The sequence below is a fragment of the Panthera pardus genome, unplaced genomic scaffold (assembly GCF_024362965.1).
Source record: "Panthera pardus isolate Hobbes unplaced genomic scaffold, ASM2436296v1 HiC_scaffold_11, whole genome shotgun sequence".
NCBI lineage: Eukaryota > Metazoa > Chordata > Mammalia > Carnivora > Felidae > Panthera > Panthera pardus.
This window is the reverse complement of record NW_026526666.1, coordinates 55,869,341-55,991,236: the sequence shown is the minus strand read 5'-3', so window position 1 is coordinate 55,991,236 and position 121,896 is coordinate 55,869,341. Positions and strand designations below refer to the sequence as shown.

The 121,896-nt window shown below is 45.5% G+C and overlaps 1 protein-coding gene and 1 pseudogene across 8 annotated transcripts; one reads left to right on the top strand and one right to left on the bottom strand.

The window, feature by feature from the left end:
* The first annotated feature begins 1,966 nt into the window (after positions 1 to 1,966).
* LOC109266760 (serine/threonine-protein phosphatase 2A catalytic subunit beta isoform-like) lies at positions 1,967 to 26,222 on the top strand (annotated as a pseudogene).
* Positions 26,223 to 29,781: 3,559 nt separating this feature from the next.
* Positions 29,782 to 103,041, bottom strand: KANK4 (KN motif and ankyrin repeat domains 4). 8 transcript variants are annotated; one of them, XM_019449069.2, is made up of 11 exons: positions 102,784 to 103,041; positions 68,737 to 68,976; positions 61,414 to 61,501; positions 52,762 to 54,708; positions 51,336 to 51,447; positions 48,172 to 48,390; positions 46,632 to 46,719; positions 44,196 to 44,415; positions 40,012 to 40,154; positions 36,006 to 36,206; positions 29,782 to 31,730 (listed from the first exon to the last, which is right to left on the bottom strand). In XM_019449069.2, exons 3-11 carry the CDS (start codon positions 61,427 to 61,429, stop codon positions 31,626 to 31,628), a joined length of 3,051 nt encoding a protein of 1,016 aa, XP_019304614.2. In that variant the 5' UTR covers positions 61,430 to 61,501; positions 68,737 to 68,976; positions 102,784 to 103,041; the 3' UTR covers positions 29,782 to 31,625. The 8 variants fall into 8 exon arrangements, with proteins under 8 accessions (XP_019304614.2, XP_019304615.2, XP_019304613.2 ...); XM_019449070.2 differs by having other exon boundaries at positions 52,762 to 54,699; positions 102,784 to 103,040; XM_019449068.2 differs by lacking the exon at positions 68,737 to 68,976.
* Positions 103,042 to 121,896: the final 18,855 nt, after the last annotated feature.

Sequence of the window (121,896 nt, the reverse complement as noted above, 5' to 3'; positions counted from 1 at the left end):
CACCAACTGAGCCAGCCAAGGCACTCGCCCCACCCCAGTTTTTAGAATGAGCATCACAGGAGTCCATTTTCAGTTATGTTGTGAGCATGTGGGTGGGAAAACTGAAGATATTAATCATAGGTACTCCATTATCATACTTTGCTGCATTGTATTGCTATTACTGGCTAACAGGGTTTTTAATCCCAGTTTTCTTTTTTTAATGTTCATTTATTTTTGAAAGAGTATGAGTGGGGGAGGGGAAGAGAGGGAGGGTTACAGGATCTGAAGCAGGTCTGTGCTGACAGCAGAGAGCCTGATGCAGGGTTTAAACTCAACCGTGAGATCATGACCTGAGCCAAAGTCTGATGCTTAACCGACTGAGCTATCCATGCACCCCTCCTAGTTTTTCTTTACTTTTGTAAAACTAAAAGTACTTTTTTGCTCTGCTTGTGAAATGATACGGGATGTTGAGAAAATAGTACTGTCCCATGTACCTTTCACCCTTCTCCCCCCAGTGGTAAAACGTCTTGAATAACTAGGGTTAAGTCACAAGGAAGGATTCTTCCCTAGATCCTTTGGAGGGAGCATGATCCTGTCAATACTCTAGTTTCAGACTTCTGGTCTCTAGAATTGTGTGTTTTTGTTTTAAGCCACCTACTTTGTTATAGTTTGTTATGGCAGCCCCAGGAAACTTTATATAGTGTTTGTGAACCCCGTTTGACACCCATGCACTGCTTTCTTTTAGACTAATAACCTGTTTCTGTAGACATGTGAGGGTGGAGAATTCTAGGTCAAGGAGCAATTCTGCTGATACTGATACACTTTTAATGACCAGATTGAGAGACAAACCTGTTAGGTATTCCTCTCCAACTTGGATGCTTACTTTGACCTACACCTACAAGGTCAAAACCCCCTTTGTTGTGGGATTCACTTGGGAATAGTATTTAAGTTGCTTTTTCCACTGGTGTGTGGAGGGATAAGAATTTTTAGACAAGAGTAGACAGTAGGGGGCCCCTGGCTGGCTCAGTTGGTAGAGCATGCAACTCGATCTCTGAATTGTAAGTTTGAGCCCCAAGTTGGGTGTAGAGATTACTTAAATTTTTTTGAGAGCAAAAGCAGGGGAGGGGCAGAGAGGGGGACAGAGAATCCAAAGCAGGCTCTGGTGAGAGCAGCGAGCCCAATGTGGGGCTCAAACTCAGGAACCACAAGGATCACGACATAAGCCAAAGTCCTACGCTAAGTGTCTGCCTCTTGATCTCAGTTCAGGTCATCATCTTGTGGTTTGTGAGTTAAAGCACCGCATTGGGCTCTGCATTGACAGTGAGGAACCTGCTTGGGATTCTGTCTTTCCCTCTCTGCCCCTCGCCTCCTTGTGCTCGTGCTGGTGCACATGTGCACTCTCTCTCAAACTTTATTAAAAAAATAAACACCGTTGGTAATATCCTTTAGTCCTTGCTACTCTATCAAATCTACAAAACCTCTTGTATTTTCCCTTTTATCTGGCCCTGATTCCTACGTTCCCTTCCCTGGAAAGGGTTCCCACCCACTAATAGTCCTATAGTTCACTGATGTTTTTCTTCTAAAGTATGTCCTTTTGTGAGTGATGGTGTTTCTAATTTATGTGAAAGGAATTATGCTTTGGATCTTATATATTTTTAAAAAGATGTATATGTTGGTATGTACATAAGACTCAAGATTTCTAATGAATTTTACAGTATTTATCCACACTATTTTATCACTTTGTCTAGTGGTGGACACCCAGGCTGCTCCAACCCCCCACCCCACCCTGCAATAATGCTGCTTATGAACATCTTCATCTCTGACCCCTTATGGACCTCAAAAAGAGTACCTGTTGGTTCCTGAAGGGAGCTTATGATTAGTTCCTCTCAGTATTGCCAGGTTGCTCTTCACAATGGTTCTATTTTGTGAAAATAGGTGAAGACCACCTGGATGAAAACAAACCCGTGGTATTCATTCAGACCTAGCTATGATAAAGAAGTCAGCCTCCATGGCCAGTATTTCGCAGACTCAAAGGCAGCTGGGAGTGGAAGAGCTTTACATTGTTAAAGGGAAGGCTCCATATGCTCCTACTGAAAGTTATTGGCCTGGGAAGCTAACTACAAACAGGGCATCTTATGTTCGGGTTTTGGGGAACATACATGGCTTCTCTGGTTGGTTCCAAGTTGGAAATGGGAACCAACATAGGGAATTTGGTAGTCCTTGACCAAGTCTGACCATCCTGGGCCAATTGCTGCAAAGGTGGTTTGGCTTCCCAGCCTAATTGCTATAGAAGTTGTTGGTCAGAGTTCTGTTGTCATAAGTACTTTGGCTATTTGTATATTTGACTGGAGTTCCCACTTCTACATCTTGTTTTTTAAGTTTATCTTGAGAAAGAGTGTGAGCAGGGGAGGGACAGAGAAGAGAGAGAATCCCAAGCAGACTCCACGCTGTCAGCTCGAGCCCAATGCCAGGCTCAGTCTCACAAACTGTCACTTCATGACCTGAGCCAGAATCAAGAGTTGGATGTTTGGGGCCCGGGGGCACCTAGATGACTCAGTTAAGTGTCTTGACTTTGGCTCAGGTCATGACCTCGTGGTTTGAGTTCAAGTCCCAAGTTGGGCTCTGCTGACAGCTCAGAGCCTGGAGCCTGCTTCAGATATTCTGTTTTCTTCTCTGCACCTCCCCCACTCATGCTCGTGCTCTTTACTCACTCTCTTTCTCTAGCTCTCTGAAAGAAGTAAATAAATACAGTTGGATGCTTAACCGACTAAGCTACCCAGGTAACCTCTCACTCAACTTTTCTAATTTTTCCCAACATAATGTAAAATAGTATCCCATTGTTGAAGATCTGTATTTCTCTAATTACTGAACTTGAGAAGGTAGCTGTCCCTATATTTTTAGTCATTTAGATTTCACCCTCTATTGCTGATTCATAAGCTTTGCTCTTTTATCAATGACCGCCCCCCCCTTCTTTTTTGCCCTTAAGTAATCTCTACACCCAACATGGGGCTTGAACTCACAATCTCAAGATCAAGAGTCACATGCTCTCAGACTGAGCCAGCCAGGCACTCAAGGCTCTTTTGATTGTTGATTTACAAGACCCTCTTTGTATGTCTGGATAGTAACCTCATATTTTTGGAGGGTACAAATACATTCTCCCAGTTCATTACTCATTTGTTAATTTTGGCTGTTGTATCCTCTTTGAGTAGAAATCCTTACTATTTTATGTAATCAAACTAATAATTGTTTTTGTCGTCCGTTTCATGCTTTTAAAGTATTTTAAGAATTCCCTTCCCGGGGTGCCTGGGTGGCTCAGTTGGTTAAGCTTCTGACTCTTGGTTTTGGCTCAGGTCATGATCTCATATGAGTGAAATCCTATGGTATTTGTCTTTTCTCTGACTGCTTTAATTTAACATAATACAGTCTAACCAACTAAGCCACCCAGACACCCTAATTTATTTTTAATTGTGGTCACAATCACATAACATTAAATTTACCATCTTAAACATTTTTAGGTGTACAGTTTAGTGTTAAGTGAATTCATGTTGTGCAACAGATTTCTAGAACTTTATCTTGCAAAACTAAAACTATGTGTATATTAATTCCCTCTTCCCTTTCCCCCAGCAACAGCTTTCTACTTTGTTTTTATGATTTGACTACTTTCTTTTTTTATTTTTCTTTTTTCTTTTATTTTTTAGAGACCAAGTGCAAGCGGGGGAGGGGCAGAGAGAGAGGGAGACACAAAATCTGAAGCAGGCTCCAGGTTCTGAGCTATCAGCACAGGGCCCGATGCGGGGCTCGAACTCACAAACTGTGAGACGATGACCTGAGCCGAAGTCAGCCACTTAACTGACTAAGCCACCAGGGCACTCCTGATTTTGACTACTTTAGATCTCTCGTGAGTGACATCATCAGTATATGTCCTTTGATGACTGGCTTACTTAGTATAATATTCTCGAAATTCATCCATGTTGTAACATGTGATAGGATCTCATTTTTTTTTAAGGCTGTGTGACATTCCATTGTGTGTATATAACCACATTTCCTTTATCCATCTGTTCGTGGACATTTGGGTTGTTCATACCTCTTGGCTATTGTGAATAATGCTGTAATGAACATGAGTGTATAAATATCTCTTAAGATTCTGCTTTGAGCTCTTATGGATAAATACCCAGAAGTGGACTTGCTAGATCATATGGTAATTTTTAATTTTTTCAGGAGGCTTGGTATTGTGTTACATAGTGGCTGTACCATTTATGTTCCTAATTGCCTCCAGATTTTTAAAGAAGTGTGAACACCCTAGGGACTAAATCCCTACCCACATCCTGTCCTTGTCTCTGTAAGGTTAGCATATGAAGAGAGTTAGAAGGTACCAGTGGATCAACAAATTCTTTGCAACAAACCTTGAATGGTTTCCAGCCATTCTCAGAAACTGATTGCTCCCTGCAAATCTGCATAGTCTGGGAAGTCAAAGACTTAAAGGAGATGATACCCATACTAAGCCTGAAGGTCCTAGAAGTTAGATGGGCAAAGACAAAAAGAAGGGCTTCCAGGTAGATAGAACAGCCTGGAAAACCCAGCACTGAAGAGGACTTGACTCCCGCAGAGAATTCCTATTGCTTCCTTGTGGCTCAAGCCTAAAGCTCTTCTAAAAAAAATCCACGTTTTTGACTTTCTGTTATTTCATTGTTAGTTTTTCTTTGGAAGTATGTGGTAATCTCCCCCAGGCAGACTGCACAGGCCAGGCTGTTAGAGACTGAGATGACCATCTCTTCTCACGAGGGAAGATATGAACTCAATACCAAGATTCCGAACATCTTTATGTTAAAACAGACATTCTCTGACTGTGTAGAGTTTATGGTCTTAGTGGGAAAGCCAGGCATTAAAGAAAGAATTGTGAGCTATATATAAGGGGAAGTGTACTGTGTTTTCTGGGAACCTTCAGAAAGGGGATTGAGAAGCCTTGGAAGGTTCATCATAGGAAATAGACTTAAGATGAGACGTGGAAGAAGTCAAGAAATAATAGATAACAGCCACAGCCAGTTTTGGAATTAGAGGGGAGAAGTTACAATTTCTTGGTAAATTTACACAAGGTTAATAAGGAACGTGATGTTTTCCTTTTGCCAGTTTTTAGGGTCAGATCAGTGCATGCAGATCCCCCACTCAAGTCTGAGGAATAAATTCAAGCTGCTAAAAGTGAATAATTTGATATTTGTTGCCTTAGAGTTCTCTGAGCTGCGCAGTGCAGCCTCCAAGCAAGACAGGGATGACAAATGTTCCTAAGCCTAAGGACAGTGCCTGGGAAGCAGAATCAGAAGGTGACAATTTAGAGGTCTTGGGATTCTGTGATAAGCTGAGGGTACCTGCATCTTGTGAAAGGGAAGGAAGGGGAAGTTACCCATCATTTATCACTGAAACATCACAGCTGTTAGAACATTGGTTTTGGGTTGTTTGTTTGTTTGTTTTTATTTAAGTTTATTTATTTTGAGAGAGAACACGGGAGGGAGAGAGAGAGAATCCCAAGCAGACTCTGCACTGTCAGCTCAGAGCCTAAATACGGGGCTTGACCTCACAAACTGCGAGATCATGATTTTGACTGAGCCAAGAAATGACTGAGCCAAATCAAGAATCAGATGCTCCAGGCGCCCTTAGAGCAATGATTTTTTAAAAAGTGATTTGTAGGGGCACCTGGGTGGCTCTGTCGGTTAAATGCCAGACTTCAGCTCAGGGCATGATCTCGCAGTTTGTGGGTTCAAGCCCCACATCGTGCTCTGTGCTGACAGCTTGGAGCCTGGAGCCTGCTTTTGGATTCTGTGTCTCCCTCTCTCTCTGCCCCTCCCCTGTTTGTGCTCTGTGTCTCTCTCATACAAAAATAAAAAATGAACATTTTGTAAAAATTAAAATAAAAGGTGATTTGCATACCTTGTGCACTTTTAGAGTACAATCATTTTTATTTTCTGCTTGTGTCCCTTAAATGATATCTTTTCATTAAAAGTCTTAGTAATCATCATTTTAGTTGCTGCACGATTCCTCAGACAAATATACCATCATTTGTTACATCTTTCTCCTGCCTTTGGACATTTTGGTTTTACTTCTGTAGTCAGCATAAGCATAAAATTGGAAGTTTTTAAGATTGGAACGTTTCCTTTTTTCAGCCCTATAGGACTCCTGCCGTAGGACTGTCTAGCAGGACTGGAATGAGTGGATCAAAGAGCATGGTCATTTTATGGCTTTTGCTAAATATTATCCATATTCCTTTCAAAAACCGTGTTCGCGGTTTCAGCTGTGTCAACTCCAAGGGCCAGCTCACCTCTGGCTGCCAACAAAGGATGTAATTGAAAACACATTACAATAGGAAAAAAGTGGTACCTATGTAACTTTCAAAATTCTAGTGAGAATACAAACCTGGTTGCATTATGTCACGGGGTATTATGATGAGGCTCCATACCTATTTAGCTACGTGTAGCTTGTGATTTTTTTAAGTGTACATCTTTAAGGACTTGTTCTCTCACATTTCCCTGCATTGCTGAAGAACTGGGCCTCTTTCTACCCACTAAATCTTTTATCTCCTCTGGTTTCATGTTTTTAACTTCTGTTGGTTTTAGCCTTTGTCTCATTTACATTAAATAGCCTTCATCGTATTTCCTTTAGGGTTTCTAAAATTTATTAAAAATTTTTGTTTTGGGGTGCCTAGGTGCCTCAGTTGGTTGAGGCCTACTCAGTTGGTTGACCTACTCTTGGTTTTGGTTCAGGTCATGATCTCACGGTTCGTGGGATCGAGCCCCGCGTTGGGCTCTGCACGGAGCTCTGTGCTGTCAGTCTGCTTGGGATTCTCTTCCTCTCTCTGCCTCTCACCCACTTGTGCATACGCACTCTCTCAAAATAAATAAACTTTAATTTTTTTTGTTTCATTTCTTTTACCAATATTTACCTTTTTCTTATTCTTAATGTAGTTTAATTCCCTTCTTTTACTCTCATTTTCTATTTCACTTTAGGGTTATATTTATGTCTCCTTGCTCTTCTGGGTTTCATTTTAGTTTGTGTTTAGAGCAGAGCTGGAGAAGACAGTTCTCTAGGGAAGAAGTGTGGAGAGGACCTAGTGTGTTTACAAACAAATTTTGAGGCCACCACTGCCCTTAAACTCCCCCTAATTCTAATCCCTGTGCAGTGGGGTCCCTCCCTTCACCCCAACCCACAAAAGGAGTCCAAGAAGCTAAGGGAGGAGCCTGCTCAGCCTTCCCCCTCCTCCTACCTTCTAGCCAAGCTCCCCGAATTTCCTGGCTAAACAGCTTGGAGCCCTATACTAGGGTTTTCCAGCACCTCTTACCTACCCAACCTAAAAACAGATAGCTGGTATGCATATGCTTGGGCCCTAAAGCTGGGCATGGACTGATGGAGTGTGGTTGTTTGGGGAGAGGTGGGGATGAGTCTGGATGTCCACCTGTATATAATAAGAACCCTCCAAACCCTCCAAAGAATGCACAGCAGGTAGGAGGAGGCGTTTGGCAGTGGCCCAGAGGTGATTCTCCTGTCCCACGACCTGGTATGGAACTCGGACAGGCCTGAGAATTCTGAACTAGAACGTGGCATGCTATGTCCTTATGAAGGCATATTTGTAGTACTTTGCTAGGCTTATAATTTTTAAATATTCAGGTAGGATGTGTGGGCCTCCCTTTGTACTCTTGCTCTAGAGTTAGAGGTGAGCCATTCTGATTTACTGAAACCTGGGAGCTTTTGAAGGGTTACGTTTAGGGGAATGTCCTGATCAAAACTATGCTCAGAGAATGTGGTGGTGAATTTTTTAAAAATGGAATTAAAGGAGAAGATCCTAGGATAAAGAAGGAGGTAGCTAAAACTTAGGGGGAAGAAGAAGACATCATTAAACAAGATACAAATTAAGTACAGAAAAATTATTTTTACCTTTAGTCAGAGGTAAAGAATAGAAACAAAGGTATAAGTTTTAAGATTAAGCAGACAAAATAGGGGCGCCTGGGTGGCTCAGTCAGTTGAGCGTCCGACTTCAGCTCAGGTCATGATTGCACAGCTCGCGAGTTCAAGCCCTGCAGACGGGCTCTGTGCTGACAGCTCAGAGCCTGGAGCCTGCTTCAGATTGTGTCTCCCTCTCTGCCCTTCCCCCACTAATGCTCTGTCTCTCTCTCAAACATTAAAAAAAAAAAAAGGCAAAATGATGTATACCTTGAACTTCTACACAGTGTTATATGTCAATTATGTCTCAAAAATAATTGGGGGGGGGGTCTCCTAGGTGGCTTAATCAGTTGAGCATCTGACTCTTGATTTTGGCTCAGGTTATGACCTCAGGGTTGTAGGATCAAGTCCTGCACCAGGCTCCATGCTGAGGATAGAGCCTACTTAAGATTCTCTCTCTCTCTCTCTCTCTCTCTCTCTCTCTCTCTCTCTCTCTCGCTCCCTCCCTCTGCCCCTCTACCCCACTCACACACTCTTTCTCTCCTTAAAAAGAAAATGATTAATATAAAGAAAAGGACAGAGAGTTCAACCAACACAGAGTTAGAAGCAACAGAATGCATCCAGGTGATGCACTATGGAGCATTCTTACCAACTGTGCAGGCTGGATTCTTCATACAGTCCTTTCTTTCAAGGTTTTCACTTTGAAGGCCAAGGCCAAACTTTGTAGTTTAAGCTGATGATTTCCAGATTCAGGGAAGTTTTTTGAGGAGTCCTGCAGATTTGCTGCACCTGCCATCCCAAGGTAAAGGAGTATTTTGGTCCATGATGTCAAAGCCACATACTGTGTCAACTCAAGTTCTTCAAAGGAAATACAAAAACCTTGGGACCTTGAACTGCTAAACAGATTTACTACTCCAGTGTTGCCCAGTCTTGATTAAGATACTGCATGACTTTTCCTTCTCTGTTTCTCTTCTTTATCACTTTTGGTTTTACACAGAATTCGTTTTTTAATCATCAAAGCTAAAGACATAGCAAAAAAAATAAAGACATTATCACTTGAAGCTTATCACTGTCTGCTGTTCACCACTTAATCATGATGACACCATAACTCTAGCAAAAAGTCCAAAGAATTATTCACCCTCCCAAGCACACCAGTGGAATTGTAATATACTGGACAGTCAGAAGAACAATGGCGGTAGATCATCTTATTTAAACTTTTGAGATAATATAACAATTCAGACGTGGAAAACCCTTGTGAAATTTTCTTTCTTGTTTGGTAACAAGAGCATTAATCCTTACAGCATACTGTAAGGTTTAAAGAGTAGAGTAAGCAATAAGGTGCCTGGGTGGCTCAGTTGGTTGAGCTTCCGACTTCCGCTCAGGTCATGATCTCTTGGTTTGTGAATTTGAGACCCGCGTCGGGCTCTGTGCTGACAGCTCGGAGCCTGGAGCCTGCTTCGGATTCTGTGTCTCCCTCTCTCTCTGCCCCTTGCCTGCTCACGCTCTGTCTCCATCTCTCAAAAATAAACAAACATTAAATTAAAAAAAAAAGTAAGCAAGAGTACTAGATAATACATTTGAAACATAAAAGACTACTGTAACCTTTACAGGCACAAAGTTGAAGTTTCAGGCAAGCCTAGATGATCTCCGGTTTTCATCAGAACTATAAATAGACCAACATCTAAATAAGCAGGTATCCCCAGGGGCCCCTGGCTGGCTCAGTCAGAAGAGCATGTGACTCTTGATCTCAGGGTCATAAGTTGGAGTCCCACAATGAATGTAGAGATTACTCAATAAACAGCACTCTTATCTACTCCAGAGAACCTGTTATACTTTGAACATTCATGTGGGTACTATAAAGATAGCGACCTGAATCACTTACCTGAAATTTCTTGCCTGCTTTCATGATTTTAGTCTTCTTTTTCAATGGGTGCATGATTTCCTGAAAAGTATGAATCTTCTGAGTACAGTTCATCTGGAAAAAACTGCCCTGTCCCATCTGCAGTTAATGAGATCAGCAGCTATCTTTTTTCTTCCATGATAACATGCTCTCCAAACAAAATCTGGATTTGCAAATCAGAGAGGCAAAGTTATCGAGTCTCCCTATTGCATAGAACAGTGGGAGGGCTAACCAAAATGTCTTTAGCGGTAACATTTGTAATAGTCTGTCCTGGAGATAACTGTTGGCAGCCTACCGCCTCAGCTGTATATGGGGACACACTGTCCCCACTCAGGCCCTTAAACTGACAGATTGCACGAGGTCCCAGCAGCAGCACCATCCCTCCTTGAAGGCCAAATCCTCACAGATTTGCCTGACTTCTAAAGAAAAAAAATTCTGTTACAAAAGTTTCTGTTATCTAATTACTTATACTGGGCTTTGTGCACATTAAACTCCTTGGGTTTACAGCTCTTCTACAAGTAGGAAATGGAGACAGACTTATATCTGAATTACAAAGCTGCAAAGCCAGTGAAATGAAAAACATTAATATAGCCATATCTACAAAGTTGTTCTTTTGGAATTTAATAGTTGTTCACAGCATGATTACCGTCGTCCTATCCACTCCAGAACAGGCTCTCTAGAATTCTGCCTGTCTTTAGGAGACCTGATTCTCACATGGTATTTCTCTTCAAACCCACTGGGGAGCCTGCCTTCCCTCAGCATGCCAAGACAGAAGCAGCTCTCATACTGAGGCAGAAACCTAGAAGATGCTTATATTAGGCTTTTTTTTTTCTTATTGGCTCCAAATTATAACATGAAATTAAATTGTTCCTGAGAACATGTGGACCCCCTCCCCCCGATCCATTACTTGGAAAGTTATTAACTTTGCAAGCAAACTGTTAAAAAGTTAACATAGCAACAACTTGATGCAAGTAGTGAGTCTCAGGGCGCCTGGGTGGCTGAGTCAGTTGACCATCTGACTCTTGATTTCAGCTCAGGTCATAATCTCACAGTTTGTAGTTTTGAGCCCCTTGTTGGGCTTTGGGCTGACAGGGTGGAGCCTCCTCTCTGCTCCTCCCCTGCTCACATTTCTTTCTCTCTCTCTCTTTCAGAATAAAATAAACTTTAAGAAAAGACTCCAACAACAATAAAGAACAATTAAAGAAAGAAAGAAGTGAGGCTCAAAAGCAAGATCCTTGCTGTCTCACCCAGAGCAAGGAGGGTGTGGTCCTGCCCCTCCAGCACCAGAGCCCCTCCCATCTCTGCTAAGGGGTTTAGGAACAGAAAAATCTGTGTTCCAAGCAGAGCCTAGGTGCACCAGGGGCAGAAAGCTTATGGGTCTTTAGGGGTTTTAATCATCATTGTCTGTTGATGCTTCCAGGGATTCTGGATTTGAGCATTGTCATCTGGCAGTAGGTCTCTCCAGATGAAGATAGGACTCTGCTGGGAGGAAAGGTATATGTCAAACTCTCTGCCATTCAAGAGTTTATATTCTAATTAGGAAATTTTTAATTTAAAAAACTGTATGTGCTCAAAAGACAGTGAAAACAAGTTTAAAAATTAAATCAAGGTAGGGGCCCCTGGGTGGCTCAGTCAGTTGAGCGTCCGACTTCGGCTCAGGTCATGATCTCGCGGTTTGTGAGTTCGTTGGGTTCTGTGCTAACAGTTCAGAGCCTGGAACCTGCTTTGGATTCTGTGTCTCCTCCTCTCTCTGCCCCTCCCCTGCTCATGCTCTGTTTCTCTGTCTCTCAATAATAAAAAAAGGTTAAAAAAATTAAATCGAGGCAACAAAGATTTTAAAGAGATTGTCACTGGTTTCTGTCTTATCTCATTACACTTCCCCATCCAGCCTCTCTGGACTGGCAGCTCTAAGAACGCATTGCCCTCTTCCTTTGCCTTGTCCATAGGCTGCTCCCGGGAACTTCAAAACCCTCCTCCCCATTGTCACCTGGAAATTCCTTCCACTTAGCAGTTAGTATCACCTCCTCCAGGAAGCTCTCTTCAGCCCCAGCCTGGAGACAGGTAATTGAAAGACCACATTGGCGAAACCTGGAAGACTGATGGTCCCTTGTAGACAGGAGGGTGCTTGGCTGGAGCTTTTTTTTTTCTTCTAAAGTAACTTTTACCCCCAACGTGGGGCCAGAACTCACAACCCCCACAGATCAAGAGTCACATTCTCTACTGACTGACCCAGCCAGGTGCCCCTTGGCTGTAGCCTTTTTTTTTTTTTTAAATTATTTTTGTTTTTTTAATGTTTATTTATTCTTGAGAGAGAGGGAGACACAAAATCTGAAGCAGGCTCCAAGCTCTGAGCTGTCAGCACAGATCCCAACATGGGCCTGAACCCACAAACTACAAGATCATGACCTGAGCTGAAGTCAGATGCTACACCAACTGAGCCACCATCCAGGCACCCCGGCTGTAGCTTTTTAAATGCTGACTTAGGTAAGGATTGGTCCCAAGGTGGCACATGGCTGAGATAGCAGATAATAGTCCATTGGCTCACCAAAAGCCTGCCAGCCAAGAGGGGTCTCATAAGCTATCCGTTTCCTAGACAAGCCCTTAAAAAACAGTGGGTCCTCAAAATGAAGTATCCACACTCTTACCTACACTCCCCACCTGATTTCTTTATATTCCACATGAAAAAATTTTAAGTGTCTTAAAGGTGTTTGGGGAAGTGCTTACTTTTCTTGGGCAGTGACTTTTCCCTGCCCCCATGTGATCATCTTCTCCCGAGGCTTCCCTGTGTTGCTGCCTTTCTCTCCTTCCTAACCTTGAGTCCGTCTCATGGAGCCAGGTGTAGAAACAAAAATCAGATTGGCTTCAAGTAAAGTCACTGCAGCCTGTTGTCCCCTTTGTGTGCCAGAGGAGGCAGTCATAGAGAACAGATTCTGGCAGAGCAGGTGAGGCTGGAAACCATAATGGCTTGAGTCATGCTGGTAAGAGAATCACCTGCGTCCTATTTATGGTTAATTCTGCTATTCTTTCTTCCTTCAAATATCTGAAGTGTATTTATTTTAACATCTCTTTTAGATTTTTCTAATAGCTTTACTTTAGGAGGGAGTTCTCCCATTTAAGTATGTGAATTGTACTTAATGGCATTGGAGTTCTTCACATATATCCTACTTGTTCAAGAACTTTGTCGTTACATGACTTTGTGGAGGTCTCCATTTGGGGCAACTCCATTTGGTTGCCTCTGCTCAGGTTCTTTTTTTTTTCTTTTTTTCTTTTTAAGTTTATTTATTTTAAGAGAAAGAGAGCATGAGCAAGGGAGGGGAAGATGGAGAAAGAGGATCCCAAGCAGGCTCCATGCTATTAGCAAGGAGCCTGATGCAGGGCTCATCATAACCTGAGCTGAAATCAAGAGTTAGGCACCCAACCAACTGAGCTACCCAGGTGCCACTTTGTTAATTTTTAAAATAATCTCTTTGCTCACTTTTATTTTTCTAGTAGGCTTAAGCTGGTGTTTTGTGTTTTTGTTTTGTTTTTTTGATGTGCAATCATATGCACAATAATGACAATTTTGCAACCTCCTTTCTATTAATTACACATTGTAATTCAGTCCTTTTCTATTGGCAGGAGCTTCTAGAATAATATTCAATAACACTGTTAGTATTAGGCCCTCTGTTGAATCTGACTTGATCAGAAATGTTTCTGGTGTTTTAGCATTTTAAACACATCCTGGCTTTGGTTTTGAGAAATACTTTCACTAAGATAAAGGAATACCTTTCATTTTCTTTCTTTCTTTTTTTTGGGGGGGGGAAGATTTGTTTATTATTTAGGAGAGAGATGGGGGGGAAGGGAGAGAAAGAGAGAGAGAGAATATGAGTCTCAAGTAGTCTCCACGTTCAGTGCAGAGCCTGACACAGGACTCTATCCCACAACCTGGGGATCTCAATCTTAGCTGAAATCAAGAGTCAGACACTCAGCCACCCAGGCACCCCTTAAAGATTTTATTTTTTTTATAATAATTTTTTTTAATGTTATTTTATTTTTGACAGAGACAGAGCATGAGCGGGGGAGGGGCAGAGAGAGAGGGAGACACAGAATCCGAAGCAGGCTCCAGGCTCTGAGCTGTCAGCACAGAGCCTGACACAGGGCTCGAACTCACAGACCACGAGATCATGACCTGAGCCAAAGTTGGATGCTCAACCGACTGAGCAATCCAGGCTCTCCTAAAGATTTTATTTTTAAGTAATCTCTACAGCCAATGTGGGGCTGGAACTCACAACCCCGAGATCGAGAGTCACATGCTCTGCTGACACAGCCAGCCAGGCACCTCTGTTTTCATTTTATTAAGAGGCTTATAAGGAGGAATAGGTGTACAAATCTTAATGAATGCATTTTTAAAAAAATTTTTTTAACGTTTATTTATTTTTGAGACAGAGACAGAGCATGAACAGGGGAGGGGCAGAGAGAGAGGGAGACACAAAATCTGAAATGGGCTCCAGGCTCTGAGCTGTCAGCACAGAGCCCGACGCGGGGCTCGAACTCACGGACTGTGAGATCATGACCTGAGCCGAAGTCAGACGCTTAACCGACTGAGCCACCCAGGCACCCCAATGAATGCATTTTTGATAGTAAAGTCTCTGACTTACTTAAGATTAATTTATATTACTAAATTTCTTAATATGAGACTATCCTTGATTCCTTGATTCCTGAAATGAACTTTATTTGGTCTTGGTGTGTTATTTAATGTACGGCTGGCTTGATTTGATATATACAATTTATATGTGGTTTGTGTGTATATATTCTTAAACTTTTTCGACTTTACAAGTAAAATTGTCTGCAGTTTTGTCTTTATTAGGTTCTCAGATCAGTCATTTGTCAGTTTTGTAAAATGAGTTAAGGTATTTCCTTTACGTCTCTATGCTCTTGAATAGTTTAAACAGCATCAAAAAATGTGTTCATTCAGTATTTGAAAGGTTCACATGTGAAATGATCTGGGGCTGATTGGAGGAGAATTGTGTTTATTTCTACGTGTTATTGTTTAAGGTTTCCATGTGTTTCCAACCCAGTTTTGGGAATATGTAGTTTCATGAAAGATCATCAATTTCGTTCAGACTTTCAAATGTATTAAGTATAGTGGTATATAATGTCTCCTACTTATCTGTATTTTCGCTAACAAGTTTCCCTTTATCCTAATTTTGTGTTTTTGTGTTCTTTTCCATTTCTTCTGTAAAGCTAGCTAGCACACCCGTATGTTCAGCGATTCAGCTTTTTGATTTATAAACTCATTTTTTGTTTTTGTAATCATTGATTTCTGATTTTAATTTTACTGCTATCCTTATTTTACTTTCTTTGGGTTTATTTTATTGTTTTTCTGTCTTCTTGGAATAGGTGACTCTTCATGTATTTTTTTCTGTTACCAGCAGTTACTGTATAATGGGATTTTCCTCCGAGGTGTGATACGTGCCATGTATTGACCTCCAGGATATCACACCCACTGGAGGTGGCCTTTTGGGATTTACTTACTTCAGTGTGTTTTGCTACTTCAAACCTAAAGGACTAAATAAGAACCCTGGGTGAGATCTGAACGTGCAGAAATTGGGCACGAAAAGATTTCTTGGGTAATAGCAGACAAAACATTGTAAGCAAGTTCTCAGAGGCCAGAAAAGCATAGAGGTGGTGTCGAGCTAGAGGGTATGTCAAGCAAGGTAGTGATGGCTGTTTGGAAGCCAGACCAAACCGGATCTTGAATCCAGGGCTAGAGTTTAGAGAAATTCTGTAGGCAGTGGGGAGCCCTTGTTTAGAGTTGCATGCCCTGAGATCAGAAGGAATTCAGGCAGGTGCCTGGACCAGGGTGTTGGACACAGTCAATAGCGTAGGGTGTCAGGCACTCCAGCGTAGTCGTTACCCAAAGCCAGGTGGGTCAGGAAAAGGTGTTAGGAGTGGAAATGATTTGGATGAAAGTAACATTGGAGTCCTGAGGATTCTGAGGAGAAAGGGGAAAAGCGTTGAGGATGAAACCTTTTTTTTTTTTTTTTTTAAGTTTTTAATTTTAATTCCAGTGTGGTTGACAGTGTTATATTAGTTTCAGGTGTGCACTATAGTGACTTGACAATTCTATACATTATCCAGTGCTCATCTCCACAAGTGCCCTCCTTAATCCCCTTCACCTATTTGACCCATCCCCATCCCCCCCTCCCTTCTGGTAACCATCAGTTTATTCTCCAGGGTTAAGAGTGTCTTTCTTAGCTGTGTCTCTCTTATCCTTCCTTTCTTCATTTGTTTTATTTCTTAAATTCCACAGATGAGTAAACTCATATGGCATTTGTCTTTCTCTCACTGACTTTGCTTAGCATTTTACTCTCTAGCTCCATCCATGTTATTGCAGATAGCAAGATTTCATTCTTTTTTATGGCTCAGTAATATTCTATTATATATATATTCACCACATCTTTATCCATTCATCAATTGATGGGCACTTGGGCTGCTTTCATAATTTGACTATTGTAGATAATGCCACAGTAAACATAGGGGTGCATGTATCCCTTTGAATTAGTGTTCTTGTATTTCTTCAGTAAATGCCCAGTAGTGCAATTACTGGATCAACTATTTTTAATGTTTTGAGGAGCCTCCATGCTGTTTCCTACAGTGGCTGCACCAGTTTGCATTCCCACCAAGAGTGCAGGAGGGTTCCTTTTTCTCTGCATCCTCACCGATACTTATTTCTTGTGTTGTTGATTTTAGCCATTCTGATAGGTGTGAGGTGATATCTCATCATAGTTTTGACTTGCATTTCCCTGATGATGAGTGATGTTGAGCATCTTTTCATGTTTGTGTTGGCCAGAGAATGAAGCCTTTAAAAAGGACTTAAAAAAAGAGGAGCCTATGGGTAGAGGCTGGTGGGGGTGGGGGTGAGGGGGCGGTGGGAAGACACCTGGTGGTCAGTGAAAGACCTGGGCCAAAGTCATCCTGACCTCCCTGCACCCTTCACTCACTCCCTCCCAGGAGGTGGACACAGAAGCAGCAGGGCAGGTCTGGGTGGGCTAGCACCCCTCCCCCCAGCTGGCCTTGGGTGGGGTAAATGCTCTGAGACTCCTTCCTCACCACCACCCCCCCACCTCCCCAGGAGCTGGTGGCAGCTATGGGGCACTCAGGGTTGGGGGGCGGGTAGGGGGAAGGAAACAGGGGGGAAGGGGTTCAGGCAGCCATGGACAGCTAGTTATTCACCAAAGAGCTGCATGTGTGTAAACAGCTTAACAGAACCAAGTACAGATGCTGTGCAAAAAGGCTAAGGAAATTTTAACAAAAGAATAAAATGTGCAAGAGGTTTGTTGTTCTGTTACCGTGTCGGAGATGTGCATGGTCAATTTCTTGAGCTTACTGAACTCTTCAGAACTGGTGGAAAATCACCAGGTACAAACTGTCTGTTCATGGGCGACTGTGTAGACAGAGGCTATTATTCAGTGGAGACTGTGACTCTCCTTGTGGCCTTAAAGGCGTATTACTCAGAACACATTACAATATTGAGAGGAAACCACGAAAGCTGTGAAATTACCCAAGTATATGGCTTTTATAATGAATGTCTGTGAAAGTTTAGAAATGCCAATGTTTGGAAATATGTTACAGATCTATCTGATTATCTTCTACTTACAACTTTAGTAGATGGACAGATATTCTGCCTCCACAGTGGCCTCTCTCCATCCCTAGATGTGCTGGATCATATAAGAGACTTGGATCCTTTACAGGAAGTTCCACATGAGGGCCCAATGTGTGATGTGTAGTGGTCAGATCCAGATGATTGTGGTGGGTGGGGTATTTCACCATGTGGTGCTGGCTACACATGTGGATAAGACTTTTCTGAAACATTTAACCATGGGAATGGCCTCACACTGGCTTCTCGAGCTCACCAGCTTGTAATGGAGGGATACAATTGGTGTCATGATTAGAATGTGGTTACCATTTTTAGTGCACCCAGTTACTGTTATCGTTGTGGGAACCAGGCTGCTCTCATGGAATTAGATGACACTTTAAAATACTCCTTCCTTGGGCGCCTGAGTGGCTCATTTGGTTGAGCATCTGACTTCCACTCAGGTCATGACCTCACGATCTCTGCTGTCAGCCCAGAGCCTGCTTCTGATCCTCTGTTCCCCTCTCTCTCTGCCCCTCCCCCATTGATGTGCGTGCTCTCTCTGTCTCTCAAAAATAAACATTTCAAAAAATAAAACAAAATAGGGGTGCCTGGGTGGCTCAGTCAGTTAAGCGTCCGACTTCAGCTCAGGTCACGATCTCACAGTCCGTGAGTTCAAGCCCCGCGTCGGGCTCTGGGCTGATGGCTCAGAGCCTGGAGCCTGCTTCTGATTCTGTGTCTCCCTCTCTCTCTGCCCCTCCCCTGTTCATGCTCTGTCTCTCTCTGTCTCAAAAATAAAAAAATAAACGTTAAAAAAATAAAATAAAATAAAATAAAAAATAAAACAAAATAAAAAAGATAAAATACTCCTTCCTTCAGTTTGACCCAGCACCTCATGGTTGTGCAACATGACCCAGCCTCATGTTGCACCCCAGACTACTGCCTGTAAATTCCTCCTGGGGAAAACCTGCCTTTGTATGTGGAAGTATACCTGGCTTTTTAAATATGTATATATATTTAAAAACAAACAAAGCAACAGTAGTATCTATGTGCTTCCTAGACAGATTGGGATCTGTCTAGGTATTAAACCATATCATGGATCAAAATGTGCCATACTAATGATGAGCATTTAGCAGGATTTGAGACTGAAATTTAGTACAACGCTGTGTTCTAGTTTGGTCAGTCTTACCGGTTTGCCTGCTGTAGTTGTGGTAACCATTTTCCTCTGGATTATTCAAGCACAAAAGGTAAATAACTCCTTCATCTCCTTTTGCATTTATTTGCAAATTTTAGCTGTAGTGTTTAACTGGCATGGATTGATAGAGTTGGAGTTTTATTTTTAAGAAAAATTCACAAGCTAACTTCCCCTTAATCCATTACCTTTTATTTTATTGAAATGTATAGTTAAATTAACTGAAGAAAAAAAACTCTTGGGAATATGTTGTCATAACATTTTAATATGTTTCCCTTCGTTTAAACTAAATTATAGTTTTATTTTGATCTGCATATTTCTGTATATTTGTCATGACCGTCCTTGCATCCTATTTGGTGTACTGAGCAAATAAACTTTCCATTTTAAACAAAAACAAAGCAAAAAGAGAAGCCTGAGTTGGAGGTCTGAAGGAGGAGAACCAGAGAGATCAGAGTCCTAAAAGCAGGTGACAGAGCTACAATGAGTGAAGGAAGGAAAGAAGGCTTCCCTTATTCCCAATTCTACATTTTTTTTTTTTTAAAGTAAACTCTATGCCCATCGTGGGGCTTGAACTCATGACCCAAAGATCGAGAGTCCCATGCTCTACTGACTGAGCCAGCCAGCGCCCCAAATATTTATTTTTTTTAAGTAACCCCTCATTCTCAATTCTAAATGAGTAAATATGTATCACAGAGCGGCACTTGATGGGATGTAGGTTCCAGAAAGAATGGGCTTTTCACTCCTTCAGATCTTTTTATTTTATTCACAATTAACAAATGAGATGAGAGGATTGTTGATGTGGCTGAAGCTGGGGGGAGGTCAGCTCCCACCTCACCTGCTGGGTAGCACACATCCAGGAGAAATTGCTGACCTTGCCGACCGGTACCTTCATTTGGATAATATCAAAGAGAGGGCAGCTCGATTAAAAACAAACAAACAGGGAATGCTTCCCTCATTTCAGAGAGAAAGTTTGCTATAGATTTCCTATAAACCAAGTTCTTTCCTAGGGTGTTGAAAATACTATTCTATTGATAAAGATTGTGTATATGCTAAGCTTTTCCATGAAATGCTGTGTAAAAACTGCTGTACGGGCCCTCAGTAAATGCTAGTCATCCCCTACCTCCCATTCCCAATAAGCTTCTAGGCATATCAGCCCTGGTGTTTCGTCCCAGGGAACTGTGTTCTTCCTGTTTGGAAATTAGATTAGGTCTCCTTGTCTGGGCCAGATGCGTCTGTGTCTCTCCAGCAGAGGCTGTGTGCTGCATTACTTGACCTTTCTATCACACATCAGTACTCGCCCCTGCGGGGCTTGCTCATTTTGCCTGATGTCTGCAATAGCATAATCACTTCGGAAGATTCAGGGCAGGCCTCCTGCTTCCAGACTGCACACAGACCAGGAGGGGCATGGAAAAGGTCACCAGTGCAGTCATATGTGACTTGCCCATTGGCAAATGCTCACACAAACCATGGTAGGCTCTGGTTGAGAAGATTTTAAGCAGTTATTCCAGCCTAATGATGGAGTCAAGCATCAGAGGGAGATGGAAGGTGGAAGAGAAAGACCAAATGGCTTCCAATGGGACCAGTGACTAAAAATCAATCGTATTATGAGGGATGAGAGTTTCCTGTTGCAGGATTATTTTATAGCATCTTGATGAGAAACTGATAGGTGTCTGGGCACATCAGCTCTGAACCTCCCCGGCTCTCTTCTCCCTCAGTTGGGCCACCTGACCCCTGAGAGTTGAAACCTTCTACACCCACACAGCCACTATCTGCATTAATATGATGTTCCCATTCCACTGTCTTCATCAATATACATTAACTATTTCAGGAAACTGGCCCAGAAGATAAAAGTTGAAATAACTTATTCCTCAAAGTTTTAAAAAAAACCTATTTTTTAAAGTTTATTTATTTATTGTGAGAGAAAGAGCATGAATGGGAGAAGGGGCAGAGAGAGAGAGAGAGAGAGAGAGAGAGAGAGAGAGATGAGAGAGAGAATCCCAAGTGGGCTTCTTGCTGTCCACAGAGCCCAAAGCAGTGCTCGATCTCATGAACCATGAGATCATGACCTGAGCTGAAATCAAGAATTGGATGTTCAACTGACTGAGCCATCCAGGTGCCCCCCCCCCCAAAATATTTAAATGATCATTAAATTGTTCAATCAAATGACAATTTTAATTCCCAAGATTTTTTGAGCCCCTTACCTTAAAAATGCTCTCCTTGCTATGGACACCAATCTTAAATCATCATATTGTGTTCCTAATCAAATGCTTTATTAAAAGAACTGTTGGGGGTGCTTCGGTGGCTCAGTCGGTTAAGAGTCCAGCTCTTGATTTTGACTCAGGTCATGATCTCACAGTGTGTGGTGACCTCGAGGAGCCTGCTTGGGATTCTTTCTCTCCGCTCCTCCCCCACTCGCATGTGTGCCCTCTCAAAATAAATAAATAAACTTTTAAAAACAAACCAAAACCAAAAAAACCCTGCTGAATTGCCTTAACCCAGACTCCAAAACCTCATAGACCTCCCACTTGGCTCTCCCCTCTCTAGGATGCTGCTAAGATGAAGTCTTACTGAGAAAAGGAATTCAGCCTTGTCGTATCAACATGTAGCTCTGGTGGTCCTTTGAAGAAGGCAGCATGTAACAATCTCATCTGTCATCCCAACCTCTCCCCAAGTTCTGGAACTGATTCTGACTTTGGACAAAGGGGATTTGGGTTAGAGCGTTTCTGGTCCAGTAGGACAAAGGCCTTGGTCTTATGTTCACCGTGCATAGTCCTAGGTGATCCAGCATGGGCCTACATATTAATTCAGTTTATTATTGTCTACTCTGTCCGGTCAGAAGCTACACAATGGGAATTAAAAGGTGAAGAAATATGAAGTCTCCCTACTTGCCCTCAGTCCACAGCTTAGTATGAAAGAGAGACGTAAACAGATAAAATGCAATGTGCTATGTGCAATGACATTATGTAGAATAGTACTTCTTAAACAATTTGTGGTTAGAAATCATTCCCCTCCACCTCATCAACAGGTAAAACAGAAAAAAATGAACCATAGTTTAAAGAAAGCCCTTGCTAAAATGTGCTAAGAGACTGGCCTGACTTGGGAAAAGCCACTTCTTGTTGCCATCCTCTGTATAAGGGTGGCCTCTGGAAGTAGGGCTCCCACTGAGCCCTTATGAGATGGTATATGCGAAACCCTTTCGACTTGAGTAAAAGGGGTGTTTTCCCCTTTCTAGAACATGAAAATAGAATTAAATAATATGTGCAGCAGCTGAATCAGATTTTGACATCTACACACGAGTTCGTCTTTTTTTTTTTTTTTAATTTTTTTTTTAACGTTTATTTATTTTTGAGACAGAGAGAGACAGAGCATGAATGGGGGAGGGGCAGAGAGAGAGGGAGACACAGAATCTGAAACAGGCTCCAGGCTCTGAGCAGTCAGCACAGAGCCTGACGCAGGGCTCGAACTCACGGACCGTGAGATCATGACCTGAGCCGAAGTCGGCCGCTCAACCGACTGAGCCACCCAGGCGCCCCTAGTTCGTCTTTTCTAAGATCAAACCATTTCCTGAGCAGACACTGCCCCCTTTTTCAGCCAGGAGAGTGGGTCCTACTAAAGATTTGGAAGAACCAAGGACCAGAAGATCAGTTAACTGAAAAATGGACAGGTCCTCACGATATGCTAACTAGCCCTACTTCAAAACTTGCAGGCGTCAAGCCACAGATTCATTACACCTGCATTAGGAAGGTACCTCCAGACAGCGACTTTTGTCAGGACTCAACGTGTAAGTGGGTGAGAACCCCCATGGAAGATTGCTGTCCATCTCAGAAGGAACTCAAGAAACAAAGGTCTCCTACCCTGTCAAAGTCTTCCATCCCAACATCCCTACGTCATCCCTGATCAGCAGGAAGTAGTTTACAGAAGACATGACCGTCATCCCTCCTCCTTCCGTTGAAATGGAATGGTGACTTGACATGGGGATTCAAAGGAGGACCCAGTCATTGCCCTGACTGACTCCATTTGCCTTTAACCTGTTCCTCTTAATCGCTTATTTTTTCCCTCCTGCTTATCTGTTAACTTCAGCAAGGGACCCAGCAGGCAAAACATCCTGTAATGGGCACCAAAACTAACCCCCCAAGCAATAATGACTATTCTGATGCCACCGTACCCCCCATAATTCACCCCATGACAGTGATCAACCCGACCTTTGCTGTTTAGCTGCATATACCCACCAATCTTTGTTCCATATATTCCCTACATAAACTTAGAAGTATTCTCAGCATCTTGAAGACAGTTCTTGGGGTGTTAGTCCACTGTCTTCCTGGTGTTGGTCTTACTGGAATAAACGTTCTTATTTGACCAGCACTTGTCTCTCTAGATTTTGTCACCTGAGAGTGGACAAACCTTTGGGGCCTCCAGAGCCAGGGGCTCTCATGCCTTGGTCACTAGTAACAATGTAATAAGTTAAATGTTTCTCTGAGTTCTGTGAGCCCTTCTAGCAAATTAATTGAGCCCAAGGAGGGGGTCACTGGAACCTCTAATCTATAGCCAGTGTGTAGGAAGCACAGGTGACAGCCTGGGTTTGTGGCTGGCATGTGAAGTGTGAAGGGGCAGTCTTGGAGGATGGAGCCTTTAATCTATGGAATCTGATGCTATCTCCAGGGGCGTAGTGTCAGAGTTGAGCTGAATGGTAGGACACCCAGCTGGTGCCCAAGAATTGCCTGGATGTGGGGAAACCACCCCCCCCTACACACATGAGAATTGGTGTTCAGAACCTCAGCCCCCACCCCCCAGACCCCCCTCAGGGCCAGGCCTGCTCTTCTGAGCCACTAAAGGGTGGAAGACAGACCAGCGTGATCTCACTCCATAGGCAGGCAGAATGGAGACCAGAATCTGAGCTTTACCCCAGTCCTGCTCTGGATCTGCTGGGATTGTGGAGGAGGGCATCTAGTTTCTTCCTGTAGTTTTCCCTTCTGGAGAAGAATGGAAATTTCGTTACTTCTAAGGCAAGAGAGGATTAGAGAATGTCTCCCCTACCTCCCAGTGAACAATGGGACAGTTCTGTTTGTTTCAGAGCAAAGGCTTCAGAGCTGTTACCTGGTCTTCACTGAGCATGGGAGCAGGGTGGGGTATGGGAGGGGGAAGTGAGGCAGGAGGAAGGCAGGTGCAACCCCCCTCAGCCACTGGCTGGGCTCCCTCTGGTCCAGACCCATCTCTCTCCAGGATGGGAATGAGAGTAAAGGAATGGATTTGGAACAGTAAGGAATTACCTATGAAAGGGCAGTTTAGTCAGTGTGGGGTTCAGTCTATCTGCGTCCTGGGCAGAAGGCTGCTTTCTTCCCCAGGAATGCTGAATACATGGGAATCCTCACCCCTGAGCTGTTCTGATCCCCAGCTCTCTGCCTGTTGGTCTACACTGTCCTGGGGCCACCCAGTAGGACCTGCAAGTCAGCCACTGACTAAATGCTGGCTCCCTGCAACAGCTTTGTTTCCTCAGCCGTGTCTACCCCCTGCTGCTGGGCACCCCTCCCTAGCCTGGGTCACTGGCAAGGAAGCCAGAAGCGCTCTGGAAATATGGCGGGCAATGGTGTATGATCACTGAGCCAGAATTCCTTGGCTTGAAATCCCAGATCTCGTATTTACTAGCTGTGTGGTCTTGGAAGAGTTATATAACCTCTCTGTGCTTTGGTTTCTTCATATGTACAACAGGAATGATATCAATACCTACACAGGATTATTGTGAAGAATAGATGATTTCATATAACACCTTTAAGACTGATTCCTGGGTAGTTCTAAGTAATTAGTGAAGGCAAGCTGCCATTTTTATGAGGCTAGGTCTAGGGGGAAAGGTTGAAGTGGCCAGGGGAAGGGGGAAGTGCTCTACTGTGTATTGACTTCTGCCACAAGGGCCAAGCACTATGTGGATACTTCAATTAACCACTTACAAGAACAGAGGGGAAACTATTATCCCCAGTTTATAGAATAAGAGCCTGAGTGACCAAATAGTCCAGCTGGAATTCAACACCTGTGATAGCTGATTCCAGACACCATGCTACAGAGGCCAGAGAGGAGACTGGGCATAGGAAACAAGTAGGGTAACTATGGTATTGAAGTGTGGGTATCTGTTGGGGTCTTCAGGAGGGAGCAGGGATTGCCCTAGGGAAGCCAAGAAGTCTGTTTACTTCAGTCTTTCTGGCTGAAGAGTCAGTCACTTTTGTTCCTCAATCCACAGGGCTGCACCTGGCCACTAGTAGCTTCTGAGATCTGCGGGTGTTACCTGAGACAACCAGGAGACTGTATCTCCTAAATCCCAGCTCCAGAATTCCTGGAAGAGGGCCTAATTGGCCCACGTAGTGGCCAGTGTCCATCCTTCAATGGCCAAGAGGCCAGGTTTTCTTGTAGGAACTCGGCAGCTCCTGCCATGGTCATGTGGATGCCAGATGGGAAGGGACACCTAGCAGGCAGTCCGTAGGCATGTACCTGATAGACTTACCCTTTTCTTTGTTCTCCTTTTCTCAGGCCATAGTTCCTGGTATCTCATACTTACAGTCTATATTGACCTCTGTGCATGTGGATTCTCTCTCCTTATGCCTCATTCCACCTCATGGCCTCTGTCTCTTTTTACTTCCCAGCCATAACCCACTGTTGTTGCATGAAACTCTGCTGTTCCATGTTTCTTTATTCAAATTTCTCAGAACATTCCCTAGTCCTGCCCATATTTCCATGCCGGACCAGTTCATGGGCACTGTCTTGCTTAAGGACTGGCTACCTTATGATACAGAGCCTGTGTTCAGGAGTCTCCCAGGGTGACACAAGACCTCCCCTTCTGCCAGGCCTTGTGGGCTGGGTGATGTCACTGTGGACATGGAGCTGGGGCCTGTACCATGAAGACATATCCATTGTATCTAGCCATTGAAAGGAGGCTCCAAGAGCCTTGCCAAGCTCTTCCCTCCTGAAATCCACTACCCACAGCATTAGACCCTTGAGCCTGTCATGAAGTGCTGAGTGCATTTGTCCAGTTCCTACTGCAACAGAGATCCAAATGTACAATGGCTTTAACAAGTAAAAGGATTATTTTGTGCTCACATATAAATGGGGAATAGATAATCCAGAGCAGATCTGATGGCTTTACAGTGTTGGAGGGTCTAAGCTCTTTCTGACTTGCCACCCTGTGAACCCTAGGGTATTGGCCTTACCTTTATGGATCAAGATGAATTACCAGCACAGTCCTGCCAGTGGAAAGGGGGAAATGTATTTCCCTTCCCTTTAAATGCAGGAGCCAGAGTGTGCACACATCACTTTACTTACATCTCATTAGCCAGAACTTAGTTACATGACCACATCAAGCTGCAAGGAGGCTGGGAGATGGAGTATTCTGGGTGATGATGTGTCCAGATAAAAATTGAGGATTCTTTTACTAAGGAGGAAGGGAAGAGTAGATACTGGGGACAATGGAACCACCATTTTCCTGTCACTCATTTTTGACCCCTCTCCACCATTCAGTTTGTCAGAACATCCTGACCCATCCCACTCCTGATGCCTTTCTCATAGGGCCCTATTCTTTATCCCCACTGATGTCATCACAGGCCAGGCTTTTAGAGCTTTATACCTAGCATCTCCCAAGAACCTTCTAACTGATCTTGCTTCCAGTCTCTCTCCAGCTTCCCCCTGTGATCATTCTCAAGTGCAAATCACACCCAGCTCCCCACTGCTTATAGCAGTGAAATTTTATTTTATTTTTATTTTATTTTATTTTATTTTATTTTATTATTTATTTATTTATTGTTATTATTATTGCTTATAGCAGTGAGATTTTAACTGCCAACTTTTGAATCCTGGGACTTACATGCAAATTTTGCACATATGTGCATTTTTCTGAAGGGAGCTTCAGATTCTCAAAGGAGTTTGTGATTCCCTCTCAAGCTGCAGGCTCAAGTTGAAATTCCTAATGTCAAACATACAAGTGGGATGTGTCTACGGACCTTCTTCTATCTTCTCTCTGGGCACTCCCATAGTGTAACCCAAACTGAAGTCATTCTGGAATTCCTTCCATCGCCTAGACAGGCCATGCTCTTTCCTATGCCACATCTTTATGGCTGCTGTTCTATCTAAAATGCCCAAACTCCTACACATCCTTATGGCTTAGCAGAAAAGCCCCCTCTTCTGTGAGACTTCCTTAACTCCTTCTGGCACAGTCAGCCTCCACAGCACTGTTCTGACATCCGCTAACGCATCCTTTTGCACAGTCATCAACCTATGTCTGTTTCCTCCACCAAACCATTAACTCTGGAGCCTAGGACCTAGAGTAGGTAGACCACAGATGTTCATTGAATAATTGTCACTCATGCCCCAAAACTGAAGTGCTTTTCTAAAATGTAAATCTGAGTGTCACTTCCTGCTTTCCTAGTGCCTCCAAGTTCAAATTTGTTACAGTGGCCTTTTCTCTGGCCTCATCTTGTAATTCTTTTTTCTACTCCATGAACCCTGAAGTTCTTTTAATGCTCCAAATCAGGGTTCTTTCTCACCTTGAGGTTTTATGCATGCTTCTTCCTCTGCTCCTCTGCATGGCTCTACCTTCCCATACTTCAGATAGCTTAAATACTCCAGGAAGCCTTCTTGGGCCCCCTCCCCACCCTCAGATGAGGCTGAGGGTCCCACCTATGTGTCCCCATAGCACCTTGTACTTTCCCAGTTGTAACATGCATCATGCTGTGTCAGAATGACTGGTTTGTCTTTCTTTCCTGCGAAACTAAATTCTGTATCTAACTTGCCCAGTATGTCCCCAGCCCCAAACACAGTGCTTGGATCAGGGGAGGTACCTGATAAATCTGTGTTAAAGGAGGGTTAGAAAAATGAATTTCTTAGCTGTCAATCTGTTTTTCAGTAGCTCTCCACTGCCTTTTGAACAAAGCCCCTTTAGCTCTTTATCATCTGTCCTCATGTATGGGCAGTCTCCTCTCTTCCGAACCCACCCTTTGATCTCAGCATCTCACTCAAGCTCCACATGAAAGTCCTGTTGAACTGCTTGAAGGTCCCCACATGCCTGCAGTCCCATCTTTCAGCCTCAGCAGTGCTGATCTGTGCCTGGTGCACTCTGGGCTCTCCTCACTTCTCACTTCTCTTCCTTTTTTGGTAAACATCCACTTATTAATTATTTTTTTTAATGTTTATTTTTTAGACAGAGATACAGAGAGACAGAGTGCGAGTGAGGGAGGGGCATTGAGAGAGGGAGACACAGAATCCAAAGCAGGCTTCACATTCTGAGCTGTCAGCACAGAGTCCAACCCGGGGCTTGAACCCATGAACCGTGAGATCATGACCTGAGCCGAAGTTGGATGCTTACCTGACTGAGCCACCCAGATGCCCCCCATTAATCTTGAATCCATTTAATCTTTCAGTTCAGATACCTCTTCCTTCAGGAAGCCTTCCTTGAATTCCTAAGAGCAGTTCTTAAGACTTGTAGTATTCTGGGCTTTCTTCCTTCTCACCATTCTGTTTTCCTAAGTAGATGGTTAAGTGGAAACCTGAACTACAGTATCTCGAATGTCAACCCACTGCCTGCACACAGTGGGCACTCCTGAAATATTTGTAGAATAAACTATATTTCCTGGTCTTATTTCTTACTGTTGGTGCATGTGTCCTGTCTTCCAAAAGCAGGTTGGAAGCTCCATGAAGTCAGTGAGGGAAGCTAAGGTGTCTAGGGGCCTCTCTCCAGGCCTGAGCTTAATTTCTGTCCCCAGTAAGGCTGATATATGTTGCTTGGAGGCTGTGCTGTCAGACATTTGACCAATCTATTAATCAGTGGAGACTTGGCTTAATGTTTTTGGAAACCTGGGTTTGGGATCACGGTGACCTTAGATACCTTTTTTCTAGACGTGACTAAAGCCAGTGCCAATGCATATATCTTTTTGAATTAATGTTTTTGTTTTCTTTGGGCAAATGTGCAGTAGCGGAATTACTGGATTATATAGTATTTCCTTTTTAATTTTTTGAGAAATCTCCATATTATTTTCCATAATGGCCGCACCAGTTTATATTCCTACCAACAGAGCCTGAGGGTTCCCTTTTCTCTACATCCTTGTCAACACTTGTCTTTTTGTTACTAGCCATTCTGACTGGTGTAATAACTCATTGTGGCTTCGACTTGCATTTCCCTGATGATGAATGCTGTTGAGGAGGGATGGGCAAAACAGACGAAGGGGACTAAGTGGTACAAACTTATAGTTATACAATAAATAAGTCACGGAGATGGAAAGTACAGCATAGGGAATGTAGTCAGTAATATTGTAATAATGTCATATGGTGACTACACTGTGGTCAACACTGAGTAACGTATAGAATTAACATGTTGGGAGCGCCTAGGTGGCTCAGTTGATTAAGCATCTGACTTGATTTTGGCTCTGATCATGAGCTCATGATTGTGAGATCGAGACCCGCTTTGGGCTCTGCACTGGGCATAAAGCCTGCTTAAGATTCTCTCTCTCCCTCTTCCTCTGTCCCTTCCCAGCTCATGCTCTCTCTCGCAAAAATAAAAACAAAAAAATAAGAATAAACAAAATTAAGTAAAAAACTGTATACCTAAAACCAATATAACATTTTATGTCTATTGTACTTCAATAACAAAAGAATAATAAAGCTAAATGACTAAAATACATAAATAAAAGCCAGCACCAGGAACAGTGTCAGGTACCTGGCTGGTTTCAATAGATGTTTGTTGAATGAGTTCTGGAACTGAGAGACAATGACAGGGAGGCAGGCTGTGCTTGTTCAATCTCACCATGTTCTGGGCTCAGACATTCCAATAGAATGGAATAGTTATAAGGAGTGAGATCATGTGTTCACATTCCAAACTCAAGATGAGGAGAAACACACTAAAAATCTGAGAAAGGATGGACAAAGCTTTTTGGATAGTGATTCAATGGCTTCAAACCCTTCTCTGGTATATAAGCTGTGCTTAATAGCTGGACTCAAATGAGATCATTAAAAGGTAACGTGACCCAAATGAAATTTGCCACCCTAATGTGAGATACGGAAATAGACTCTAACTTGGCAACATAGGACATGGAACCCCTCCTGCTGTCTTCAGGGCTACAATAGCGAATAAGACCCACAGTGCAAATTCCAAGAACCAAGACTAGAGAAATGCAAAGAAATACCTTTGAGACAAAAGACTGAGGGGCAGCATTTTAATATATAAACAGTCAGGCCAGGCCAGAGCCTTGATACTCCAAGTGTGGTGTGGCTCAGGAACATCAGCATCCCCTGAGGACTGGTTAGAAAAGTAGACTCTCAGCTCCCTTCCCCTCAGACCTACTTCATTCTAACAAGACCTGCAGGTGATTGTATGCATATCAAAGTTTGAGAAGCACTGGGCTGGAACATTTTTTTAAGGTGGGTTTTTGCCCTTAAAATGTGCTTTCAGGTCAAAGTAAACCCACTTAAAGTATTTTTAGCTCATTATTTGCTCCATTCTCTCTACCTCTGAGCAACACTGTCACACATCAGTGTCCTGCTCTGGGACTTTGAGATGCTCATGAATCCCAACAGCGTACAGAAGTTTGCTGCGCCATTTCTGTAGACAGTCAGTATGGGTTACAAATTTGATTCCCAAACTTCCATCAGCTGTTCCTTGTATGACACCCCCAGGAGATAGGTTGTATGATAAGTTCCTTTTTGGGAGATGATGAAACCAGGGCCCAAGGAGGTTTCGTGACTCTCCCAAGGGACACCAAGCAAATTGACATATGAGTCAAAATGAGAACTAGAGGTTTTGATATTCCAATGTGAGGCTCACCAAACTTTGATGTCTTTTCTTTTTATATAAAGAGGATTTTTTTTTTTTTTTTTTTTGCATAGGAGACTTTAAGAACAAATTCATAGATAACTTTGTGTGAGTTACTGAATAGAAGCCATGCACGTATGGGCCCCTGGGATTATGGAAGTTTAAGAGAGAACTGTCTGTCTAGTGGAGAGAGGAGTGAGCCCAGAGAGGGCCATGCCCTGCTCAGCTCCCACACTCCTGCTGCAGTCCACAGTGACAGGTTTTGCAACCAGGAGCCTCAGAAACCTCAGCGCCTCATGAGGGCTCAGAGTTCACTCAAGGTCTATGAGGGGAAAGGAGCCAGGACTCCCATGAGGCCATGGATATGGCTCTAGAGGTACTGTGGTGGCTTCTAGATGACAACAGCCTGTCCCCAGGAGGATGCTCATTCCTATTTGTTTCTTTCATAGATTCAGAATAGCTGATGTAACTAGGCTCTGCCTAAATACATGTGGTGTGCTTCACTGGATTGGATTTCCTAATTAATTCCAATTTCCCTGGCGCAAATTGGGGCCACTTAATGACTCAGAAATGGTCAAGACTGTATACCTGGCATTGATACCAATATGCTCTTTCTACTTTGCCTGAATTTAAGATTTCTCTATCAACCCTAGCCAAACAAAGGCCCCAGATGGGGTTTGTTCAGTTTCAGCTGTCAGTATGGTGATTCTCCTAGGGTCCTCTAGAGAATGATTGCCAGGGTGGCTGCTTAAATCCACCTCCCCCCAAACCCCCCCTCCCCTCCCCACCCAGTCCTCTCTAGACATGCATATTCAATGAGACATATTCATGTAACTGATTAAAAAACAAAAAAGATGGTGCACTTTAAAATTCCATGTAAAAAGTATTGCTTTGCTAATGTGCTCCTGCCTGTCTGCTCGCTACATGGTGCTACAAAGGATAGAGTCATGAGGAATTCAAGGCTGAAGATGTTGGGGATTTTTAGACAACACCAATGCACCCTGCACCTTATACCCTGCTCTGCAGCCTGCATAGTTTTGGGGCTTGGCCTAAGGCAAAAACTACAAAGCGTTCTAATGAGCAGAATTATATAACAGGAATGTATGTGCATATTTGACATAGTTTCTTCTCTTGAAGGGCGGCCCTCTGGCTTTGACCCATGCCCTCTCCAAGGGCTAAGAAGGAGTCCAGAGAAGGAGTCTTTTGTTCCCAGCTGCCAGTTCTTCTGTAGCCCCTACGGCCCCAGGGACCTGCCCTGCTCTGCGTGGGCCCGCAGAAGCCCTGCAATTTCCACATGGGCGGGTGATTTCAGAACGATGGACAGAGCTGTTCGGCCAGCCTACAGGGAAGAAAGAAAAGGAGAAACAATTTTATCGTGTCTGCCTCCTGCCCCAGAGAAGGGTGAGTTGGAAGGACCGGGTAGGCATGGGGCATTGAAGTCTGTTCCAAGCATCCAGTGACCCTAGGAGAGGTGGAGATTAGAATGGCATGAGGCTCACGAAAAGTGGGTCCCCTTCCACGGAAACATCATTCACTTCTGAAAAATCTGTGCTGATGGAAATAGAAGTGTCACACGGTTTGTTTGCTTGTTTTCCCACATGGTTTTTAATACTTCTTTTTTAAATTGGAAAATAGAGGAAAGAAAATAACTCTTCCATTTTTCCATTGCCCAGACCTTAATGAAAGTTAGCATTTTGGTATGTTTCCCTCCAGTCTTTTCTCCTGTGCAAATTTGTCGTTGGTTTTTACATAAAGGAATGATAGTATATATCAATTTTGAATCTGCTTTCGTTTTACTTTATTTTTTAAATGTTTATTTATTTTTGAGATAGAGTGTGCGGAGGACGGGCAGAGAGAGAGACAGACAGACAGACAGACAGAATCCCAAGCAGGCTCTGCTCTGTCAGCACAGAGCCTGATGCAGGGCTCTCACTCAGGACCTGAGAGATTATGACCCGAGCTGAAGTCAGATGCTTAACTGACTGAGCCACCCAGGCACCCCCCAAGTCTGCTTTTATTTTTAACATACCATGGCACACTACAAGATTTTTCCCTCTTCTTAAAATTTTTCTTATTGGCTGTGTTAATATTCCATAAGTTAATGAACTGTTTCCTTTCTATTGGAGACTTACATTTCTAGGTCTTCACCACTATAAATATAGTGCAGACAGTATTTCCCCAATTCTACCTGTTTCTTAAGGACCAACTCTTAGAGAAGTGGGCTTACAGCAAAAAGGACATACCCATTTTTACACCTGATACATGATACCACAGTGCTTTTTACACTGCTGCAATAATGTAGGAAGCTGCCAGGCCCACTCTGTAAAGAAGCTGTATTCAGAAGGGCTCTCAGCCAACAACATGGGCCATTCTCTACAGAGAGTGGTGGGGAAGGCCAACTCGATGCAATGGATGCTAAGCTCTGCGATGGCAGCCATGTTCTTGTATGAATGGCTCAATCCCATTCTGGAATTCTGAAATCTCAACAGCTCCCAAACCACTTTTATGGTAATTCATTTGCCTCCAAGTGAATTAGGAGGCAAAACCCGATGTGAGGCTATCTGTGACCTTATGTAGCCCAGTTAGTGTGAATATTTTTATACTCCGCTTCGTAAATACTCATGGATTTAGCATATTGGGGGGGGCACCCAAGACCCCACTGGACTGTTCTCTGCTCTATTGTATATGGGTGGAATTTTGCTTCCTAAAATGTGAAAATCCCTGGAAGCAGGTGGGAGGTGTTCACCCTCAGCCTAAAGCTCTTCAGTCTTCACCAGGATGGAGTCCAGCTCCCATCAGGGCTCCACACACCTGTAAATCACTATAATGCATGGCAAAGAGCCAAACAAGTTGAAAGAGGAACACAGTGAGATCAGAGAAGAGGATGGTGCTCTGTGTGTATATGATGTGTGTGTGTGTGTGTGTGTGTGTGCGTGTGTGTGTGTGTGTAGGGATGGGGAAAGCAGAGGAAGGAAGTGGCGTTTCAGCAGGACCCCGAAGTATGTTCATGGGCTTCACAAAACATAACAGCTTCTTTCTCTGAAAAGGCCTCATGACTGTACCTTCCTTTTACCACCATTTATAAGTTGGTATCTGGCGCCGTTTGATAAATCTTTCTCCGCCAGGTCAGACTCTAGATCTGACCTGTGGCTACTGGCCCAGAAAGAATATCCCAGCACCTGGCTCAGTGCCTGCCCTTCGGTCTGCACCCAGTAAGCACTGCTGAAAGAGGGAATGCTGGATGATAACCGAGAGGTATTCATTTCAAGTTGATGAAGAGCCTGAGCAGCCTAACTCCTAATGAGTGTGTTCCTAGGTTGGGCGAGTCAGGAACAAAGCAAAGATTTTAAGCAGGGGGGGTTTTCTAAAGCACCTGCGTAGTTTCGATTGAAGAGAGGCACCCGGGTTTTTGTAGGCCCTGTGCTCTGGTTTTCATTGTGGCACTTTGTCAACCCTGAGGTTCTCTGTAAGCACAAAAATGGTGTGATTACTGTTATTATGGGAAAGAGCCACGGGCCAGTCCCAGGGGACCCATGCGCCTTTGAAGAGGGCCCATCTGGAGATGACAGCCTGTATCTGTGGGCTTCTCATTTGCAGATCTGGAGAGTGAGGGACCCAATTCAGCTCAGAAATTGTGGCCAGTGAGACCACCTGGGGTGGGTGAATCCCTCAAATGCCTCTGCCAGAGCCCTGGGAACAAGGCAACAGTGTGTAGCTCCAGTGGGAACCTGGCTGGGCAAGTTCCTGCTGGGCAACACTGAAGGCCTGAAGAAATGGGATGGGCTCAGGCAGCCAGCACACGTGTGTGTGTGTGTGTGTGTGTGTGTGTGTGGTGGTAGTTGGGTTGTCTTTTGATATGACAGAACCTACTATGTATCAGGCAAAAATGAGCAAGGTATAGTCTCTGCCTTAAAAGAAGCTTTCAACTTGATGGGTGCTTTGGAGGCACCCATTGCCAGAGTAGGCCCTTCAAAGGGTAAGCCTCGGGATCCAGAGACCAGTCCTCACCACCTCCTCTTCCTTATCTCTTGATCAGCCCCCAAGAGGCTGGGTGACCAATTTCTCAAATTACCTTCTAAACCTAGAGAAAGTGCTTGCTGGCTATTCTGGGGGTTCCACATTTATATCAACCTTTAAATGGTGGTAGGATAAGAGAAACTGATTTTAGGACATGAATTATCTCTCAGTTTTCCAAGGAAATTATTAAGTCATCCAAACCTGTGTCTAAGTCTTCATAGGATATGTGCCCATTGAAACAGTATGGTGACCACGACAAGGGCTGGACCCCACCCTTCAGGGTAAACCTGGAGGAACAGGGCTTGGTGCTTGGTAGGCCCTCAGTCAGCAGTCCCCTTGTCCCTATGAAATGTCTCACCCAAGTCACCTTTGGGAAATTGGGGTGTGACCCAAGCAGGGAGCAGGTGAGTGGGCCACAAGTAGGGTAGAGTTGGGGTTCAGGGGACCTAAAGACACTGGACCAGGGTGTGAGCTTCTTGGGTGTGGTGTGAGGGACCCAGCAGCTTGAGTCACTGATGGAACAATCTCAGGTAGTTCAGATGTGGCCCACTGAGGGGGGCTGTCCTTGGGCAGGGGAGGGACTCTTCCCCTTTCCAGGCCTTTTTCCCTTCAAACTGTGGGTGTTAATAAAGTATAGACAAGTCTGTGTAAAGCATTATAGTTCCAACAATAAGGACACTGAAGTCGAACCTGGGCTTGAGTCCTTCCTCCAAGAACCAGAAGCTTGTGACCTTATGACAGCTACATAAACTCTCTAAGCCTCTGTTTCTTTATCAGTGAAAATGGGGATCAAAGTATCCACGTCACTAGATTATCGAGAGGATTAGTGAGATAACGCATGGAAAGGGTTTGGCTCCTGACAGTACTCTAAGGGGTTTGATGGAGCTGGGTTGCACTAGCTGTGTGATTTGGGGTATGTTACTTAACCACTCAGTGCCTCTGTTTCCTTACAAGCAAATGGGTGGCGTCAGCAGAGACAAACCTCATAAGGTTGTTGTGGGGTTTCAATAATGTGATCCTCGGTAAATGCTTAGTGCAGTACTGGGCACTGAGCAAGCCCTAGAGACATGCCGGCCACCATCATTGTTATCACACCAGCCGTCACCACCATCATCCTTGTGATCATCATCGCCATCACCTTACAAAGACGTTTATTTAAGAAGCATGTGCCTGGCAATGCGACCTCGAACCGGCCGGTTGATGATATGTACCACCCTGTGAGGTGTATCACTGTCAGAGAGTGGACATAATTTGCACTTGGTTCCTCCCCAGCCTTTCAAGTCCCCGTGGGTAGCAAAGCTCCCTTGTCCAAGGTGCTGCTCCAAAGCCCAAATGCGGTTGTTGCTGTGACCAGTTCAGGGCCAAGGCCAGGCCTGGGCACATTTCCTCAGGATGGTGTGAAAGGTTAGGATTTGGGGGTTCCCAGCTCCAAGGGTCCCCGCATTTACTACAGATCATCTCACTTAAGTCCCACAACAGCGCTATGAGGTTGATTCCATTGCTTCTGACATGTGCTTCCTTGAATTCTACTGGCTGGGCAGGCACTTTTCGGGAAGGGAAGTGCAACACCTACTTGTTAATTGTCTGGAAGTCTCACCTTGTCCGTCAGGCTGCTGTCGCAGGCCGGGTGTGCCAGGAGCAGCCGCACCATGTCGGCGTTGCCGTGGTGACAGGCCAGCATGAGGGCCGACGATCCCTCGTGGTCTTGCAGGTTGACATCTGCCTGGCAGTTGAGCAGTGCCTGGACCATGTCCTCCCTGTCATGGCTGACTCCCAGCATCAGGGCAGTCTGGCCTCCCTGCCACACAGAGCACAGGGGAATGGTGAGGATCCCCTCTCCAACCTGGGTATGCTTGGGCAAGATGGTTCCAGAAAATGACCATTGAATCTGAATCTCCTCCTGCCCCTGGTAATGGACACTTCCTTCTCCACCTGGCAAACTTCTGCTTTGCCAAAACACTAGTCAAATGCCACATCCTCTCTAGAGCCCTCTGCTAACACCCCAGGCACGGGATACATAACACAGCACTTACCACTTGGTATTGCAACCTGTCAATCTCTCTCCTTCTCGTGGACTGTGAAATTTTTGATGGCAGGGACTAAGCCTTTTTCGTCTCTGTCTCCCCAGTGCCTGGCACCAAGTACATGCCAATAAACATGGAATGATAGAGTAAATGAAGGGTTGAATGCTTCTGTACTATGGCTTTTTACTCTCTGCCCTGGCCTAACTTCCTGCAGGAAGCCTTGGTCTACTCAGAACACCCCTGGTATTTTCAGTTCAGTGATACCTAGAACCCTCTTGTCTTCACAAGATCTCTGCCCGCATGGTCCTATGGTCATTGCTAATCTATCACCATTTAAACTTTTTTTTAAGGTTTTTTGTTTTTTTTTTACTTATTTAAATAATCTCTACACCCAACATGGGGCTCCAACTCACAACCCCAAGATCAAGAGTTGCATACTCTTCTGACTTGAGCCAGCCAAGTACCCTGGCATTGACAACTGTTCACATCCCTGTAATCATTAGTGCATGTGGCAGTGGCCTTGAGTCAGAAAGTGAGTCCAAGCCCTGGTTCTCCTATTTCCTAGTGTGTTACTCTGGCCCCATCACTTGTATTCCCTGAATCTTGCCTTTTTCTTTTCTTAAAAATTATCATAATAATCTGTCCTGTGTACCTCACAGGGCTTTTGTGGGAATCCAGTGAAATAAAGGGTGTAAATAGAACAACGTATGGTAGCAATTTTGCTGATTATAAATGGGCCATTATTTCTCATAGATTTTCCTTTATGTACTTAGTCCTATTAAATGACCTGATTATATTTTTCCCTTATGGTTCTCCTGGGTTCCAGGTAGGTCAGGCTTGTCTCTCACTGGACACCAGGCTTTTTTAAGGTTGTAAGAATGAGGCAAGGACTATGTTTTCCCTCCTTTCAGATCCCTGTGGCTCTCAGCACCAAGTCCTACGTGTAAAAAGTGCTGAGGACATGTTTGCTGATATGTTTGCTCACTGATTAAGGGCCGGTCTGTGGTCACTGATGGATTATGCTTCCCTGCCCAGAACTTTGGGACTTAGAGAAAAGAAAGGAGGTTTGCAATCAGGAAAATCCTGGCTGTGTCACTTATTATCTATGTGAATTGAGTTAACTATTATCTATGTGAATTGAGTTAACCTCTCAATGGCTTCTCCTGATCTAGGGAAATGGGAATGCTCAACAATATTACCTGCCTCATGGGGCTGTTCTGAGACTCATGTGCTTAACAAGTGCTGTGCATGTGTTAGCTATTATTGTTGTTATGAGCATGAGCGATAATGTGTGACAAATACCCAGTATGTGGGATTGTATTCTTAGGTATCCTGGTTCTCCATTTCTCTGGCACCCAGATAGATCTTTCCAGAGAAGCCTGTTTGCCTTTTGGTTTGCTTATACTCAGCCCTGAAGTAATGGTTCTTTCTTTACTGGCCTAACTAGATCAGGAGATTTCCATCGAGACCCCTCTCTCCAAGTGGTATTAAAGCCAGATGACTTATGTAGATTGTCCTCTTGTCTGTCCCTATGCCTGCCTTGGGGCCCCTGCCTTCCTCACCTCCCTCTTGGCCCAGTTCAATACAATTTAATTCAACGATATTTACAGAGTGCTGCTATATGCCAGGCACGGTGCTGATCCTGGAGATACAAAGAGAAATAGACAGCTTAGCCTAGGAGACTCCCAGCCTCCTAATTCACTATTTACCTGGTACCTGCAGCTCATATGCAGCTGAAATATGTAAAAGCCCTGGAGGGAGCTGAAGGGAGCAGTGGCAGCTATGAATTCCTTTCCCTCCTTAGCAATCTGGGATGAGACCCATGCCCTCCTAGAGCATCTATAAAAAAAAGGGCATTGATTTTGATTTTGATGAGCATCCCTTCTTAAAAGAGGGCCAATTTAGAAAAAAAATTAACATATTTATGGCAAACATTTTAAAATGAAAGCAGCTTTATTAAATCCCATGGGGTAGGAGCTCTAGGTGAAAATACTTTGAAAAACAGAAAGTGATCTACAAATGTCTGTTCCTTGCCATCAATAGGATCACTATTAGATAAAGTGTGCAAAGTGACTTTGCTGTCTGGGTAGGCTACTGTCTGCAGTCACTTTCTGGGGGTGGGGGGGACAAGGGAGTTAAATATATTGTTGGGAGGCACTTTCTTATGGGTCTCTAAGTTTTTTGCATACTTTATGAGTGAGACACTATCTGCTCTGTTGTTCTAGACTGTCTTTTTATTTTTTGCTTTATTTTATTTTTTAAGTAGGCTCCACACCCAGCGTGGAGCCCAGTGCAGGCCTTGAAGTCACAACCCTGAGATCCAGACCTGAGCTGAGATCAAGAGTCAGATGCTTAACTGACTGAGCCATCCAAGCACCCCTAGACTGTCTTTTTAAAGATGCTTGGGGGCGCCTGGGTGGCGCAGTCGGTTAAGCGTCCGACTTCAGCCAGGTCACGATCTCGCGGTCCGTGAGTTCGAGCCCCGCGTCAGGCTCTGGGCTGATGGCTCGGAGCCTGGAGCCTGTTTCCGATTCTGTGTCTCCCTCTCTCTCTGCCCCTCCCCCGTTCATGCTCTGTCTCTCTCTGTCCCAAAAAAAAAAAATAAATAAAAAAAAAAAAATAAAGATGCTTGTATAGTGAATAGCCTTGGAAGAAAGAGATAGCATCTTCTCCAAAACAAAGGGCAAACATACTCACTATCCAATATAAAAGATTCAGGTTCCCTAAGCTCAGGGTTCCTTTCCAGTAATACAACCTACTCCATGTACAGGGATCTGACCCTCTTCACACCTGTGAGAATTGGGTATTGGGGCTCAGGGAACTGGTGTAAATACCGATGCCATGGCTACTCTTCCTGCTGTAAGTAATACACTGTCCATCTCTGGCACAGGAGTTTCATGTCTTCTGCCAGCGTCCATGACACTGTAGCATGCTAACTTGTTAGCATTAAGGTAGAGTACAATCTCAGACCCTTCACAGTTCTTGATAGTTAAGCTACATCTCTGATCACTCTGGGGGGAAAGAGAGTTGCATGCATTCTGTTGTTCTCATATTGGTCAAAGATGGGTAAGCGGTCTTTTGAGGAGTTCCCATTGTTCCATATGGAGCCTTGTCTAACTCAAAGCCCTTCGGGCTAAGGACCATGCCCCTATGCTATCCTCTCAAGTAGAGGGGCCCAGAAGCTAAACAGAGACATGCTAACCCTTTGAACTGCTTTCTAATTCATGATGGAGGTTGATCACCTGCAGAGGCTTTCTACACAACCAACAAATGCCTTCAGCATTTTCATGTCCTGCTGGTGCTAACTGGTTCAAGAAGTCTGGTCCAGATGGACTTTGCCTAGTTTCAGACCAGGACACAGATTACAAGCTCACTGACCTCTGTCCTAGCCTGTCTGGGTCTCAGAAGCTTTTGAGGAAACCAAATGTACAGGCTTTGGATGGATGCCATTTGGAGGGCCCAGCCTTCTTGGGTTAAAAACTCTACAGGGATCTACATGCAATTTTTCACCCCACTGGCAGAATAAAACTGAGAGGTACCCATATTTATTAAAGATGGGATCACGTTCACACCTCTTACCTGAGTAGCTTGGATGTTCACATTTCCTTCTCTTAAGAGCTTCCAGACGACAGCCATGTCTTCGTCGGTCTCTGCAGAAGCCAAGGGAGTGATCATCACGGCAGTGTAGCCGGCTTTGTTCTGATGGTCAACATTGCAGACACCTGCAGGGGGAGCAGTAGGCGCTGGGATAGCTCCTGGGTTGGGGGGGGGGGGGCGCGGGAGGGGGCAGGAGTGAGCTTCTGCTTTAGCAGAGCAAAGTTCAACAGGGCACTCCCTGCTAGTTAAAAGGCCATGGAGCAGAGCGATCTTTTCCCAGTGGTGGAGTCAGTGTTTACATTTTTAGCAGCCTTTAAAAGTGGCTAGTTTTCTTTACAAGTTTTCTGAAGCTACTCAGCAAGAAAGGTCCAACAAGGTAGTAGAGTCAGAGATGGCCAAGGGGTAAAATGACCAGGACTGTTTCCTAAAGCAGAGCACATGACATGATTCCCATTTTACAGATGAGGATACTGAAGGTCGGTGAAGCTTCATAAACTGCCTGAGTGAAGATGAAATGAGACCAGAGCTCAGGTAAGTCTGGCTCTCACCCACCGCTCACCTGGCCACCCATCACCCACAACTGTCATTTTAGGCTTTACTCTAGGTCTGTGTACAACTCTTAAGTTGGTGGCAGCGTTTTCATGTCTTTTCCAAAGGCCTAGTGATATGTTGGGCAGTGTGCCAGGTGGCATGAAAAACGCCACAGGAAATCTTTCCAGGAATAAGCATCTTATTTGAAAAATCGGGGAGGGGGGAGGCCTCCATACACATTTGGGTTAAAGCAATTAAGAATATACATTTCAAAGTAGAATGAAAAATAGCACATTTTAAATATTTAAATACTTAAATAAAGTATTAGTTGAGAACTCAAAGGAAATATCTGTTTTGTAACCCTGGGGGTATGCATTCATATCTCGCTGCACCAAAGGTGACATAGGTCATCAGCTTCTTACCTATTGTATAAATGATCCCACTTCTTTTTTTTAATTTATTTTATAAATTTTTTAAATGTTTATTTATTTTTGAGAGAAAGAGGGAGAGGGAGAGAGAGAGAGAGAGAGAGAAAATGAGAATGAGTGGGGAAGGGGCAGAGAGAGAGAGGGAGACACAGAATCTGAAGCAGGCTCCAGGCTCTGAGCTGTCAACACAGAGCCTGACGTGGGGCTTGAACTCATGAACTGTGAGATCATGACCTGAGCCGAAGTCAGACGCTTCACCGACTGAGCCATCCAGATGGCCCACAGTCCCACTTCCTAAGGGCAATACCATGTGGAAAACAAAATCTTTCCCATACTGTTGCTTATCCAAAAAAGCTATGTATCTCTTTTGGACAATAAAAAAAACTATCTCTATAGATCAAGTCATTTAGTTTTTCTTAGCATTTCCTCTGTAGAATGGGGATAATAATAGAACCTATGGGGTTACCATGAAATTTAATGAGTTAATATATCAAAAGAACTTAGAACAGTACCTAGCACATTGTAAACAGTCAGTAAGCACTTACTGTTTCACTAGTATAGTATTCTTATTTCTGTATCCTTGCTACTTGCTCATGAAGACTTAGGTATTCATTGTAACAAATATGGTTTATGAAAAAATGCATAAACCTACAATTAGGGTGACTTATTTACAAGTTCTGTACGTGGGGTAAAAAAACAATATTTGTTTGACATTCGCTCCACCCCACCTCAAACAATTTTTCAGAAATGTGCCATTGTGATGCCAGGATGCCAGTGGATACAAAAAAATCAGTCTGGTCCATTTATCATCAGTAAGCCCCTCTGACCACTGTCATGACCAGCTGGGCTATGAAAGTCGAATCTAACTCCACACGTTGCCTCACAACTTTGCCTTGATAAAGATGGGAATATCTGCATTGCCTTGTTAATGACTTTTTTATTTTTACCTCTTGACTATCTTGTGTTTGCTTGTGTTTTATTTTTACCTCTTGACTATCTTGTGTCTAGCTGTCTTGCTAGAATACAGGACTGTTTGCTGTAAACAGTCCTCAGGTTACAGTTCTCTTTACTCTCTTCAGGAACATGACTTGTAGCTCAGCAGACTAAGGACTGACTCCTCCTCAGGGGTTCAGAAAGGGGCTTCACCCAGGGCTTTCACAGCAAATTCATCTGAGCAGCCCCTAGGGAGTAAAGCCAACCCTCTCTGGAGTCAAGAAGAAAGACTCATGACTGAGCACGCTCCCGTTCAACAAGCTTTCTCCCCTGCAGTAGTGTTCTGGCAAAATAAAGGATGGATCACATGGGTGCCTGGGTAGCTTAGTCGGTTAAGTGTCTGACTGCGGCTCAGGTCATGATCTCATGGTTCGTGAGTTCAAGCCCCACATCGGGCTCTGTGCTGACAGCTCAGAGCCTGGAGCCTGCTTCGGATTCTGTGTCTCCCTCTCTCTCTGCCCCTCCCCTGCTAATGCTCGTTCTCTCTCTCTCTCTCTCTGTCTCTCAAAAATGAATAAATACTAAAAAAATAAAAAATAAAATTAAAAAAAAAAAAGGATCACAAAAGACTAAGGTGGTAGAGGTGCACCCGCTGGCTCCATTCTCAAAAATGACGAGTCACTTCAGTGTAGCCCCTTACAGTTTGTAGTGTGCTCTCTGGATGCTTCACAACTGCCTGGGATGGGAGCCTAAGTTTCGGAGTGTGACTGGTCTGTCCTCCTCAACAGCCCTTCTACATTGAGGGAAAGTAATGGTACCTTCAGCCCGTTCTCCAGCAAATCTTCATTCTTTGTGCTTATGGCTATTTAGCTCTATCAGTAAGTTAAACAGAAAGCTTCCAGATCACTTTAGGGTTGGTGAGAACTGAATGGATTCTCAGTCCACACCAGCAGAAGTGCACAACAACCAAAGTTTAGGGTGTCTGTTCTCTGGCCTGGCCCACCTGGAGAACTTCTAACAGGCTGCAAGTCTGAGCTACTTGAAGATGAGGGCTCTACATTTCCAGTCTTTGGATTCTTCACGCACAGGGGCATGTTCCATTGAATTATGTGCCTTTCTCAGTTGAGCTACCCTTTTTGTGGTATGCGTGAATCCATGAAGAACTGAAATCTAGTAAAATTGGCTCAATGTCAGAGTTGGGACTTTATCTTCCTCTGATGATGTGGAAAGTGGAAAGAATTTTAGGCTGTCATTAGGTCCATCACCTATTCATTCCAGTAAAAAGTTTCAAGGCTTCTTAAGGGACCTTTGGAGTATTGGAATGATGAGAAGGAGCCAGTCACGAGAAGTGTTTTAGGGAAAAGGGTTCAGATAGAAAGAGAAAAGGAGAAATGAGCATGGTGAGTTTGAGGCCATCTGACTGGAGTGGATGGAAAGAGAATGCATGGTGGTGGCTGAGGGAGCAAATGCACGCAGGAGTCTTGGATTTCTGAAGGCCAGGCTGAGGAAGTTGCCTTTCATCTTAAGAGACATGGAAAGCCGTGGGAGGAATTTAAGGCAGGGTGGATAAGATCCAAGTTGGGGGAAAGCTGTTGGATCTAGAACTGAGACTCCCTGATGCCCACTTAAACTCCTCCTCTAGCCTCCTACATAAGGTTTACAGATCTAGCATGTGCTCTAATTCCTGGATGCCAGGAATGGGAAGAACAAGTCAGTCGTATCAATTTTAAACCCCAGCAGCACACTTAGTCATTATGTGATCTTGGGATCACGCAAAAGCCTATTGACTTTTCTGAGCATCACTTGCATCACTTATAAAAAATCGGAGTAATCATCCCTATTGACAGGAGTTACGAGGATTAAGTGAGACCTCATTTGCCAGGGGCTTAGTAGAGGGCCTACTCTGCGGAGGATCATTTGGGGTGTTAAATCTCCTATAGATACTCTCCTAGATATCCCACATACAGCCTTCGTGAACTCCTAGATGACACTGGACCTGGACATGCCTTCAGTCAGCCCCATCACCCACCTGTCCACACTGTCACTCCTAGGCCACTTGATGTTGTCCCACACAGCAACATGAGGATAGTAATACCTACATCACAAGAGCGTTGTGAAGAATAAGTGACATAACAAAGGCACGGTGGTCTGGTCCACTTCCTAGAATACAGGAGGAACTCAGGACAGTGAAGCATCACCTCCCTGGAAGGAAGTGGCTACAAAAGTTGCTCTTCAAGGAGGGACCCGGGCTGTGCAGATGCACCTGTTTCTGACCTGTCTCCAGCAGCAGCTTCACCACAGAGAAGTTGGAGTGAGACACGCTATAGTGAAGAGCCGTGTTCCCGTTGCCATCTGCCATGTTCACAAGCAGCTTCAGGAAGTGTGGGGAGTGGGGCTGGACCCCACGGAGGTAGGCCGCCACCACAGCAGGGCTAGACGACTTCCGGCTGGAGACACGGAACCACTCTTGACTGATGGTGTTCAAGCTCTGCCTCTGAAATACCAACAGATTCCAGTTCCAGGAGATTACCTGGCCTGGGGTGCTCCAGCTGGGGTGTTCCTTCCCACTAGGAAAAGTCAGCTTTGGATGCTTCACGGCTAGCCCTTCAGCTCCCTGTAACTCCATGTGACTTACTCCTGGAGGGATCAGAGCTAGTGGGGTTGAGTTTGCACCTGTGTGATGAGCCCCCCATGTGAGGTAGAAAGAGGACTGGGAGAGCAAACAATAACTGGTGACAGTGTCCTAGGTGACAGTTTGAATCTACTGTAAGTTTAGCTTGCGTCCCTTGTATGCACAGGATAACCAAGGCCCCGTCTTTCATATAACCAGCCAATATTGACCTTAGCCCAGACTCTATCAGGACTTTTGTGTGTTTTCAATAGCCATAACTAGCAAGTCACAACATTTTTACTAATGGGAAAAATGCATGCTGAAAGCTAAGATCAACAACATGGCCAATTTATGCTAGAAAATAAAACCCAAACAGCTGTGCTTGAATTATTTTTGGCTTTTAAGCTTTGCTAGAACCTTCAGAGAAAATGATTTAACAACCCATGGCAGGACCTCACTATCTGCAGTATTTAGCTCCTTTGGAACCATCGATGAGGAGAATTCCAGACATAAATGACATCGATTCTCTGTGTTACATGACCTACATGTTTAAAATAGAACATGTTTAAGTTATTTATGTAAGGGGGAGGAGAAACCATGGGGATGTGACTTCACACTCATTCTGGAAAGGGACTGGAGTTGGAGTCACTTAAGCCAATGTAGCCAAGCTTAAGTCCTGGCTCAGTTGTATGACCTTGGAAGTCATATAGTCATTTTCTGGCTCAGTTGTATGACCTTGGAAGTCATGTAGTCATTTTGAACCTTTCTCAACTACCAAATGTGGGTGAAAAAGAGGGCTGGGTCCCTAACCTGTCCCTGGCTCTACACAGTGAGGTCTTTGTACAACCTGCTTTGTCTCGAAGGTGGGGTGGGGGTCAGGGGTACTTTGAACCTAACCTGGGTGTGGTGTCAGGTTTGCACATCTTCTGTCACTTTTCTTTTTCTGTTTCTTGTTTACTTTATTTTTAAGTAAACTCTATGCCCAGTGTGGGGCTTGAACTCACGACCCCAAGATCAAGGGTTGCATGTTCTACCAACTGAGCCATCCAGGTTACCCTATGTCTTCTAGGCAGAAACAGTGGAATCTTTTGTGGCTGAAACATTTTTTATATATCAGAATATCTCCCTTTCCTGTGGAATCTTCAGGAGAATCTGGAGAAAGATCCTAATATTAAGGAACATACAGCTTAGTTCTGTAATTCATTCAGAACTACTTATTCTGTAACTCAGAATAAGTAACAGGAGTTTCGATCAACATCCATCCACATCACACACTGGTTTTTTAACAATCTGGGAACAGTTGTTTGCAAAATCAGCTGAGATAAAATAATCAAGATGGGTTGGGCTGAATCGGTCATTTTTTACCCCTAAGCCTCTTCTGCAAGGGAGAACAAAATGGGCTCTAAAATGCTTATGGGTTGTTACACACTGGGGCTTACCAGCTGGCTCTCATGACTTGGGAAAATGTGTCTGTGCCAGTATTTCTTGAGTAAAAGTAGAACCTAATGGTTATCTGTTTACACCTCTGTGGCCATTAAGGCTCCAACAGATATATTTTCTTGCTTTTGGTCTCTCAACCCATAGGTACACGTCAAGAAAAACAGTATAGACTACAGAATTAAATACAAGGGCTTGAGGGTAATGAAACATGCTGCCCACCGCCCACCTTCATTTTATTAATGAGGTGAACTGACTTGCTCAAGATCTCACAGAGGTCCTGGGACTAGAATCCCGGTTCCCATTCCACACGCTCTTCACTCTGCCCACAGCTCTCTCCAATTGTGAGGTGATTTTGAGCCTAAGCCACACAGTTTTGTTTTGTTGATTGTTGTACACCTGATATTCAGGTGCAGCGCCTGATAGCCCTCGGTAGTGCCTCTGAGCACCAGGCTGCTTCCTGGTGCAAATGCATCGGTTCCCCTCTCCCAGCATAACCCATCACCTAGGCAGCAGAGTTTGGGCAAATGAAGGCACCCAGAGGAAAGGGACTCCGTGCACACCCACACTGCCGCCTCAGGCGGGAGACCAAAGTCACCGAGCTGGAACTAACAGCTTAAACAGCACGGACATCCTTCCATGACAATGAAAAATCACAGTACCAAGAGTTGGTCGGTGGTGGCCCCACTTTCTGGCAGATGTTGGTTCAATGCCCGGCATGCACTGAGGAATTCTTCTGAAGGCTTATATCTAAAGAAGAAAAAAAAAATACATACATATATATGTGTATATATATATATATATATATATACATATATATATATATACATATATACATATATATATCTTCATATTAATAAAAAAGAAAGTAATCCCCTACCTTGACTTTCGCTTCTCAGCGGCTGAAACACCCACACTGAGCAACTTCCCAGGACAAGGGATATTACACTGAATACAGCTTCCCACAATGAGGCTTGGCTTCTGAACTCTTCTGAAGAGTGAGTCAAGCACATTGCCCTTTTAATCCTGCTGTTTTCAGGAGGAGGGAGTAGATCACCAAAGCATTCTGGGGGCCATGGGCCTAACTGCAATTCCTGACATGCTGGGAAAGGAAGGGCTGTCTTCCTGACTTTGGCTAAAACATTTTCTGCCTCAGTGACTTGAAAAACCCAAAGAACCCAATCCATACTAGCAAATTTTGTCAGGTTGTTCTTTCATGAAGGGTACCATCAATGCTAACAGAGTCAATAAAATGAAAATCAGTTAAGCTGGGATGCACTCAATGATGAGCACTCTTCCCGTGTTAGTATAAGGGCAGACAGACCATCCCAGGGTAGGACTTAATGGCATTGGTCACCAGGAAGCTCTACCCTCATCACGTCTTTATAGTGCTGCCATGTTGGAGCAGCCCTGTGTACCCACTTAGCAGTCAGATCCCACTCACTGCTCGTCGCTACCCCTGGCTGGGTGTGGTAGTGATGATTATGGTACTTACTATCCTTATTTCCACTATTTCTTGAGAGCCTACTGTGTGGCAGGCACTGTGCTAGGCATTTTACATATTTTTTCTCATCCAGTCCTCAGGTCAAACCTATCAAGTGGCTGTTATCCACATTATTCCAAATGAGGAAACTGAGGCAACCACAGTTTAGGTGCCTTGTGTAAAGTGACCCTGTGGCAGACATAGGATTTGAATCCAAGTGTGTCCAACTCCAAAGACAGTACTCTTTTCATCATGTGACATGACCTCGCATCTCTTTCAAAGACGGGGTTATGTCAACATGGCCAACGGGAGAGGCAGAAAAGCATATGGGTAAGAATCAGAAAAGATCTGGGTCAGAATCCCTGCTCTGCTAGCTGTGTCACTTAACTTCTCTAAGCCTCTGTTTCCACATCTGTAAAGTTGGGATTATAATAATTTCTACCTTGCAGGATAATTAAAAGGATTATCTAAGATAGTACATGTAAAGTCCTTCACATTTCTAGTGCTGGGACCATGTTAGCTTTACACGTAGCGCTCTATGACAGGATATCCCATGAAGGCAGGAGTACGTCTGTGCCTAACATAGATTAGAAACTCAGTAAATCTGGTGAACAGAGAGAAAGATGAACAAATGAACAAATAATGGAATAAAAGGGTGAAGAAATGCCCTTGCTCTTTCTCGGAGGATCAGTGCTCCCATCCGTGCCCATCTGACTCACCTCTCAGCCTTGGGATGGGGGAGGTCTTCAGGAGGCCCACCGTCCTGGCCTGAGGTGCTGGTGCCCTCTGGGATGCCCTGCCCGGCCTTGCAGCCGGGGTGGGCCTCCTTGCCCTGCTTGTGTTCTGTGCCATCACATTTCTTCTCAGCCTCGCTGTCAGACAAGTCTTCCGGGGAGCTGTCCTCACCGCTGGTCTCCTCGCTTGAGGTGGTCTCATAGCTGGAGAACAAGACAAAGGTCACTCATTCTGTGCTTCCTACCCAGTGCCCAGGTCAACACATATAAGAACCAGGTGGGCTTCAGATAATAATTCCCAGCTTGCTAAACCACATCTCCATTCTCTATACCTGCAGACCTGGGTGAGGGGACTCCCAGGAACCTTATGTCAGAGAAAGATGTAGTTAAGAGCTGTGGCTTTAACACCAGAGGCCATTTTGGGAGAAAAGATAATTAACTGAGCTCTTTGCAGTGAACATGTAAATAGCCCATACCCTAATTGGCCAATGCATTTGGAGGATTCAGACAAGCAATCCAAGATTCTCACAGAAGCATTTTTTCGGGAATCCTAACGTGTTGTCTAGAGAGGGGCCCAGATCTAGGCAAACATCCCCACTCCCACCCTGGATCCTCTGAGTTGACTGACAAATCATCACGTCTCCAGGTGATTATGAGGCTTCTATTTAGCTCCCCTGTTCTAGCCCAGCTGACCTCTGAAAGGAGGGACCCATCTGTATCTACTCCCAGCAGGGTTCCATGGGAAACCTGAACAGTCAGGGTACCTGAACCCAGCATCTGCCTTTCCTGGCTGCAGCCTGTTTTAGCTATTACTTGCAACAGCAAAAGCAAGGGCACGGGCCCCTTGACTTGTGGCCCCTCCTCCCCAGGAGTGATCCTTATATTCAATTATGTGCAACTCCACTGAGGTGACAGACCACAGACCATGAAGAGAAGTCCTGGAAGATTTATCGATCCTTCTGCCGATAGTCAACAGGAGACCCCGAAAGAGGATGCTGCAGTTAGGATGAAGATTTCGGGTGCTGGGGCCATTGGACACTGCCACAGAGACCAGGGGAGACCAGTGGCCATGGCTTCCACAGAACCCCCTCATGCCCTTTCTCTGAATGATGGCCCCTATGGAAGGCCCCTGTGCTCACTGGATTTGCAAACCCAGCCTGCTCCTTGGCGTGTTCACATTCTGTCTTGTTTAAACCAGATATTTCTTCTATTGTGCTTGGAACCACCTTTCACTTTTGTGATTAAGGGAGTAGGGGACAGACTACATTTACCAAGCTGTTCTTGTCTTACAGTTGCTTCCATAAAGACATCACCTGGATGTCAGTTCATTCATTCAACAGAAATTTATTGAGCACCTACTATGTGTCACACATTGTTCTAAATGCTATACCAAAGTACCTGTCCTAATTGAGTTTATATTCTAATAGGAAAACAACAGAAAGTAAACGTGTAAACAGTATAATTACATAGTGATAAGAACAATGAGTAAGATAATAAAGGACCATGGAATTGAGTAATGGGAGGAGGGGCTACATTAATTAGAGCAGAAATTTTTTTCACCCTGGCTGCACATTATAATCACTTGAGGGGATATCAATTCCCAATATCTGTGCTGCACCCCAGACTAATTAAACTGGCGTTTTCAGGGAGGGGACTCAGACGTTGGTATTTTTAAGGCTCCCCCAGGGTTTCCAAGGTGCAGCCAAGGTTGAGAAACATTGGACTAAAGTGACAAATACTGAAGAATATCTGGGACAGGAGCACTTTAAGAGGTGGGGGAGATGGATGGAAGGACAGATAGCAAATGCAAGGGCCCCAGCATGGGCCCAACTTGGCACATTTTAGGGAAGAGAGACAGGAGCCAATGGTAGACACTGAGGCAAGCTCTAGATGCAAGATTGACTTCCAGGTTTGGGCACAGGGCAGGCACAGTCAGGGGCATTTCAGAAGGGGAGAGAGAACCTGCTTTTAGACTTTGAGATTAGGCTGATTCTCCTTTCCTGTGCATGAGCTGGTGAAAGCTGAAAACGTCAGCGAAAGCTGACGTTAGTGGCAATGAGAACAGCAACCCTCCTATGACATCCCATTTCCTTATATCTGACGTTTTTCCTTGCAGAACCTGCAACAGTGCCGTCACTCTTATTTGAACCTGGTGTCTTCCTTCTGATCTGACCTGAATTAAGCAGGGGTTCCAACCCCTTTGGGGCCACCACCGGGGCCTGCCACTGGCTGGGTCATGTGCCCCTCCTTTAGGCCTACACTTCTTCCTCTACACATCTCAGCATATCAGCATTTTCTCTTTACTTCTTGTCTTCTCCCTGCCCTGTCCAAACTATGAGCTCAGGGCAGGGACCATGATTTATTTCACTTTTTTTATGACTGACACCTAATACATTTGTTGACATTTAATAAATGTTTGTTGGATGACTGGTCTAGAAAATACTCTGAATCCAGGGGCGTCTGAGTGGCTCAGTCCGTTAAGTGTCCGACTCTTGGATCTCACTGTTTTGTGAATTTGAGGTCTGAGTCGGGCTCTGTGCTGGCAGTTTGGAGCCTGCTTGGGATTCTCTCTCTCCCTTTCTCTCTGACCCTACCCCACTCATACTCTTTCTCAAAAAATAAAATAAAAAAAAAAAAAAAGAAAGAAAATATTCTAAAGCCAATGATTTACTCTCTAGAATATATAAGGTTTGATTCATGTTCTGAGTCAATAGGCATTGGTTGCTTTTCTTCACGCTAAAAGATGTTGGATTGGTTTGCAGTAAGTTAGTTAAAAGGAAGAAAAAAACCTAAATGGATGAAATTTGAAGTTCAACAAACTAAGAGTTTGTCCTGGTTTCAGTGTTTGTTGTGCAGATTAAATGTCTTCTGTAAAGGGCCCATGTGCTCCCCAAATTCCCAGAAGCCACCTGGAATCCTGGCCCGGGGGGCACCAACACCGAGACATTAAAAGCATGGGATCCGACAGACCACCACAGCTGGCAAGGAGCCAAACACATGCAAACCCAAGATGGAGTTTTAAAGGGCTGTTAATTCCCTTGAAGAAAAATGAGAACCAGATGCTTCCCCCTAGGAAAAGAGAGCACTAAGGACAACAGCGGGATGGGAAGTGTGGAGGGGGCAGTCTGGGCTTCACGAGCGATGCTTACCCACCGTTAACCCCAACAAACTGAAGGTTCTTTTTGGTCCCATTACCTCCTGCACGGAAGCCATAGTCTTTCTTTTTCATTATGGATTTAAGGCTGGTCGACGGGGAGATCTCTAGGTAGACACAACATCACAGATTAGAATGATCTTGGGGATGCCCCAGAATGCAGCAAAACCGGTACTCTTGCTTTGAGCGGATACACACTGAAGATATGTAAGGGGGTAGAAAGGGACAGAGCACTAAATAATGTAAATCAAATATTGTGAAGGTCTTTGAGGAGGCCTGGCCTTCTGGTCAACACCAGCTGACCTGTCCCTGTCCACAAAGCCCTTCTGAGTGTGGATGATGGAGTGGAATTAGTGGCACTCTTCCAGAAGAGCCATGTGGTGTGTGTGCCATTATCGTCCCTGTTTTCTGGAGGGAAATCTGAGGCTCAGACTTGCTCAGTGAATGGCAGAACAGGAGCAGAAGTCCATTCACATGACCTCTGCTCCAACACCCACCTCTGCCAGAGGGCACCTCAGTGGTCTTTACTGGCTCACAAGCCAGTTAACACCTGCGATGCAGGGCAGGTAGAGCAGACACGTGAACGAGAACATGGCTTCTTTTGCTGTGCTCACAGTTATGGGAGGCATTTTCCAATGGGCAAGACTGGAAATAGCACCGACATCAGGAAAAAGCAGCCAGTTTGTGATCTGCGGCAGGAAGCAGACTTGCGCCCCGCTCATTGAGCAAAGCAAAATATGGTTCCACTTTATGCAACAGAAAAGTGTGTGATCTCTTACAAGAGGAAGTGTGCTCAGCCAAAGGGTCGACTTCCACATGTATCGTTCAGTCTCTCTCTTAGACACACACACACACACACACACACACACACACACAAAGTATTCAGTGAAATATTTCCGATCTCAACATCATGCTCCTCCAAAACCAGGCTAGAGAAAACCTCTACTGTGCAAGAACCAGAGAGGACCACAGGAATGCAAGAGCCCAGGAAACAGCGAAGGCAGGCTGAGGTTTAGAGTACACACAGCCAGGGCCATTCTTGCCCTAGACATTGCCTTTGCGCCATGGAAATGAGAAACAGGCACCCCTCTGGCTGGACACAGTGCTGCAGACTTGGTGAGTGAGTGTGGGCTGAATTTCAGCTCCCGTTTAACTTCCCTGGCCGGCATCTTTGTGCTCTGTGCTATCTGCACAGCTGTACAGGCCTGCACAGCCTGCAGTCAGGCCCAACCTTAGAGCAAGGACAAGAGTAGGGGCACAGAGCCTCCACTGTTACATAGATGGGTTTTTATTCCACTGGGTTCCCCGAGCTGCTTAAACCTTTTAAAAATACATATATATGCATGCAATTAAAATCCCTTTTCCCTTTGACTCGCCAGGTAGAGGAGAAATGGTTCCCTGTGTCGGGGACCAGTATTCACCCATCGGCGGAGAGGAGGCGGGGGCCGGGGGCTCCTTCTGGGGTGGAGCGTGGGCCGAGTAGGCAGACAGCAGCAGGTTGAGGGAGCTGAGTAGCTGGCTCTGGATGCTGCTGAGCTTGGAGGCAGGCTGCTTGATGGCACTGGCCAGCTCCGGGTACCCGTGCTCCAGGCAGCTCCATTGCTCCTGCAGGAGTTCCTGGATCTTCTTAACATATTGCCCAATAGTGGCATCTGTTGGTGAACTTGGTGGCCTCCCTGGGCGCTCCTTCCCTGGCAGCTCTGAACTGGCCTCCTCCCTCCCTGCCGGGGGAGTCTTTCTATCACTGCTCCATGGAGAGCCTCCTGGTCCCTTGCCCAGACCCTTGGCTCCCACCTGAGGGTCCCCCTCAAGCTCAGAGCCTGTTTCTTCGATCCTCAGCTCAGTGGAGAGGCAGCTATGTAAAGAGGGAGTGAGGACCATCTCGGGTCCTTGTGGCAGTGAGAGCTGAGATGGTGGCATGAATTCTGCTGGGCTCCAATCCCCCGGTTTGTGGCTGTCCTGCCCCCATAAGAGCCCATTCTCCTCTCCTCCAGCCCTCCAGCTTTCAGATCCTGTGCTGCCCAGAAGGTTGACCTCAATGCTCTTGTCACACAACTCCCTGGTCAAGAGACCATGGAGGGGGTCAGTGTTGACCATGGCGTCAGTCTGGCCCTGAGCATCTCTGGTGTTCTCATGGCTAAGCTTATCTGCCAGTTGAGCTACAGTGCACTCTAGTTCTTGAATCCTCTGCCCTTTAGCCTTAATTTCCTCCTCCTGCTGCTGGAGGGCAGCTCTGACCTGGGCCAGTTCCTCAGTTCTTCCAGATAGCTCACCCTCAAGGGCAGACAGCTGTTGCTTCAGGCTGGAGATGCTGATGGGATCCATCGTGGGGAGGCCCAGGCTTTCCTCTGTGACCCGGACGCCAATGCTTCTCACGTCTATCTCCACAGGTGGTGGGGGTGGGATCTCGCTGATGTTGAGCTCTATTTCTTCTAGGGGGAACTCGTTCTCAGGGATGGGTGATGGCAGAGGTGGGGGACTTGGTGTTGGGGAGCCAGGGGTGACCACTACCTCTGCTTCTGGGGTTTTGTGTTCATCTTCTTCATCCTCGAGAACTATCAGTGCATCCTGGGATGAGAAGGGAGGACTTGGGAAAGAGAGGTGATTTGGAGCCTCCTCATCATCTGCATCCTCTGGAGGCTCAGCGCCTTCCTGGACCAGCTCTGGAATCCCTGGCACCAGGTCCCCAAACTCTCTGACTTTGGGTTGAGTTGTTGCTCGTGGGGTGGAGTTTTGAAAGCCCGCAAATCCATCTGCAGGGCCAAAGGTGCCATCACAGACATTGCCTTCACCCTGAAGGGGAGGGAGGGCAGGAGGTGTGGGGGGACCTGAGTTTAGGCTTGGGTCCTCTGAGGCCCTGTTTTGCAGCAGTGTGGCTGGCATGCTGGATGCCCTCAAGAGCTGGGGCCGTCCACTCCCGGAGGCCAGCTCAGCCTCCCTGGGGGCTGCAGCCTCCAAATGTCTGGCTGTCTCCGCCAGCAGGGCCTTCCTGTGGTAGCTCACGTCACTCCCGCTGGTGGAGGCTTGCACATGTTCACCAGGTGGCAACGACTGGGCTCGCTCCTCTGTCCCCAGCGGCACCTTCCTTGGCACCACTGGGGACCAGTTTTGGTGGGGAAGAGCAGCATGGGGGCGAGCCCTGCTGTCAGGAAGGCTGAAGTTTCGGGGCAAAGTGCTAAACTTGGCCTGCTTGGCCCTTCTGTGGATAGGAATCCTTTTTATGGTGTTTCCCTTCTCAATGTCATCCACGTACTTGAGGAAGTCCAGGTCTAAATGAAAGCCATATGGGGTCTCCACAGAGTAGGGGTGGCTCTTTGGAGGGTCTTTCTCTTCCTCTCCCTGAGAGGACTGGTCTTTGGCTGGGAGACCTGTAAAAAAGAAGCACAATGTTAATAAGAATTGCAGGGTGGTGAAGCCGAATATGTGTGATTTAGACTTAAGGCTCTCACATGAGACTTCTCCTAAATGTCCCAGCCTCTAAATTAAAGCTGAGATTCTCACAGTCTTCCAGCCATGCTGAGAGTCCAGGTTATTAAATCAGTGTGTACTTAGCCAATGTCTGCAAGGAAATAGGTAGAGGAAATAGTTTCCAATTTGCAGTATTCATCTCAGTTACTGCTGTGGAATCTGCCCACAGACCAGCAAAATAAAATGGTCTCATACTGTTTTTCTGGTTCTGAGTCACGGTAACTGAACTGAAGTGGCCAGGAATTTGCCAGATCAGGGTACTAATTGGAAATTATGAATACTGAAGGTTTTGAAGGATAAAATACACAACTGCCTCAACATTAAGAAAGAACCTTGCATTATTCAAATAGATACTAGTAAAGCTTGCCTTAGCCAGAGATATCAAGGAGTTATGTCTTCTGTATTATTTAAGCTACCTCATATGTGTCAGCCTTCAGATACAGGAGGATCAGAGAGAATTGGAACATGTAGTCATGCACAGCTCCTGCTCTTTTCCACCTGAAAACTGTTTAGTGCTTTACAAACATGAGTAAAAGTGCTTCACTTTCAAAAGCTCATGTCAGGTGAGGAAATACCATATTCTTCATAGACTGGATAAAAGCTAGTAAGGAAAAAGGGCCACGTCGAAAGGGCCACCCTCTGAGAGGGGTGGGACTCATGACTTTTCAGGGCAACCCAGACTATCAGGGGACATTGTGATGACAAAGTTCATCACACCAAGGCACCATTGATTTTCTTGACTCCCGCAGTGAATGCTGAGGACAAGTCAGTCCTTCAACTCTTTGCATCCATAAGGACTTCTTCAGGTTAAATCGTCTGTTCTCATGTAACACCCCTAACATTCTGCTAAACATGCTCCAAAATTGCTTAGCTCAGGAGAGAACATTAATGGACAGCACAGAGATCAAGAATGCAGGTTCAAAAGCCTGGTCTGTATTTTGACCCTTAGGGAAATGACTTAGCCTCTCTATGTCTCATCATCTATAAAATGGGAATATCAATAGCAAGATGAGATTATTGTGAGAACTGATTAATTAATATTTATAAAGTGCTTCACATGATAATAAACACTCAACACATGCTCAATATTGTAGTTATTATCTTTGTGGAAACACAAAACATAGAAAACCGATGCCTCATAATGGAAGTGGATTTGCCTGGGTACACAGAAGGGGACAAACTTAGGGGCGCCTGGGTGGCTCAGTTGGTTAAGCATCTGACTTCAGCTCAGGTCATGATCTTGCAGTCTGTGAGTTCAAGCCCTGCGTTGGCCTTTGTGCTGGCAGCTTAGAGCCTGGAGCCTGCTTCGGATTCTGTGTCTCCTTCTTGTCTCTGCCCCTCCCCCGCACATGCTCAGTCTGTCTCTTGCTCACAAAAAATAAATAAACATTAATTTTTTTTAATTATAAAAGTAAATAAACTTTTAAAAAGTACTTTTCTTAGGCTTGGAGGTTAATTCTGCCTTGGCAGGAAAGGGATGACTTCACAAAAGTGACCTAAGACTGACATAAAATGAACAAACAGGAATTTACCAGGAGAACAAGAGGGTGAAAGACATTGTAGCTGTTTATCTCCAAGATGGCCACCATCACTTCCCACCCTCCATACAGGCAAGGGAATCCCACAGTGAGAGGCAGAGTCTGTTTCTCCACCCCTTTGAATCTGAGCTGGCCTGTGACTGCTTTGACCAAAATAATATGGTAGAAATGATGCTGAGGGAATTCCAAGGTTAAAGCCTGGAGTTCCACCTGGGTCTGTTAGAATGCATACTCAGTGGAAAGGCAGATGCCACATACGAAGTCCATCTTCCTTGAGACTGCCATACTGTGCGGAAGCCCTGACAGCCCCACACGGAAGAGATGGGGAAAGAGGGTGAGACGTGCTTAGCCAGCCCAAGCTGTTCCAGCCATGCTAGCCCAGGTGCCAGGCATGAGTAGAAGAGCCCTCAGATGACTCTAATCTCAGCCATCATCTGACTTCTGTGACAGTGAGGCACTCTGAGTGAGGACCACTCAGCTAAGCTGTGTTAATAATACATTCTTGTTTTACGCCACTAAGTTTTGGGGTGTTTGTTACGCAGCAATAAATAGCACAGATTCTAGATACACATCGGAGAATGTGCAAAGGCATGGAGGTGTGCAATGTCATAGTGTTCTGGAGTTCTGTAAATACAGTTGATGTGGCTGGAGCTCCAAGTGAGGTAGAGAAGAGTAGAAAGAGACAAGTGGAAAAGTCAGCAAGAACCAGATCTTGGAGCAGTTCACATGCACACCAACAAGCCTTGACTTCACTCTGCAGGTAATCAACTGTGGCTTCTCAAAGAGTATCTTCACAGAGGACTGCAAAAAGGACAAACCAAATGCCTCAAGACCATTTGGGAGCCTGCTGACATGGTCAAGGTAAGAGAAGCTAAAGGCTGACATGGTCAAGGTAAGAGAAAGGAATGAAGGGAAAGGGACAAGTTAAAGAAAAAGGGTGCAGTTGATGGTGCTACCTGGGGTAGCTTCTGGGGGGCTGCTTTCTCCCCACATGTGATGACATATTGGGCCTGAGTTCTTCCCACTTGCTCGTCTGATCTCTCCTTTTGGCCAGTGTCACATGCTTTTCAGGTGGCCCTCTGTGTTTAGAGAAGTACAGTTACCTCCAAAGAACTAAATGAAATCAACTAGACACGCAAAGGTTCATGGTGTGCACACTGACACAATCAAGCCTAGTAGGCTCAGTAAAGCCATAGGCTTTACACAGTTACGTCACAACCATAGCAAGGAACAAAAGGAGGCACTGGTGCTCATCCACAGGATGGTCTTCATTGGATTCTACCATTTCTGTGGCAGGTACCTGAACTTCAGGCAATGAGGAGTAAATACGTCTCAACCCCCCCCCCCCCCATACCAAATAAGTTCCCATTTACCCACACAATGTTTTACCAACAATGCTTTCCCAAAGAGGCACACTCGTAGTTTCAGTAACTGAGAGCTATTGCTTTTCTGTTAGTTTTCCAGGCTACACTTGACTGTACTCTTAAGCCTACTGGTCGGCCCCTGTAGCCTCCTGGATTACAGGGACAGACCTAATCAGAGAGGAGGTATTTGTCTAAAGTTAAGTAGAGAGCAGATTTATGACCCAGAAGGCAAGGAACTCTCCTAAAGGAGAGGCTGCATTATTTATCTGCTTATTGCCTCAATTCAATTGAGGCTGATTTACCCAGTGGCCTCTGGGAGCAGGTCCAGAGCACAAATACAATAATAGCATCAAATAAGAAACAGCAGATTCGAAGGCAAAATCTTCCACAAGGGAGATGGAAGGAAACCAAAGGAGTCTGGAGACTGAGCAGCCATCCAGGATGATAGATTTAATAGGTGCTTTCCTAAACTAGCCCTATGGGTTCTCTCTCTCTCTCTCTCTCTCTCTCTCACACACACACACACACACACACACACACCTGCTCTACCTGCTACCCACCACTGTGTTCCTTCTCCTGCCAATGTAATAGGAATGCTGTACCTTGTATGAGGGAGTTGATCCAATATGCCAGCAGACCTGTGCTCACATTTGGCCCTGCTCTTCTTAATTCTACCTGGTGACAGGTATGCAGGACCTCAGAATTCCAGGCATTGGGCCAGGGCAAGAATTAATTAAGAGGACCGTCTCTGCTCAAAATGAGCTTCAGATCGGATAAATGAACACATAGCCAAACTGGCTGGATTTGAATCCTGGCTCTGTCATTTCCTACTTCTGGGAACATTACTTAATTATTTAATTTCCTGATGCCTCAGTTTCTCCATTTGTAACGTGGTGATAATAATACCTAACTGACAGAGTCATTGCGGTTGTTAGCATGAATGCCGTAGAAAGAATACAGCGCAGGGACTTGAGAAAGGCAAGATAGGCTATAGGCTGGTGCTGAGTGAGGCAGGGGAGGATCTGCTGAAGGTGTGCTCATTCCTTGGAATATTTAGCTTTGTGTTAGAATGACAGCCTCAAGAGTCCAAGAAGATAATTCTGGGGAAACTGGGAAAAGGAGTCAGGGGAGAAGAAAAAAGTAGGATATATAGGCTCAGAGCTACCTAGGATTCCCTACAGAGTCTGAAAGCATGCCAGATCACTAGACCCTTGGAAATGACCCGCAAACAGTTGTGAGCCTAAGACACACACAGATGCAAGAAAGGGGATCGGAAGGGGACTAGGGAAGGGGGGAGATGCCACAGTGGTTATCTTGAGGAACACAGTGAAGTGCAGCAGGTGAGCTAACCAATCAGAGATATTTAAAGTGAGGAAGAGGGGCGCCTGGGTGGCTTGGTCGGTTGGGCGTCCGACTTCAGCTCAGGTCATGATCTCACGGTCCGTGGGTTCGAGCCCCGCGTTGGGCTCTGTGCTGACAGCTCAGAGCCTGGAGCCTGTTTCGGATTCTGTGTCTCCCTCTCTCTCTGCTCCTCCCCTGTTCATGCTCTGTCTCTCTCTGTCTCAAAAATAAATAAACGTTAAAAAAAAAATTTTTTTTTAAGTGAGGAAGAAAAGTCCAAAAGCTTATATTCGTTTTCTGAAGGGAATAGGAAAAACAGAAACTATAGAGAAAGTGACCCAAAACACAGCCAGAAGGAAGGGAGATTTAATGAGCCAGCCTCTTCAGAAGGCTTAAGACAGCGACCAAGCTTTTTCCCTCTTCAGCCTTTATTTTGTGAGGTGGTTGTGCCTGAGGGAGGGGTGCCTTTGTTGAGCTAGTTGTGGGTAATCACGTGGAGCACAGTGGAGAGGGGGGGAGGCGGTTGCTGAGCTGAGCTGGGACAGATGAGGCAGGCAGGAATGACAGGCCCCCAGGGCATTAAGAGAATTAGCTGGTGTTCTGTGGGACCACTTCCATGGATGCATTGAAAAGGCAGCTCTCTGGGGAGAAAGGCAGACTCTTGACATATACAGTGACTACATTTGGAAAGAAGGAAGAGGCAGGGCTGGAGTTGCCGGCTGGTCCCTAAGTCCTGTGCTGGTTAAAGGTCATGTGATTCAGGGGGATTATAGGCACTCCTGTTTCCTGACATTTGTGATCTGGAAAAAGCATTTCATTAGAAAGTCAGGAGATCCGGATCTCCTCTATAACCTTGAGCATGTTTCCTGGACAGGGGAAGAAGGGAATATTTATGAAGACATTTGTTGTGCAAGATAGTTATTACTTAACAACTTTGCATGCATTATCTCAGTTAGCCTTTTACCAACCCTATGAAGTAGGTATTTATACCTGCTTATAGCTGAGGGGCAGTAGACCATTTGCAAAAACAGCCACAATCATACCCCACTCTTGGACACTCCCCTCCCACATTGACCCTGAGCTTGGCCTTGTGACTTGCTTTGACCAGTGGGTCAACAGCAAATGTGACAAATGCAGAGACTTGAAAATTGCTGGCACTTTGAGGTGTGTCTGTTCTTTAAAAAAAATTTTTTTTTAATGTTTACTTATTCTTGAGAGAGACAGAGAGAGTGTGAGTGGGGGAGGGTCAGAGAGAGAGGGAGACACAGAATCTGAAGCAGGCTCCAGGCTCCAAGCTGTCAGCACAGAGCCTGATGTGGGGCTCGAACTCACAAACTGTGAGGTCATGACTTGAGCTGAAGTTGGACACTTAACCGACTGAGCCACCCAGGTGCCCCTGGGGTTTGTCCGTTCTTGCTGTGCTTGCTGTGCTTCGGCCACTGTGTGAATAAGCCCCAGCTAGCCTGCTGGATGATGAGAAACACATGGCCAAATCATTACCTGTGCCCCAGGTGACATGGAGTCAACAATCAGTGATGTAACTATGTCCATTCTAAATCATCCGGCCAAGTCACCCAGAAGACCACAAACACATGAATAAGCCCAGCACATACCAAATATCAGAGTAGAACAATGGTCCAGACAACCCACAGAATATTTTGGGAAATAGTCAATGTCTTTATTTTAAGTCAATAAATTTTTGACTGGTTTGTGACACAGCAAAGTTAACTGATACATGAGGGGACTGAGACTCAGAGGAGTTAAATGACAGGGAGAGTCACCCAGGTATAAATGAAGGCTCTTTCACCATATTGTGCCTCTTTCTCAGACATCAAGTTCCTTATCCTTAAAATGAGGGTAACAAGGGGCACCTGGGTGGCTCAGTTGGTGAAGTGTCTGACTTTGGCTCAGGGCATGATCTCACGGTTCATGGGTTCGAGCCCCACGTTGGGCTCTGTGCTGACAGTTCAGAGCCTGGAGCCTGCTTCGGATTCTGTGTCTCCCTCTCTGCCTCTCCCGCGCTCACACTCTGTCTGTGTCTCTCTCTCTCAAAAAGAAACAAACATTAAAAAAAAAAAAATGAGGGTAATGGGTGAGGGCATGCTGCTGCCTTCTCCGTGCTTGGAAGAGGTGAGAAAACTGTCCAAAAATTACACAAGTGCGACACAGACGTGAAACTTTTCATCCTCTACCACCTTCTGCTGTTCATACCTGAAATACATGGTTGGGGTCTCCCAGCACTGTCTATTTGGGGAATGTCTCTTGTGGGTCTCCCTTAGGCTATTTCCAGGATCTGTGAAGGCAATCCCTTTCCAACCCAAGTACTCGCTTTAGACCAGGGAGTACAGAGCGGCCTGCCTACCATCTGTCTTCTCCATCTTAGGGAACGCAGACTGTCAGTCTCTCAGGCACTCTTCATCCAGGAAGTCTGTAAAACTCGTTGGAGAGTCCTAAAAGGAAGGACAGGAAAGTGGAGTCTTATTACCTACAGCTAGAATAAGTATGGAGGCAACATAACACCAAAGATCTCCTATCCCTGCATTTCTCCCAGGGATACCCATGAGCTTCACACTCCCTCCTACAGTGTGTCCAATCCTGGGCATGACTTCACAGGATGTTAGCAATGGTTAACAACAAAGGAAGCATTTGGCCCAACCTGCTCTCTTGGCAGATGAAGAAACTGAGGCTCAGAAGTCAATTGCTCTCAGGGCACCTGGGTGGCTCAGTCAGTTAACGAGTCTAACTCTTGATTTCGGCTCAAGTCATGATGTCACGGTTCATGAATTGTGAGCCCCATGTCAGGCTCTGCGCTGACAGCATGGAGTCTGCTTGGGGTCCTCTCCTTCTCTCTCTCTCAAAATAAATAAATAAATCAACAAACTTTAAAGTAGCTAATTGTTCTGTGCAGGACCTCTCAGCATTCTAGTGACAGAGCTGGAGCCAGACCCAGGGCTCTGACAACTATCACGGTGTTCCTTCCATAACATCAAAAGCTGTAATCAACCCCCCCTCCATTATGGTAAAAGAATTATAATCCATTTATTTATTTATTTTTTTTAATTTTTTTTTCAACGTTTTTTATTTATTTTTGGGACAGAGAGAGACAGAGCATGAACGGGGGAGGGGCAGAGAGAGAGGGAGACACAGAATCGGAAACAGGCTCCAGGCTCCGAGCCATCAGCCCAGAGCCTGACGCGGGGCTCGAACTCACGGACCGCGAGATCGTGACCTGGCTGAAGTCGGACGCTTAACTGACTGCGCCACCCAGGCGCCCCTATAATCCATTTATTTTTAATACTGGAATCAGAGTATCTATAAATGATCTGTGACGTCCCAATCAGATTCAAAACAGGGGCGAGATCATTGCAAGTACTGAGTAGGAGCCGATACTTAGAAGTGATTTCTAACCACGGGCAGGACAAGGGAAGCTCAAGCTGGGTGGTCCAAAGACATCAGAAACTATTCAAGCAGAAAACTGTCCTGACTCTGAATTAGGATACCTTGAGGTTTAATCATAAATTCTCCCCAAAGTTTTAATCCATTCCCTGGACTCTTTCTTTGAATGGTAAACAACCTGGAGCCTACCCCCATTATAATAAATCACCTAGGAAAATTGTCTTTTTATGATTGTAACTCCACACACATCATAACAATGAATTATCTGTGACACCGCAGCAGTGGAAGCGGAGTTGTTTCAGGAATTCCAATGTGTTTGACAATGAATTCGAGACCAGAAAAGCATACCAGGGATGAGGGGAGGATTGAGGGAAACTGGGAGTGACAGATGGATGAGGGGTGGCCTCCAACAATCCAGGATGGAATGAAGGTGAGCAAACAAGTAAACTGGAGAAGAGGGCTGGGAAATGTGACGCCCACCAAATGAGAGGAAGTCTAAAGTTTGCCTGGAAGATTTTCATGTGTCCTCTTTTCTGTGAGCACTCCAAACTACCACCTTCCATGCAGCTGCCAGAGGGACCTTTCCCTGTAGAAGAGTGAGCCCTGAAGGGCGGGCCGGGTTTCTGTGTGCAGACACATTCTCTGCAGAGGGAATGCTGACACGAAATACCTCACCTACCTTGGGACGATAAGTACTTGAGTCTGGGGGTGGTAGAGAGCTGGAGTAGAGAGAAACTGGGGATAAGAAGGGCAAGTGTCCTGCTAACCAGGCAGAAGGTGGAGAGACCTAGAAGTTTCTAACCTGGGGCAAGGGAGGGTCACCCTTGCTAGAAAGAAAAGGTTCTGAAATCACCTACGTGTCCATCAGCGGATGAAAGGATAAAGGTAGTGTGGTATACGGGCACCTGGCTAGCTCAGTCAGTTAAGCGTCTGACACTTGGTTTCGGCTCAGGTCATGATCTCACAATTTGTGGGTTCGAGTCCCACGTCAGGCTCTGTGCTGACAGCTCAGAGCCTGGAGCCTGTGTCAGATTCTGTGTCTCCCTCTCTCTCTGCCCTGCCCCTGCTCAAGCTCTGTCTCTCTCTCTCTTTCCCAAAAATAAACATTAAAAATTAAAAAAAAAATAATGAAGTGGTGTATACATATATACAATGAAATATTGCTCAGCCATGACAAAGAAGTAAGTCTTGGCCATTTGTGACAATTATGGATGGATCTTAAGGGCATTATGCTAAGTAAAATAGAGAAACACAAATACCATATGATCTCACTTGTTTGCGGAATCTAAAAAAACCTGATTCCATAGATACAGAGAACAGATTGGTGGCTGTCAGAGGCAGGGTGGGGATGGTTGGTGAAATGGGTGACAGTGGTCAAAAGGTACAAATTTCTAGTTAGAAGATAAATACGTCATAGGGATATAATGTGCTGCATGGGGACTATAGTTAATAACACTGTACTGCATATTTAGAAGTTGTTAAGAGAGTAGATCTTAAAACCTATCATTGTAAGTGTGATATATATATATATATCAATACACACATATATATAATGGAATATTACTCAGCCATAAAAAAGAATGAAATCTTACTATTTGCAACAACATAGATAGGTCTAGAGGGTATTATGTTAGCTGAAATAAGTCAGTCAGAGAAAGACAAATACCATATAATTTCCCTAATATGTGGAATTTAAGAAAGAAAACAAAAACAAAGAAAACAGGAGACAAGGGGCACCTGGGTGGCTCAGTTGGTTAAGCATCTGACTCTTGATTGCGGCTCAGGTCATGATCTGACGGTTCATGAGTTTGAGCCTCACATCGGCCTCTGCACTGACAGCATGGAGCCTGCTTGGGATGCTCTCTCTCGCTCTCTCTCTGCCCCTCCCTTGCGCATGTGCACATATTGTCTATCTCTCTCAAAATAAATAAACTTACAAAAATTTTTTATTAAAAAACAAACAAACAAACAAAACCCAGACTCTTAACCTTAGAGAACAAACTGATGATTAAAGGAGGTGGGTGGGGAGATGGGTGAAACAGGTGAAGGGAACTAACAGTACACTTATGATCGCACTGAGTAATGTATAGAATGGTTGAATCATAATATACACCTGAAACTGACATAATGCTGTATGTTAACTATACAGGAATTTTTTAAAATGTTTATTTATTTATTTTGAGAGAGAGAGAGAGAACAAGCAGGGGAGGCGCAGAGAGAGAGGGAGAGAGAGAATCCCAAGCAGGCTCCATACTGTCAGTGCAGAGCCTAACGTGGGGCTCAATCCCATGAACCTGAGATCATGATCTGAGCTGAAATCAAGAGTCAGATGCTTACCTGATTTAGCCACCCAGGCACCCCTACTATGCAGGAATTTTTTAAAAGTTCTCATCATATCTCACATAGTTGTAGCTATGTAACTATGGTGTTACACAGTTTGTAACTATGGTTACTAGTTAACTAGACTTATTGTAGAAGCCATTTAACAATAAATACAAATATCAAGTCATGTTGTACACCTAAAACTAACACAATATTATGTCAGTTATGTTTCAATGATCTCAATTAAAAAACAAATACATATATTTTTAAATTTTTAAATTTAAATTAAAAATTTTTAACGTTTTTATTTATTATTGAGAGACAGAGACAGAGCATGAGCAGGGGAGGGGCAGAGGGAGAGGGAGACACAGAATCCAAAGCAGGTTCTGAGCTGTCAGCACAGAGCCCAACGTGGGGCTCAAACTCATAAACCGTGAGATCATGACCTGAGCCAAAGTCAGACGCTTAACCAACTGAGCCACCCAGGCGCAATAAATATAATTTTTTTAAAAATAGAAAGAAAAGAAAGGGTTTCCAGACAGAGGACACTGCCACTGATCTCAATGCCACAGGTCCACAGTCGGTGGGGGAGCCTCCCAGATGCTGGAGGGCAGGAAAGGCTTGGCAGCTGTGAGGTGAAGCCTAGGGAAGAAAGGGTGAGGACACAAACCCTAGGCATGGCCCCTCAGCCTGTCTCTCCATCATCATCATGGTTTCCCCCTCCTCCTTCCTTCTACCCCACAGCTTTATTGAGCAGCAGGCAAGTGTCAGAGCACCTGACATGCTCGAATTATCTCATGCAGTCATCACCATAGCCCCAAGGACATTATTATTATGGTCCCCACTTTTCAGATAGGGAGACTGAGGCTGAGAGGGTTTACAGGCCTGCCAAAGTCCCATAACAAGCAGGTGTTAGAGCAGGATTTGCCCTCAAATCTAGCCAACTCCAATCGTGTCCTGGGAACAGAAGTGATTTATAAACCTTTGCCCAGCCCTAATGCTGTGACCGATCCCTAGCTCTCTCTGTGAGGGGAGATGCTCCTGTCTTAGATGCTTCTCTGCTTCTCTCACAAGTATGCACAAAACGCCTTCTGGACATGGATAAGGAGACCGCTCTCTTGTAAGGTCTCTTAGCCAAAGGTGTGTGTGATCTCCTTCTCTAGGACTGGACACCACACAACAAGGCTCCTCCTAAGCAAGAGGGGGCCACCTGGGTGCAGAAGGACCTTCAGCACAAACCCACCATCCCGTCGGAGAGTTCAGTCACACTCACCAGCTTTGGTTTGAGTTAGGACTCAGCCCTTGATGTATCAGATCCTAGGGCTTCAAATAATTATGCAGCACACATTAGATCAAATTTCACTAAAAAGAACTCTACGGAGACTTCTAATAGTTCTCTTGAACTTGAATTTTGCTAAAATTAATCATTCCAAGGTTACAGAAATCAAATGGAGCTGACACCCCAACACTCTGAAGAAGAGGGCATAGCAAGCTTGCACTTGAAAGGGCTAGACACAGGAAGGAAAGGAGAGAACTGTCATGCCCACATCATGCTGCTGCCGGCCTCCACCCACCCCAGACTTCTGTACTCGGCCCATCGTCCTTATGGTGGACAACTTAGATTTTAGCTGAGGGTGTATATTTCGTGTGGTTAGGTGAGTGGAATGGAAGAATAATTGCCGCGTCAATGCATGCTACTTTGCAACACAATTGAATATGAAAATTAGCCTTGTTGGACAGAATTCCCCTTTCAAATGGAATTTTGCAACCTTCTAAAGCATTAACAATTCTGACATAAAGCAGTTTATTACCCGATGCCGTTAACAGAACCTTATAATGCCTGGTCCTGTTATGTAACTTTTCATTTGTTTATGGCTTATCCCAGGATCAAGAATGCCCTCTCATTAGCTCATCACATTCTAGATGTTTCGAGTATATATAGCTTTATGTTTTGAGTGTATATAGATTTGTCTGTCTCTAGCTCTTCTCCCCTCCTATTCTACAAGCTTGTGAAGGTCAGAATTCCTGCAGGACTCATTTCTGTGCCCTTCACCCCCACCTCCACACCCTCACAACCTAATGTATGGTAGACACTCAGTTCATGGTATCATCTCCAAGTTACAAATGAGGAATCGAAGGCCCAATGAGGCTAAGTGGCCAATCCAAAGTTCCCAGTAAATTAGGGGTAGGACAGTTTGTGTCACTCCATCACTCCACACTGCCTCTCAAAGCCAGTGGGTAGTGAAGAGATGGAGACTGAGGCTGCCCGTTCAAAATTCACCACAGAGGCAGTCAGTCTGACAGTCCCTGTGTAACTACAAGCCACATTAGAAGAAACAGTCTGATTTCCCCTAGTCAGCCCGACTCCTGCCCTGTATACTTACACCTTCTCCCTACCCACATTTATCCCTTTTACGATGCCATTTACAGTCTCATTCCTAACCTCGAATCCAAATACAAAGAAACCTTCCTTTACTTAGTCCTGAAACTGAAACCTAGTTCTGCACTTTTATTCTCTTCAAACCTCTCTTTATTCTGCAATCATAAAAATGCCGTATTTCATCCTAGGACAGGCCGCATGCCAAAATAAATAGCACCTTGGATTTCCTTGAAAAGAAACCTTGGCTCAAAGCACAGCCGTACTGCCACGATGATTCTTGGAGAATTCAACCTTACAAAGTCAAATATTTAGCAAGGTAGTGCACCAAACAGCAACCCTGTCAATCCCTGCACAATCACTTGCAAAGACAAAGCACTCTTTCCAAAAGAGGGAAAAAAAAATTACCCGTACCTCTTACGAATCCTGCCAAAAAGACGAGAGCTTCCTGTTTCCCCATTCCAGGGCCCCATGCCTTCAAGTGTAAATGTCCCCTGTGCTGAGAAGCAGGAGGCATCTGACAGTACTACTTAACATTGAGAGCGAGAGCACTGAAGCCCAAACACCCGGGGAGGTGAGATGCACTCCTAAAAAAGATTCTGCCTATGGAGTTCTCCAGCCAGCTCCCTTCCCGCCGACTCAGGAAACAAAGAGATAACTCATTCTCAATAAATGACACATTAACACAACCTCATTAACTCCGGTCTCACATTTTTCGGCAAGTGTCTGTCATTTTTCCCTGCAATGCAGCAGCTGAATCTGGAGCTTCGGGAAAAGAAAATTGTCGGGAGGAAAGCTGTAACCACATTACCTTCCCCTGGCATCCTCCCCTTGCCATAACCTGGAGCGAGAGAAGTCGTCTCCCTGCGGAAAGCGAGGTTCTGGCTGCTGGACCAGAGCTGATGGCTCATGAGTTCAGCACAGCAGCACTGGCTTCCCAGCTGTTAAAGGATTTGGTCAGGTGATCCGTGACCTTGCTGGAAAAGCAAATACTGACTTCCTTTTCACTCCCGGGAAGAGGGGAGCAGGGTCAGGCAGGAATTCAATGCTCAATAAGCTGATACCCGATCTTGCAGAAAGAGGAAAGCTCCAATCCTTCAACTGCAAAGTTAGTTCCCAGAGCTGCGGCCACATCTAAAGACTCGGAAGCAGCACACGCCTTCCTCCTCTGACTGCCCCGACTCTAAGCGCTTCTCTGAGGGGTCATAATTAATTATGCTTTCCTTCTCTCTTCCTGCAGCTTGGGTGGCTCATTAATAAAATTGTTCCTAATGAGGACACAGGGATTGTCCTTAGGAGCTGAAACCCTCCAGTGGTGCATCTCTTTCTTCTAAGCTCTGCTTTAGAAACTTCCTCCCCCACCCACGTCCTGGGGTCCCACAACCATACAAAGCTTCCGCAAGCAATCCCTAGACTGCCAGCTGCATGGATCTGTGACTCGAAGTCTATTGGGGCAGAGCAGGAAGATATGATGATCAGTGAGATCCCAGGACCAGACTGGCAGCTTCTGCTTCCTGCCACTCTACAAGTCTGATGCCCCAGGACCAAAATGCATCCTATTCTGGCAGAAAGAGAAAGGAAAATACCTACTATAAGAATCCAGCTCCGGGCAGGGCTTCTAACTGCGGCACGGACCAGTGAGTTCAGAAGGGCAGGCTCAGGAGCCCGGGAGAAGGCAGCTGTGGAGGAGGACGGTCTCAGAGTGTCCCAGGCAGGTGCTGTGAAGAGTCTCAGCCAGCCCACTGCAGCCACAGCTCTTTGGAGCAGAGGCAGGTGTGAGGCTCAGGCTCAGGGGCTCCACGCTCTCCAAATCCAGCACCACTACTGGACCTGAAGGAGACACAGTGGGGTAGGTGTCAAAAGGAGCCAGGAGAGCATCTGGGCTCCTGTATGCAGGCTTAGCAAAAAGATTATGGGGACCTTATCCCCTTTACCTTCCGTGCGCCCTAGCCACATGAGTGTGTCCTAGGAAATGAAGCTCTATCTGTAAGACATGTCAAAGCAGCTCTGACCTTCACAGACACTGCCTGTCGAGATGCGTTTCAAAGACCAGGGCAGATTCCTGTCTAACCCACGCTGAAATTGATGCCAGAGCTGAGTGTCACCCTGAAATGCTGCCTGCATCCAGCCCAATACACTTGGAAAGCACTAAACATTCTGACTCCCATTTATCCTCAAACTAGCTTGAGGCAGCCAGATGGGATGAGCGTCCCCATTGTATAGGCAAAGAAAATGAGACAGACATGTAAGTGACTTCTCTTGGCTCACCTCGGAGTGAATCCAGATTAAAATGAATATTTTTGGGGTGGAATTCTGCGTTTTTCCTACTACACTGGATCACGCTCCTTATTTTCCTTACTTGCTTTATATTCTAGAGCATCTTGTTCAAGAGGGAGGTTAAGAGACTTATGGAAGGGCACAGGTGGATGTGATGGACAAGGCTGTGGAACACCAGCATTCACCTTTCTCAACTGCTGAAAGGATTTCTGTGTTAACTGAGTACACAGACCAAACCATCAGAATAAAAACAAAGTCAGAAATATGCCTTGAACTCTGAGGTCACATGGAAAAGTATACTAAGGAGCAAACAGCCTCTTTGATAGATTAAAATGATCATTGATTGGGGCGCCTGCGTGGCTCGGTTGAGTGTCAAACTCGTGATTTTGGCTCAGGTCATGATCTCATGGTTCATGAGTTCAAGCCCCACATCAGACTCTGTACTGACAGCATGCAGCCTGCTTGGGATCCTCGATCTCCTCTCTCTCTGCCCCTCCCCTGATTGCCCTGTCTCTCAAAATAAACAAATAAACATTAAAAAAATGATCATTGACCATCCTCTCCAAATTGGCCAGAGAATGGCTAGAGGCACATGCCATTTCAGCAGGACAGAGTGAAAAAAAAAAAAGCTCTCCATTTCACTGGGTCCCGCGACTTTCCAGCCACCCATTCTTCCCCTCTGATTCATCTATGTGTTGGATATATAAGCATTCTTATTTGCTCTCCCAGGGAGAAATTCTTCCTTATCCAGTATGGAGATGAGAGGCTTATTTCCAGACCTGTACTTTTCTTTCAAGATCCACCATTCTACCCGGACCACTGGCCAGTCCCTGCCTATCCACCAAGCTCCACTCAGCATCCCCTCAAGAGCAGTGGCTAGCCTTCCTGCTTCCACTGCTCCTGTCTGCTTTCTACCGCAGCCAGTATCACCTGAATTCTGATTGCTGCTTCTGCGTTAGTGTCCCTGACCAGCATCACAGGCTAGAGGCCATGTCAGGTTTGTGAAACTGAACTAATCCACAATACTGACCATTCTAAACACAGGTGGGGGTGCCTAGTTGAGTGTCCCACTTTGGCTCAGGTCATGATCTTGCAGTTCGTGAGCTTGAGCCCCGCATCGGGTTCTGTGCTGACAGCTTGGAGCCTGGAGCCTACTTCGGGTTCTGCGTCTCCCTCTCTTTCTGCCCCTCCCCTTGCTCACACTCTGTCTTTCTCTCTCAAAAATAAATAAACATTAAAAAAAACTTTAATAAAAAAAAAAAAAATAAACACAGGTGACCCCTCCAGATACTCCCTTCAGTACCAAGGCAGCACTTCTGCTTCTCTAGCCGACTCCAAGCCTCTCATCGGATTAAAAAAGATGGCACAGGGGCACCTGTGTGGCTCAGTCGGTTAAGCGTCCGAGTCTTGATTTTGGTTCAGGTCATGATCTCATGGTTTGTGAGATTGAGCCTCACATCAGGCTCTGTGCTGACAGTGTGCACACAGAGCCTGCTTGGGATTCTCTATTCCTCTCTCTCTCTGCCCCTCCCCTGCTCACATGTGCACTCTCTCTCTCTCAAAATAAATGTTAAAAAACACACACACACACAAAACAACCTTTAAAAAGACGGCAGACTGAGGGAAGGAAATACTAGGCCCCCAGCAGTGCCACTGCTTGGCTCAGATGCCAGGACAGAAGACCCACAGGAAAAGACACATACTCCTAATCTAGTTTCTTCTTCTTCAGACCTCTTTCTGGAGACAAGGAGCCCTTTCATTTCTCTGGCCTCCACGTGAGATGCTGGGACAGACACTGTGCTGACCGCCATGTCTCTAAGAGGAGGAGAGATTCTTGTCTTTTATGCCTTTCTAACTTGCCCACTTTGCTCACTTCACTCTAGAGTCAAGCAGGGAGGTGAGCAGAACCAGGGTCGTTACCCTCCATTTTCCAGATGAGGACACAAAGCTCATTCCCCAGGTTATAAAGCTAACAAAAGGCAAAGCCTCGACTCAAACCCAGATTTTCTGTCTCGCAGTCTAACACCCTTTCCTCTCAGCCAGGCAGCCTGATGGAAGCTTCAGTGCTGGTTCTGTCCACGCAGAGGGTGACTTCGCATTTAGGGAAGGTCTTCATGGGAAAGCCCCATAACTCTCTAGGGGGTTGTGCTTCTTTGGGGAGGCCCCCCTCCAGGGCCTCTGGGCCATGGGATACCGGCATGCCCCCACCCCTATGCTTCACCCAGACATAGGTCTTAAGATTAGTAGCCAACTTTATGTTCCCACCAAGCCATCCAGAGAATCCCCCACACCAAACACATTTATCCACAAGAACTTTTCTGGCAAGAATCATTTGGCTGAGGGGAGACTGACTCCTTTTGCAGTTTAGAAACATCCAACTTCTATGGCCTAGGTCCTGTCTGCCCCATGATGGGAAAAGAGTGGACTCTCCACGTGAGGCAAGATGGACATGTAGGCAAAAAGAAAAGGAGATGAAACTATCTTAAGAATGTGCCTTTTATCTAAGAAGTCCCTTAGGCTTTTGCACTTTGCTCAGGAAGGCCAGCTACTTGGCAGCCTGTGTGATGACAGGGGCCGAGTTGGAGCATACTGGTTAGGTACACGTGCTGCTGAAACAGAGCCTCTCTGAGCACGTGGGTTCTGACCATGGCCACTCTGATGGAACACAACTTAAACAGATGGAGAAAGAAATCATGCCCGTGAGACCTGCGGGTGCAGCTGTCCAGGGGGAATCAGCGGTTGTAAAGACTGACCCTTTAAAGCGGATGAGAATTTCTCAGGAAGGGAACAGTGCCAATTTCGAGGAGAGAGGAGTCTTCACTAACCAGTGAGAAACGTTCCCTAGAGAAAATGGAAGGCATCGGGGCCACAGGGAAAAGACCCTCCTGGAATGCTCTCAGTCCTTCACCCAAACGCACTATAAAATCAAGACACCAAGAGACAAATAAGGAAAAGGCACGAGCAGGCAATTCAGAAAAGAAGAAGTACTCATGGCTAATATTCGAAAGATGTTTAACCACATGAATTAATCAAAAAGGAGCAAGATAACATCAAAATGCCATACTCTTTGTTTACCCTACACTGTGCCAGGCACCGTAGGTCCATTCCAAACACCATCCAATTTAATTTTCACAATAACCCTATAAGGTGGTACTGTTATTTCCATTGTCCGAGGCTCAGGGCAGTTCGTTGCCCAGGTACCAAGACTATCTGCACCAAGATTCAAATTCAGTTTATGCACCGCTGTTAACCATGGTATGACAACGACTTACAAGTTAGGGGAAAAAACTGTTTTTAAAGAAAGATCGTCAGGGTGGTGGTGCAGTTGGCTGAGTGTCTGACTCTTGATCACGGCTCAGGTCTGTTCTCACGGTTTGTGAGTTTGAGCCCCACATCGGGCTGTGCGCTGATGGTGTGAGGCCTGCTTGAGATTCTGTCTCTCCTTCTCTCTGCCGCTCCCCAGCTTGTGCTCTCTCTCTCAAAAAAAAAATAAATAAACTTTAAAAAATTTTTAAAAAGAAAGAAAGAGCGTCAGTGTTGGGAAGCATGTGATGAGAAGGGGACACGCCTCCCTGGAAGATGGCAGCAGTCGGGGCAGCTGCAACCACACAGGAGCCGCGCCTCAGGCACCTGCCGGCATCTCCCGCTACGCTGTCCACCTGTTCATGGCGCTGGCTTAGTGTGTGCACACACACAGCAACTTCCAAATCAAATACAACCAGATAAAACGATGAAGTAAGAAGATGAAAGTGACATGAGATTTCTTTTTGTGGTATTAAAAAAAATCACTATTATGATATATTCTTAGAAAATAAAAAAAATCATTTGTGGGAAAAAAGGGGGGAAACCATCATTATCCTACCATCTCAATAAAAACTAGTTTCATGTCCAACTACTTTGCATACCCTAACATAATTTTATTTTAATATTTATTTATTTTTGAGAGAGACAGAAGGCGAGCAGGGGAGGTGCAGAGAGAGACGAGAGACACAGAATCCAAAGCAGGCTCCGGGCTCTGAGCGGTCAGCACAGAGCCCAAGGCAGAGCTCGAACTCAGGAACCGGGAGATCATGACCTGAGCTGAAGTTGGATGCTTAACCCACTGAACTACCCTGGCACCCTGTGTATCTTAACATAAAAGAGCAAGTTCTATGGTGGTTAAGAGTCTGGGCTCCAAGTCAAGAAGCCATGGCTAGAATCCCAGGTCCGCCACTCCCTGTGTAACCTTGAACACATGGCTTAACCTCTCTGTGCCTTAGCTGCCTCACTTGTAAAAAAAGGAATAGTAATATACCCTACGTGTCATGGAGGATTAAAGATGATGATATAGGTCAACCACTTAGAACACAGACTGTATACCAGGTATACAGTCTGTATATACTGGTATACAGTCTGTGTTCAACTTGTAGTAAATATGTTAGCTATTAACATAATATTATAAATTCAATTGTGAATTCAATTTTATATTTAAAATTCTATCACCTAACCGTTTAAAAAATACAGTCATATCTGTTTTATAATGATTACTGTAAATGGCTGTGCAAGATTCCCTCGACTTAGGCCTTATTTTCCAAACTCACTCCCTCCTGGAGGTCATTCCACGTCATCTTTAGCTCTCTCGTCGGTGCTTCCAGATCAGGCAGCCTGACAGGCAGGCCTCAGGGCAGGTCTCCAGGAAGACCCCAATTCCAGGTGGCTGGAACCCAGTTGACACATATGATGATGAATGGTTAAGAGCACAGGCTTTGAGGTAAGACAGACCAGGTTTAAATCCTGGCTATGTGACCTTGAGCAAATTTTCCTATTCAGCTCAGTCCATGGTTGTGAGGACCGTGTGAGATACGTATGTAAAGTGCTTGTACCAATGCTCTGTATATAATAAACAATCAATAAATGTTAGCTAGGATTACTTTGTTTTTTAAACAATTTTTTTTTTTAACGTTTATTTATTTTGGGGACAGAGAGAGACAGAGCATGAACGGGGGAGGGGCAGAGAGAGAGAGGGAGACACAGAATCGGAAACAGGCTCCAGGCTCTGAGCCATCAGCCCAGAGCCCGACGCGGGGCTCGAACTCACGGACCGCGAGATCGTGACCTGAGCTGAAGTCGGACGCTCAACCAACTGAGCCACCCAGGCGCCCCAGCTAGGATTAGTTTGTAAACCCACAATGTTTTAAGTGAGGGAAGGGCACAGATTGTGTTTGATTTATTAATCACCCTATTCCTAACAGTGGATATGATAGGAACTCAACTAACACGCGAATAAATGGATGGATCATAGAAACTGTCACAGCTGGAAAGGATTTTTCTTAAACAGCTTTATTTGTTATGTAATCTACATACCGTATAATTTACTCATATACATTGGGCAATTCAACAATTGTAGTATACTCAGAATTATGCAAACATTGCCACAACCTGATTTTTAAAATTGTGCTAAAATACATATACATAAGATAAAATTTACCATTTTAACCATTTGCAAATGTAGAATTCAATGGCGTTAAATACATTCACAATGTTCTGTCACCATCACCACTATGCCCCCAATTTTTTATCTCCATCATAAACTCTGTAACCCACTAAACAATAACTCCCCACTCCCTCTTGCCCTGGTAACATCTACTTTCTGTCTCTATGAATTTGCCTACTCTAGGTACCTCATATATATGGGATCATACAATATTTGTCCTTCTGTGTCTGGTTTCTTTCATTTAGCATGTTTCCAGGGTCCATCCAAGGTTTAGCATATATCAAAATTTCATTTCTTTTTATGGTTGAATATTATTCCATTGTATATAGGTAGCATATTGCATATAGTATATATAGTATATTTTGTGTATCCGTTCTTCCATCAACTGACACTTGGGTTGCTTCCATCTTTTGGCTGTTGTGAATAATGCTTCTATGACCACTGGTATACAAATGTATGTTTAAGTCCCTGCTATCCTGTAAGAATGAAACTGCTGGGTCATATGGTAATTCTACTTTTAATATTTTGAAGAACCACCAAACTGTTTTCTAAGGAAGCTGCACCATTTTACATTCCTACCAACAATGCAAAAAGGTTCCAATTTCTCCATATCTTCACCAACATTTGTGGGGTTTTTTTTTTGTTTTCCATTAAAAAAAAAGTTATTACAGCCATCCTAGTAAGTGTAGTAGGTGTGACGTGTTATCTCCTTGTGGTTTTGGTTTTCATTTCCCTACTGACGATGATTGTTGAGCATCTTTTTTATGTGCTTCTTGGCCATTAGTATACCTTCTTTACAGAAATGACTATTCAAGTCCTTTGCCCATTTTGAATTGGCAAAATTGTTTGTTTTTTGTCGTTGTTGAGTGGTAAAAGTTCTTTCTGGATATTAACAACTTATCAACTATGTGATTTGCATGTATTTTCTCCCATTCTGTAGGGTGTCTTTTTGCTTTCTTGATATTGTCCTTTGACGTACAAAGGTTATTGATTTTGATGAAGTCGGATTTGTCTATATTTTCTGTGCTTTGGTATCATACCCATGAAATTGTTGCCAAATTCACTGTCATGAAGATTTTCCTCAATGTTTTCTTCTACAAGTTTTAGTTTTAGCTTTTAAGTTTAGGACTTTGATCTACTTCGAGGTCATTTTTCTTTGTGGTTTAAGATTAAGGTCTGGCTTTATTCTTTTACTTATGAACATTCAGTTTTCCTAGCACCAGTTGTTGAAAAGAACACAATCTCATTTTAGAACATTTTCATCACCCCAAAAAGAAAAGAAACCCCATACGTGGGATTTCATTTTTATAAGGAGCTAGAAACATAAGTGAGTTATTGAGAGTTAATAAGCCTTGGCATTCATAAACAAAAATTAGTTCACTACAAGACTTTCCCGAGAACATTAATTCTCTGTTCCACAAAGAAGTGTGACCTCCAGCCATCACAAAATAGCACTGCCAAACTCCCATGTATGCACACAGGCCAACAGCTGAAATTCCCGCAATTCTCAGGAGGGTGCTTTGTTGTTAATACAGAAGATATTTGTTGCTTTTTGGGGCTAGCCAGCACTTTGTGAACACCCTTCCTATGCTTGGGTTATTTCCTTCCTTAAGAGTCGCACCTCCCCAAGGCTGCAACCAGAATTTGCGGTGCCAGACTCCTTTATAGTTAGGACTCAGTCATGGGACCCGCGCTCAGTAGGTAGAGAGGCACGCAGGCCAGACCTCAGGTTGGAAGAAAGTGCCCTGGAAAAGGAAGGGCTGCAGGCAAGTGATTCTGGAGAGTGTGGTGGAGTGACTCAACGTCTTTTAATACATTCCTCTTCTACATAAGCTCTCCATAAGCCTGGTTCTGTTGTTTGTTTGCAACTATGACCCTTGACTGCTACAATGCAGCGTCAGCATTGGTTTGGGTTTTAATTGCTTTCTTTTCTATTAATTTATATTGCTTGTAGATTGCTTTCTGGAGTTTCTTTTTTGTTTGTTTGGGTTTTTTTTCAAATGTTTATTTTGAGAGAGAGGGAGACAGAGCGTGGGTGAGGGGCAGAGAGAGAGGGAGAGAGAGAATCCCAAGCAGGCTCCACACTGTCAGTGCAGAGCCTGATGCGGGGCTGGAACCCATGAACCATGAGATTGTGACCTGGGTTGAAATCAAGAGTCAGACGCTTAACCGACAGAGGCACCCAAACCCTACTTTCTGGAGTTTCAGTTGATTGTTTTGTCCTGAGTATTTGCTGCATGACCATGTTGATTACTTTTCTCTTCCCCTTTCATCCTTTGTTATTACAGATTCTTTCCCATTGGAAAGTAGGAGCCAGTGGGCTCAGTGAGCCACAAGGTTTTTTGCTTAGCCAGGTTGGGCCACGGTCAAAAGAGCTTGGGAACCACCACTTGGAGTAAACCAAGGAATTCAACCTCACCTCCTCCCTCCTGGGTCACCTCAGTGAAAGCGTCTCCAGGGTAGTCACAGACACACCCTCCAGCACCCACCCTCTCTGGGCGGCCCCCACTCTCAGCATCATTGTCCCTGGTCAGAATCCAGCGGAAACCTTCACAGACTTCTGCCTCGCTGCAGAACATGGGTCGCAGGTGCAGACACTTTAGGGCTTGCGTGGGCTGTGGCATCTGCCTTCTGGGTTGGGAGGAAGATTTATCTTGGCACAGCCTGCACATTCAAGAAAGTCAGTTAAACCAAACTGAGCCTGATAAGTAATCTCCAGACACCTGGGTGGAACCAGTGATGTTTCCAGATTTTTCAGGCAAGTTGAAAGACTTTTTATTATTTCACAAGACCCCGCCTGCCCCTCTAGCAGGCACAGTGTAAGGAAAAGCAGGCGTATGTGATGGGGGTCAGACAAGGATGAGCATCCAGCCTCAGTGGCATACAGCTGGATAAAGGTTGGGCATCATCAGACATGAACCAGAGAGAGGCAATGAGAGAAACTTCTATCATCTTCAACTTGTCCTTGAAGAAGATGGGATTTATTGCCAGTGCATCATCAGCGGTACAAAGAAAGGTCATATACTGTTCTGGTTTGGGTTTTGTTTTGTTTTGTTTTGTTTTGTTTTAATGTGGATAAAGTCAGTAAAAAAAGGTGTGTCCAAAATTCACATCCCATATTTGTTATCACCCCACTGCAGCTCAAAGATGAAACAAAACAGTTGGGCATTTGGAGCACAGCACAGGCAGACTTGTTTATTAACTCTAACAACAAACACAATAAAGATCCAGCTCAATTATGGGGCCTTTTTTAAGTCAAGGTCCCTCTTTCATGCTTCTAGGTCTGCTTTAGGGCGCCTAGGGCCTTGCAGATGGCAGGTGCTAAATCCCTCCTGCTGATCGTCTACAGCTGGGAGCAGAGAAACAAAACAGGACCTGGGACATCATCTTCATTTACCAATGAGGAAACAGGTTCATTGACTTGTCCACACCACACAGCAGGGTGAAGGTCAGATTCTATTTTCTAGACTCCTGATCGAGTGCTTTCCTTTATAAACCTCATGCCGAAGGCAGTGGTCTGCAGTGTGGTATTGGAGGCTATCAAATGAATGGTTTCTTTAAAAACGATGTGGCTGGTGGTCCCCAGTTTAAACATGGGATAATGGCATTATTGTGGTGAAGAGTGCCAGAGAGCAGGTGCTAAATCCTATTGGTGACGTTTGCTTGCAGCCTCTGGCTACAGGAAAAGTATGATGCTTAATGACAGAACAGTCACCAACACCTATTAAGCACTTCCTCTGAATGAGTCCTCTACTCGTCCACACTCAGCCCTGGAACAGCACTGTCATGACTCCCCCATAAACCCGGTAAAGATGGCCGCCTCATGGCTCAGCCTCAGCTCAATGGTTGTGTTCAATGAAACAACAGTTAAGCAGGAAAAAATGAATTGGAGGCAGTCCAAACCTTCACTGCAGTCTCTAGAGAAAACACCAAAGGGGAAGTGCATTCTTAGCACAAGACAAAGTCTTAAAATTTTCCTTTCCTGTCTCTCCTATTCTCATTATCTACTTCCAGCAAAGCAACTGCTCCAGCAGCCAGGTGCTCTGTTTCCCATCATCTCATACCTGAACTCTTCCACCTGGCTCATCAGCTCATTCACCTCCCTCACCTCTGGGCTCTACTTACCCATCCTCTGCCAGTCTCTCTCTCCCCTCATCACCAGGAATCCCAATATTGGCTCCATTTGTCCAGTGCTTTCTCATCACTGGGTGACCCCAATCTGTATAATTGGGGCAAGAGCCAAGAAAACTATGCCAGATATTTTCTTAGAAGGGAATTACTTGAAGTCTCCACGGGCAAAGAAGTTTTGAATACTCACACGTTTATATGTTTTAGTCCCTGTCACACCCATTTTACAGATTAGAAAACTGAGGCATCGTCATTATCATGAATAATTATACTGTTATTATTATAAATAATAACTGTTATTAGTCAGATATTATCTGATATTGTACAAATGATCACTTATTTAATTTCACATTGACCATACGACATAGGTGCTCTTATATCCTTTTCACAGATGATGGGTTCAGGGCACAAAGCTAGTAAATGGCAGCCCTGGAACTCAGATTGAAGTGTGTCTGACCAAGCTCTGGATCACAGTGTTCTCTGGCTTTAAGACTCTATTTCTGTGACTATCTACGAAACAAGTTGCCAGTCGTGCTTAAATACAAAAGGAAGGAACCAGATAGAAAGATTTAGTCAAGTGAAAGAATCTTAGCATTAAATTGCATCACCAGCCATGCTCCTTAAGTATCACATGATTATGAAAATATAAACAACATTATTTGGCATGCAGTAGGTCTATAAATAAGATAAATTTGTTTGCAAAGGAATAAGCTGGAAATGCAGTGACTTTCTAATTAACTTAAAATTATTTAATCAATACAACACACTTACTCTTCAAATAATCTTTGAAAGTTCTGAAGAGTCTTGAGGTGTTTAATTGCTTTTTAACCAGATAGCAATGGTCAAGTTACACCAATACAAGTTTCAGAGCAAATGCTCTTTGCAGATCTAGCCTTCTGTCAAAATTTATATTAGAAACACATATTGTCAGGCCACATACAAGGGTTTTAAGTTACAAATTAAATTTGCTTCTCTGTTCTTCACGTAGGCATGGTGAAGGGAGGGGGGGTGGGGCACTGCAGTGGCTGATGCAGAAATCCATGGGTCCTGCCTGGTATAACTTGGGGGAGAGATGCACCTCCCTGCCAGTGGGCCAGTTTCCCCCAAAGTAGGGGGATGCTACCATCGGTGACTGAGGACCCAGTCCAGCCCAGATTTCCCCTAACGGCTCCAGCAGCTATAAATCACGAGCCATCTGGCACTAAGGCCTGAGCCAGGAGTTTGCCAGGATCCCACTCAAATCCACTATACCTACTCAGAGGGACCCCTGAAGTAAAAATAATAAATAGGAATGGAACAAACAGTAGATACAAAATCAGAATCGCTGGGGCAGGAATCTCTGTTTTAGCAAGCCCTCCAGGTGATTTTTATGTGTGCTAGAGTTGAGAAGTCCTGACCTAACCTACTTTAAAAAACACTTTGTGAACTATAGTTCAGTGCATCTCAAACTGTATTGTGCATATACACCTCCTGCAGATCTCGTCCAATGCAGATGCTGATTCAGTAGGTGTGGGGTGGGGCCTGAGAATCTGCATTTCCAACAGCTTCTCAGGAGATGCTGATGAGGCTGGTTCCAGAACCAAGAGGCCAGGCACATGATGGGTGTCTGTGGTTGAGAAGGGATGGGAGTGGGGGAGTCCAACAGACCTTGGCATGATTCCCAGCTCCCATGCTTATAAAGCTTTGTGACCTTGGCCATGTCACTGTACCTCTTTGAGCCACTTTCCTTGAGCTTTGAAAGGGTATAAAATAGTACCATCTACTTTATAAGGCTGTTCAGATGGCAACATGCCTATATCTAACAGAGCACTTGGCATGTAGAAAACACTCAAACAGAAGCTGTGGTTGCTGTTATTTCTGAGGGAAGGAAGCAACTAGTAAGTGCTCAATAATTGTTCTTTGTTATTATTTATCGAGAGTTACCTATGGTATTGTAGGCAGTGTGTCAAGTGGTACCCTACTGTCTTTTCCTTCTCCCAAAGACTCTGTGTATCTGTGTACAACGTCAGGTATTATTTGTTCTGGTTTGCAGACTGGGAAGCCAAAGCCCAGATAGCTTAGTAACTTGGTCCAAGTCACAAAGAAAGTGAATGGTAGAGCTAGGGTTGAATGTGGGTCTTCCTGCCTAAGTTTCTAACCTCCCAGACTGAGGCATGGCTCTGTCCACACTTGTCTGCAAGGGCTGAGTCAAGGGAAGGGTGGCAGGCTGTAACTTAGGTCTCGGCAAGGAGGTACAATACAGGTCCGGTTGCAGAGGCAGAGAACAGGCACGGGCAAATGGAGTCCTTGAAGTTGGAATGCCAACCAGCAGAGGGACATCAGGCCTTGACAGAAGGAGTGGGGCCGTGTTCCACAAGGATATGGACACATAGCAATCAGGAATAGAATCTAAAAGGGATGAGAAGGGATGCCTCAGTAGCTCATTCTGTTGACCATCCGACTCTTGATTTCGACTCAGGTCATGATCTAGAGTTGTGGGATCAAGCCCTGAGCTGGGATCTGCACTGAGCATAGAGCCTGCTTAAGATTCTCTCTCTCTTTCTCTCTCTCTCTCTCTCTCTCTCTCCCCCTCTCCCCCTCTCCCCCTCTGCCTTTGCCCCTCCCCCCTGCTCATGTTCTCTCTCCAAATAAAAATTAATTAATTAATTAATTAATTAGAAGGACAAGGATTGGCTCCCTGGTGCCTTGTACAGACTGACCCATAGCAGTGCTCCTTAAAGATACAGTAATTGAATGAATGAACCGATGGAGTAACAGATTCATTAATATTTTCAAAGCAGCAACTGATTTGAAATTGGTGGGCAGGATGTGTTGGAGTGGGAGAGAAATGTTCACTTCTGGACTTTCCTTCTTTAAAAAGAGAGCAGTTTAAAATAGAAGAACAACAGGAATATTTCCCTTGGAGCCCAGCCAGACCACACAATGCCTCCTTTTCTTCCCAGACCAGAAGGCATTTGGGGCCCAGCCCCTCAGCGGGTGTGTGCAGCACGGAGCCTGCCCAGCATACTTACCCACTTGTGCTCTGGAGCACAGAACCCCCCTGCCTGCCAAGCCCAACACAAATGCCTCCTTCACCACAGCCCTCTGCCACGTGTGGTTTCCACCGCTGTTTCTAAAATCCCCCCTCCAGGGCCAAAGTGAGGCCCTTTTGGCTGAGTCTCCCCACTACTGTGTGGAGACAAGAGACAGTGATGCTTTCTCAATCATCCTGTCACCTTCTCGGGGCCCCAAGGCATGAAATGAAAGAGCCCAGCAGCTTGAGGGAAGCAAGGGGAGCCTTTCCTGTTCAAAGATCAGCCTCTACAGATGGTGTTCAGTCAGCCAATAATGAGAAATCATTGTTCAGGCACAGGGCTAGGTTCTGGGGATTCACAAGTGAATAAGACAGGGAATAAAGATCCCTTAAGGAACTCACATTCCAAAATGGGAGGCAGAGTGCAGCACCTGGGTGGCTCAGTCGGCTAAGCGTCTGACTTTGGCTCAGGTCATGGTCTCGTAGTTTGTGAGTTCGAGCCCCGTGTGGGGCTCCGTGCTGACAGCTCAGAGCCTGGAGCCTGCTTCGGATTCTGTGCCTCCCTCTCTCTCTGCCCCTCTCCCGCTCATGCTTTGTCTCTCTCTGTCTCTCAAAAATAAATAAACATTAAAGAAATTTAAAAAAATAAATAAAGGCAGAGACCTAAACAAGGCCATACAGTGTCACAGAGGCAGGCGAAGGCATTACGAAGGACCGCAAGAGCATTGCAGCCATGGCATTTGAGCTGGGCTTTGAAGGATGAATAAAAGCTCGCCGGGCAGACAGAGGAAGCAGCTTTCTAACTCAGACATGAAAGTATGTTTGATGGGCTTGGGGAATGGCCAGCAAACCAGGCCCAGATTGCATGGCGGGGGCAGAGGATGGGAAGGGCGAGGCTGGAGGTCAGCTCAGTTTATTCCGTAGAGAGTAGGAAACCAGCAAAGGTTCTACAGCAGGGCAGGAACCAGATGAAAGCTGGGTGTTGGATAGAACTCCGACTGTAGTGAGTGAGGCGGAGGAGGTGTAGTGGCTGGGGGTAGTGTCCCCAGAGCCTGGCCGTTAGTGGACAATAAGTATTTATAGAACGAACAAATGATTTCGAGAGGGAAGAATATAGCAGTTCTGACAAGAGGTCTGGCCAGACGTAATGCTTTTCACTAACTGCTCGTTTTATGCATTTTTTTCTTTTAAGAGAGCAAAAGCTTTTCTTCTCCTTTATTGAACCATCACAAATGTATATAATCTGAGATTGGAGGCATAATTACATAATGTCTTACATTGTTGGCAGTTTCCTGAATGTTTGCTTTGTCTCCCATAATAACTCTGTCATCTCCTTGACAGGCAGGGCAATGCCTCTTATGGTCTGTGTGCATTGCCCAGCAATACCTCTCATGTGCTGAGCACACAGTAGGCCCCGGTAGGCAGAACTGTGAAGCTGCTTCACGGAGCCTAAGAGTCAGACAGGCTTTGTAATTAACTGGTTCAACTCTCTCATTGTACAGATGAGGAGACTGAGACCCAGAGGGAGGGAAACACATGCCCTACCTGAAAATACGTTCACAGTCCTACTTCTGGGCCCTTGCGTTTCACAGCAGGGACTTGGGCTCACTTAAGCCTTTCAGGAGCGAATACCAAGGGTCAAGAACAGACTCTGAAATCCAGCAGCAATGAGTTTGGGTAGCGGTAGGGCAAATAGAACACCAACACACAACCGATATAAGCACAAGAGAAATGTGTTCATGTACATGCATAGTATTCAGCTTCAGTGCTTACTCAGTGCTTACAGCATAGCCTGATACTAGAACTGTTAGAGGACAGCATGAAGATTAGAGTGTGGACTTGGAGGAAGGTGGGTCCGAGTTCAAATCCCAGCTCTGCCGCTTAACCCGTTTTGTGTTTGGCAAGTTCCCTAAACCCCCCAGCCATGGTGTCCACACACGTGTAAAACAGGAAAAATACAATTTCCTCCTTACCAGGGTATGCAGATTCACTGGGGTGAAGTATATAAAATGTCTATCACAGTGGCTGCAGTAGGAGTTGAAAGGGATTGAGTGAGAGAGAAAGAAGGAAAGAAAACAGCAGGACTTGGCAACCTGTGGGATCCATTGGTTATTCACCCTTTGTTTGCTGGACACTTACTCCGTTCAAGCACTGGATCAGGAAGGAGAGGGAGGGGTCAGCTGCCCCAGCCTTTCAAACCTGGGTAACTAGAGTGGTAGGGACAACCAGTGAGTTAGAAAGATCAGGAGGGAAAAAAGATTTGGGAATAAGGGAACGGGCGTTCATCCTTGGGCATGCCGAGTGCCTGACTAGGGGTCCACCCACAGAGAGGGGTTCACCCGGAGAGTGTGGCCCAGCAGATAGTGGAAAAGGTGGGCCCAGGACAGGGGAGAGACCCAAAGATTAAAGGTGTGGATTCATGTGGGTACTGGGGGTGGGAAGCAAGAGCTAGCAGAGGAGGAGTGTAAGGGAAACTCCTGAAGAAAGTCACATTTGGGAAGCCGACGAGGAAGAAAAACCAGGGTGGCATGTGGCCCAGAAAGCCAAAGTGGGTAAATCTTGAGGAAACCAGTGAGCTCGGGCTCAGTTTCAGAGGAGTGAGGGAAGATGCCAAGGGTTGACAAGATGGTAGAAGCAGCAGGTGGGGCTTTGATGCTTCAGTGGAATCCCGGAGAGAAACGGACAGCAGCTCATAGGAGGGGTAAGGTGAGCTCGCAGGAAGGTGAGCATGCCTGCAGGCCAAGGGGGAGAAGCCAAGGTGACGGATGGACAGAGATGCAAGGAAGAGAAGGGGCATAAAAACCGATGCGTATCCAGGCACTGCTAACACAGGCAGCAGAGTTAAATGCCACCTTCCCCGCAACCATAGCAGTGAGGCGATTTTATTAGTCATATTGTGCAATGAAGAAAGTGGGCCCAGAGAGGCTAAGTAACTCCCCCAAGTTAGCCGTAGGAGGAGCTGAGATTCGAAGCCAGAAGTTCTGGCTCCAGAGTCCACAGCCAGTTTGAAGGAGAGTGTTTCTGGAGGCGGGAAGGGAAGGTTGTTAAGGCTGCGCTCTGGCAAGGTAGAGAACAGCAAAGATGGGGAGAAATCATGAGGTGGGGGGCAGGGAGAGTTCAAGCCACAGGACCTCCGCCTTCCCAGGAAGGCAGGAAACAGATCGAGTGCTAGGAGGGAGAGCCTACGAATGGATTGGAGGCCAGAGGACAGCAGACGAGGTTTACAGCAGTCAGTGGGGAGACTGGATGAGACACAACGGAGATAAACATGAAGGAGGCCAAGCAGCCGCAGAGGTTAAAGGGCATGGATTTAAAATGAATCCATCAGTTGCAAGGCAAGATCAGAGAAAGGGGACAGTAAAGTTTAATCCAGGGTTGGGGTTACACAAGTAAGAGGTGTTAAGGGGAGACTGTAGGAAGGAAGGGAGGACATGGCATGGGTATAGTCCAGAGCTGGAAGGGGAAGGAGAGACGTGAAAAAAGACAAGTAGGTAGCAGGAAGGGGATGTGTTCAAAGAGGAGGTTTGAATCTCCCTTTGTACTGAGAAGGGCTGACTTTCCCCTCTGGCAAGAGGCACCCCCATGAAGGGCAAGCACAGGTCACAGCCTTCCTATCAGACATACCTTCCTATCCACATACCTGGCTTCGGGAATTTTCCCGCAGCTGAATAAATAAAAGTAAGTCCAGAAAAAAAGTCCTAATCAAAACCTGAATGCATCAGCTTGAGATTTTAATGTTACTCAGCACTGAAAAAAGGATTTTTAAAATCCATTGTGAAGGGGCGCCTGGGTGGCTCAGTTGGTTAAATGTCCTACTTCGCCTCAGGTCATGATCTCATGGTTCATGGGTTTGAGCCCCACATTGGGCTCTGCACCATGAGCGCAGAACCTGCTTCAGATCCTCTGTCCCCCTCTCTGCCCCTCTCCCTCTCTCTCAAAAATAAATAAAAGCATTAAAAATAAATAAATAAAAATCCACTGTGAAAAGTTGTAATTCACACTCCCCTTCCCCCAATTCCATCCAAAGAATGCAAGATGTAAGCAGGGTTTGCTTTTTCTCAGTGGTGTAGTGGGCTCTATCACCCAGTATCCAATAAGCTGTGCCAAGCACATTTGCATTGTATTTAACTCTCATCTTAACCTTTGAAGAAAGGAATTGTTATCCCCATTTTATAGAGGAGTAAACAGAGGCTCATCACAGACTCTCTTTACATATGCATAGAAGTGATGTAATGACCTTCAATATTCAAGATAGAGTATTAGGAGAAAAACAGCAGAATAGTATGTAAAACCTCATTTTTATTAAAAAAAAATCCTATCCAGGGGTGCCTGAGTGGCTCAGTCAGTTAAGCGTCCAACTCTTGATTATGGTTCCAGAGATGGAGCCCCGAGTCAGGCTCTGCACTGACAGCAGGAGGGAAGCTGCTTGGGATTCTCTCTCTCCCTCTCTCTCTCTGCCCCTCACCTGCTCTCGCGCCTGTGCATGTGCACTCACTTTCACTCTCTCAAAAAAAACTTTTAAAGAAGTGTCATCAGGGTGCCTGGGTGGCTCAGTTGGTTGAGTGTCCAACCAGCTCAGGTCATGATCTTGCAGTTCACGGGTTCAAGCCCCGTGTCGGGCTCTGTGCTGACAGCTCAGAGCCTGGAGCCTGCTCCAGATTCTGTGTCTCCCTCTGTTTCTGCTCTTCCCCCATTCATACGTGTGTGTGTGTGTGTGTGTGTGTGTGTGTGTGTGTGTGTGTGTGTATGTGTCTCAAAAATAAACATTAAAAGAAATTTGTTTTAATAAAAAAGTTTCTATCTAGAGGCACCCAGGTGGCTCAGTCAGTTAAGCCTCCAACTCTGGGTTTCACCTCGGGTCATGATCTCACGTTGAGTGAGTTCGAGCCCTGTGTCAGGCTCTGTCTTCACAGTGTGGAGCCTGCTTGGGATTATCTCTCTGCCCCTCCCTCACACATGCTTTCTCTCAAAATAAATAAATAAATAGGGGTGCCTGGGAGGCTCAGTCGGTTAAGCATCCAACTCTGGATTTCTGCTCAGGTCTTGATCTCACAGTTTGTGAGTTCGAGCCCCATATCAAGCTCCATGCTGACATTGTGGAGCCTGTTTGGGATTTTCTCTCCTCCTCTTTCTCCCCGTCCCCAACTCAAGCTCAAGCTCTCTCTCAAAATAAATAAATAAACTTAAAAAAAAGGTTTCTATCCAGATTATATATATATGAATTTATACCTACATCTAATAAGGATATAGTTATAACTCATATAGGTGTAGTGCCAAGTCTAAAACAATACACTCCAAACTGTCCCATAAACCCCAACCACCAATTCTTATCAATTCAGAGTTTTCCCTTTCATGTGTTTCTATATTATTTTAGATGTTTGCCACTCATTGGCATGGTTTTTTAAATAATTTTTAATAAAAAATTTTTCCAATAGGGTTTATTGAAACTTTCAAATTGCAAAAGACCACCCACTCACACACACACACCCACACTCTAAAGATTATTTTTTAAATGGGAAAGGGAAAACTGGTCAGCGACATGCAGAAGAATGAACCTGGACCACTTTCTTACACCATACACAAAAATAAACTCAAAATGGATGAAAGACATCAATGTAAGACAGGAAGCCACCAAAATCCTTGAGAAGAAAGCAGGCAAAAACTTCTTTGATCTTGGCTGCAGCAACTTCTTACTCAACACATCTCCAGAGGCAAGGGAAACAAAAGCAAAAATGAACTACTGGGACCTTATCAAAATTAAAAGCTTCTGCACAGCAAAGGTAACAATCAGCAAAACTAAAAGGTAACCAAGAGAATGGGAGAAGATATTTGCAAATGACATATCAGATAAAGGGTTAGTATCCAAAATCTATAAAGAGCTTATCAAACTCAACACCCAAAAAACAAATAATCCAGTGAAGAAATGGGCAAAAGACATGAATAGACACTTCTCCAGAGAAGATATCCAGATGGCCAACCAACACATGAAAAAATGCTCCACATCACTCATCATCAGGAAAATACAAATCACAACCACAATGAGATACCACCTTACACCTGTCAGAATGGCTAAACAATTCAGGCAACAACAGATGTTGGTGAAGATGCAGAGAAAGAGGATCTCTTTTGCATTGTTGGTGGCAATGCAAGTTGGTGCAGCCACTCTGGAAAACAGTATGAAGGTTCCTCAAAAAACTAAAAATAGAACTACCCTACAACCCAGCAATTGCACTACTAGTCATTTATCCACAGGATACAGGTGTGCTGTTTTGAAGGGACACATGTACCCCCATGTTTATAGCAGCACTATCAACAATAGCTGAAGTATAGAAAGAGCCCAAATGTCCATCGATGGATGAATGGATAAAGAAGATGTGATATATATATATATATATATATATATATATATATATATATATATATATATATTACTCAGCAATCAAAAAGAATGAAATCCTGCCATTTGTAACTACATGAATGGAACTGGAGGGTATTATGCTAAGTGAAATGAGAGAAAGACAAAAATCATATGACTTCACTCATATAAGGACTTTAAGAGAAAAAACAGAGGAACATAAGGGAAGGGAAACAAAAAGAATATAAAAACAGGGAGGGGGACAAAACAGAAGAGACTCATAAATATGGAGAACAAACGGAGGGTTACGGGAGGGGTTGTGGGAAGGGGGATGGGATAAATGGGTAAGGGGCACTAAGGAATCTACTCCTGAAATCATTGTTGCACTATATGCTAACAAACTTGGATGAAAATTTTAAAAAATAAAAAATAAGGGGCACCTGGGTGGCTCAGTCGGTTAAGCGTCCAACTTCAGCTCAGGTCATGATCTCACGGTCTGTGAGTTCGAGCCCTGTGTTGGGCTCTGTGCTTACAGCTCAAAGCCTGGAGCCTGCTTCAGATTCTGTGTCTCCCTCTCTCTCTGCCCCTCCCCTGGTCATGCTCTGTCTCTCTCTGTCTCAAAAATAAATAAGAAAAAAATAAAATAAAATAAATTTAATTTAATTTAAATAAATAAAATGGGAAAATTTTCTTTTCCATTAGTTTATCAATTAAAAAACACACAAATTTCACCTCGTCCTTCAAGAGTCCAATTTTTTCTTAAGCTTAAAACTTTAATAAAGTAAGGTAGTAATGTCTTACAATGCAATAAATACTCGCCAAAGACAGGTGTTTGGTCCTTCCAGCAAAGACACCAGTCTTCATGGCTGAGTGAAGTGGTCAAAATGACTCACCGCAGGGCCCCAACATCGCCATCTTTTCAAGTGTCTGCTCCCATCTTTCACTTCTGAGAGTTTCCTTCCCAAGCCATCATGCATTAGGCTTCCCATTGCCCCCACCTAACCATTACTCCATTATTAAAGTTTTCCCGAGCAGAATTCATTCCCTCATATGATGAAGGAATACAAAGTTAAGGGTTTAGAATTTTCTTTCTCTTCCCATGTAATTAATTAGCACTTCAGCAGGAGCTCTCTGAACATGCTGAATGAATTTGAGACTGAGTTGAATGGCAGAGGTACCAGGCAAGCTAGTTGGCTGGTGGGTTATCAATCTGCCACTGCGGGCAGCCATGATATCTGAATGTCCACCACTGACCTTCGGGGGGGGGGGGGGGGGCTGCTATGTGGGGATTAACTCACGGCTGGTGTCGCCAGTCCTGCCTTTTTCCAAAAGAAGCTGGAATGTGGATTTATGTAAAATCTGCTTTTTAAATGTTTATATAAATCTTCTTTCTTTTTGTAAACACTATGGAGGTCAAATAAAACCCACGTGCAGGCCCAGTGCTGCCCATGTACCCACTAGTTGGGCATTGATGTGACCTCGGCCCACCTTTCCAGGCTCGTCCCCAGCTCCTCTGCCCCTCACAACCTCACCCTGTGCCCAAGCACCTCTGTGCCTGGGTTCGCAACGCACCAACCTTTTAGATGCCCTTTCCTGAGTTCTCTACCAGTGTCTTTTCCATCCTTCAAGGATCTGCCTAAATGGTACCAGCTCTTCCTAATCCTAAATATTAATCTCAGTTAACATTGTCCATCGTCTAAGGCTTTCTTCCAAAAGCTACTTCCCTTCCACTGCATTTCCATTGATTTTGGCACTTCTCACATTCTGCCTCTCGTTGCCATTATTTCTGCATGTTTAAGTCTTTCTGGTAGATCATAAATTGGTAAAAAGGAAGGATGTTTTTGTGTGTGTGCCAGCTATGACCTTGGTACTATTATCCTCATTTTACAGGACAGAAAACCAAAACTCAGTGACTAAGTGATCACCCTGAGCTTCCCATATATACTGTCTCCCTGCCCATCTTCTACACCTCTGTCTGTTCCTGCTATCCAGAATCCTCCTCCTCCTTCCTTCTCCGTCTAGTAACTCCTACTCAACCAAGACAGTTTTACCTACCAGCATCTTCCCTTCTCCACACACCAGTCTGGACTGGTCCCCCTGCTCCCCACACTTCTGTGCTCCCATAGCACCCTGTAAGAACATCTGTCAGAGCACTCATCAAACATAATTAGCTCTCTGATTCTTTGTTTCTTCTGTTGGGACTATAAGCTCCCTTCCTAGCAGAGTGCCTGGTCCAGGATAAGTGATCAGTAAGTATTTTTTGGATGGCAGGAAGAGAGGGAAGGAATGAGGGAGGGAGAGAGGGAAGAAAAAGGGATGGAGGGAATAAGGGATAGTAATAGCCCACAGGTAATCAACAAATGTTAGATATAATAAAGCGCATGGTTCCGAGCCCCACTTCTGGACTGGAATTGATGCTGGCTCCTTTGCAGCCCAAAAGCAGATACATGGGAAGGCTTGAGTTATACCCCCTTCATACTCCGTCCCCACGAGTGGGGCCGGCAGGTGGCAGCTTGCTGCTTGGTGTCAAGGTCCCAGGAATCAGCATTCACCTCTGTTCTTTGCTCCTGGCTTCCAGCCTCAGGGAAAGTGATTTTCTGTATCAGTGAGTCTCTGCTTTGGAAGGATAACTTCCGTTATGACAGATGATGTTGGGGATCAGCCTTCCCCAGAGGCTGGCAGGAAAGCACACTGGAGAAGCTCACAGCGGGCCAGTGCAGGGAGAAGGACAGACTACAATCCTCACTGCCCAGGGTAGACAAGGGAGAGAGGAGTATCTTCCTTCAGAGAACCCTGGAAGTGAGGCTTTCTGCTCTGTGGATTGCTAGAAAACTCCTGTGACACTGCCACTCAACACAGCCCCTCCTCGTTCACAGGCCAGGAGGCTAGGCCAGGATGTTCTTGCTCCTACACCCTCTCCCTGACCCAGGCCAAAGAGAACCATCTTGGTTTCAGGAGAAACTGCAGAGACTCTAGCCTGGGTTGACGTTTTCAAAAGCCTAACTGCCCTCTCAAAGGAGCAGTTTACAGCATCTACTTACAGCCACCGTGAGATCAGGGGGTTAAGGAAAACTCTGGTCTCCTCACCACCATTCCACCAAAGTCAAGCCGGGAGGGAGGCCAAGGACGCCATTCCTCCAGGGAATTCGGAACCTCCGAGTACAAGCCTAGAAGTCCAAAGATCTGGGGAAAGGTCACAGGATCCATCCTGTTCCAGAGCCAGGATAGCATTCCCAGCTCCCCTGAGACCTAGACTCCACATTCAAGCAGCTGGGGTGGAGGAGCAGGGTCCCCTTTGCTCCCCCTTCTCCTCCCTCTTTGTCTCCCATCTCACTTAATGACCCACCCAGAACCTCCCCCCAACCCCCAGGTGCTTCCGATCCCTGCCTCTAGGATTACAGAATACCAGGCTCTCACTGAGTAGACCTGGCAGGCCTGGCATCCGCAGGTACTTTAGCTCAGTAAATTCTCAATGAACCAGTAAGATAGGATCTTTTACCCCATTTTAAAGACAAGAAGATAGGGGCACCTGGGTGGCTTGGTCGGTTGAGTGTCTGACTTCGGCTCAGGTCATGATCTCACAGTCTGTGAGTTTGAGCCCCGCGTCGGGCTCTGTGCTGACCGCTCAGAGCCTGGAGCCTGTTTCAGATTCTGTGTCTCCCTCTCTCTCTGCCCCTCCCCTGTTCATGCTCTGTCTCTCTCTGTCTCAAAAATAAATAAACGTTAAAAAAAAATAAAAAAAAAATAATAAAGACAAGAAGATAAAGTTCAAAGCCATTTTATAATTAGGGAAGAAAAAAAAAAAAAACCTTAAAAAGAGACCACATTACTTAAACAACAACAACAACAAAAAACCCAAAAACTGATAAGAACCAGGACTTAAACCAGAGAACTGACCAAATAATCTACTGCCTTAGGGGTGCCTGGGTGGCTCATTCGGCTGAGCATCCGACTTCGGCTCAGTTCATGATCTCATGGTTCATGGGTTCAGGCCCCGTGTCCGGCTCTGTGCTGACAGCTCAGAGCCTGGAGCCTGCTTCGGATTCTGCGTCTCCCTTGCTCTCTGCCCCTCCCCCACTCGCGGTCTGTCTCTGTTTCTGTCTCTCTCTCAGAAATAAATAAAAACGTTCAAAAAGTTTTTTTAAAAAAATAATCTACTGCCTTAGAATGAAAGAAGGAAAAAAAAAAAGCTAATTTTATTGAGTACTTATCATGTGCCCAGTGCTTTAAGTGCACTATCTCATTTCATTCTTGGGGTAACCCTACAATGCAATTTCTTGTTATCCCCATTTTACAGATAAGAAACTGAGGGACAGGGAGGTGGTATGAGTTAACAAAGGCCCAGGCCATTCCAGTCTTCCAGACTAGGCCACAGTGGTGAGTTAACAGGCTCACCCCTTCAGGGTAACATGCTAGCATTTTAACAATAGCTCTTTAGAGAAGACAAAGTAATCAAAGGAATGACTCCAATGCCAGGAATTTCAGGCCTCAGCCCTGCCAGTGGGCAGAATTCTCAGGGCAGGAGCCTTTTGGCAACACCAGGCATCACCCGAAGGCGGCCACCCACGGGCCTGGCTAACACGGGGCTCCATTCAGCAGCTGGCAAGGCCAAGGACTTGGGGATAGAATGAGAGAGAAGATTAGGTCAGAGAAGGCCAGCCCCGAGGCAGGCACAAGTGTGGGGCAAGGAAGAAAAAGCAGAAGGTCATTTCAGGTGCTCCACGGATGTCCCCTCACCCAAAAATAGTAGCCTGCTTAACAACGTGGAAGAGACACTCTCAGTATTAGTGTGAGGGCCGGGCAGGGAGCTACTGCAGGAGGCCTGGGTTCTCACCCCAGGTCACTCCCTGTGCCACCAGGGCTTGACACCTGCCCTTGCTGGTCCTCATCTGTAAGACGAGAGGGGTGGTGTAGGTAACCAGGGAGGTTTCCCAGAGACAAGCTCTAGGTGATAGGACCTAGAACAAGTGCCAAGATTGGTCCTGAAAAGGGGATCGAAGGATACTGTTCATTTGCTTTTATCAGGGTTCTCCAGGCCAGACCAGATGAGGCCCAAGGGATGGGGAGAGGGAGCTTCTAGCTAGAGGGGACAGCCTCACAAGTACCACTCCTGAATTCTCCCCACAGGCCAGAGCTGACAGCTATAAGTAGTGATGCCTGCTGCCCATAGGCCAGGTTTGAGGGGTTCAAGGAAGCCCTCCCAGAGAAGCCCATGTGGCAAGGAGACAGGGACCATCACCCAGTGTAGAGGTTGGAGTCACCCAAATGGAAACAACTATCCAAAATGGTACTGAAGCACTAGAGGGCTCATGCCAATTTATGAAGAAGGCATCATTACCTCCTTTTCACAGATAGAAACTGAGGCTCGGCATGGTATTAGCCAGGTGTCAGAGCCAGTGTTAGAACCCGGTTCTGCTTGACCTCACAGCTTTTGCTCTCTATTTTTATCCTCACTGATGTAGCATGTGTGTCTGTGAGAGGAGCAAGGGTAAAGAGGGAAAGGGAGAAGGTGTGAGAACAGGCAAAAGGCTGGGGAATACAATGGGAAAGACAAGGAAGGGCAGTAAGCACTTTCTTACTGAAACAAAATGGCAGCCATAGTTTTTCCAAACAGACTCTTCTGTGGTTGTATATAGTGGTTTTTAAGAGCACTGGGTTCTGAAATTAGCCAAATCTGGGCTGAGCTCCTGGCTCCACCGCTTAATCCCTCTGTGACCTAGAGCATGTATTTAACCTCTTAGAGCTTCAGTTTTCTCACTCAATACAATGGGAATAATAATAGTCACACCTTATTGGGTAGTTGGTAAAGACTGGAGAACTATATTTAAGGGGCTTGGCATGGGTCAGGCACATATTAAACATTCAATAAAAGATAGCAAAAAACCAACCAGTATTCTAATATACTCCAGTGGGCTCCCCTCTCTCCATGCTTCCTCCTCAAAATCGACATCTGGCCAGTCCCCCCCACATCCTAACTCCCTCCTTCCTCCTGTCTGCTTCCTTTGCATTCCCTCCCTTGCAGAACCCACTTCAAAGCCTCTTCCCCCAGTGCTCCTTCTCCTTCCTAAGGACTCTAGCTTGCATTTGATCAAGTGATTCATCAATTAGCCTATAAGCTCCTTAACCTCTCAAGAATACAACGGTCCATTCTGTGACTGTGTCAATGGACTTGTTTGTATGGGATGGACCAAGCAATCAACATATGAGCTGGTGGGTTTGTGGGCTGATAGGAATCATCTAACCAGTTGCCCATGTGTGCCTGCAATTTATAAATTAACCTCTGGATATACATCAAAACCTTCTACCCAAACTGCAAATTATGTGCTCTTGCAAATATGCCAAACTAGTAAATGAAATTTACTACTGCCCAAGAATGCCTGGCACTAATTACACAGAGATAGATGGGTATATGAAAGATTATGGTTAGGGAGTGTGGGAAATTGGGAACTAAAGTTTACTGACTTCCTGTCAGAGAGTCTTTTTGCACCCCTTTAGCAGACTGATGAAGACAATGGACCCTTTCTCAGAACATTTTCAAATATTGAAAATAAAATGTATAGCTTGACTACAAAGAAACTCAATTATATTGACATATAATTATTAAAATTAAAAAATGACCCTCTCTCTCTGCCCGTCCCATGCTCATGCTCTGTGTCTCTCTGTTTCTCAATAATAAATAAACATTAAAAAAAATTTTTTTAAAAAGGGGTGCCTGGGTGGCTCAGTCGGTTGAGCGTCCGACTTCGGCTCAGGTCACCATCTCCCGGTTTGTGAGTTCGAGCCCTGCGTTGGGCTCTGTGCTGACAGCTCAGAGCCTGGAGCTTGCTTGGATTCTGTGTCTCCCTCTCTCTGCCCTCCCATGCTCATACTTTGTCTCTCTCTGCCTCTCAATAATAAATAAACGTTAGAAAAATGTTTCTTAAATTAAAAAATGAATGTAATATAGTAACATACGTTCTTTATTAATGCATTAAATAACAAGCTTTAACACTGGGTGTAATAACGGCTGTAATTTCAAAGCTGCAACAGGCATAAATAATAGTTATCTGCAGCAGTTCAAATGTGATATGAAAAGACTGGTGATTTCTAGGGGCGCCTGGGTGGCTCAGTCAGTTAAGTGGCCGACTTCAGCTCAGGTCGTGATCTCACGGTTCATGGGTTTGAGCCCTGAATCAGGCCCTGTACTGACCGCCCAGAGCCTGGAGCCTGCTTCCATTCTGTGTCTCCCTCTCTCTGCCCCTCCCCCACTCACACTCTGTCTCTCTCTCAAAAATAAAACACTAAAAAAAAATTTTTTTTAAATAGAAAAGATTGGTGATTTCTATCAGTGACAACTTCCCAGGTACTGCAAATACACTATGGTTTGTTGCCTACAACCCACATAATCAAAGAAAATGCCAAATAAAGATGTTATCTTTTTTCTCCCAACCACGTTTACAAACTGAATTCTACACATGAGCTCCTTGGGGCCGTTAATCCCAAGTTAACAATGTTAGGTCCTTAGATCTCCGTGAGTCTTTGTATGGGGCATATCCTGGACTTCCAGCTCACCCTCACCTCTTTCTCCAGGAATCTCCACCCACAGGCCTTCCTGCTCCAAAAGGTCACATTCTGTACACATGAGCCTCCTCTGATTGGGAGGACTGGGCCATCTGATTGGCCCAGAGAGGATGCCTGCCTCCATAGCAACCCGTGCCCAGGCTGGCCAGGGACCAGCCAAGACATGGCCCAGGAAGAGAGCCTCGGTGTTCTGAGAACTGAGCTCAGACAACAGGATCCTCCCTGGAACTTGTACTGAGTGACAAAGGAGAGGTCCCTCTGATAGTAGGCTGAGGGTGGGGTGGGCAGGTGCTGAGTGGAGCCCATGGCACCAGCTATACTGGTGGAATAGCCTCCAACTCAGAACCTCCTCCACCCAGCCTCGAGGGTGCCTGGCTCCCATTCAGGACTGTTCTTAAATATCACTGCTGCATTTGACAGCTCCCTTCCTCTTCATTCGAATCAGCTTTAGGGAATCTCTGTTTTCTGTATCAGAAGAGCCAGTATGGGGGCGCCTGGGTGGCTTAGTCGGTTAAGCGGCCACTTCGTTTCAGGTCACGATCTCGCGGTCCGTGAGTTCGAGCCCCGCGTCGGGCTCTGTGCTGACAGCTCAGAGCCTGGAGCCTGCTTCCGATTCTGTGTCTCCCTCTCTCTGCCCCTCCCCCGTTCATACTCTGTTCTCTCTGTCTCAAAAATAAATAAACGTTAAAAAAAATAAAAAAATAAAAAAAAAAAGAAGAGCCAGTATGAACAACAGCATTTTAAAGATGAGAAAGTTCAAGTTCAGTAAACACGAGTCATTTGCTCAGGCTCACAGGGCCAGCATGTGGTGAAGCCATTTCCCTTCTCTGACCCTCCTCCTCCTTTTTTTTTTTTTTTTTTTTAAGGAGGAGGAGAAGAGGGGTGATAGCCTTCATTACTTATTTATTTAAAATCCCATAAATGAGGGGCATCTGGGTGGCTCAGTCAGTTAAGTGTCCAACTTCGATCTCAAGGTTCATAAGTTTGAGCCCCACATCGGGCTCTGTGCTGACAGCTCAGAGCCTGGAGCCTGCTTCAGATTCTGTGTCTCCCTCTCTCTCTGTCCCTCCCCCACTTGCACATGCACTCTGTCTCTCAAAATAAATAAATAAACTTAAAAAAAGAAATAAATAAAATCACACAAATGATACACAAAACCAATCTCTTAAAAAACTTAAATATTACTGAACATTAAAAAAAAAGGGGGGGGGGAGGGCGCCTGGGTGGCTCAGTCGGTTAAGCATCTGACTTTAGCTCAGGTCATGATCTCTCAGTTTGTGGGTTTGAGCCCCGCATCTCGCTGTCTGCTGTCAGCACAGAGCCCCCTTCAGGTCCTCTGTTCCCCTCTCTCTCTCTGCCCCTCCTCTGCTTGTGCTCTGTCTCCCTCAAAAATAAAACATTAAAAAAAATAACTTAAACATTACTGATAAAATGACCCCACCTCCCCACACACTCAGTATGGTGCCTAATAATATAGACCCTGACCACATTAGGTTGTTTTCACCCAAGCTGACATTCCTGTCTTCTAAACCCTTCCCCAAGAGTAGGATGGCTGCATTACCAGGGCCAAAGGGGGTGGAGTGGTGAGGAATGGAGATGAGCACAGCACCTGGAAACACACAGCCCAGCCGCCTGGTACCCTGCTGTGAAAACCAAAATCAGTTTCACTGAGAGTTGGCATCTCTGGCTGCTGGGCAAAAACCAGGCTGCGGAGGGGAATCTGCACCAAAGGCTGCTCTTTTATCTTTGCGTGGAGCATATTCTCCCCAGTGCCATATTTCTCTGCCCCCTTGTCACTTAACGTCAGAGCAACAAATTAGAAATACATACCAAAGGAGACAACAAAGGCTACTTCCACGCAAAGGGGGCAAAACCACAGCCACATGAAAGATAGATATATATCCAGCCAGTAAGTTTTATTTACTTTGAGAGAAAAATAATGGAGGGGGAGGGCAGATGAGAATTCAGATTTTCTCCCACAATGCCTGTGTCCCCAGAAAGCTATGTGAGGGGCAGGGCCCAGGCCCCAGGCCCCAGGGCTTGGGCAAGACAGTGAGACATTCCTTTTGAAAATACACTTCTTTCCCTTGGAGAAGGAACATTCAGCCAGCTTCTCAGACACCACCAATCTATAACTGCCTGCATATCACATTAACCATCTACTTGAAATCTTGAGGCAGCATTTATTTTATCCTAGAAACTGCGACAGGCCTATTTTTAGTGGGAGGGCCTCTTCTTTCCTTTAATCCTACTTTGAAATATTATCCATATAGACTGGAAACTGTTCACAGAAGGCCTATTAGAAGCCTCTTAGTCTAAACTCTGGGTCTGGGAGATTAACATTCCTAGGCACAGAGAGGTTAGGGATCTAGCTGTAGATCACACAGTTGGTTGGCAACAGATGTAGGCTCCGATCCCAGCATGCCCTAGCCTTCAAGCCCACGCCTCTTTCCACAAACGGATACAGAGCAGCACAAAGTGGTTGGCCATCTGATATGCAGAGACAGATCTGTCAATCTCAGTCTTATCATTGATTAGTTCCATGCCCTGGGCAAGTCATTTAACCTCTCTGAGCCTCATTTTCCTCATCTGTACATCTGGGGTTATGACTACAACTGTCTTGAGGATTACTGAATTACATGTGCCAGAGCTTGACACACAGACAGCCCATTATTATAGTGTAAGAGCTCCTGTTTCCTGTGAAGCAGTGAGTGGATCTGCCATCTGAGATGTGAGAACTATCTGCATGACTGCCCAGAGATAAGCAAGACAAGATTGCTAGCACACCCATTTTACAGTTAAGAAAATTCAGTCCTCAGAGATGACATAACTTGCAGGAGACCAGAGTTTTAGAAGTGAGCACAGGGTTGCCTGGGTGGTTAAGTGTCTGACTTCCGCTCAATGATGATCTCACGTTAGTGAGTTCCAGCCCCGCATCGGGCTCTCTGCTGTCCATGCAGAGCCTGCTTCAGATCTTCTGTCCCCCTCTCCCTCTGCCCCTCCTCCGTTCTCTCTCTCTCTCCCTCTCTCAAAATAAATAAATAAACTTAAAAAAAAAAAAAAGGTACATTCTCAGCATTAAGAAGTCCTAACTGTTCTCCCTACCACACCTCCTAAGGTTTGGGTTGAGTTAGAATGAGTTATCCCTTCCTTGCCCCCGACAGAGCAGAGCCTTCTATCATTGACTCACACTCTGTGATCCTTCCTCATAAACTGGAATCAGCACAGTGCCTAATACAAAGCAGAGACTCAGTGCAGTTTTGATGAGTGAGTGAATTACTGAATGAGTGAAAATCCTGATCCACAGATAAGAAGGTACTGATTGGCCCAATAACCTGAAATAGATGTTTTGTTGCAGAAAGCAGGAAGCAGGCCGGAAAGAGCTCCAAGGGCAGGAAGCAAGAACCCCATTCTCTTCATCCATTCCCAAGCCTGCTCTATAGGGAAGAAGCCTTTGACAAGACCAAGAGCTAGGTCCCAGATCTCAATGATCCCATCCAGAGGGTTTCCAAACCTGGCCCACACAACTCAGTCCAGGGCCCGGAAGATAACTGTGAAGCACACGTGACCCTCCTCCAGCTAAAACAGATGTAATAACATTGCAGGCAAGGGGCAGCAAACAGGCCAGGGAGATGGCCCATCTATCTTCCTAATTGTCAACTCTGCCCATAATAAGATTTTTCTCCCTGTCACACCTTAGGCTGCTACTGAACTGAAGCAAAACCAAAATATCCATCTTCCAGCCATAAATAGTGGCCTTCACAAGGTGCCAGGGATGAAAGGAGGCTATTTGGCTAAGAGAAGCAGACAGAGCCGGAGGGAGCCCTGGCTGGGGAGTCAAGAGCTGGGGGTTGGGAGGAGGTGCAGGGGTGGGACACTGAAGGGGGATGGCATGCTGTTACCCAGCTGTAGGTGCTTAGGCAGTCGCTGCACCTCCCTGGGCCTCTGCTTCCTGTCCAAAGTTCTGGAAATGGGGTCAGTGGGAGACGGGAGGGCTGTGAATCATGTGATATTGTATATAAGATGTTTTAGGTTACAGGCATTTGGAGGCGAGTATAGTATCCATAATTTTCATCAGAATCTCCAAGATATAATATGTAACCCTCCCTCCCCTCCCTAAAAAGAAAGTTAAGAAATACTAGCCTGGACCATTTTTATCCAATAAGCATTTACTGAACACCTTCAATGTGCTAGACTTGAAACACAAATATGACAGAAGAGTCCTCCTTTTCTGATGTTCAGTGCAGTTTATAGTCTCTGTGACGGAAGCATGTCCAGGGAGTTTCAAAAAGACAGACGGGGCAGCATTGACCTGATCAGGAAAGGCCTTCTGTGACGGCACTGGCGGTGCTGGTGGTGGTGGAAACCTTACATTTAATGTTGAAGTTGAGGGGCGCCTGCCTGGGTGGCTCAGTAGGTTAGTGTCAGACTTTGGCTCAGGTCATGATCTCGTGATGCATGAGTTCTAGTGCCACGTCCGGCTCTGTGCTGACAGCTCGGAGCCCGGAGCCTGCTTCGGATTCTGTGTCTCCCTCTCTCTCTGCCCCTCCCCTGTTCCCACTCTGTCTCTCTGTCTCTCTCTCAAAAATACGTAGAAACATTTTTAAAAAAATTAATGTTGAAGTTGAAAGCTGGACGTGCACTCACTGGCTGAACATGTAGGAACACTATTTTAGACAAAACACAGCATGTGCAAAGACGATGTGTGTTCCAGGAACTGTTTGAAGTGTAATTGTGAGTAAAACCTAGAGGGTGCTCATGGGGGGGGCGGGGGGTGCAGTGGTGGGGAGATGGGGGAGTGGTAGAACCAGAAATGGGGCAGGGAAGGCAGAAGGGTCCAGATTAGGAAATGCCATGTAAGCCATCCTAAAGAATCTTAGGATTGTAGACAGTGAGTTCACTCTAGCTTTAAAAGTCTCAGGATGAGCCACCGCTTCCAACATGAATCTTCCTAAATGTTGGGCAGGGGCCTTGGTTAAGTTGTGAGCACAGTGGGCAACAGCGAACAGCTGGAGGAAAGAACTATTGCCCCTTGGCGCTCTGGGTGGACATGGGCTGTCTGACCAAGGTGCTGGTAGTAAGTGCGTGCGTGAGGACGGGCCTGGCACCCGCCTGACAGTTTATCCCTCTGTCCTCCCAGCCTGGGGGATTCCAGCTGCCTGTTATTACGGCTGAGAAAGAAAATTAATGATTGGCCCAGGCAATGGGATGCTAAAGTAAGGGCATGTCCATATTATGGGTCCCTAGTCATCACTTGGTAAACAGTCTTTCAGTCCTTCTAATGGTCTCTGCTACTGGCCTCAGGGCCTTCCCACATGCTGTGCTTCCACCCTCTTCAACTAATTAACTCCTGTGAGCCTCTGACTTAGCAACTACTGTACCTATCACAGAATCACAGTATCTAATCCTTTCCTTTCAAAGAAGTCAGCACTGTTTGTAACTCTGTATTTGAGTGATTTGATTCATGTCGGTCTTGGCCACTGGACTGCAAGCTTCATAAGGCCAGACAGTGCCGGTTTTCTTCATTTCTGTGTTCCGCTACTTTGCCTCGTGCCTGGCACAGAGCAAGTACTTGTTGACCAAATGGACCCTGAGCCATCCCCCATTCTCAGTGTCCTTTAAACATTCCCCAGAACTCACCTTATGGTCCGGTGAGGAGGAGTTTTGGACATGGGCAGGAGGATTAGGATGAAAAGGCAATATCAGAGTGGAATCTGCTGTGATTCCATGTGTAGCTCTGTGTTCTTCTGTGTCATGTCTTGAAAGGTTGGAAAGGAACCCACATTTGGTTTTACCCAGGCAGCTTCTGTGTTTAATTCAAGATGCTTTCTCCCCAGGCCTCAACCTGGTCACTGGCTGCATCTGACTGGACATGGTCAACAGGACTTTGCCCAGGCTTCGGAGGGTCATCCTGAGGAAGGGGGGAATCTCCTCTTCCTTTTCCTGGAAGATGCCTCTTCCTAGCCCTCCCAGCCTGCACCCTATTACTTGAGAACTGAAACCACTGGTTCTTGCAGCCCTAGCAGATGCTCAGAGCAAGCACTTATTTAGACCAGGCTTAGCGGCCCTGGGCTCTCCTTTCCACCTCCCGTGCTAAGTTACTGGCGACTCTACAGGGACAAAGTACTTGGGGCCAAAGGTTTGACCTCAAGGGAGCGATGAGAAGGAGGGAATCTCACCAGGTGGCCCACAGCTGAACGAAAGCGCCCTAGGCTGCCTGTGCACCCGCCCCTCCTCCCCCGGGGCGGCCCCATTGCCTCCACCCAAGGTCGTGGCCCAACGCGAGCTCCGGAAAGTTCAGCCAGGAGCCGAAGGATACCAGGGTAGACACTGGGGGGCCGGCTTTTGCGAAAGATAGAAGATTAAGAGCTCGATTCCAGGTCGCCCTGGGAGCTGGCGGCAGGGCGGCCAGTCCCGCCATCTGCATCCCGGACCGCAGCGCCCCGCTCGGAAGCTCTGGGCGGGGGCTGCACCACCCGAGCCGCAAGGACAACGCGGCCTCCCCCTCCCCACCGGTCTCCTCCCTCGCCAGCGCTGGGACTCGGGGAGCCGGTCAGGGCGGGAAGGGGAGCGACGCCCGCCCTTGGGTAGCCCGCGCAGCCCCCTCCCCGCTCTGTCGCGGACCCCAGGCAGGGGCGCCAGGTCGGCCCAGGCTGCCGCAGCCTGTGTCTTAAGGGGAGCCGGGGACGCGGCGCGGGGAGGGGACGAGGCGGGCGGCGGAGCCAGAGAAGAGTGGCCGAGCGCCGGGGCCAACACCCGGGTCGCGCGGGTCAGGGTGCTGGCACGCCCCACTCAACGCGCGGCGCGCGCTGGGGTCGCAGAGAGCCTTACCTTGGCGCGCCGCAGAAGTCCGGAGGGAGGCGGCCGGCTGTGCCTGGGGCCGGCGCACACCCCGGCTTCGGGGCGCACGCAGCCTCCGGGTGCACAGTCCCGGTCCGGGGCGCGCACCCCCGGGCTGGCGCACTCTGGTCGCCCAGGGCGCGCACACCCTCGGGCGCCCTCTCGCCGGCGGGCTGGGCCTGGGCCCGGGGCGCACACCCAGTGGGGCACACCCACCGCGGCCGATGCGGGACTGGCCAGGCGCGGCCGGCTTCGCCGGCTGCCAACACCACCCGAGTCCCCGCCTTCGCTAGGGGAAGAAAAAAGACTCCTGACGCGGCGCGGGCTTTGGTGTGTGGGAAGGGGCAGCATTGCGAAACCGAGGGGAGGGTCTTAGCCTTGGACAGAGTTTGGAGGAAAAACTTTTTGCAAAGAGACCCGAAACCTCCTAACTGTGTATAGTGCTTTGCAGATTTCCAAAGTGCTTTCACGTACATTTATGTCAGTTAATCTTCGCCACCACAGTAACCAACTGTTGGGGCATTTTTGTCCTTACAGATGGGGAGACACCATTGCACAAGGTAAAGCTTGTCCAAGCCAGGAGCAGAACCCAGTATTAGTACCAGAACCGAGAGTATAGCGAGGTGATGTCCATCCCTAGTGGGACTTTCTCATTGCAGAGGTGGAAGAGGCAGGGTGGGGATGGATGTAACGGAATTTTTATCTCCCCTAAATCATTTATTTTTCCACTCGCTTTTTTCTTTCCCAGCCATTGCTTTACCCCACTCACTTCACTCTGCCATTACCCACAATGCTTTTTATCAGTTCAAACCACTTACATTTCAGTCACTCACAGTGACTGATCAGCGCACCAAGGGCCGTATGTTGTGCACAAGCAACCTAGGACAAAAAAAGGTGACACTGCTCCATTTTATAGATGAGGACAAACAGGCATGGAAGGGGTCAATGTAGAGACTGCGGGACTCTAGATCCCAGCTCTGGCTCAGCTCACACCCCTTCCAAAGAGCCAGTTGGCACACGGTAAAACTGAACCAAAGGGGTTGCACTTTTGACATGAAGACCCTGAAGGGGGAGAGAATTTGGGGCAAGGGACAAGTTCTGGGACTTTCATTTCCCCGTTTTGATAGAAACATGGTTATTATAAAGGTTTGCTTCTACTAGGGCTCCACTAAGAGCAAATTAATAGTCCAAGAGCCACAATAAGTGGCAACAGAGGCTTGGCCTTAGTACTAGGAAGTAATAGGGAGTAGTGGGGACTGTGGTGAGCTTGAAGGTAGCTCTAGGCTCCTGCCCAAGTGAAGGGGCTGCTGCCACTCAGCTCTAGTGTGTTGTTGCCATTTAAGGTGTTAACCTTTAAAATTAAACTGCCAGTTCTTCTATCAGCAAAAATGGGTTTAATTGGGAGTAGCAGAGAATTTCAATCCAGGACGAGTAATATACAGCAAAACCATGAGCAAGTCCAATAAATGAAAGAGAGGAACATTATTTTATAAAGAAGAAGGAGGAAGTTGTGTTGGGTTGTTTTAAACAAAAGTCCAGTGGAGAGAAGGAAGAGTTCAGGGCGATAACCAACGGCTGAGTTGCAAGGCTGGTGTATTTCTTATAAGAGATGCAGAGTATATCTTTCCCTGTGGGGGCGTGTAATTGATGATTTTTTCCTGTCGAGATTCTTCTGTTAAGGGTGGGGCATTGACATTGAGTGGTAAGGCTCCCCCTAACAGCCTCCCCTTCTAGCATGCCAGAGTCCACTTTAGTGACGTCTCTCTTTATTCTTTTTTTCTCCTTTTCACAAAGAGCAAGGAGTTAATATGGCCAGATCTTCTCTTTTTTTTTTTTTAATTTTTTAACGTTTATTTATTTTTGAGACAGAGAGAGACAGAGCATGAACAGGGGAGGGGCAGAGAGAGAGGGAGACACAGAATCGGAAGCAGGCTCCAGGCTCTGAGCCATCAGCCCAGAGCCCGACGCGGGGCTCGAACCCACGGACCACGAGATCGTGACCTGAGCTGAAGTCGGACGCCCAACCGACTGAGCCACCCAGGCGCCCCCAGATCTTCTCATTTTTAAAGAGAACCTGTACATCCAGATATTTAAGTGAAGCCTCCCATTTTTTTTTTAATTTGGAAATCTTTTAATTTTGATTGATTGATTGATGGATTGATTGATTTGAGAGAGAGAGCGCATGTGCACAGGGAAGAAGGGCAGAGGGAAAGAGATACAATTTCAAGCAGACTCCACACTCAGCGTGGAGCCCCATGCAGAGCTCAATCCCATGACACTGGGATCACGACCTGAGCCAAAATCAAGAGTTGGTTGCTCAGCCGACCAATTTGTTGATAACTCATTTTAAAAATGCTGAACACTTGAAGTCTAAGTCAGTGTTGTTCAAGCAAAATGAAATGAGTTTATGGACCGTATCCAGCCCGTGGAACAGGAGTATGTGCCTTCGAGTTTGGAGGCGCCTCACACTATTTCACTTAAGCCTCCCAATGTCCCTGTGGGGTAGACCCCGCAAGGATTACTATTTATGTTTATGAAGGAGGAAATCTCAGTTCAGGAGGCTTCCATGACTAGCTCAAGGTTGTGCAAGCTAATTGATAGAGCTGGAACAGAACCCAGCATTCTGACTCCTGGTCCTAGAGCCTTTTTTCTCTGTGTCCTCCAAATTCATTAAGAATCCGTTTCTTTGTTTCTGAGTGTTGTGAGCCAAGTTAGGCATGAGACTGGCACTGGGGTGTGGAGACATAGCACCTTTCCTGGGAAGACAGAGAGGGAGTGCCAGACTGCTGTCCTCGAAAGCTCAGCCTGATGACTCAGAGATGAAGCTGTATCTTGAGGGTAAAGCTGAGTCAGAGGAAGCAAGGTCTGAATTGGGGCAGTCAGGGCTTCTGAATCCCAGATTAGGGTATCGAGAAACAGGATGAAAAATGGACCAAGCAAATAGACACACCCCTTCTACCCCCACAAAACCAGAAGCCACAGACACAGATATACCAGCTAGAAAGTTCCTATTTTTCCATAAGAGGAGAGCAACAAGAGTTAGACTGGAAAGAGAGGACCCCTTGTAGGCAGCAGGTCCTCTAGAATCTCCAGTTTGGGCATCTCCACTGCAAGACTCAGCCTGGGCCTTTCAGACAGAGTCTGAAAAGCTGATTTAGAATGACTGGCCACAACACTGTTGTATCCTGAAGCTCTGTAATCAAAGGACTGAGCAGCAGGCAGAGAATAGAGGGCCTCCTTGTTCCCATCCTTTGCTGGATTAACAAGTATTCACCATCTATGTATGTGCCAGGCACTGAGTCAAGCATTTTACATCATGATCTCTTGGGGACTCACAATAAAACTCTCTAATGGCCATTATTCTTCCATCAAGGCTAACAGTGTTACTTGCCTGAGGACACACAGCTAGTAAAACGGGGAGCTGGGATTCAAACTTGGGTCATAGTGACTCCAACGCCTGAACCCCCTTCTAATTAAGGGTTTCGAAATTGCTGCTAACATGGAGATGTGTCACTCAGATCCAGCTTCGAGAAAAGACTGCCCAGCTGTGAGAATGTGGTTAGCTGCCACCTTCACAGTGTGGCAAGCTCCTGCAGGGTCTGCCTCCATCAGTCGTGGGTGGGTAATGTGTAACAACCAGCTTTCTGGTGGGGGGAAATATGTGAATAGATACAGCCAATTCTCATTATTCCCAGTACTCCTGTAAAATGACCACAAACACTGAAATTGCTAATACTGAACCATTGCTCCCAGGGGAAAATACAGGGTTAGGTTCCTACAAGCCTCTGGGCACATTTTCATCCACTGATCAATATATAATTTCATTTTATGTTTTGTTTAAAAACCATATATACATTATATTTTTATGTATTTTATTTCTTTTTTTTTTAATTTTTTTTTAACGTTTATTTATTTTTGAGACAGAGAGAGATAGAGCATGAACAGGAGAGGAGCAGAGAGAGAGGGAGACACAGAATCGGAAGCAGGCTCCAGGCTCTGGGCCATCAGCCCAGAGCCCGACGTGGGGCTCGAACTCACAGACCGTGAGATCGTGACCTGAGCTGAAGTCGGACACTCAACCGACTGAGCCACCCAGGCGCCCCTTATGTATTTTATTTCTTAAAGTTTTTATTTAAATCCCAGTTAGTTAACATGCAGTATAATATTAGTTGCAAGTGTATAATATAGTGATGCCTCACCCAGTGCTCATCACAAGTGTACTCCTTAATCCTCGTCATGTACATTGTTGATTCATTAACATTGAGCTAATGGCCACCAGCACTGTAACTCACACCTGAATGAAGGTTATTTAATATATGTATTTTCTCCGTAAGGCACATAACAGCCTTCTTGCACTTAGAACAGTAGGTAGCACTTCAGCACTATGTTTTAGGGCTATTTTAAGCAGTGAAATCCCCTGGGGGCCCCTGGGGTCTTCAGTCAATTGAGCATCCAACTTTTGATTTCGGCTCAGGTCATGATCCTAGGGTTTTGGGACTGAGCCCTGTGTTAGGTTTCACACTGAGCATGGAGCCTGCTTGAGAGTTCTCTCTCTCTCTCCTTCTGCCCCTTCCCCCGCTTGTGTTCTTCCTCCCCCTCTCTCTCTTTCTCTCAAAAATAAACAAAAATAAAAAATAAAATGCTAAACAGTGAAATCACCTACAAAAAAACACAAAAATGCAAAAAAGTACTGCTAAGTAGACCACAAAAGGGGCACTTATTTACAGCTTGAGAGCTGAAACAAGAAGGCAGAGGGTCACCTTGTTCAACCTCAGCTGGAAACATACACTAGGTGACTCAAAAATTTCATCACCCTGCACGTGTCCAACAAATGACAACGAAAGTACTGCAAGTGTTGATTTTGGGGGTTACAAGTAAATGTTAGCAAGTAAGTGAATTCACCAATACAGCTCCACACATTATGAGAATGGACTGTACATGTATGTATCCATGTATACCTTCCGGGTTCTTCATGCCTACAGCCTATCCTTCCAGGTTTATTTCCCATTATCTTCCAGCCAGACTGGACAGTTAGCCCTTCTCCAAACATGCCCCATACATATCTAGCTGTGTGACTGAGTGCAGGCTACTTCCTATGCCTGGATACTTCCTTCTCGGACTCCCAACACACGCGCGCGCACACACACACACACACACACACACACACACACACACACACCCTGTCTTCCCATGTGTGAATGATTCAGCTGTGAAACAGTAATTCCTCCATGAAGGCCTTCCTGATAACTCAGACAATGGAATTTCTCCATGCTTAGGATCACCATGGCACTTTGAAGCCTATGTCAGACATTGCTCACGTTCTACCTTGTATTATAAGCCTTAGTGATCTTCAAAAAGCACATATCCGGCCATGCCCCTCCCTTGCTTACAACCCATCAAAGGCATCCCACTGCTCTTGGGATAAAGTCTGGATTCTTTTAAGAAGGCTTATAAGTCTAGCCCCTTTCTACCTCTCCAGGCTCAACTTGTGTCCCCCTTATCCTCTCTCTTCTGGCCACAAGATTCCTCTTAGTTCCTGTATCACACTGGGTTCTTTCCTGCTTAGGGTTTTCCGCACATGCTGTGTTTGCCTCCGCCTGGAATTTCCCACCCTCCAATTCTTCCTTTAAATAATTAATATCCATCCCATGAATCTCAGCTTAAATATCACTTCTGCAAGGAGTCTCTCTGATGTATCCCAAACCCCAGGACTACGAGTTCTCGGGCTCCACTCCCAAGCATCTCTGCTTTTCTTTAAAAACATTCAACACAATTTAAATTATGTGTTATAGCCCATTTTCCCCACAAGATTGTAATTACATGAAGAGAAGCCTACATCTCATTGGGTGAATTTCAGCACCTAGTTCAGAAACTGGCACATATAAATGTAAATCCTGGCTCTCAATAAATGTTTTATGAATGAATAACTAAATCTCCATTGTCTTGAGACCTATTGGGAAGTGATGAGATAGCAGATAGGTAAAATAATTATGGAGGTTTCAAGGTTTCTTTTACTTGTGATGTTAATTTACTTCTCTATTGGTGTCTTGTAGTGCACTTTTAATTCTAGATTTTAAAAAGTTATCATTATCATTAAATTCAAAAGGAATATGCCCCCACTATGTTGTATCATACACAAAAATTATTTAGGTAATACAGATTAAAATGTGAAAGGTAATACTCCTCTAGAAATTAATATAGGTAAAAACTCATGTCCTAGAAGGAAACAAATATTTCTTGAACAAGACATCAGAAGCACTAAACCTAAAAAAAAAAATTGATATATTTGGAATACGGTAAAATAAGTATTTTATTCTGTTCATTAAAACTTATTGACATAAAAAAAAAAGCTTATTGACATAAACAACATTTTATTCCCTCTTCTCATTCCGTGGGTTGATTGGGCTCAGCTGGACAGATCTGCTGCTCCATGAGATGATGCTGGTTGGAGTTGAGTCACGTAAAGATCATTTAGGCTGGAATGTCCAAGGTGGTTCTTTCCAATGGCTGGCTAGTCAATGCTGGTTATCGACTGGGAGTCCAGCCAGGGCTACTAACTTGGGAGTACCTACACATGGCCTCTCCATATGGCTAAGGCTTCTCAGACTGGTGTCTCAAAAGCAAGTCTTCTAAGAGACAAGAAGTGGAAACTGCCCAATCTCTCAAAGGCTAGGCCCAGAACTTGTATGGCAGCACTCTCAGCATGTTTTATTGGTTAAGCATCACAGGGCAAGCCTACATTCTGAGGGAGAGAGTAATGAACACCAACTCTCAATGGGGAGGGTGAAAAAGAAATTATGGTCATCTTTCATCTATCACAACACCATTAATTGTGTAACAGCAAATCATAGACTGGGAGATGTTTTCAAAACATATGGGTTGAATTGTGCCCTTCCTCAAAGTTCGTATGTTGAAGTCTTAATCCCTAGTACCTTAGAATGTAACCTTATTTGGAAATAGGATCACAGCAGATATAATTAGTTGAGATGGAGTCATACTGGAGTAGGGTGGACTCCTAGTCCAATGTGACTGGTATCCTTATAAAAGGAGAGAATTGGATACAGAAACACGGGGAGAATGCCATGTGAAGATGAAGGCAGAGATCTACAAGCCAAGGAGTGCCAAAGATTGCCAGCAAACCACCCAGATGCTAGGAGAGAAGTGTAGAACAGATATTTTCCCATAGCCCTCAGAAGGAACCCACTCTACTGACACCATGATCTCAGACTTCTAGACTCCAGAACTGTGAGAAGATACACTTCTGTTGTCTAAGACACCCAGTTTGTGGTATTTTGTTATGGCTTCCCTAGGAAACTAATACAATATATAATGAATGTCTGTAAGGGAATAAGAAGAAACAATCCAATGGGGAAATGAGCAAACATTTAAACAAACACTTCACAAAAGAAGATATTAGAAAGGTCAATGCTATGAAAAAGTGCTCAACATCATTAGTTACTAGGGAAATGCAATTTAAATCTCAATAAGGTATCACTGCACACTCTTTAGAATAGCTTACAGTAAAAATGTCAATAATACAAAGTGTTGTCAAAGATGTAGAGCAAATGGAACCCATAAACATTGTTCCTGGAGTGTAAACTGGTACAACCACCTCGTGTCAGGAGCTACTAAATATGTGTATACTCATGATTCAGCAATTCCACTCCTAGGCACAGACCCAATAAAAATGTGTGCATATGTGCGTCATAGTGCATAATCATGAATGGTAATGGCTATTCATAATTTCCCCAAACAGAAAACCATTTAAATTTATGTCTGGTGTAGAATGGATAAACTGTGGTTAAGTCATACAATGGAATACTACACAGCAGTGAAAATGAAACAACCACTGCTACGTAAAACAATTTGCTTGGCTCAGTCCATAGAGCATGCAATTCTTGATCTCAGGGTTGTTACTTCAAGCCCCATGTTGGGTGTGGAGCCCCATGTTGGGCTTATATAATTTTTAAAAAATTATATAAAAAAAACTAATATGGAAGACTTTCACAAACCTGAGTGATGAATACTAAATGCAAAAAAATAGACTGAAAAAAAAAAAGAAAAAAATAGACTGGATGCCTCCGTTTGATAAACTTTAAACAGAGGAAGAACTACTCTGTGATGATAGAAATCAGGATAGTGGATATCTTTGGAGGTGGCACAAGAGAGATTTGGGAGGTGACAAAGTTCTATTTTTTAAATCTGGGTAATATTTAGACGACTATGTTACTTTGTAAAAGTTCATTGAATTGTGCTTTATGTGTGTGCTTTTCTGTGTTATAGTTCGATGTAAAATTTTATTTAAAAATTAAATAAATACATTCCAAAGTGTCAGTTCATCTCCGCCCACTGATAACTGGAAATACTAGTCATGCCTTTCACATGTGTAATGATTTAGAAATGTGCTCCACTGGAAAAGCATTCTGAGCAATTTTGAGGCTTTATAAAAAGGAAAGAGGTTGTAAGTTCAGTTTCTTTATCTTTTCATGTAATGAAGCTTTGTTGTATATGTGACGTAGTCACTGTTGATTAACTGTTTAAAACTTGGTTAAATCACAGTGTGGACAAGAACATATTAAGCAAAAATTTGATATGAAGTTGGGAGACACAGGCCCCACCTTCCTGAGCATACAGTTCTTCCAACTTCAGTCTCTGTCTCTTTCTTTACTTTTGGGTTATTTCACACATACTGTTCTCTGCCCAGGATGGTCCTACATGGCTCTTCATCTAGCTAACTCTTTCCGAATCTTGTTCAGATACCACCTGACCACTGTGACAAACTGTCTCTGAGATGGCCCCCAGTGATCCCTTCCTCCTTGCATTCATGTCCTATGCAACCCTGCCCCCTTGAATGTGGACTGGGCCTAGTGATTCACTTCTCACAAGTAGAACATGGCAAAAGTGATATGCTATCACTTACCAGATTAGGTTTGCAAAAAGACTGACTTCCATCTTGGGCTCCCTCTCTTCTTCCCTTATTCTCACTCTCTGTCTGTCAGAACCCTTGTTCTGAAAGAAGTCAGATACCTTGTTCTGATTAGCCCAATGCAAGGGGCAAGAAACAAATGTGTTTGGCCAACAGCCAGTGAGAACGTGAGGTCTGCCAACAGTAAGTGAGTGTGCTTCAGGGTGACCCCCCCGACTAAGTCAAGCATTGAGGTGACTGTAGTCCCACATAGTTTGACTTCAGCCTTGTGAGACCTTGAGCAAGAGAAGCCAACTAAACTCTACCCAGATTTCTGACCCACAGAAACTGTGAGCTAATACACGTTTGTTGTTTTAAGCAGCCAAATTTGGAGTAATTTGTTACACAGCAGTAGAACCCCCACCTTCTCTTCCTCCCACCCCAGGATGGACAAATTGCCCCTGTTGTACCCAGCGTGTCCCACTATCACAGCATTTGTTAGACCTTATAGTAATCTGCTTACTTGCCTATCTCTGCCGTGAAAGAGACCAGGGACCATGTTTTATAAGCCTTTTTGTTTCAGCTCCTAGAATGTAATTGTACTCATTACATGTTTGATCGACACGTGAAAAAATAAATACATGAGAGCTGTTTAGTCTTGGGAATTAACAACCTCTCTGATCCTTAATCTTTTCATTTGTAAAGTGATAAGTAAAATTCGTAGAAATGTTTCAGAGATAGAAAGAGCATGACTTGGTAAATAATTAGATGTAAGGAGTGAGGAAAAAGGAAAGAGTCAAAGTTTGGTCAACTAGGTATCCCTAAGAGAGAGAAAGAATAACAGGAGAGGAGCCGGTTTAGAGTGGAAGATGGTGAGTTTAACTTCGTTCATGCTGAAACTGATGTATCTTTGGACACATCCACCAGGCTGATGGGTCTACAGTCTGATGCTTAGAGTGAGGACAGTGGTGGGATAGATCTGGGAGCTGATGGTACATAGTTGGTAACTGGAACCCTGGGAGAAGTCAAAGAGCATACCATGTAAGAAACCAGACTACCCTGAAGGTGCCATGCTGCAAGGAAGCCAAACTACACAGGGAGGTCATGTTTGCCCCTCCATGTTTACCATAATAAACTTATCCTTTATTATGCATGAGCATAATAAAATGATTGTCTTATGCCACTAAGTTTGGGATAATTCGTAATTTATTACACAGTAATAGTACCTAGAACAATGACTTGAGGGAAAGCAGTTTCCATGGAGCGGTCAGGACAGAGGCCAGAATACATTAGGTGGGGGAACGTGTAGGAGGTAAGGAAGGGGGTCACACATGAATAGACTATAGTGGGGGGAAGTCAAACTGGAGAGTGATAGAAAGGGTCTTAGGAGGGATCTTGTCAGAGGGAGTAACCTAGATATGTTAACAGAATAAGAGAAAAGTATCAGAGGAGTGGGGGAGTTGAAGCAGAGAAGTGAGATTACAACAGACGAGTCAGCAGGGGAGGGGTAAGTCACAGGTTGAAGAGCTGGACTGAGCAGTCTCCACTGAGACTGGAAGAAAAATTACTGGGATTTGTTGGGGGAGGAAGGCATAGCAGGATAGCAGCACAAGAGAAATGACGGTGTTGGTGTGAATGCAGTTCATGATCACCTGTAGGTCTAGACTTCCAGCCAGGAGGACTGACAGACTGAAGGAAACAGAAGGACCAAAGGGCTGGGGTCTCTTGGAGATCAAAGTGCAGGTGTCACAGATATGAGGTCAAGAGAGCTTTAGAAGGAAGGAGAATGCACCCATAAAGGACATGGCTGGAATCTAGATGACCCAGTCCTGGGTCATGACAAGATCCAGGGTGGAGACTGGGATTGGTGGCTGAAGTAGAGTGAAGGTGAAGTCCCTCGGAGTTAAGATACAAGAAGTAGCAGTCTAGTCAGTTGTCTGCTTAGGCATTGGAATCTCAGGGTGATGCAGAACTGGAGCTGGAGAGGAAGACTGAGAGCCAGGCCATGAATGATTCAGTGAATGAGCTTTGGGCAGTTTTCAGTGCTCAGGGAGAGAGCGGTCGGATGGCATGAGGCTTAAAGAAAGACCTGAGTGTGGACAAGCAGTAGTGCAGAGTGACAACGCAGAGCCGGAACAATCCAGCCACTATTTCTACTTCAGAAGTGTGGGGAATGGGTCGTAGAGGGTGAACCACTTTCCCCTGAAAAGCCACAGAGGAAGTGACGACTTGTTAAGACAAAAGTGATGTGAGCTTTCACAGTGGATGGAGGAGGGTTCAGGAGGATGTAATGTCTGAGTAGGGTTTGGGAGGAGAGTGAATAGGAAATGCAGGGAGGGAAAGAAATGGTGATGGCAGGGGTTGTGTGGGTTTGAGGTTAGGAAAGGGACTTTTTGCTTCCTGGGAGGGATGCTTCATGGCTTAAAGTATTAGAACGGAGGCAAAAGGCTGAATTAGGTCCTTATACCCCCAAGTCCTGTGACCCTTTCCCCGGAGAGCCCCCCACCCCCACCACGAGGCTCCAACCCCGGCGAGCCCCTCCCATTGGAGCTAGGAGGCTATATGCCTGGTGGATGACTGTCTGCCAAGGACACTATAAAGAGAGGTGTGGGGGCGGGTAGGAGTGGCACTTGACTCTGGGACCCCCTCAAATAGCCTAGACATCCTTGACTCAGGAAGTTCCACAGAGTAATGGATCTTCCTGTTATGACTATTTTGCTATAAATGAAACAGAAAAATATGAGAGTTCTTGAACTCTCCTAAGAGGAAGACAAAAAGCTATCTGACCACCCACCTGGAAGCTCATGTTAAATAACTTTCTGTGGCTATTTTAAGACAGAAATGGACACGCTTCTATTAATAAGCCTGGTTAAGTAAGGCCTGTCTGAGGCCAGGGTGACTCTGAAAGTCTGTTTCCCCATAGAATCCCCAAGGGTGACAAAGAGAAGGGGTGTGCTCTTGTCAGCAGGCAGCCCAACACTGGCCATTGCAGGTAGAAAATTCTACAGGCAGATTCCTCAACCTCTAATTCCACCTCTCACCCTTCAAGGAGGGGTTTTTAGACAGCATACACAGCAGCTTAAGGAAGGATTTACCCAAGCCAAGGCATCACCCGTAACACACCCAACAACCTGAGGGAGGAGCCTCGGTTGTAGCCCCACTTTAGAGATGTGGAAACTGAGACTTAGAAGAGTGCATTTGGTCCTAATTCCCGCAGTTAGAAAGAGAAGGTGGGCTTTGAGGCCATTTAGCTCCCAAGCACAGTTAAGTAACCACCCCACAGCACTGCCTTCCTTCCAGAGACATGATTTAGATGTGCATAGGTGTTCAAAGTCAAATTCTTCTTGCATTGCTTCAAATGTGGCTGGGAGACAGCCGATCATCATGCATGGACTCTCCACCTTGCTTACGCAGTTTTTCAGTGTCCTTGTTGTAACCTACAAAGCCACCGTGGACTGAAGGTCAGGTCTCCTGTTACCCAGAATCCCCACTACCGTCCCTCAGGGAGGTCACCTCCTAGTCTGTCAGACACTCTGGCTTCCAGGAACAGAGAGCCACTCCCATCCCTCGGGAGAAAAGGAGTGAGGTGGAGTAGGACTGGGGCAGGGATGAAGGTGCCTGGGTGCTTCTATGTGGTTTCCTTCTCTGTTGCAGCTTTTCTCTGTCTTTCCCAGAGTCTCACTTCTCTCTGCTCACCTCTGCAAAGCCAGTTCTCTGCTTGCTCCAGATCTCTCCTCCTCTTGTGGCCCTGCAGCTCTGACTCCACTGGATAGAACCTTCCAGTGCATTCCTGTGGCCTCCAGCCCAGCTGCTAACTGCCTGCATGTCTCAGCATTTCTTGGTTCAAATTCCTGAGGTGGGAATCTGATTGGCCCAGCTCCCTTTTTGTGCTGGGCCATAGGTCATAGGTCACCGGCAGGCCTGAGTTGGCTCAGATGACTTCCCCTGCTGTACGGGACAGCCCAGAGAGGGACACAACCCTGCTGAGGAATGTACCTCCCCCTTTCAGCCAGGGCTATTGGTTGAATTGTTCCTTTATGAAGGACAATGGCCAACATTTGTAATATACTTCTAAAACCCCCACTGGCCCTGAGGCGGGAATAGAGCCTTTTGGAGCCTTTATGAATCAGGGTTTTAACTGCTGGAAATGATAACTTACCATAGGCATGCTGTCACTCCACTACTGCACTCACTGTTGTATAATCCCGTTCTTCAAACTGTGCCCCCCACCAAAGTGTCTGTCTCTCTGGGAGATCCCCAAATCGTGCCTCCTGTGTTAACCATGCATCCAGTCTGCTGCCAGACGACCTCTGCTATCTTCTTCTGTTCCTGCTCCCCCCTCCCCACCACCACCTCCGGCACTTGCATTTTTGTAGTTGTCACTGTGTCCCCTGACCCCAGTGTTGGCTCTGCTGATCCTCTCAGCACATCAAGCCCAGTACACCTAAGCCCAGATTTAAGGAACAACCACAGGGGGAGGGTTCTTCTCTCTTCTTGTTACCTACTGTCAAAGGGGGGTCTCCTTGCTCCATCCTCCAATGGCGGGGGTGGAGATGTATGAACCTGCTCTTTTTTTTTTTTTTTTTTTTTTTTTTTAATGCTGAGAGAGAGAGAGAGAGAGAGAGTAGGGGAGGGACAGAGAGAGAGGTAGACACAGAACCCAAAGCAAGCTGCGGGGTCTGAACTCAGCACAGACCCTGACGTGGGGCTCTGAACTGGGAAATCATGATTTGAGCCAAAGTTGGACACTTAACTGTCTGAGCCATCCAGGCGCCCCAGCACCTGCTCTTTCAATTGTTCCCACAGGTCACTTTCCCTAGGACCCCACACAAGAGCATGAGGGGGTCTGACAGGTTGGGGCAAAGTTAAGGAGAGATGGCAGTTTTTCCTCTGTACTGCCCCCATTTGGTTACCTGGGGGTGAGTTATTTCCCAGGAAACTCCCTGGACTCTCAGGCTAGTAGACTTGACCTACCCCAGCATCTGTCCCTGCAATCCACCACCACCCTTTCAACTCTGCTACCTGGCAAGGGAGAGTCAGGATCAGCTTTTCACTCTGCTTTGAACTCAAGTGTGAAGAGGAAAAGCCTGCCCAGCATGGCGGCATGGCTTGGAGCATGGGCTCTGAGGTGTAGACATGTCTGTCCTCCCAGCATCACTGCTTGATCTGACCGTTTGGCCTCTCTCAGCCTTGGTTTTCTTATCTGTAAAGGGGGCTACTAATCCTTGCCTCGTGTGGCTGCCATGGGAATTAAACTGAAAGAGATAATGTACCTAAAGCACTGGAGCCTGTTCTGCTCCCTGGCAAGAACTCCATGGGCAGAGATGTTATTATGACCCCGAGGACTAAAGTCAAATCTCTCCATGCATCCAAGCCCCAGCCACTCCATTGCAGGTGCTATCATAGGCATTGCCTTCCAGGGTCAAAGGAGGGAGGCCTTTGAGTTAAAGAATACCACAGGACTGGGGCGGGGCACCTGGGTGGCTCAGTTGGTTTAGTGTTTGACTCTTGGTTTGGGCTCAGGATATGATCTCATGGTTCGTGGTTCGAGCCCTGCATCAGGCTCTGCACTGACAGAGCGGAGCCTGCTTGGGATTTTCTCTCCCTCTCTCACTGCCTCTCCCCACTTGCTCTCTCTCTCTCAAAAAAAAAAAAAAAAAAAAAAAGAATACCACAGGACCAGTACCCCCACCCCACATCTGGTGGGGAAGCTGGCAGTCAGGGAGAGGGAGAGGGAGGAGCCCTTAAATTTACACTGGTCTCCTCCCTGTACCCCTCTCTGCCTAGTCTTGGGGTGACATGAGAAGTAGAAATGGTAGGAGATGTAGGGAGGGGAATGGGTGAAGAGATTGGGCCCAGACGGCTATGGATCTAGGGCAATAAGTTAGATGCTCACAGGTACTAGAGCACCAAGCATCTTGCTAGGTGGTTGCTCCCTGGCAGCCAGTCCTTATAAGGGACACAAGCTTAGCCCTTCCTTGTAGGTCAGCCGGGAACAGATGGTGTCGACTTAATGGGATACTTAAGAGCAATTTCAGGAGCCAGGCTGCAGGCATTGGAATCGGAGCTTCACCCACAAGCTGCATGACCTTGGGCCAATTACTCCAAACCTCAGTTTCCTTCATTTGCTAAATGAGAGTCACAGTAGGACCTATCAGGTAAGGTGGTTATGAGCAGTTAATTAGATAATACACACGGAAAGTGCTCAGAACAGTGTCTGGCATGCAGCAAATGTGTTCATTATTGTTATGAAACTCATCCATGTCTTATCTTCTCTCAAGATTGTAAGTTCTTCAGGGATATTAACTTGTTTTTCTCACTGTAGGTCAGTGTTGATGATAGGAAAATGAATGAGTGAATAATGGAAAAGAAACTTCTTTATAAATCTCCAGTGAGGAAGAGTTTATTAACAGTGCTTAGACTTAGACATATGTGATTTTATGCATTTACTGAGGCCCAGCCCCTCCGTGTGATTATACGGATACACACCTACAACTCTGCACACTTCCTGCCTCACACGATCCCCCAATCCCCATCTACCTACCTACAACCCCACACTCACTCCCCCTCCAGGCCCTCCCCGCCTCCATCTACCTACCCACATCTGCACACCCTCATACCCACAACGCTTCCCATACCCTCCCACACATCCATACCCCACGACTACTCTCCCCCACATACAAACACACGCACAGCACCTCACACACACCCACACACAAGCATCCCTGTCCACACAAGCATGTGGGTACACACACATGCACACACATGCACACACACACACACTCTCTCTCTCTCATTGTGAAGCAATCTAAGGAATATATTTTCCTTCTGTATCCTTCCTTAGGATGTGTCAAGAAAAGAAAATCTGCCCACAGGCTGCTTTGGGTCTTCCATTCTTACCCCTTTTTCTTTCTTTCTTTCTTTCTTTCTTTCTTTCTTTCTTTCTCTCTCTTTCTTTCTATTTCTTTAAAATTTTATTTTAGAGAGAGCACAAACAGTGGAGAGGGACAGAGGGAGAGAGAGAATCCTGAGCAAGCTCCATGCTCAGCAGGGAGCCACAACCCTGGGATCATAACCTGAGCTGAAATCAAGAGCTGGACGCTCATCTCACTGAGCCACCCAGGCGCCCCCACCTTTACCCATTTCTGTCCCCACTCCCCCTACTTCTCTCTACCATTTATTTGGAGGTGGGGAAGGACAGCAAGAGAGGGAGAGAGAGAATCCCAAGCAGGCTCTGTGCTGTCAGCTTCAATCCTGACACAGGACTCAGTCCCACGAACCACAAGATCACAACCTGAGCCGAAATCAAGAGTTAGATGCTTAACCAGTTGAGCCACCCAGGCGCCCCTAACTAAAACCTTTCTAAGCCCTAATTTACTTACTCATCCATAAAATGGGGTTGGCTGATGTAAGATTTAAGTAATGCAAAATATGTTTATTACCTGACATATAGTAGGTGCCTTAATGTTTATTCTATGGATGTCTTTTGTTAAGGAGTCGCTTTTAGGAGGATTTTAATTCTTTGGGATGTCCATTCCTGTGGTTGAATCAGGTTCAATGAACTCTGTCCTTTGATTTATTGCTCTGAGGACCTAAGATGATGGGAGTGCACTGGGTCCTTTTTATTTATTCTTTTTTTTTTTTTTTTTTAAGAGAGAATGAGAGCACAAGTGGGGAAGAGGAGCAGAGGGAGGGAGAGAAAGAGGGAGAGGGAGAGGGAGAGGGAGAGAGAGAGAGAGAGAGAGAGAATCTTAAGCAGGTTCCATACTCAGCACAGAGACCCACAGGGTGCTTGATCTCACGACTCTGGGATCGTGACCTGAGCCAACCCTGGGATTATGATCTGAGCCGAAACCAAGAGGTGGACGCTCAACCGACTGAGCCACGCAGACACCCCTGGGTCCTTTTTATTAGATGTGTCTCTCAGGTTTCCACAGAGAATAGTAGGGAAGTCCCAGGGAGAAACTAGAGATTGGTGGCCCAGGACTCCTGCAAACAAAAGTCAGGAGCAAAGTCAGGAGCAGCCTGCAGACTTAGTCTTAAAGGAGCCAGCCATGGGGGGTGGGGGCTGAGGAACAGGAAGTTTAGATTAGCTTCCTCACCTTTCCTCCAGGCTCTATTTCCCAAGAAGGAAGCTCGTGCAACATTGAACTATAAAAATCCTCAGTTGGAGCTTTGATGTGTTTTTTGCAAGCAGTCCCTGCCTGGCCCTGGGGGAGAAGGAGCTAGAAAGCTTGAGGCCAGTGTTTGGGCTGCTGTGACTAAAACTGGCAAGGCCGCAACCCGAGATTGTCTCCTGGAGATTATCATTACGGAAATGGTTATGCCTGACATTTGCACAGCACTTTGCAGTTTGCACAGAGTTCCCACATGCGCCATCCCATCACAACCCTATGTGACGGGAAGGACAGGCATCTTTAGACTGTAAGGGATCAGAATGTGCCACCCCAATGTATGCCACTTTATCATAAGCATTATCTTGAGCTGAAGACAATTGAGAAATAGCAGACACCAAAAAAGCACTCTGACTTTACCCCCTATTTGCCTAAAAGAGCAGAACATAAATTTCCATTTGTAAAGGCATTTCCCTCTCCTGTACCAGGAAGAGGAGGACCCAGGAGGACAAACTCTTAAACTCTTAATTGCAAGAGATAACTCTAGACTCTCAGCAGTTCTGAGATGGCACCAAGAGGTATCTACTTAACACACATGCTCAAATAACCCTTATCTTCCATTGTTTTCCCCATATATTAACCTACCTACAACTTGCAGCCCCTACAAGCTTAAACCTTTCTTTCTTCATCTTATCACTGCTCTACAAATTTATTGTCCTTCATTAAGATGCTATATATACCCCAAACTCTAGTCACCCTTTTGAACTCATCACTGAGTTTTTCCCACATGTATTCATGCTGAGAACACTCATAGACTCTGTTTTTTTCTCTTACTAATCTATCTTTTGTCAGTTTAATTTCCTGGACCTAAGCTGTAGCACCTAGGAGGGTAGAAGAAAAGTTTTTTGCCTCCCCTACACTGTCTATCATAGAGATGAAGAAAATAAGATAACATCAAGCTCATTCCTCCCAGATTGCTGGGGCTCCAGCCCTGATCTGCCTCCAGGTCCAGAGCCCTTCCCCCCATTCCAGAGGTCCTCTTTTCATCAGGCACCTTGACACTGGGAGTTATTTCATCATGTTTCAGGCAGCCTATGACTTACAAACTCCCTTGGAGAGATCTCTCTTAGTTTTTTGTTTGTAGTTTTTAATTTATTCAAGTCTGTTCTACAAAGCATCTGCCATGTGCCAAGAAGATCACTCTTCTGAGCAAATGCAGGCCATTACAATTTGGAGGATAAAAGGCATGATCAGGAGCACCTTGCTTTCAGAGCATCAAGTTACCCTGCCAATAGCCTCTTGGAGGAAGTGACTCAGCGGCTGAGATCTAAAAGATAAGCCAGAGTGACTCTGGCAAAGGGAGCAAGAAGAGAGGGTTCTGGGTAGAGGAAACCCCACCTGCAATGACCAAGATGCAAAGAGCTTGGTGAGTTGGAAACTGCAGAGGTTCCGTAGTTGGCGGGTGGAGTAGAAGGAGGCAGGAGGGGAATGGGGAGCCATGAGATGCAAGACTGAAGAGGGACAGGGGACAGATGGCAGAGGACATAGGGGGAAAAGTTGAGGAATTAGTCTTTATCCTAAGAGCAGGAGGCCTTTGGAAGGATTTAGCAGGGATTTCTGATGATTACATTTCCGTCTTGTGTGAAGGGAGAAGAATGGTTTGGAAAAGGCAGGAGGTGAAGGCCTCAACCAGGAGGGGTTTGCTTTTGGGTGTTTTTTCAATATGTCTTCAGCACTAGACCAAGAACTCCTGGAAAGCAGAGAATGAGTCAGAAAACATGGTCCTCAAGTTGCTTGTGCTCCCACAAGAAGTACGCTTCTGGAAGAAACAAATCTTTGTCATTATCACTAGACGTTGCATGCCTACCATGTGCCAGGCAGAGCCTAGATAGACCCAGGCCTGCCCACAGGTAGCCCACAATCTAGCGTGGCATATAGACAAGTAACCTCTGCACCAAGTCCCCTGGGGGCACCGAGTGGGAGCATGGCTGGTTCTGTAGAGATTGGGAAGTCTTCTCAGGGGAGGTGGCATCTGAGCTGGGTCTCAGATCTCTGAGATGCGGAGGAGTTTGTTAGGTGGCTAAT

Coding starts and splice junctions, on each gene's coding strand:
- KANK4 (XM_019449069.2), bottom strand. Junction 51,448..52,761: donor CGCCTCCTCTCCGCCGATGG/GTGAATACTGGT, acceptor GTGTCTACCTAG/AGATCTCCCCGTCGACCAGC. Junction 46,720..48,171: donor CCCCATCCCAAGGCTGAGAG/GTGAGTCAGATG, acceptor TTTCTTCTTTAG/ATATAAGCCTTCAGAAGAAT.